General features: G+C 38.0%; 6 protein-coding genes across 9 annotated transcripts; 3 read left to right on the top strand and 3 right to left on the bottom strand.

The window, feature by feature from the left end:
* Window positions 1-15,005: 15,005 nt before the first annotated feature.
* shisa9b (shisa family member 9b) lies at window positions 15,006-30,041 on the top strand. The gene is made up of 4 exons (XM_062439479.1): window positions 15,006-15,508; window positions 19,565-19,671; window positions 27,010-27,150; window positions 29,659-30,041. The coding sequence occupies exons 1-4, from the start codon at window positions 15,006-15,008 to the stop codon at window positions 30,039-30,041; spliced, it is 1,134 nt and encodes a 377-aa protein (XP_062295463.1).
* An 18,141-nt stretch (window positions 30,042-48,182) lies between these two features.
* On the top strand, window positions 48,183-51,167 carry igfals (insulin-like growth factor binding protein, acid labile subunit). The gene is made up of 2 exons (XM_062438027.1): window positions 48,183-48,276; window positions 48,428-51,167. Exon 2 carries the CDS (start codon window positions 48,433-48,435, stop codon window positions 50,164-50,166), a length of 1,734 nt encoding a protein of 577 aa, XP_062294011.1. The 5' UTR covers window positions 48,183-48,276; window positions 48,428-48,432; the 3' UTR covers window positions 50,167-51,167.
* An 845-nt stretch (window positions 51,168-52,012) lies between these two features.
* On the top strand, window positions 52,013-60,551 carry LOC133998955 (dynein axonemal assembly factor 8). The gene is made up of 30 exons (XM_062438018.1): window positions 52,013-52,051; window positions 52,129-52,239; window positions 52,339-52,476; window positions 52,592-52,702; window positions 52,805-52,907; window positions 53,048-53,150; window positions 53,228-53,470; window positions 53,560-53,649; window positions 53,726-53,873; window positions 53,947-54,135; window positions 54,238-54,378; window positions 54,478-54,639; window positions 54,733-54,840; window positions 54,987-55,128; window positions 55,302-55,590; window positions 55,794-55,861; window positions 56,037-56,191; window positions 56,526-56,652; window positions 57,189-57,320; window positions 57,417-57,581; window positions 58,053-58,337; window positions 58,473-58,636; window positions 58,725-58,866; window positions 59,016-59,110; window positions 59,202-59,316; window positions 59,552-59,766; window positions 59,867-59,952; window positions 60,052-60,121; window positions 60,334-60,397; window positions 60,444-60,551. Exons 2-30 carry the CDS (start codon window positions 52,144-52,146, stop codon window positions 60,449-60,451), a joined length of 3,954 nt encoding a protein of 1,317 aa, XP_062294002.1. The 5' UTR covers window positions 52,013-52,051; window positions 52,129-52,143; the 3' UTR covers window positions 60,452-60,551.
* Window positions 60,552-63,069: 2,518 nt separating this feature from the next.
* Window positions 63,070-78,922, bottom strand: unkl (unk like zinc finger). 4 transcript variants are annotated; one of them, XM_062438023.1, is made up of 16 exons: window positions 78,812-78,922; window positions 77,933-78,142; window positions 75,069-75,245; window positions 74,372-74,505; window positions 74,141-74,276; window positions 73,230-73,347; window positions 72,243-72,327; window positions 71,839-72,005; window positions 71,165-71,353; window positions 70,249-70,299; window positions 69,825-70,002; window positions 69,644-69,733; window positions 69,319-69,543; window positions 68,621-68,808; window positions 68,262-68,519; window positions 63,070-68,078 (listed from the first exon to the last, which is right to left on the bottom strand). In XM_062438023.1, the coding sequence occupies exons 1-16, from the start codon at window positions 78,874-78,876 to the stop codon at window positions 67,923-67,925; spliced, it is 2,427 nt and encodes an 808-aa protein (XP_062294007.1). In that variant the 5' UTR covers window positions 78,877-78,922; the 3' UTR covers window positions 63,070-67,922. The 4 variants fall into 4 exon arrangements, with proteins under 4 accessions (XP_062294007.1, XP_062294008.1, XP_062294009.1 ...); XM_062438024.1 differs by having other exon boundaries at window positions 71,848-72,005; XM_062438025.1 differs by lacking the exon at window positions 71,165-71,353.
* Window positions 78,923-84,371: 5,449 nt separating this feature from the next.
* gper1 (G protein-coupled estrogen receptor 1) lies at window positions 84,372-85,450 on the bottom strand. Its single transcript, XM_062438032.1, has one exon. The coding sequence runs from the start codon at window positions 85,434-85,436 to the stop codon at window positions 84,372-84,374; it is 1,065 nt and encodes a 354-aa protein (XP_062294016.1). The 5' UTR covers window positions 85,437-85,450.
* An 8,246-nt stretch (window positions 85,451-93,696) lies between these two features.
* Window positions 93,697-104,978, bottom strand: gpr146 (G protein-coupled receptor 146). Its single transcript, XM_062438033.1, has 2 exons — window positions 104,749-104,978; window positions 93,697-98,965 (listed from the first exon to the last, which is right to left on the bottom strand). The coding sequence occupies exon 2, from the start codon at window positions 98,924-98,926 to the stop codon at window positions 97,925-97,927; it is 1,002 nt and encodes a 333-aa protein (XP_062294017.1). The 5' UTR covers window positions 98,927-98,965; window positions 104,749-104,978; the 3' UTR covers window positions 93,697-97,924.
* Window positions 104,979-121,896: the final 16,918 nt, after the last annotated feature.

Below are 121,896 nucleotides of genomic sequence, written 5' to 3'. Positions count from 1 at the left end.
GCTTTTAAGGATCCAATTTCCCTAAACCTCAAGTAATTAGAGACAAAAACACTTGAAAGATTGTTTGAATAGACAGATGAACATACACAGATTAAATGAATTAAAAAAAAAACATTTTTATCCCCTACTAGCCTAAATTGAATCATGGTCAGACATGGAGTGAAGTCTTTATATCTATGTGAAGTCAGCTTGTCCTTTGAATCTAGGAGGTTTAAATTATATCTGAAGTGTGATCATTTTAAAAATCACATCTCTTCAGTCCATATGCCCTCCATCAGCTCTCTCCCAAATATAGAGCTCAGCATGACGATATAAGAGTGTGATAATATTAGTTAGTGATTCTCTCCCTTGGAGGCGAATCGTTGGAGTGAATCCATCATGATTCTGCAAGATGTTATCTGCTCTGAAATGTCCAACCATATTAATATAACCAACGCTGAGGTACCCACCAACAGGATAACTCAAATTCATTTTACATTTGCACTTTTTTCACTCATTTCGATAAATTAACTGTACTAAGTGTGAGAGGGCAGGATAAAAAAATAAAGTAATGTGATGTACAAATTTAAGTCGGTGTAACTTCAATATTCAGAGGGGATTTTATAGACTGGGGGATGAATGTCAGTTCCTCTCAGAACACTTTGCTGTTTCATATCAAACACAACGTCATAGCAATAAGTCTTTATAATACTGTTGCGTCTACTTTCTCATGAGTGACTTTGATTCTCATGTAATAGAATCAAACTGAGAGGTCATTTGTTGCCCATAGCCACCTGGAGGCCCAACAGAGTATGAAAGTAGATGTCAGGGAATATTAAGCTTTGTTGAAGAATGATATTTGCAAGATATAAAAAGCTAGTCGGACATAATACGGCTGTAACAATTTCATTTCATCATGTTGCTGTAGTGCCACCTGCAGGCAAAATGTCATAAAATCCAAGAAAAAACAGTTATGGCATTTTCTGTCTACAAAAAATTATACTAAAAATACAACCAATTGGAAAATGATGTATCAAAATAAGTTGGATGACTTGTAAGACTTCTCAAAACTGGGATACGGTAAGGTAGTTTATACATGGCCAGATGGTGGCACAATGGAGCCCAGATTCACATCAAAAAACAAACTTGTTCCTTGGCCAGTGGCCTGATTTCATTAAAATCAAATTCCATTGAAATCTTTTTTTTGTTTTTGTTTTTTAAAATCTTGTTTGGAGGAGATAATCAGGAGTTCTGAGAAGAAAACACACACTAAGCTGAAATCAACATGCAGCAAACATCAGACAACAAACCATATGATCAATTAGTCTCTGCGAACTGTGGCCTTGTTTAAATCCTGCTGCTACTTTGTAAAAATCTGTGAAAAATAAATCAGTAAAACAAGTCACTGTATTCTAAGAAAAAGCAGCAAAACATGCTGTATATGTAAAACTGTTTATTTTCTGCTTTTATTTTGAGCACTTACACACATAAACATGATAAACATAAAATATGATTGAAGCGCAGCTTATATGTCAATATTACTTTCTATTGCTAAAACCAATCAGTCAGGGCATAATGTATATTCTGTTTTAAAAGTCACCCACCAACAGGCAGCCTTTCGTCCTTCTGTTTACTCAAAACAATCAGACTAAAATTTTAATTGAATGAGTAGCTTGATTAGTCATTTCATTTTCAAACAGCATCTTGTTCTCCGTTCAGCTGCACTGAAGTCCTCAGAGTGTGCAGCAGTGATTAAAGCCTATACAAATAAACCAGCCGTGGCTTGACTCTCACTGAAATGAAATGTCAGAACAATTTGAGAGGTGGGACGTTGTCATTTCACGAAAACTTCACTGGAGCCACCGAGGCTTCTGAACGCTATCATCTGGTGAAGCATGACATTTGTTTTAAATAGATAAGAGTTGAACGGTTGTTATGAACTCCCCCTGGGCACAGTAGCTGAAAAGCTTATTAGCCCCTTCTCTCTTTTTTCCCATCAATGGCATTTAGTTTATAGTTGGTCATTACTCTTTTCATAATAACCCAACTTTCACACTAAAGAGCACACTCACATTCATTTTTGAATTGGACTGATAGTAAAAGGGTTTATTTTGTAAATAATCCACTAATATTAAATCTGCTTCTGAAGAGCTGTGTGTATACTTGCATATTAAAAACAACACAAGCAATTACATAATTAAAAAAATATCAATAATGATAATAAGATATACAGAATAACTTTCTGAAAAGGGGATTTGTTGCCTTTAAGATTTAAGTTTGACTGGTTCCAGATAAATGCACCTCATAAAAGAAAAAAAAGTATTTTTGTCTGTAGAGGTTTCCAGGAGATGTCAGACCCATTGCTCATGAGCCTTAACTTATAACCAGTCGATGAACCCATCTAAAGAGTTCAGCATGATGCAGAATAAAAGAAAACTATCAATACAGTTATGTTTAGTTCTGTACATGAATGAGTCAAGTTGACCAATTTCAAGTCTTAGAAAATAAGTCTTTATATGGTCAAAATACACATAATCTTAATCTTTAGTCACGTAGCCTAACACACACTAAAAAAAAAAAAAATGGATTGTGAATTTGTTAATCATGCATTCATGTGTAAGTATTTAGAGAGTGAGAGAAATCAGACTCATGCTTGATATGTGAGTCTGATTCTTGAGTTTAATGGTACACAAATATGTGAGGGCTGTCAGGAGAAAGATACATAAAAACGCCCCTTTTGGTGAAAATTTATAGCTATGATACAGAGAGTTGTCAGCTTCAATTCAGCTCCGCCGAACGACTTACGCAATAAAGCTGTGAAAACAGCAGGCAGGAAAGGGAAAGGCTTGGAGAGATATACGACTTGGGGAAAGTATATTTGCGGAGAGAAAGAAAACAGCAGCAGAATAAATGTCCGTCCACGCTGCCGTGAAATACCGCTTTGACAGGAGCTCAGGCGAAGAAAAGGGCAACATAAATGGAGGAAGTCTTCTGGCCTTGACACAAATTGGCTGGCTTGATGTTGTCAAAATAGTGTCCCAAACCACGCGTTGAAATGTGGTGGCAGCATTACGAGCTCATTAAAACAAGCAAACGTAACCCAGCATGGTGAAGTAACCATGATTTATGAAATGTGCAAAATTAGTGTCAGGTTTTTATTTGATGGTTGTGGAACTTTCACTGAATGTGGAAACAAAGGAGACAAAGACATATATACGGAGCAAAATCCCTACCGACAATGAAGAGGTATGAAAGTGGATTGAAAATGCAGTTGAAACATATATCAGTTCATGGTGTGTCTGCAGATCTGGATGTTTTCAGATACTATTTGTAGATGATGATGGGCACACCTGAGACTTACCCTCAAAGGTCAAATTTAGCCCCAATTTGATTTGAGCAAGCCAGCCAAGTGTCTGCTCTCTCTCACTCTGTCTGTGTGTCTGTGTGTGTGTGTGTGTGTGTGTGTGTGTGTGTGTGTGTTTGTGTGTGTGTGTGTGTGTGTGTGTGTGTGTCTGCGCCTGCCAAATTCTCCCAGAGTGCATGTTAGGGAGATCAGTTTTGCTCCAGTAAAATGTGTGGGCTGAAAATAGGCCTGATCGAAGAATAGTGTTTCATATTACATTGCACAGGAGACCCGTGCAGCTAAAGCTCTTACTGATGTCCTCTTCAGGTCTCTAGACTGAGGTCTCCACTTCTCCTGAACAACTCACAGCAGACTCTTACAGGACAACAGTCAAGGTCACGCCATCACCACACTCGACTACTCAAAGCCAAGGACAGTGAAATGCATAAATATTAAACTTTATGTTCCAGAGAACCTCAGTTAATGGATTTTTTAAACTTTTTTGTTTGTGTTGTTGATTTTAAATAGTAATGTATCATTTTTAGGTTAGTATAGTAATATAAATTGTTTTGTTGTACTACAAATGTTTATGTTAAAGTTATGAGTTTATTATTTCTTAGCTCTACATGATGAGTCATAAACATCTCAGTCCCTTAAGCAGCACTGTGCCTGTTTTGTTTTTTTCGTGGCAATATTTTTCTTTTCATATTAAAATGTATCTGTTGAGTATGAATTTGCCTCTTACACTTGTGCTTTGAAAGCTGCTAAAAATAAACAAAGAAGCCACAAGCACTATAAGCATAGTAATGGGCATTTAGTGGGCTGGCCACCTGGGAGCGGACTGGATGGACATTATTGCTACAGTTGAGTCACAATTATCTGGGATCTGTGCCAATGCTGGCAACCCAGTGCTGGATATCTCTGCTGTGGCAGGTCCACAGTTTTCTCCCTCCAAGCAGCTAATGTACCCAGCAGCAGAAGCATTAACCCCCTCCCCCTCAAGACTCACATATCTGGGTCCCTAACACATAATGATTTGCCTGCAGCGAGAGTGTTTTTGGAAGGCAAGGTGAATAGTCAATGACATCTGAAGATAACCACCTTCAGCTCAGTGATTCTGGAAATGGAGCAAAAAAAAATTCAACAAAAAAGCCACAAGTGTAAATCTTTTTGTTCTACTGAACTTTCAAATAAGTGCCAGTGGGGCTCCTTAGTGGTGTGTGACTTGAATCCAGCCAGTTTTTCTTAGCCTTTGTCTTGTACTATCTAATAAAATGATAGAAAACAAATAATAGTCTTCACTACAAGTTGCAATGCAATCCTGAAATCTATATATAGTATATTTCAAAATATATGTAAAGTCAAGTGCAATTCTCTGAACTGTATGTGTCAAGGCATTTATCACAAACTAGGCTATAATCGAATAACATTCACTTGTGGCAATATGTAGCTATAAAGCTTGTTGTCAGGGATGTAAGGCACACATTATGATTTTAAAGTTATATAATGAAGGAAAACAACCAGGGGTGAAGGCTAGACTGAAGCAGTCAGACAAGCATTTACTCCCAGTGGTCAGGAGGCTCATTATCCCCCTGTGAAGCTCACACATTTCAAGGAGAAGTGAACTCAATTCCTGCCATAATGAACCTGGCATTACACGAGAAACCTTGGCATGAAGCTGGCTGACTTGGAGCGAGGCAACCACCCTGTTGCTCTGCAGCTGACCGAGAGAGGAGCCTCTGGCGTCCTGGAGGGGCTGTTAGGTATCTACTGGCAGGCATCATTGGTTTCATTGCTCTCTGTGGTGCAGGCTGACCTCACTTTCACCAAGCATACAAGATTTTTCTGTAAGGGTCTATCTGTTAGATCTTATCTTTGTGAAGTATTCAAAGGAAAACTTTGGTATTTTTCACCTGGATCCTATTCTCTCCTCTTTTTCTGACTAATGGGGACAACAATTTTTGAAATAGTTTCAGTATTGAGCGAGAGCGCTTTGGGGCAATAGCACCCTGTCAATATACGTGCTTGTTTTTTCCACTGACAGGCTCAGACAGTTATTGTAAGTGTCTGACAGCATTATGAAAAGGACCACAGAAAAATAAAATGTTTTTCTTTAACTTTCGCTTCATCGGGTCTGTGTGTTATTGTGTCTAACCAAGTCTCATTCTGAAATCTTGCGAGAGTCGAGTTGTTGTCGAAATAAATATTCAGCCATGACTCTGAAAACCTTTTACGTAACACTAAGCTATGCTTTCTGTACTCCTCTCTCCAAATCTGTCAAGACTAAATATTTAACTGATTTCCGCAACAGCTCGACTCTTGCGAGAATTCAGAACGAGTCAGAACTTAATTACAAAATTGATAGTTACTTAGACACAAAAAGATGGGAAAATAGGGTCCAAGTTAAAAAACACTGAAGTTTCCCTTTAAGAAGAAAATGAGGATACTTCAGGGAGAATTCACTGTTATAGTAAACGCCTCCTTCTTTGTTCCTTTTCCTAATAATCCAACTGACTCTCCAGATATTTGTAATTCATCAGCAACCTTTTCTACAGTTGCAGCCCTCTTAAGGGCTCTTCAGACTAGCCAGATTCCCCACAATCACGACCGACACCTTACTGGTTATTGTGTAATATGTTCTCATCTCTCTTTTGTCTTTTGAGGAGGAAAACATTCTAAATTTTTTAGCATTTAATTGTTTTGGTTATAGTTTTGATCATTAATGTATTTTGTTTTTTTGTCTAAAGCACTTTTCTCCATCAGACATTGGTTTTCAGAAATGTTTTCAATTAACATGCTGTTTAAATGCTTTTTGCAGTGGCTCTAGCTTCTGTTTTCCTAGATCTGATTAGTATCCAATAACTGCCACTATGACATACTGCTCACAGTTACTGAGCTGTGTATTGTATATTTAGACAGAAATCATGAAATTCAAATGTTATTGTTTTTTAACCTTGTTACAAGTTAAAAAGAGAAACTAGATATTATGATTGATATGTGATCGAAGAGCATTTTGTGCACTACATGGCATAAATATGCTAAACTTATTTTTAATTTGATTCAGCCTTTTCTTGACCGTGTTTATCCTGCTGGGATCTGTGATATCTTTTCTAAGACTTGTCTGCCACAGCAGAAAAAAAATAACAAAAACATTGACTTGACAAGACAAAACAACAAATAAATGCGTAAGGAATGAAAAGAGAGGAGAAATTTCTAAAATAGCCTCTCCTAAAAACATCAAATGCCCCAAAGTTTCTCATAACACTAAGAGCTTTAAACTCAGTAAGAGTTTGAAGTCTTTCTGGTGGCTATTTCTAGCTATAGCCAGACATTATGAAGTCTTTCTTACTTGTTTTTATCAGTACAATGACCAGCAGGTATGCCAGTGACTTCTGCTAAGTTCAACTGTAAAATGGTTTCTGTGTTTAAGCCCCCCCACCTCCAATTTGACAGAGTATGGGACTGGGAGGAGGACGAGTGACCATTATACAGTGTAGTTTGGATCACGTGAGAATAACATATCAAAAGAGCTGAAGAGAAAAGTGTGAATACTGATTACAGCATCTGAAACTTCATGACAGATAAAGCACAAATATTCTCATGACAACAAGTGTTAGAAATGCATGCCGTAATATAACATATTGCAGAAGTAGAGTTCTGTCCTACTTCTACAATGTGAATAAGTTTTCCTATTTCTCATCATCTTACTATAAAAAGGTCACTTCATCTGGAACCCTCTCAGCTGGACGCTTAACTAATCAGATCTCCTTTGGCTTCTTTCTGCTTTGAGAAGACTTTTCTAAAAGACACTCGCACGCTCATACGCCCTATTCCAAAAGTTTGTCTCAGCCATAGAAAGCTATCAGTGTTAAATCTGGAAAATGATTTGGGCCATTGTGAGCTGCCAGTCGTGCTAGTTATTGGTAAGGATTTCACAAAAAACAATTTATGCATTTTTCTTTGCCACACAATTTGAACCCAATTTCCACAGGAGACACTGGAAACACAGTAAGAAATAAGCGATTTGGGAAATAGGCCATTTTGACAGCAGTGACTTTACTGAAGACGAACCAAACTCAATTATACTGCTTTACTTAATGTGCATCCAAGAGCTTATGCAAAATTGAAATGTACAAACAATACATCTCAGGGAAACGATAATCCACAAAAATCCAGTTTCAAATAGAGTAGTGACCTTGAAGCTCATACTTATTTCTTACTTCAGCATCTTTTTTCATCTGCAGGAAATCTCAAAGTACCACTGCAGCTGTAGTATCAGGTCATGAAATACTTTGCACAGTATTGTGTGCTATCAGGTCTGTCTCACTTATGGTCATCCTTGCCATTTTTTCTGTTACCATGACAACATTTCTCTGCACTCCTCTGCCTCTTGATTGTGTAGAAAATGAACAAGAAGACAAAGGGAAAAATGTCAGAGTCTGAGAAGCAGTGATTGAACACAGATGAACCATCACTGCTGACTAGCCTACTTTGTCTACCAATTACTTAAAGGCTCAGCTTGATGTGCATATCTCACCAATTTTAGTCCCGGTGTTCTCAGCTATCTATAGTCATAGAAAAGTGTGTCGCTTCATCTCATAGGCCGATCCTTCACTGTCATCCTACATTAATAAAAGCAGCCACATGGTGAGAAACTCAGGTCTGGTTTTAAAGGTTCACTTGGAGGTGCAATCAAACCTTGAAATCTCAAACAGTGGTGTGCTTTCAGCAGCACTTTGTGGATCAACCTTAAAATCCTTTAATCTTCCCACAATTCCCTGCTGCTTTCTATAACTAGGACACAAGTAAATTGAAAACAAGCACACCAGCTATTCACCTGGGCTCCCACTGGGTCCAAAAACCCCAAACAAAAGCTCACAGCAGTCTGACCAATGATATGATTTGATCTACAGTCCTCAGCACCGACAAGCCTGAGGAGGAAGGCGAATCAAGTGTCTCAGAATCTTTCCTAAGTATAGCGCTGTGAGTTAAACTGGGCAACTGGCAGCAACCAATCCTCAGACGTTTTGCTCTTACTATGAAGTGAGCTTCTGATATGTTTGATCCAACTTTGGTTCACTGCTGTTACATGAATCATTGTTTCTTGTAACAGTGTATGAATCAAGCGGCAGCTATCATGGCTTGTGGCTGAAGCCAATGTGGAAGTACCTTGAAGTGTAATATTAGCAACGGCCAGATATTGGCTCCAATACACTCCCATTCAGAAAGGATAAAACTTCTCATTATAAATACAAGTCAATCTTTTTTTTCAATGAGTAATTAAGTTCTCAATCACCAAATGATGGCCCTTTAATAAGTGTGCTGGTAGTCATTTTGGAAATGATTGCTCCCTGGCTCCAGGACTCTCACTGATTGGGACTTTTATTGTAATATTTTTGGTAAGTTTAATATTACTTTATTACAATGCCTGCCCTGTTAGCACACTAAAGCTGAAGTTAACCCAAGTGTGCACTGCACAGTGATCCCAGTAAGTTAGGGTTCATCACTTTGATCCAAGGTAGTGGGGCGTGTTTCCAAAGAGTGAAAGGCAACACCCTGCACTCCTTATCTGGAAGGTCCTGGCTCCAAATGGAAAGATAGTGCCGACCACAAGCTGCAACTCTGGGCTTCAAACCAGCTCCAATAAAAACTGGAAAATGGATGACATCAGACCTCCTTATGTCTATCTTTCTATTAACCTAGACATGAATACACTTAGTCTTTGTTACAGGTAGTCTTCTTTGCTGCTTTTGCTTGTGCATTGTGTCATTTATTTGTCTGCAACTGTTGATGAGCGTAACATCATGAAACCAGCAGCAGGAATGTGCATCTCACTGACCATAGAGGCTGACTCATAAAAGTATCGATCCTTAGTGCTACCAATGGTCAAAAACTCCACAATATACCTTTAAGACTTGATTAACCAGTCCTAAAAAGAAAGATGGCACCATTTTCCTTTCTTCTTTATACATGTTTGTATGTACTCCCAACTACACATGTCGTCTCACATTAGAACAATGAGTGGTTCATACAGTATCAAGAGAATCTGGAGATGAAAAGAAACCACAGAGTTGAGAAAGTCAAATCGGAAGGTCATGTACATTTGTTTGTGTGTCTCACTTTGAAGTGGAACGCTTCAAGCCACGCCAGCATAAATAACTCATACAGCTGTGAGGCCTTAACACCGGGGTCACATGACATGAGTGGCTGCATAACACCTACTGCTTTATACTGGTCCGGCAACCTTTTTCACAGGATTTCTGTTGAGCTGCAAACATTTTACTGTCGTGACTTAAATTCTGCAAACAATGACATGTGTCGTTGCATTCGCCAGAAAATGAATGAAAACGGTGCCACATGAAGGCAAAGTAGCTTACATAACTGGGTGGTACTTGCACTGGCACTTTTTCATTAAGTGTCCTAAAAACCTTTCCAAACACCGGGATAATAGAGAATGATGCAGCAATGAACAGTGATATTTCAGACTGGGAAAAGGTCACCATGCAAACTGCAAGACTTCCCCAGAGAAATATCAGCTACTAATTTATACCATCATAGCTCTATTTTTTATGGTTATTTTCATATTTTTAATTAAATTAAAACATTACTGTAGCTTGTTGTCTATGAGTTTACTGAAACGTCAAGGTACAATACATATAACAAAAGGATGGATCCTGTACGTCCAGTATGAAATCAAATGATAATGAGTTATTTCTTGAGTAGAGGGATTGTGTATTAATCTCAAGGGAGAAAATAAGGCTCTACATGTCTAGTCAGAATGTTATATAACTTTATTCTGTAAATTACACCATTGAAAGTTGATTCCTGACAGCCTTTTTAACACATTGATGTTAAAAGCCATTGCTCACAAAGAACAGATAAATATAGAGCCCTAATGAGCAGAATTAGACTAGATTGATCTGGAATACAAGCAGACACACAAGACAGATTCAATTTTAGTGCAGATCAAACCCTTTGTCAAAGTCAAGTCATGGTATGAATATTCAGCTTTTTCCACGATTAAGGTAACTCAAATAACATCAAAAACCACGTTGGTTTACTGTCACACTATTGACACTGGATGTAAATGCTAATGTGATTCACCACACACATCTTTTACACTTCTGACCGCACCATTTCAGACTGTAATCTAGTCTAACATTTTAATGACCTGATCCTTTAATCTATACAAATGTAAAGGTATAATCAAGGACCAACAACTTTCTACAAAGGATACATATTTTTTCAAGTCTGTCATAAAACAAGTACGTTTCATGACGATGGTATTTTATGGGGAACAAGCTCCGCAGCTCTCCCTTCCATGCAAAGATGTATTTAAAGGTGTACTTGAAGCTAATATGAGGCTTCAGCTTCCCAAATAATTCACGTGAAGTCAATATCTTTCAAAGTTATTGTCTTTTTACTGCATGTTTTTACCACCACCCCATATAAAGGACAGAAGACTGTATTTGGCACTGGTAACCTTTAAAGGGATGTTACAGAAAGCCGGTTAGTAGGCTGTAGTGTGTGCACAAAAAGTGATATTCATTAGCAAACATATTAATCAATCAGAGGCAGAAATTCAACAAATGATCTAAGCCAACGCAAACAAATAAATAAAATCTGCAGCCTCACAGCAAGCTGCTGCCTACTCTCTTCCCTACTCCCTCTCAATTGACCAGTGACTGGCCCTTTTACCTTCTCAACCTCACCTAACTGGAGTGTACCATCTACTCAGGTTACCACAGGGTGAGCTTGAGTGATACCAAGCCTTTAAAACATAAAGAACAACATTGATGTAGAATTTCTTCTACTGCTGACAATCACAATTTCCTGTGGTTTTACACAGAAACGGCTATGAGTGTGTCAAAAGGCACACTCATAGCCTTTTACTACTACATTTACTACAGAACAGTTTTATCCCTCCTACCTCAACTTGATAGTGCCTGGTTACTCACTACTGAGTGCCACTAATGAAGCACACCTGTTGCCACTATAACTGATTAAGCTAATGATCTGAATACCATCAGAAAACACTTACAATAATCACAGCAGGACTGAAGCTCTCCAATGAAATGTAACAATAAAAAACTTAACTGACACCCCTATTCTATTTTTCGTGTAACATGACTGATAAATTAACAGATAAGTAGTGAAATACAGAAACACTAATGTTAGAAACCAGAGCCCAACGGAAAGGGAGAGGAGCATCATTTTCAGAGTGCCAAATACCCTCTTTTTATTACAATCCTTCCATTGCAACTGAACGGGAAACCACTATCTTAAGTAAAAAGACTCAATGTGGAAGGTGTCCACTTTATTTAACTCATTCAGATGACTGAAGCCTCAAATTATCTTAAGATAAACATTTATATACCCTTCTGTTTGATGAAAGAGATTTCCACATACTTAGATCTATGCTGTGTTCACTGAATTTCTGAGCTTTTGGCCTATCTGACCTTCTTTAGAGTATATGTGATGGTCTGATAGACTGAAAGCTCAAAAATAAAGTGAATTATCACATAGATCTAAGTGTGTGGATATCTCTTTCATCAAGTTTGGATTCAGCAGGCAAAACCTGTCTCAATGTTCATTTGGGCATCTGACCGTTGTTTTAAGACAGGTTTGAAAAATTGTGAACCTATCCTTTAAAGAATACAGTACAGAAAATGCTTGATTTTCAGCCAAATTGGGAACAATTTATATACATTTCTAATATATATATTGATATTTGGGAGTATTCAGTTTATTACTTTTGGCCAACAACAGTCTGACTTTTTACAATGACAAAATAAATCATAACAGACTAATGTGACAACATACATACACGTGGGTTACAGGTTTCTTTCAGGGAAGAACCTCTTCCAGCACACTGGAGCTACAGACTAATGTTTTTTCTCACAGTGTTCTTACTCAAATGTAACAGAAAGGGATTACATTAAAATTCCCCACTGTGTGAGCATTTAATTAGGCTCCTTCGCTGTCAGATCAGAATTACAGCACTCTGGTCTGCCCACCTGCTCCCACCCAAAGGACGGCACAGAAAGAGCTGTGGCACTAAACTTTTGGCAAGACTTAGAAGAGTCGCGCAGCTGTCAGTTGAGCTGTGTAGTACGAAATGTTAAAATTTGGCTATTTTATTAAGTCTCAGAGCAGTCTTGCAAAAGTGTGTAATCTGTTTCTTCTTCAAAAACAGATACAGCTCTATTATCAACTTCATTCTGATTGATTTTAATGGTGCTTCAATAAAACCAAGACAGCATCTTACTAGACGTAATTAATATATTACATTTTGAGCTAGAGTTAATAATAAAGCTATTTTTTGTTGTTTTAGTGTAAGGTGTATGACAATTAATACTCTACATAATGAAGCTCTAAAGAGCTAATTTCTTTCTTTATTGTATGAGTGGTGGTGACTCATTATCATCGTACCACATGGTGTAAATAACACTGACCAGCCAGTGAGAATGCCAACTGAGCTGGTGGTACAGCAACAAAATTAAACATGTTTATTTAACACTTTGCAATTTACCATTTAAATTAAATGTCACTGTCTGTTGTGTATCTGGTCCTAATAAAGATGTGTGTGTGTGTGTGTGTGTGTGTGTGCGTGTGTTTTCACTTTAAAGGATCTCTAAAGTTTCATCCCAGGGTGGTGTGCATACTATTTATAGGGAAACTTTAAAGATTCACAAAGACAAGCAAAACCTCCCCTGACAGCCAATTGTAAATAAAAGTAGCCTCCCATGGCTGAGATGATTCAACATCAAACAAAAAAAAGAGTGAGATTTCTCAAGTGGCAGATGGTAAGCCTCCTTTCACTAATCATAATTTTAGATAAAAAGGTTTCTCTATAAATATATCACCAACAAGCTTTTTGCAGATCCATGCTTGTCAAAGCCCTTCATCATCTGTTAGTGTTTGTAAATGATCAGTAATTAATAGATGAGGGTCTAAGGTTGACACACTGTCTATTGTATGAAATGAGAACTGGAATAAAGTGTTCTGCAAATGATTACAGTAAACTACAGTCTAACTACTGTAAGACGAATCAAACCAACTCAGATCATAATGTTTACATATAAAATTAAACTTGTATTCCTTTGTACCAGCAGTAATACTCAGGCTGTATTTTGATTTCTGAAACACTCTCCATGGACTGATAACATTCAAAGCATGTAAGTTGCACCTGCTGATATACTGTGTCATTCATTCAAACCACACTGGCAGAATGGATGTTTAGAGTAGATTTTAATTAAGCAGGACCAACATGTTTGTTTTTTAACAGTGGCTATAAGTATTGTAATACGCCATAATATATGTATATATATATATATATGTATACTGGATATCTGTATTTTGTACTGAATATTTAATTTAACCAGAATTACAAAAATTAATTTCCCCCAGATCTGCATGTTTGTTGGAGTGGATGAACCCTTCAACGAATGCTTTCTTAGATATTACTGAGTACAGTGTTAAATTGTGTGGGAGAGGTGAAAATAACAGAGGCCAAGAGGGTTACAGCTCTAACTTGAACTAGGCCTACTATACTTAATATAAGCATATTCTGATTGGATCATTTTGTAAAAACATGAAATCTGTTTTTTAGGATACCTTTTGTCATGTATCAAAGTGTTAGTAGAGGGGACATTTTGGCCCTAAGTTGGTGCCAGATAAAAGGTCAGGAAATGACCTATAGTGACAAGTAGTTTTTTATATATTTTTTTGTCCAGACCAAAGTTGGAGAGATGGACAGACACCAACATGACCTCCCTTAGCCAGAAAAAGCATTAAACACAAATATATGTTGGAAGAAAGAACAGAGCAAGTCACTGCACCATTATCTATTTGTGCAAATGCTGAAATTCACAGCCACGTTATTCTTCTTTTAAAAGCTCAGTAACATTTGACCATAAATACAGATCTAATCACACAGTTTGAGTTAGATGAAAAAAAGAACATTTTGTGTTTCTCAATTACTGAAATGAGAACATAAAGGCATGTTTTACTCCTGTGTTGACATGATGTGTAGATAATCAGTTAATCATTAATAACTCTTGAGTTGTTTTCTAGTGTTACTGTCTGTATTTAAGTCCTCTCAGTTATTTTGGGACTGGTGGAAAGATTCAGTCCTGTGTTATGAATTTTCAAAATGACTTCTGTTTATATTTGGATCACTGGTTGTACCTTTAAAAACTAATCATAATAATAAAGGGATATAAGTGTTGTAATCTGAATATAAAGCTATTGCACACAGCTCTCCCTGTCTCTCTCATTGGCTCTCTGCCTCTCTCTCCCCTCTGCCTCACTCACTCATCTCTTCTCAACTTGGTGTTGTCTTTCTGCCACTCCCTCTCTCGCTCTGCGCTCTGAGTGAGGCATCCTCAGAGGTGTCTGACACCCTGCAGCACAGCCAGAGGCACCGCTTCAGTGATGCCCCCCCTCATCAACTATTTGCCACAGTAGGTTGCCACTTGGAAAGTGTCTTGCTGCCTTTGCGCTACAATAGATTTTTCCCCCAAGAAAAGAAAAGTACAGGAGCGCACTGTGCTTTTACGCATGGAAGTTGGTATCAGCCCAATCACATTTACGCATGGCTGATCCTCGTCTCCTCGGAAGGTGCATCCGGACTTATGAGAGCTTGTCAGGGCATCAAGAGCGGGATAAAAAGTGAGCAACGATGCGAGTCACTGAGCTGTTGCTTGGTTACTTTCTAGTGAAAGTTATGGTGTGTGATGCAGAGGGCGAGCCAGGCGAGAACCTCGACGAATTGACAGTGACCGCGTTTAACGAGTCAAAGGAAGCGGAGAGCAGCGTCACGGAGAACCCGCACACGGAGGACAGGTGCCGCGGGTACTACGACGTGATGGGTCAGTGGGATCCGCCGTTTGTGTGCAGGACGGGCAGCTACCTGTACTGCTGCGGCACCTGTGGCTTCAGGTTCTGTTGCGCTTTTAAAAGCTCCCGGCTGGACCAGACCAACTGTAAGAACTACGACACTCCGCCGTGGATGATGACAGGCAGACCGCCTAAAGTGGACGTGGCTCAGGACGCCGCGAAGGATAAAACCAACCTTATTGTGTATGTGATATGCGGGGTCGTGGCCATAATGGCACTGATAGGGATTTTCACCAAGCTTGGTTTGGAAAAGACGCACCGTCCGCACAGAGAAAATATGTCGAGGTAGGTTATAATTTCACCAATGTCCGTGATGTCTGTCAGTTTTGTCTCCATTACCAATTAGTTCAGAGTTGAGACTTGTTCCTCCACTTGCAGAGCGGATAGGATCAAACCAGTTAAAGGCTGGTTGGTGAGGCTATGCATTATTGTGCTTCTTAAGTCTTACAAATGAACAAGTTGGCTTTTGTAAATAAAATTGTTAAAAGTAATTCAGCTGCACTTGAAGTTGCCTACATTTTTAAAAGAATATCATGCGTTTTATATATTTGGGGAGAATGGGTTCAGTTATCTAATCCTCTAATTGGACACAACCCGTATATCAACCTGCTCATTCTCAGTTGCCCTGCTGCCTTCACATCATGTTTTTTGTGTCACTGTTAAAGACAAAAGTGTGTCATTGCATTGTCCTTGGCTTGAGTCTTAGCAGCATCAGGCTATAATCAGTGTGTTGCGATTAGACACAGCGTTTCATCATTGGTGACAATCTGGATTCAGATGGTAATATATGTTAAAAGTGTTCCTGCTCCAGACTTTTTTACCTTTAACGTGAAGATTGTTGAATGACAAGGAATTAATTCAAGTTTTGGCTCGGCAAGAAATATGTGTAGTTATTTTCAACATGTTCAACAAGCACAGGCTTTTTCTCGAAATACATATTCTGTTATGCATCATTAACCATCTCCAAGATATACAAAGAAAATTTACTAAAAAGACACTGTGCTGAATTTTGTTTTGAAAAAAGGTGGAAATAAATGGTTTAAAAGTGACAAGTGATCTCAAGCTTGAGAGCATCAAATCTTCGCAGATAGTTATTACAAACAAACAAAATATACACACACTCTCCATCTTTGTCTCTAATTAAAAAGGTGTTAAACTTACACAACATAGCTACTGACAGACAGAGGCTGGGAGTCGAAGGGCCCTGGACTTACGAACACCTGACTTTTTTCTTGTTTTTTCTTGACATGATGATGTTGAGATTTTAAGGATTATTCAGGTGCATAAAGACTTTGAGTATGATGTGATAAGATTGACTCTCATACACTGGTGTGCTTTATTTGAAATTATTTCATATTGCATTTGCATATTATGTGACAGCCACACACAAGCATCAATTACTGCTTGAATAGAGTGAAATTTCCTGCTGATAGTTTCCCATTCCCATATATTTTAAAAAAACCCATCACACTCCAGGTAACTTTACTGTAGATCAATGGTTTTCAACCTTTTTTGGGCCAGTGTCCCAATTAAATTGCAGGCTAATTGTTTTCCTTGAATATGTATTGACTTATATTCTGTGTTATATAATTAAAAAAGCTTGTCATTGAATGCCAAATAGCAGATTTGATTTAACTGGACTGATATCATTATCATTAGTGCCCCAGGGAGCAAAAAAAAGCCATGTGAATAGAAATACTTATGAATGTTAAACAAATGTAACGGTTAGAAACTGACGTTCAAACTGTAGTAATTAAATCTCATTGTTGATCACAAACAGCAGCTGCGATTTGGTGCCGGTGCCAAACAAGTATTTTTTTTAAAATTGTTCCAACTCCAACAAGGAAAACGTCACCCATAGGCTATGGATTCTCGTTTTGAAGCCTTGAGTTTGCATTTTGACTGTTGCCATCTTGTATTTTTGGAGCCAGAAGTGACCATATTTGGATGAGAGGGTGGAGATGATGCATTAATATGGATCCCTGCTTTTCTTGGCAAGACCTCCCCTACTCTGCTTCTGATTGGCTTCCCCTGATATTCTTACCCTAACCCTAACCAATCGCACTCATCATGCCTAAACCTAACCAACCCAAGCAATAAAGGCAACAAGTACTAGCCAATCAGAGGCAATGTAGTAATAACACGGAGCTGCCGTAACACTAGCTGCTAGCTTGGTTAGCACAGTACATTTACAGCCTATGGTTAACTGTGATAATGCTAATGCTAATTTTAGCTGGCTCAAAACTGGCTAAAAACCATTACAACAAAATGTGCTTAGTGGAAACAAATGAAAATCCAACTCCATAGAGGGTCTTTTGGTAATACCAAACACTGAACAAGATTTATTCAGGAAATCAAAATGTAACAAATAACTTTCAAGAACTGAAAAAAACACTGAAATAAAAATAGCGACAGTCAAAGTTGTCACGGTGGTAGCAACTTGCTTGTGACAGCACCCACCTATCACTCAAAGTAGCCATGCCTTTAATTATGCCTTACTTTAAGCCTTAATAAAATGTAAATTAGTGATTTATATTAAAATTCACCCCACGTCCAGTTGTCATGGAAGGGGAAAACCAAAACCATTTTTTACCAGGCTATAAACATGTTTATTTCTGCTGTAAAGTTTGGCATTTTAATATGGAAGTCACCCAAGTCTATGGGGATTGACTTGCTTTTGGAACTAGCCTAAAGTGGACATTTGAGGAACTGCAGTTTTTGACTCTTCAATACTGGCTTCATTTTTCAGGCCCACAGGCTGAATTGTTCTTGGTGCAGATATTTAGACTATCTGACTTTAAACTTTTTTTTTTTTTTGATAGTTAATTAGTCTTCTAATAAATATTTATTCATACTTATAATGTAATGTAATAATATGTAGACCTATATTTCCTGACAAGACAGAACTAAAATAAATTAATTATAATAATAGCAGGCCTATTAAGATTATTGAGCGTTATTTCTGAAAAAATAGTAGATCTTCCTGGTCAACTGTGGGAAATAAGGAGGCACCATCAGCGGTGCATGCAAGGATGTTGGTGATTACGACTGCTGGTTAGAATGGTCTAGCCCTTGGTGCCTGTTTTTTATTGGGAAAACAAAAATCCATAGTCATATCCTGACTGTTGGAGGCCTTATAGCGAACATAAGCCATCAGCAGAGTCTTGAAGGATGGCACACAACTGCTCCTCTGTATCAGTACCCATTTAATTTGTCTTGCATGCCACTGGGTCATTGCTGAGTCCCCCCCCCCCCCCCCCCCCCCCATCACTAAAATATTTTAGTGATTTTTTCTTGTCTTCAGCATGTCATTAGAAAAAAGTGTATGACACAAGAATATGTAAATGCCTCAGTCACTATTAGGAAAACTCATACATGATATACCTAATATGAAATTGAAATGTTGAAGAGCCAAGGATGCCAGGAAAATTCTGAATAATTAGTGACTAAACACAGTGGTTGATCAAGTAATTTCAGTGAGTTGTGTTTGTTTACTGGCTCCTGCTTTTTCTCAGCTGAGGACCTTGATTTTTTCTGACCTCCACTCATTACAGTTCTCATCTTTCTGCAGTGCAGTAGAAATGTACTCAGGGTTTTTGTTCTGCACACCCTGATAACAGGTGAGTGCAGTTACATGTGTGACACAGCACACTTTTGATCATCCCCAAAACCGCACCCAGCAGTCGTATAATGCCTTTTGGCTTTGTAGGGAGCTTTGACAAGTCTGAGAAAATAACCCTGATGATGTTGAAGTGATGTCTCTACATTGGGGTTGAGACTTACCTTTTTTGCAGAAAGCCTGCATTACAAAGTTGAAGAATAGAGTATGAAAGGTTCAGGCATTTAGAAGACACAAGGGGTCTAAAGAAAAAAACTACCGGGTTGCATTTTGAGAAATATTGGATTCAGTATTTTTGGAGTTTGACTCATACTGAGGACTAAACATCTTGGCCTCTACTGCTTCAATTTTAACTGTTCTTTTAAAATCTGTCTCTTGCGAGTTCCTTTTTTGAAGTGCAATACTTAATCACTGGAGTATCCCTTTGAGCCACGGACTGACATACTAAGTGTGTGACTTCAACACCAGGGACCGCACTTTATGTCCCGCCTCCTACCAACAGTTAAAGATGTTTTCTGCTTACCTTGAAGACAAGCACATTGAAGATAAAATGATGGTTGATATTATTATATTGTTATTAGAACAGTCATTTAGGTAGTTTTGGATGGTACAAAACCAGGAGTGTAGAGCTAGACAGCACAGAAAATGTGCTTGTTTATATTCAATGTTTAATATAATTGAATAAATGGTTCATTCTCTGAGATTATACTCTGTTTTCTCAGGGCTCTTGCACACGTGATCCGCCATCCTGCCTCAGAACATTTGGATGACATTGGACTTGGCCAGCACTATGAGAACATACAAACCAGAGTCACAGTCAACAGTCTCCGTAAGTACAATGAATTTAAGTACACTGATAGGAAATTGTGAACATGGTTATTATATATTGCATTGCCTGCAGGTTAATGACATCAGGAGCACACACCACCCAGCAACACACTTACACACATTCACATTACAGAGTGGTTTGCTTAGATGCTGGTCACATATAGCCAATGCGTGCCACTGCAGAGCAATCTGAATCACAGCACCATACACTATTTTTATAAATACTCTTAAATCCCCAATTATTTGTTTTTGTTAAAATACAAAAAAAGGTGAGCCCTACAGATTTGCTCACCTTTCCTGGATTAGCTATGGATCCAGACATGGTGGGAGGAAATAAATAAAGATCTATCCACAATCCTGCAGGCTGGTGGAGCAATTAGTTATGCCCTTAGCAGTCACTTAACACACATACTAATTACCACTGACAATCTTGAGCTTTCTTTCTTAGATAATGCTTTGCGTATGCAACAGCCTCACACCTTATACTGTATCTCACTCTCATTCAATGCCTACACACACCCACACAGATACGAACAGTCAAAACAAATAAAAAATTATTAATGTCAGCTACAGTCAATAAATGTCTTTCTGCCTCCTCTCTGTCTCTCTGTCTCTCTCTCTATTAAGACCTATTTGTCAATGCACCAATGTCAAGCACTACAAGGTGAAATAATTACACCTCACATCCGTAGGAATCAATAAAATAGTTAATCGAGCCAGGTCTCTGTCTTAGTGATCCAGGAGAGTATAAAAATAATTAAAGAATATACACAAAAAAAACAAAAAAATTACAATAGGAGATGTAGTTATGTTCCTTAGTCTAGATTTTTCTCAAGAGGTTTTCTTTTATTGGCAGATGAAAATAAATATCAAGGATTATCATGTTCCAAAAGTTTTTATGTTCTCATTATGACCGAAGAGTACAGCAGGAGATTTTACTGATTAATTTGGAAGGTTTGCTAATTAGTGAAAACACCTGGTGTAATCTTTGGTTGGAATGATACCCGCCTGTTCTTGGCAGTCATGGCAGATGATTGCTTATCTCAAATTATCTCATCATATGTATTCAGGCTTCAGTTGAACAAATATTTTTAGCATTTTCAATAGGCCAAATGCTTATGTTTATTACAAATATGAAACAATAAATTACAGAAAATTACTTACAGATTATTCTCCAACCCAAGCTACTAAGAAAAGTAATTTCTCCACTATATTTGGATGCCAAATGTGGAAAATCTGACAGGCTTTGAAAAATAACCAGCACAAATGATGTAAAACCTGTTACATAGTCAGAAAACTCAAAACCTGACCAGGTATTGACAGTTTACTTTAAACTTGTTGTTAAATGTGGTCTTTTAACATGACTACCATGAGGCCACCTTGCAACTTACTATCCCACATTTACTATAAATATTACAATATACTTCAATTGAGAAATACAATGTAAGTAAAATAAAACAAGAAACACAAATGAAATTAATTCTATTTTAATAGCTAGGTATATTTTTATATGTAGTTTTAGTATAGCTTGGTTCTTTTATTCCCTAAAAGCAGCTGAGATGAGGTGTCAGCACTGACATAGTAATAATTAATCATTCTAAAATCAGAGCACTTGATCTCTTTCCTACCTTACCTCCTCACAGAATAATTATCTGTTCATTAAAAACCAGCCAACACATTGACAGGTAGACCTAATCTTCAGAAAGAGAAACTGTATGATTTCTTTAACGTACTTGTACAGTACTATACTTGTTATCACCTATTGTTTGATATGTGATTCAATGCACTTCCACATTAGGAAATGTGTTTTATTACTGTTATTCTGCCTGTATAGTATAAAGATCAATACTTTGTTTTGTCAGCTAAAAATATGCAAGATAGAATGAAATAGTCAGTTCACTGCACAGGGGGAAGTGCTTGTTCTCAGCTTTTTAAACCAGTATCTGTACTAAAATGTTGTGTTGTCCTTCTTTCTCTCTCTACCCAACCGGTCAAGGCAGATGGCCGCCCACCTAGAGTTCAGTTCTGCTTGAGGTTTCTTCCTGTTAAAGGGGAGTTTTTCCTTGCCGCTCTCACCAAGTGCTTGCTCATGTGGGAATGTTGGGTCTCAGTAAATGAAAGAGTATGGTCTAGAACTGCCCTGACATAACTTCTGCTGTGATTTGGCACTATATAAATAAAATTTACTTAACATGCTTTACTATACACAAGATCTAGGTGGACATCATTATCCTGTAAAACAAGTACAGTCACTACATTCATTCACTCCTGTGAAAAACCTCAAAAACTAAACTTCTTCACCCGCCTGCCTCCTTTTGTGAGTCAGAAAATGATAATAATACCATAACTGATTATCATTGTATATTAAGTTTTAGTTTGAGCCTGTAATAATCTGAAAGGAATACTAAAGATGACAGACTAGATCCTTTTGCCGATAGCAATGTAAAGACAATCATTCTCTTGCAATTATATACACAACATACCAGTTATAATACTTGCAAAGAAATTTACTAGTAAGAACAAATTGGCATTAAACCTGCATTCAGGTCATTCACATAGTTTAGAGTCTCAGGTTTATAACTGAGATATAAAACAGACAGAAGACTCCCTCTGTTTGATGGATGTTTTGCAGATGATTGGCAGTACTTGTTGCTGTGGAACACCTTAGACGAGCACTTTTGCAGTACAAATATTTAATTCAAGATATGTATTCAAAATGAATGTGTGCTATTTAGTTCATTTATTACTATGAGTGAGAGCAGCTTTGTTTGGCGACCTTGGTCATGTAGATCCAGGCCACACTGCTGGCTGCTGTATCTTGCAGGGATGCTGGGGAGGGATTCAGTGTAATTGAATTGGCAACAGCAAAGGGATGATTGTTGTTTTCTTGACAGCAATCCTTGCAAGGTTACAAGAGGTGAGGTAATATTTTTTGCCTCATGCATCTGTGCTGTTCTTGTCCTCTCCAGCTGTGCTTTGTAGTGGCAGGTGTGACTATGCCACAGCTATAATAGTCACTGTATAGTGGTGCAAAGCAGTGATTGAAATGCTCCAGCGGGAGCCGCTGCTCCTCATCTGTTGCCTTTCAAAGATAATAAAAAATCTGTTAGACTGAGCTATGAGCTCTCATTCTTCTCAAGACAGTAATACAAGTTTTGTTAGCTGGGTTTCTTTGGCTACCAGTACTATCATGTTTCTGTCCCGCTGGCCATGTGCGTACTTGGGGTAATTGTGAAGTGTGGCCTCTTTTTACTCCAGGCAGCCAGCCAGAGAGAACAAAGTCTCTACTCACTGCCAACACTTCACTGATGCATGACAGTCCATTTCCTCACTGCCAGATAGAAATGTATTTTAGCAGCATTACCTCTGACAGCAGCTGAGAAATAGCTACCAAATGTAGTCTACCTATGGTTGTTTTTTCCACCTGTCGTATACTGTACTCTGCACTGTATACCGGACCCTCAAATTCTTAATGAGATTACTGTACCATGAGGTCTGAATGTTTGGCGACACATGGGCTGTTTTGGATTCATTTTCAGTAGTTTATGAAATGAGTAGCAGCTGTTCTGTTAGCTTCAAATTTCAATGACAACAGTTACACTGAGGCCAGTAGCCAACGAAATGCCAATACATTTATTTTAAATCATGTTTCTAAGTTTCACCAGGTGTAAAAACTTAAGGGTTGCCAGTAATTCTTGCTTTGACTTTAATTAAGAAATATTGACAAAATAATGAATTTAGAAAATTGCTGCCATCTCGAGAGCCAATGAATTTCAAGAATGTGAGGTGAAGAAAGGAAATTGGCTAAACAATATTCAATTGCAACTTCTTTCTCTAAATTTTAATTATGAAGCTTAAAGATTTGTTTTTAATATTTACTGGTTTGTTTGTTTTTTAAAATTTCTATTTAGGGGCTCAAGAAATGAAATCAGAGTTACTGTATTATAGTCTAGCTGATCTAATCTTAATTGATTGAGAGGAAAAGCCAAGCATTGGCTCTAGGACTGTTAGAAATGTTGGTATAATGTATTAATGTGAAATAAGGTTTCTAAATAAGAAATTTGACATGCAAACGTTTAGACTCACTACTCAAAAACGACTGAATGCTGTCAATTTTGTAGCTGTGATTTACAATAGCAGAGATTTGCAACAGTGGTGTAATGAATGTAGAGGTGGACAGTATAGCCTACTGGCGTCAATAGACCAACATCTCTTTTTCTAGCCACTTACATACTTAAACTGAAATTTTTAAATTTAGATGTGTAAATTGGATGAGTTGTATGGTTTATTTCTTTATCATTATTATTATTATTGTTATTGTAGTTGGGGCATTTTTTTGCCATTATCATATAGTAACAGAAAAGAAATGACAGGAAATGAGGGGAGAGAGATGAGGAAACTACATACAATGAAGATTTCTACACCAGACGTGAACCAGTGATTATTTATTAGTTAGCCCCTTAGCCCCTAGGCCACCAGGCCATACTGTTAATTCATTCATCATTCACAAGTATTCAACATGTTACTATGACGTCAAATCATTTCAATTTGTTGTGGTAAAGCTTCTTGTGCATCATTGGCTGTTTCTGTTCTGCTACAATATTATGTTAAAAGGTAGCTGACTGTGAATAAAGATAACTGACATTACATTATATTGTTGAAAAGAGCATGAGTCGCCTTCAACCTAATGACCAACTCAATATACAAAACTCTCTGATGGCTTTATGATAATGGTGATCACCTTCAAAAATAAAAAAAATGTTGTGTGTTTTCATGCCACACAAAATCAATATATGATTTACAAGTGCAGTTTATAATTTTTATGGACAGTTAAGCAGAAATAGTAAAAATATCCAAATTATAATCAAATATTTGATCAAATAATTTACATATCAATGCAAGTATAATTTAGCTCAACTATAAATGATGTAGTGAATGTAATTATATAAAATAATGTATATGTTATACGTATATATGTGTATATAATATCTTACACTATAATGTTATGTAATGTAATGTTTCAGGGGTGTGACAGGGGGATATTGACTTGAACAACTGAATATGTTCATCACTAACTTGAAAGTAGGCTGCCTGTAAATAAGAGCGTCCATCTCCTTGTACCATTTATTTCGGGGCATACAGCTCCCAAAATACTCTCTTAAATCTTTTATGAGTCTCAGGGAGGTGTCTGTGTCTGGAGTGTTAACTCGCTTATTTCCCCCAACAACCATGTCTTTAACCTTACATGTCTCCAGAAGTGGCCTACTTTGTGGCATGAGCTGACATAAAAGCTGTGACTTTGACAATATTAAAGCGCCAATGACAAAAAGTCAGATACACATGGAAATGGAAGATAAACAAGTAGATACATCAGCACCTCAGTTTAAATTGAGTTTGGCACTCTCAGAATTGCAAAGTTGCACCAGACATAAACAAAAGCACCGTCCTCATTTATTAACTGTGGTAAAAATCTATTTATGTACATGTTTCTGGAGAAAAAAACCCCATCCTAACCTTGAAATTTTCTATAATATATGTTGTACAAAGTACATCCTGTATTATCCTGGTAAAATACATTACAAGCACATTGAATGTATTTTGACTGTCAGCTTAAACAGGATCACATTGAATCAGAGTCTGTGTGCATGGCCCACTTACAATGAATTATATGAAACTGAAGCAGGTCAACAAGCTTAGAAAGTAACCTGACAAGGTTTCTGTTTTTAGATTTTTGGACAATTTGTTGTGTTGTTAGCAGCCAAAAGCTACAACTCCATTGCACATGACTGCATCCAACATGCAACACATTTAAGAGATTTAATCAGGGTTTATGAGGACAAATCTGTCATTGAGTTTAATAAGTTATCCTCGCATGTAGAAGTGGTATTCTTTCTTTAACAACTACAGTTTTTAATATGGCTAAAAAAATGGATATATAGTAGGCCTACATGAGCTCCAGTTCTGACTTTATCGCAAATAAATCCTTATCTTAAAATAAATATAGTGGTCTCATCAATCCTTTGCTACCTTGAATGACCTCCAAAAATGGATCTTACTCATCACACCACCAGCCTTGTTAAGATGTGGTAAAGTAAGAGAATTATCCAAGCTGTCCTCTGCATCATTTCATGAGACAGCATTGATAATTTGAGACTTTCCAAATTAATTAGCACACTAATAAAATTTCTTGCTGACCAGTGGGGAATAAGAGTTTAATTAACCTATTTTCTGTATTAATGATCTGTTTTTGTCAGATCATTTCTAGACCAAGGACTAGTGGACTGCCCACATTTTAAAGTTTGAAAACTTGGCAAGAATGAGCTGGTGGATGTTGTATCTTCAGATCCAAGTTATTGGTGCTGGATGAACAGAGTCAACTCCTGTGAATTTGCATCATGACAAATAACAGAGAACAATTGTTGATTCATGACCTTGTGATATTTGAAATAACCATCATTGTGATTCTGTGATGGGTTAAAATGAAAAGGTCATGAAGGAGTGGTCAAATCTATCCATGTATCAAGTATTGATCCCTAATGTCCCTACTCAGAAATATATAATGGAGGGCCTTGCACATGCAGCCGTCCTCAAACTGCCTCCCGTGAACTGGTACGTTCCACTAATCTCCTCCAATCTAAACGAGGAAAAGACACTGAACATCTGTTTGCTCATGCCAGGCGGCAGGGGGCCAGTCTCTTTGCTGTGAACCCCCTAATTTACCAGATGTCTTCTGTAGGATTAGTACAGTTTTACAAAGAGCAGTCATGACTCTCCAGCTGTGTCCCCAGAGAGGCTTACTTAAGAGAAAGTGACACTGCCAAGTTAGAGAAACAAATATTCTGTATTCACATCCATCCATTAAGCTGATTTATATTCTGGGAATTAGACATTATGGAGCAGTCACTTAGAGGAAACCAAATCAAGTAAAATCAAATAAATAATAAAATTAAATACATTTAACATATCAGGGTGCTATGGTAGCCTGCTGCTTAAGATGCATAACACATAATCGCACCATCCACAGATTACCACTGTGAAAGAGACCATTTGTCTGTGTTTGAAGTTTCTTTCATATATCTGCATTTATTTTCCTTATTTGTGTCAGCTGGTGCATTTAAAATATACACACTTTCAAATATTACTTCAGTGATAAAAGGCAATTTGTAACTACAAAGATTTAATGGTGTAATTATGTCTGTTAATCCCTGAAATGAAAAAAAAAACAAAGCAATAAACATGGGAAACACATAATTGCTTATTCACAGTCTTGCACTTAACAACAGCAACAATGCCTCAACAACCGTTTCTGCATTACCGACTCATGTTTCCCTTCCTTTAGACAGCACCCAGATGAACAACGCAGCTCAATCATCAACTTTGATAACTCAGCCGTACCCGGCTCTGGGACAGATCACCAGCCCCTACGAGCTACAGAAGCCTGTCAAGGATCTCAACAAGTACGCCACCCTCAAGGCTGTGGGTAAGACGTTGTTTACAGTGAGCTATAATGATGAAAAATCACTTGCCATTCATCATTTGATCTGATTAGGTTGCTCATTACACCCTCCTATAAATAAAGTTAGCATAATTAATAAGGGTCTCTCTACATTATATAAAGGGGAGTAGAAAGGTTTAATTGAGTGAACTGGAAACAACAAAACAACCATGAGGACAGCTGTAAACTATGAGCTTATGAGGCAGAAAAATCAGCCAAAGTGCTTCATAAAACGTTTTACGGGATCCCAGTAAAATTAAACTCGGTTAATCTAGTGTTAAACATTGCGTGTGTCAACAAACAAAAAACATATTAGCACATTCAGCCAGCTGAAATTATTAATGAGCTTCACTGTCATGCCTCTCTTTTTAGTTTAGCTTTAAAATGATGGAAGACAAGGTGGCTTTGACAGTTCTTCAGTCCGTCATTTCTTATTCGACTTCAAAAAAATCCTGTTTACACAAGACACGTTGAGAGAAATGTGCTTCAAAAGTGTCTTTTTCTTTAAATAGAAACCATGGTTGGTTTGAATCGCCGTCAAGTTTCTGGCCGACAGAAATCGTTGTCACTTAATCCATAGTCCATCAACGTCCACGGAGAAGGGAACTGGACGTTTATTTATAGAACAAGTTTGTTGTTTTTCTCAAGTGATAATTTTGGAAGTTGGCAGCCCGGTTTCCTGGGCAAGCAGCACTTGAAACCAGAAGTAATAGCCATGATAGGAGACATTATACTTAAAGCTTTAAATGGACCAAAACAGAAATACTCAGCAGGGTGGTGCTAAACAAAACGTGTTATTAGACAACATATAAACTGTGAGTAGTGTGAAACCAGTTAAAAGTTTGGAAACACTTTCTCATTCGAGTAAATGGGAAGATGTGCCCAAACTTTTGACTGGTACCGTACATGTAAATAAAAACACTTGGCTGCAAATCATAAAATTAAATCATTCAACACAACAGATATTTAAAGCTACTATTAATGAGCAACCTACCCCCTTTATGTATATTATGGTAATAGTTTTATTAAGTTTAGATTCCCTGAACAGTTTTTTCTGGTGTAAGAATAAGGATGACAGCCAGGGAAGAGAAAATATAAATACAAGAAATACGCAGGATCAAAGTAAGGACGGAAGATGTTTGTAGATCTGTATTTGATGCTATTTTGCCCAGTGACACACAGTGAGTCTTTTTATAGATGCTGCCTGAATAAATAAACTGTATTTGACAGTCCTGACCATGGAAAGGATGACAGCTATCAGCATGCGTGTAATAGGTACAATCACAAACAAAAAAAACCCCAGCTCACTCTCTTTGTGATTTACACAAGCAGCCGAAGCTTCTCCCCCACTAATCCACTGAAGTGCCGTCAAACAAACTGATCATTAGGGAAAAATTAAAAATAGAGCAAATCTAAGCTAATGAGACTGGGGACAGGAGACAATCAGGAGCAATCAAACACAAATGAGTTGGGGCGTGGTGATGGGATGCAACTAGCTGAACCATACAGGGTGAGCCATGTGAGGTTCTGTGGTCCTTAATGTATGTGTTCATCTACCAGCACTGATGTGGATTTTACTGAAGTGGCTGCTGAAAAAAGATTAGCTACTCGTCACTGCATCTCCTGTCCCTATTCCTATACCATAAAGTGTGACCCAGAGCAGAGAGGAGACATTAAAGGTTATCTGGGAGACATTTAATTAAAAAAGTCTGAAATGTTAACCAAAATAAAAAAATAAAAAAAGTCACAATGGCTAATGCTGGAGTTTGGTAGGCTCAGGCTCAATTAGCACTGAACTGAACACTGTTTTCATACACTGTCTGCTGCTGATTGGAGACATAAAATCACACTACAGTGCTTGTTATGAGCAAATTACAGCAGATGGCAAGACAAATGCCAAAGACAAGATATACTGTGCAGTGGTCTACTGGGGCAGCCTTAGTTCGCTGTGCTGCACTAAAATACATTTATATACTAGAAAATCTACAAATATTCGGTGGAATGTGACTATAATTATTAACGGACCACTCACACAACATATTTGCTCAGTTGTAATTGGTGCAAAAAAACAAAAAACGAAATTCAAATATGGTGAAATTTGAGCCTTTGTTATTATTTATTGGCATAACTATATATACAGAAGCTAAAAATATGCAGATTTTTGTTTGTTTTTGTTTTAATGTAATCTAGGGAATCATGTAACTATACACATGTATCAGGCTGATACCTGTGCTGACACCAGCAAAATAATCAAATCAAAAACAGGATTTTTAAATTATTTCTATAGGTTGTAAGGTCAATTAAAGTTTAGCATACAGTGAGTTCCTGTTGCATCAGTCAAAGACCACTTGTTTTCTTTGGATGCTTTAGCAAAAAGCATAAAAATGTGCAGGCTTATTTTCAGCTGCCTATCTAGCTATGGATTCAATGTAATGGCTAATGAAGGGAAACAGGACAAAGAACTACCATGTTGTTCATGTGTATTTTTTTTAGCAGAGAAAGCTAATGACAGCTTCTACAGCAGCCGACGCCAAGTGATTGAGATGACAACCAAGGGAAGCCTTCCAATGGAACCTGTGGATATGGAGCCAGAGCCGAGTAATCCTTACAGTCCGCCCAGACAGATGTCTGCGAAGCAGAATGGACACAAGTACAAAAGCTCCAAGAGCCACAGCTCTGGGGCTCTGTCCTACGGCTCAAACACTGCTGCCAGCCCAGGGGTGCTAAAATCCTGGGAGAGCAAGAACACACTGGGGCTGCGACAGAGCTATGGCCAAAAGAAACTCTGCATCATAGAGAAGGAGCTACACACCACTCGCTACATCCCTCCGCAGCCATACTTCGTCACAAACAGCAAGACAGAAGTGACAGTATGAAGGACTGTCTAAACATCTGGATTAAAAGAGCGAGTGGAATTACAGGAGTCGCAATTTAAGAAAGACAGTAGCTGCTGACTGTGGGTGGCACTTTAAGAAATCAGCATGGACTGCAGTATGTGCAGTTGTGAATGTGATGGGCAGCACTCAAGGCGCCGCCTAAAGGTGAAGTGCAACAGGGCGCATTACCAATCACTGTTCCTCAGGCACAGTGATTAATATGTTGTTATCTATATTCATATAATATGGAGCTAAATAAACCATATACACACATAGTACAGGTGTATTTAAGGTCAAAAGACCTCAAAATTACATTATCTCATGTAATTTCAATTCAATCTATATTGTCTAAATGAAAATAACCATCCTTATTTAAAGAATAAAAGATTGAATAGCTTGTGGTTAATTGAGCATTCAGAAATGACTCATAGACAGTTTATGGATACCGTTTAAAAATGTTTTGGCACTGCTTTCATGCTAAAGACCAGCAAAGAGAGTCCAACATGTTCATTTTTGCTCACCTAAAGAAAAACTACTGGCTTTTTTCTGTAACTTGATTAATTCAGTTTTTTTTAATTCAGTTTTTTTTTTCAGTGATTAGATTACTTTGTTAAACTTGAAGAATGGCCACAAAATAATTACACCCTAAGCTTTACATTGTTCTCAATAGGAGCCCTCCAAAACATTACATACATTTCTATTGTATTTTTTTTTTTTAATCTAATAAATCAAACTTGTGAAATCAAACATAAATGTTATTTACGTTTCAATTCTAAAACGCTGTACATGTTTTCTGGAGATAAATCCTTCATCACTCATTCAGTGTATCATTCAACATTTCTAAAATATGAAGAATTCAGTCTATAAAAGTGTGTTGAGTTAAATGACTTACGATCCATTAAAAAGACACATTTTGTAAATGTAAAGTCACTTTTACAATGGTAGATGTCTCATTTTGAAAGACATTTTCCAAATGCATTCAAACCAAGTCACTGCCAACAGACATTGTAGTAATACATATTTGTATGATTACTGGGGGAAGCATCAGTAGCTGCAGAGTGTTGAACCAGTGTTGTGTTGGTGTAATAGTGCCTCTCATCAGTACCAGCATGTACGTGATTACGATAGAATATACTGTAGATGAAGCCCCAGTGTTACAATGGTGGTTGGTCTTGTTCTTAGTAATTCAGTATCCCCCCCCAAAAAATATTTTTTGGTATGAAGATGGTGTATCAGAGTTTCCATTATGGTTAAAACTCTTTAAAAGGCTTTTATTAAAAAATGTCTGTGATTTAAGTGACTTCATTCTTAAATTTCACATCATCACATTTATTGAATGTATCTGGTTTAAGTAGTTGATTCGTTTATTGTTGGAGGTTGAAGGTTAATAAACTTCTGTCAGGATGAATGTAAAAATGCTGTGAAGCAAAATAAAGTTAGTTTTTCTTTGTAAATGTATGTTAAATACATACTGACAATATCTACTTGATGGGGACATTTTGGTCAACACTTCTTATGACAACTAATGTACCATACTGAGAACTCACTAAAATAGGACAACAAAAAAACTGAATTCATGCCACACATGGCAAAAAGTTTTAATAAATAATGTTTTATGGTGTTTTCTTTCTTTTTTTTTTGCACTTTTCCAGCCAAGCAATATAAAATGCTAATGCCTGCTTGCAAGTCTTACTCATGCAGCTGACTATTTCAAGCAGCTGAGGACAAGGCTGCACTCATAGCTGATGCACAAGTGGGAAGTGGTTAACCTGACGCGCCAGATGGTTTGCCATCTGAGAAGTTGTCCATATAAACTGTTTGGAAAAGGGCAGGCACTGTCAAAGAAAATACTTGGCTACTTGAACCATCAGTCTATCACCATCTATATCTGTCTTACCTTGCGAGGCGGCTGAATTTGTGACACTGTTTCGTCTGAACCACCAGTGGTTCGCTGCCTCACGAGGTAATAAAGTGGGAACTGTTAGTGTAAAGGTGTCTTTTTCAAATCCAAATCTCAAACAACAAAAAGAAATATAACTAATAAGGGCAGAAATTATGCAGATTGTTGTACTTGGACATCAGTTATATTATCACACACTTCCAAGCTAACTGTATGCACAATTTTCCCAAATATGTATATCAAATGCACAGAACTGTCCTTTCACATAACTGCCTAAGTGTTTATTTCACAGTTACATAAAATCTATTGCTCACACTGTTCAAACTCAAGTACTACCTTCAGTTGAAGTTTGGTGATGATTTTTATTTATGCAAATATTATTGTATAGTCATTACTATTGAATCTTCTTGTTTTGTGAATGCAAACTCTTTTACTTTTTGCTCAGACAAAGATACTGAAATCACTGTTATTAAGCTGCATTGCATTATATTCACATAGGAAGAACTATTGTAATACTGTCAGTTAAAAACATAATGTGTATAATATCTGTTTGCACTGCAACATCCAGTAATGAAAACACCTATGTTGTATCTCATAAGGTTTAAAGGAAAGCCCCCATTATCACAAGTCTTATACTGTTCACTATGATGGCTATCAGTTCTGTCTATCACTGTTGGCTTATTATCATAATATCTAATTGCTCTATCGAATGTTGTTCTGTGACTTACATTGCATTGACGTACAATGCAAAGTTACTTTGTTTCCCTTGTTTATATTTACAACCTGTTTGACAGTTCACATCCTCCAGCTATCCTGAAAAAATACTAACCTAAGTATTCAAACATACATTGATTGTGCAGTAAAACATAATCCCCATGTTGTCACTGTCTTGCTGAAACCTTGAATCTCAAAGATGCTTCTTTTCCTCATTTTGAATTGTATTAAATTACAATTTAACCACTGATTGATTTACTGGTTTTGGCAGTTTAGAAAACTGAGAGGTTAATGAAACATTTTCTAAATGTGGAACACCTTGACTGCTGCCTTTCCTGGTGATACAAGGTTTCTGTAAAATAATGCACACTGACGAGGTCAACTATTTTTTGTGTAGTGCGTATACCATCCAAGTGTAGCCTACCTTTTACAAAGGACTACAACTGTAGCTTAGCAAAATACAGTGTTATTGGACTTCATTTAACATTCCAGCCAACAGGTAAACAATGTCAGTAAGACTATTACAGCTTTAAGCATTTTTTAATTGGTTCGTTCAACTGATTTACCTCTTTCATTTTAACAAAAAAAGAAAACAGGTGGCTGATTGTTCATTCACAATAACAAAAGCCAATCAGCAAATAAAATAAATAAGATGCATTGACTTCAATATCCCAAAAACAAATTTCAACAGTAGCATTTGTGGTGCTTAATAAAACTCTTTTTTTGGGTTATTTTTTCCTTTTACTTTCTGATTCTCACTGGTTCTATCAGCTGCCCCCTCACAACACCACACCATAAAAGCATATAAGAGCTCTTGAGTGCAGCCAGAGGACTTCTTCTGGATCATACTGTATACTACAGTTCATGAAACTTTGTTTTTAGGGTGCTCCAGCTGTAAAACGCGTGTCATTATTCTGTCTACATTAAAAATATTTTTAATAACTCTGTCTCTTCTCCAGACTTTCTTAAAGCCATTTGTCCTTGATAGATATGATTATGCTTATAATTCCTTTGAAAGAAAGATGCAGCAGTTTCACAGTCAAATCACAGGTCAAGACACATTTTATTATGGTGCATACAAAACTTAATGGTTGTGGTGCCAACTAATTATGATTACTTCTATAGCTGAGAAATGTATTGATATTGTGATATGAGGCTATTATCATCTTAGATTTTAGGTATGTAATCTATGTGATACAGCATAAGTATTATCTTTTCTTGGTTTTCAAGGCTACATTACAGTAAAGTGATAACATTTCCTGAACTTATCGGATTGTTCAAGCTAGTCTATTGAAAAAAATCTCTACATCAAAAATCGCATTGTGTAAATATTTTGTGAAAGCACAGCCAGCCCAACAATGCTGTTGCAATATCAATATTAAGGTATTTGGTTGAATATATTTTGATATTTGATTTCGTCCATATTGCCCAGCTCTAATTACTTCCATATCTATGGATCAGTAAAGAAAAACTTCACACTGTAACGTTTCATAAAACAGCTTATATGTTGTATGGGCTGTTCAAGTACATGAACACAACAACAGCCAGCTACAATCTCACATTCATTCAGTTCAGAGGACTAGGAGCTATGCACATTGATTTCCTCACTGTGGCTTCACGTACCACTGATAGGCACTTCTTGAAGTACCTACCACTCTCATGTGAAATGTTCAATACGTGCTTATCTGTCAAGGCCTGGATAAATAAAGGAGGTAAATCGATTCAGTCAAGTGCTAATGCCTTAACTGAGTTAGTTCAACTCAATGAAGAGTCTTCTCTCTTGTGGATAAGTGGACTGCATGATAAATCAAAGGGACATAATAGTACAGCAGCGCAAAAGAGAACAAAGCTGAAAATTAAATGGGGCTTCTTGCGACCAAAAACAAAAATCTTGATCTATTTGCATTTTTTTTACTACATCCTTGCATTGGAATTCAAATACAAAACATCTTTTGGAGAAATAACACATAATTCCACACAAATTAAATCTTTTCCAGTCATACGGCCACACAAACTCCACACAGGAATGTAGAACCTGTAGAACGAAAGAACCCAGAACCAGAGCCGAGGAGGACAGGCACCATTAATCGTTCCTGAAGGCATTTTTAGATGACTGTTTCTAACTCAACTTTTTGCACTTGTTGGAGAATTCAATCAATTTTGTACCTGTTACTGCAGATTATTCCTGTTTACAGACATGCTTTCTATCAGAACTTCAGTTTTAACAAGCTTCTGGGAGCATAGTCTTTTTCGTGAAGACGCCAGGAGACAATCTTTTTAATTAGCAAATGATGTTTCCTACCACCACAGTGGTTCCCTCTGGAAATTAAAGCAGCACAGTAACCTTATTCAGTCAAACAGAGGGGCACAGCCATATCCTGGTGTGTGCAATGTCTCGATTCTAAAGCTACGATATAAAATGCTGAATGATTTTTCAAACATGAAGTCATGCAGCATGGTACTTTTCACATAAGGTATAAACAGCCAATCCATGGGGAAATGCTTTTGTTCAAATAAATGTGATTTTGAATTTACATACTTTACCACAACTACTATGTCAGAGACTCCTCTGGGAGTGAACAACTTGTGTATTCCCATGACAAGAATTTATGGTTCTCCTTGCGTTGAAATGTCTGCAATGTGTTGGGACAGATTTCTGCTTTTCCAAAAGCCATAAAACAGAGAGGAAGTGCACAAGCATAAGTCTAGATAAGAAAGAAATGAGTCAATAGTTGGAGGATGTTGGAAATCCTCTTTTCTCCATAGTACAAATGTGCACTTTAAAATCAAAGACAGAGACACAGTCAGGCAGAAAAGAATAGTCAGCTTTGTTTGCCTTCCCTGCGGCTTTTGCTCCCTGACCTCCACATGGTTTATGATCATTGTGATACTGCAGCACTAACATCTGATACTGAACAAGACTTAGCGACTGTGGAAATAGGACTGCGCAAACACAAAGTTTGCAATGTCACAGTGGCAGACTTACCTTTGATTAACAGCTTATAATTCATGGATCCATGTGTTCCAACAGAGTTACGTGACATGACATTAGAACTAATAGAAAAAGTCCTGGTGAGTCAGTTTTACTAGAGAGCAATTTCATTAAATACATTTTTATGGGACTTCTGATTAATTTGATCACTGATACCATGACAAGGAGGATGGGATAAGGAGTGTGACATTTACTTTTAATTTCACATTAATGTCATTAGTGACATCTATCCAGGGAGCAAAGATGAAACTGAGCCGTTTAAAATTACTCTTACATATTTACACATATATTTAAATTTCTGGCAACCCAGAACAATTTCCCTTGCTCAGCAATGATTATACACACACACTGACTGAACTGAACTGAAGTGTATAAATGCAATTACATCATGTAATATTGATAGTTTATGTAGTTTATGACAACATATCTCTGTTACCACAGCTGCCAAAATGGATGCACTTTTTGGGTGTGTGTGTAATATTCAGCTTTTTTTTTTTTTTAAATCTGCCTTTTTAAAATTATGTACTGTACTTAATCTGTTTACTTGATTAGAAGCATTTTCAATTTAATCACTATTAGGTTTCATTATATATTATATACTATATTGTATATTTTCTATTTTTCTATATTAGTGTTATCGCCAAAAATTACGTCAGTGATTAGACTAATTCACAAACATTTCAACACTTGGAACTCGACAACAATTTCAACTGGAAAACTGCTACAGAGGAATTTCAGGATTAACAATGTCTTCGTAGCTGTGAATGGAGTCAAGATATTCTTCAGTAACAGTTACCCAGAGGGCTGAGCAAATTTAAGATACAGTAGGTTACATTTTAATTCAGTATTTATCTATGGACTAAGTTTCCATTTCCACAGCTTCACAATTCAGTTATCAGGCAGTGAAACATCTTGTCTTTTCTTTCTCTGTTGCTTTCTAAGGGTCAGACAGAAATTAAGAATGAGAAGAGGGTCTAATGTGCACTCTATCACATATAACTGCTAATATAATGAACAAATACTCTCATCTGTAAACACTGTGTTATGTTGGTCTATCCTTTCCATGAAAAACATGAAAAATTACAACAAAAATGTACAGCATATTTGTGTTCACTTTCAAAGAAGTGAAGACATCAGTGGTCAAAACGTCCACTGTACTGCAGTCAAGCTACATGGTTAAAGAGGGAGCAATTCAGATAAATAGACATCAGCAGGGCTCGAATATGCTCCGAATTAATCCATTCTCCGATCCAGTGCAGAGTAACACAGCCCAGATCATTGTGCTGCTACAGAAGCAAGTGAAGCAGCTTGGAGCAAAATCTGAGCCTTTCTGAAAGGAGGCACAAAGAGATTAGGAATGTGGAGCTCCTCGGAGAGATGCCTTCACAGCAGACAAAGACTCTGAGAAGTCTTTCCTTCTGCTCGAGGCGGGAAAAAAGGTCACCATGTTATTTTGGGATAGGAACTGTTTTCCTGAGGTAAAAGTCTGTGATGCTCATATTACCGTCATCACTACTTTCTAACAATGTGGGCTTGTTTTTTTTTTGACCAAATACTTGTATATGAACTGCCTTATTCAATTCCCCCATCCATCTTTGGTCACTGTAACCTTAAAATCGAAGTTTTTGCTTAACCTACACACTATTGCTTGCTCACACACTGGTGCCATTCTTGTTTTCATAAACAGATAAAAAAGGTTAGAGGTCCACGGGGAATTCCCTGCACCAAGTTCAAGCGTAGACTGAACACTGAAAAACAGCGCTGTAGTAGGTGTCAAGATGCAAACATTGTCAAGTTGGCACAGAGGCGCTATCCAAATGCATCAATTTGGGTGACAACTGCAGTTTTTAATCTAAACATATGATTGCATCTTCTCTGTTCTGTCCTCCATCAGATAAATTAACACAATTGAGGCTTTGACCTGTTCCACCATCTGCTCTAGTAAAATACTCTGAAAGATGAAGCTCTGTTTATGAGAGTTGAATGATTTCTTTGTTCTTCCTGTTAAAACTGTCCAACATTGTTGTAATTCAATCCTGTTGCACACATAGTCCAATGCAGTGTAACGAGGTCAATAGCTGTCTCAGTGACGGCTTTGCTTGTTCATAGTATTTAAACTAATGCCGCAAATTTATGCTGTAAAAAACTCTGATGTTTCCATGTAGCGTGATGGTAGATAAACATTTATCACACCCAGCAATATGTATACTTTTTGGTCTTCAAATTTAAGACTCTATAGATAAACTACGCGTCCATTATGCAAGAGATTGTACCACTGATGAAAAATAAGTCATGGTCAATTTTGTTTCCAACTTCAGGAGAGACACGTTAATATTTATGAAGCTCGTCACAAAACAATGTTAATATCAAGTAACATGATTTTGATTTAAAAGATGTTCCAGGTGAGAATTATCTTCCATGAACTGGTGTCATTTTAATCAGTCCTAAAATCCAAGCTCGTTCTCAGTCAATGGCTGTTTGAGGTGATAAGACCAATATCTCTTTTATAGTAAGGCCACCTAAATGTCCTTAATCCTCATTAAACAGTTCATTAAGACAGAAATTATGCCAGGTGGGTCATCAGACTACAATGACAATTTTATTTCCCAAATCACTTCTCCTATGTGGCTTTGGGAGTGAAGATCAGACACCATCAGACGTGATTAACCTTCCAATTAAACTGTCTGTACATCTCACTGTTAACATTGTCTCACACGTCTCCTTCAGAAAGTCCCTCAGAGGCTACCTGCCAGAAATTGCACACAGGGAGTTATATCTATACAGTAAGTAGGACTTGCAAATATGGAGGTGATAGGCCTGGGCGATAGTTATATGTACTATAATGTACTACAATGTTTGATACTTTCACTTAAATTCATTAAATTTAAACTGCCGCGAAAGCACATAACAAACAGGCAAAGTTCGGTTTTGCAAACAAACGACAAGCCTGTTCTCCGTGGCTCATAAACAGCCTATCATATGTACCATCGACATGTGACAACAACAGAAACAGTACAAGTAAAAAAAGTGCAGATGGTAAGGGAATTGTTGACAAAGTAAAAGGTAAATAAAACAGAATAAATAAAATGAATAAATAATAAAATATGAAAGTAAGGTGGTTACAGTCAACCTTTTTTCTTCTGGTCTTCATTAAAAATAGATCATTAAAACAATATCAATAATTATTGATAAACTGAAATTAAACATTTTATCATGATCAATATTTTAGCTATATCAGCCCTACAAGATTAGATGAAATATAAATGTGAAATCCTTCAATAATCGGCTGCATGGGGAGAATCTCTAAAATGAACTCAACAGCTGAAGCTTGAAGCTAAAAAATAACTTGGATGAGTCAGATACTGGCGACAGACAGTATGAAGAGCTCTTAGTTTGACCACATTTAATCAAGAAATGTCACGGCAGAGAGGGAGATGATGAAATGTAAATTTGGGTTTGGTTTAATAAAACTCATTTTCAAATACATGGTTGGGAACCTTTTAGGTCAAAAGAAAATTAAAGGATCCTAAATTTCAGTGACTTCAAAAACAATAAGGGCTGCAGTATCCTGCTTTACTTCATCATTTGTTTCTACTTTTGTCTTCCTGCTTCTCTCTATTCAATACTCAAACTTTGGTTTGATTATTAGTAGAAGCACGCAAACTGAAAAAGACAGACTGTTAAGCGGACCAATAAATTGTCATGTAATGTAATTATTTCAATCCAGCTTCATTCTCTTGTCAGTCCCTTATTCCCATTCACTGAATGATGACAGTCGTTAAAGTCACAGACATGACTTAGAATTTGTTGGTCTATTTGTACTTACTGACTAGCTGCACCTCTTTATCTCCTTTCTTTCTTTAACATCCATTCCATAAGCGGCTTCTCACTTTTCTCCAAAGCCCTCTGAGGAAGAGTCACAAAGTCACATCACATACTGACCTATAGCCTTTTTCTCAGGATGAAGAATCCAAAGACATTTATGAAACATGCCTTTAACACAAAACCCCCCAATGAATCCAGCCTCATATATTTAAAGACACCTCATACATAAAGAAATAAAGGAAATATATTCTACAATACAAAACATTTATTTCCACGTCAACCCTCATGAAACATATAGAAAACGTTTGCATTATTAAGATAGAATTGTGTAATATATTCTAGTTTAAAAAAGGTACATACTGTGACTATAATATTTCTGCCATTCCTACATCAAAGATATACATTTTTTTTTATAACTAAGTGCGAAAAGCAAGACAAAGGCATATTACTAGATTTCAATGAAATATGTACAAGAGAAAATAAAGCCCCCACCGCTGTTGTTCTGTGAGCAGGATTTTAAATGGTGCATGTCTGTTAAACTTTAATTCACTGACAGAGGCCAGTAACAGTAAGCCGTCCTAGTTAAGATTTCATTAAGAGTCAGGAGGGCAACAAAACTACGAAAATTACAGCCCAAATAAAATCTGATGGAAAGAAGCAGAAGCTTATATCTCCTCAGAGAAATAACAATGCAGTTGCCAGTATTCAAACCGCAGAAACAGGACCCATGGTGTCAGCCAAAATGAGCTGTTCTGCAATGAAACGACTGTTGGACTAGTCAATTATTAATTTATCCATCATCTACAGTGAGCTATGGGAGTGAGCTGATCTGAACATAAGTGAAACTGAGAAAAAAACAGGAGGTCAAAACCTAGTATGTGGCTGGACTATGTAAAGGCACTCAGTCACGTGGCATTCGGCCGAGCTCAGCTTCTCAGTCAGTCACAGACATTTGCTGTTATAGGGCTCGTCCTGCTGCTGCGGTCCAGCCAAAAAGAGGGGTTTGTTGTTAGTAAATATATGAGGTCCTTCACACAATGTGAACATCCTCCTTCAGCTTTTAGAAGCTTTTAAAGCTTTAGCTCACTATGAATCCTATAACTGGGTTTCTGGGGAGCTGTAGTGGATATTTTGTCACGCAGATGCATAGAAAACCAATTGGTTCTGTTATTGTAAAATACTGGGAGTTGAAAACTTTATGGTGCCAAAGAAGAACACGTTTACAATGTTTTTTTCTGGCTATCAAAAGTCATGTGAAAAACATCAAACATTATTTTTTCTCAAACAAAGAATACTGGCTTTTACTAAATGCTTTTGCTCAGTTGCTGCAGCTAAATGATAAAAGATTAAAGTAATGCTGAAAGGAGGACAATTTTACTGTACACAGTGGCCTCTGGTGTGGTCTGTACAGTATCTTCGTGAGCCGGAAGAAACTTTCATCACCAACCAAGGACTCTCACTTACAGACTTGCAAAAGAAGTCAAAGTGATGTATGTGTGCTACAATTCCTGTCTAAGAAAAGGAACAATTAAAATATTCCACTCATGCCACAGGCACAGTGTATTTTTTTATTATTGACCTACACTTCTATCTACATTTATTCACTCCACTACCATAAATGTGGAGCAGGAGCCCTGGGCAACTGACTGATAACACACAACTATTTTCATCACCTTGCGATGACACATTTTGCACCTGGTTAAGTACGATGAACTTGAAAAAAATGGGTTATTTTAGAATAAATGGTTTTGAGGAATTGTACTAGGAATGTAACACAAATGTAAGATGTATCATGGTTTATGAAAAGTTTTGATGAATAATTTACATATAGCTTTTACATGCAAACTTACTGTACTGAAATAACTAAACATTTATGCCATGGAGGTGGAGGAGGTGTTGCTTAGTTTTCCAAATCTATAACAGTTATCTGAAGACAGAAAAAGAAGAAGAACAACTTTCCTATGAAAATGTCAAAAGCAAAAACTAAAAACTGCAGGCTGTTGCCCTCCACAGTTAATGTACTCCATCACAAGAACAGTTTAAATGGATATGGGGACAGCACTGACCTGGATAGTCAGGAAAATGACAAGACTACAGTCATGGAGTAAAATACTGTCCTGGATTCCTCAGTTTTCTGGATTTATTATGTGCTAGTTAGTGCTTTATCATTCTTCACCAAGGAAATGCATTAAGGGTATACTGTGTAGGACACAGTGCAAAACGGATGGCCATTTTCTTTGAAAAATATCTGCACTCAGTCCGAGAATTTAAAACCTTTTGGAGGGGAAATTGAAAGCCATGGGGTCACCTTTGATGTACCTGGAAAGTATAGAGGAGAAACTGTCAAAAAACTGAAATGACGGACGCACACCGCAAGGAAGAGAAAGTCGTGGCTGAAGTGCCAAGTACAGACTAACTTAGAGTAGTATTTGTGGTTTATTTGATTTATTGGATTATAAAGCAAAGAAGTAATTAGTAGTGAGACAGAGACAGATCTGCAAAAATCCCTGAGAGATTTCCACATGAAATGAAAAAAATGTTATTTTTAGTCATTTCAATATCTTAGTGATAGTTAGTACCACTACTGCAAAGAGAGGCAAGCTGTTACATCTTTTCAAAACCATACATAAATCCCATGAGAGGGATTTCCCAGCCAAAAACAATGATCAAATCTCACTAAGGCATGAGGTGGCATCCACAGAATTGTAATAGTCTTGTTGGGAATAAAAACACACACACAACATGAAGGGGTTTATCAAGTAAGAATTAGACTGAAATCATGGCTGCTTTTAAGGACATTCAGTTATCCAGAAAACATATGACACAGAAATTTAAATAAATGTAAGAGAATTTCAAAGATCAACTGAGGGAAGATACTGCAACGAGCGTTTCTCACTCCAGCTGGATGAGTTGTGACGATCTGGCATAATTTTTTTAATCCTTTTCTATCAGTTATAACGCTTGTATCAGACCGGCATTTGAGGACACAAGCACAATAGAGACACAGCTAACACTATTTCCAGTGTAAGGCCATACAAGGGACAAAGTTAAATATCAAGGTGTTTTTTGTAGTATCACAAAGAAAATTATGTCCAGTTCTGACAGGTCTTGAATGGTGGTTATTTAGCTCTCCTTTGAAGAACAAATAGCTGAGTTTAGGTGTGATTAAGGGAGCTGTCACCTGAAATCAAAGAGTTTCTCACATGCCCACAGTTCTGTGTTGATTACTGACTCACTGATATGCTGAATGAACTGAATGTATAGCTCACAAGATCAGCTCTGTGACTACTTCCCGAGTGCAATTCAAGCTGTGACTGCTGTAAACTAGGCTGCAACACCAGGATCTGCTCTACTTTCAAAATATCCATTCAAAACTTCAGCATCATGGTTAGGACACAGAGGAACTTGGCAACTCATATTAAACAAGGCAAATTTATAATAAGTCATCAGAGTTTGACTTAGCTGAGCCTGTTGCCATGTACACATATTTCCTGTTGGCCCAGGTACGTGGATGTGATGGCACTGACTCCAAAATTGGATCATTTACTTACCTGGACACAGCAGCAGTAGAGAATGAAATGTTGACCCTTAAAATGACATACAGATGAAGTATGATGTGTCTGAGAGGAAGTGTGAGTTCTGTATACTGTCAGAGAAGCATCCCGACATAAGAACATAGCCTTGTTATTATCAGCGCTTTTGTGGGTCAACCTGTTTATGTAGGTCTGCATTGTTCTCATATGATGATCAAAAAGACTGAAATGAAAAGTACAAGTGCTGTACAGAATTAATAAACAACTAATTGTGTTCCTGAATCAAAATGTTTGCTCGTCATGCTAAGGTTTTGGGACATATATGAATGAATGACAGGGCTAAACGAGGCTATGGATTGAGCTTAAATTCCTCCTGGGATTCATCAGCTGCTTTTTTATCTTCTTCTGAATGAGATCCAGGTCTCCTCCTGGCAGCTAATTCAGACAGACTTTCTCTGTGCGGTTGAGTGTGTGAAGTGTCTCTCACCCGTTCTCTTCCCGGCCTTAGAAGCCAACAGCATGTGGGTGTGTTCAAGGTTGTTCAGCAAAGTCCCAGGTTTCATCCATGACATGGCATTAGCACACAGGACACCAAGATATCTGTGAGAGTACAGCGAGCAGCTGGACGCAGTGTGAGTGAATCATCTGGGCAAACCTTCACAAGACAGGATGACAGAGAAAAATGAAAGTGTTTCAGTGAAGGTAGAATTAAGTTAAATAAGGAAAAAAGCCATAAGAACCAGGAGACATGGAGTAGTTACTTGCCAAAATGGGCACTGGAATTAAATGTGAAAAATAACCCAGCAAAACTTAATGATTTACTGGATTAATTTAATTTTCTAATCAGGAAATTTAGAATTGAATCATTAGTAGTAATTTGTTTACTGTACTGTACCAGAGTTAGCTTAGAGCTCATTTTCATCTGCAGTCCCTTTAGTGGGTCAAGCACATAACAGTCAATGGTTACAGAGCTGAGAAGCTTCTAGCAGACCTTTTAATTGAATTGTTTTAGTGTATGGGGTGAAAAACAGACTATAGTCTATAACATGGTTGAATCTTTATTAATCATCTAAATAGACCTAGCCACAGAAAAAGTCTCCACTGCAAGGTCTGCTACAGAAGTATCAGTATTATTATACAAATTATAATTTAAAAAAACCAACAACTATACAGTCTCACAAATGATCAATAACTACTAGGTTATCTAGGATAAAAGGATAACATATTCTGAGATTAGATATTTAGACAGCCTCTTTCCCTCTCGTAACCTTATGAATCAGACAGAACTGAATTCTTAAAGGAAGTGAAAATTAAGTATTTCTATTCATTAAGACATAATCCCTGATGTAAACAAATACATAGTATACATTAATAGTATAAAGCATGATTATCACCTACAGTGACAGTTTTAAAGTTTATGTTGACAGGTTACCTTAATGTATCAACACTATTGTACATTATTCACCATATAATTCTTTAATGTTATATACCAAACAGGATCTGGCAGCAGTCTGTGTCACACAGCTAGTTGGGGAAAATCGAACAAGATAATTGGGTCATCAGCTGCAATGATTTGCTCTGGTCACAATGATCACACAGTGGCTGGGTTCCGACACCTTCCAGATGTCGAGACAAAGCCGACGGTTTCTCTCTCCTCTTAGAGAGCAGCGAGTTGACAGTGAGCTCAGGGTGTTATTTATAGAAACTGCAGGGGTGTAGAGGGTATTTGGCTGTCAGTGGGTTGAGGTGGCACCAGGGTTCAGTTCAGAGCAGCGCCGATCCATGATCACCTGCACGGGTGAAAGGCCGCTCACAAGCAAACACTCTGCTCTGAACAACCTTGTTTTACAGCCATCTCTCTAAAAGAAGATCTATTGTATTTGTTCAGTTTAAGAAACACTGAAGGGATAACAGTCCAACTATCTGCCAGTGGATGGCAGTGTTGACTGAGCCTGTTGTCCTGAGTTGGTGTCTGTGACATTCAAATATTCAAATTTAACCAATTTACCTCACTTCACTTGATTGGTTAAGCTGGATTGTCCTCACTTTAAGCCTGTGTAAGGACAAAGAAAACGATTTAGTTCTATTAAGTATTTCGACTGACTTTATAACAGAGGATAAGAAAAGCTTTATCCTTAAACCTTTCTCTTTTGTATGGGCCCAGTTAAAGCAACAGAAAACTGAGGAAAAGAAAAATAATTCCTTTGGTTGTCTCTTGTGAATGTATGCACCACTATGTCATGTGCAATAGAACAACAGAAGGGTCCAACATTATGCATATCCAAAGGCCCACATAATCTGTTGCTTTATGGCTGTGTGGATTAAGAAGCCATTTCATCCTGAGGTTAAGTTTACAGCATTCAGCTACTGGCTTTTTTGTATTTAGCTGAGGTTCACTTGGGATTGTACTGTGGTGCTTGTCTGTCTTTGCTTTACAAACCTACAACAGGTACATCTTAGTACATCTTTTCAACACTGTTTATCTCAGTGTTTCATGTCTGACAAGGTAACTGGAAACTTTGCATGGTTTCAAAGGTGAATCAGCTCTAACCGTAAACTGTGCTCACTACTTGGAGAGTAGCCTAAGCAAAGACACAAACACAGAACAAATAAACGGTATTGATCCCAGTCACCATTCCCCTTTTGATAGGTCGAATGAAGAATTTTAAACCAGACCTGTTAGCATAATATTCCCCTTACACCTACACAGATTTCAACATTATCACTGGCCATGTTGAAATTAGTTTAGTTAACTGACACAATCTGTGAAGTAAAACATTATATATGCCTACTTAATAAACTACACTTAAAATTTCTGAATGTGATCTTGATAGAAAAGTAAAAAATGTTAGTTAATAATGATTTGTACTACAGTAAATGACTTAAACAGACCCAACAAAGCAGCGTCTGATCCCATTATGTACAGTTAAATGATGCTGAAAGTTTGTGTTAGGCTTCTTGAGCATTTCATGTCAAGACTTCTTCACATTTATTCACAGAGCAGCAGAGGGAAAAAGGTGGTATGATGGGCTTCAATACTGATCAGCAAGCATTCGTCCAATTTAGATTGACATTGTGCCTATAAGGGCTGTTCTCCACTGCTGAGGAAGCACAAAATGTATCCGGAATAATTTGAGGAGAGCAAGGCACAGTCCAGTCAAACACTTACAGCCACGGCAGCAGGCTCTGCCTCTCACTTTAAAGACTCCTCTCCTTCTCTCAGGAAGCCAACAGCAACTGAAAAACCTGGGAACCTTTGTGTCTGGTTGAGTGCCGAGGAATGAGCCAATTATGTAGAGGTGTTTGTCAGGGGAGCAACAATCATGAAACAACTCACTACAGCAGCCAGTTTTTGGTAGTAAAACCTGCAGTGCTTTATTTTCCTCTTTGTAAAATAATTTGATATGCATTCTATGAAACCAAAACAACCCTTTTAATTAACCCATGTATTATCCAAAGATGTCACAAAATATGACAACTACAGCTCTCTAGTGTTACCTGATAAGATTGAACACATGTTCTATGTCCGACACAAGCTCTGTTTACCATTAAATAAAATTTAACCATTTAAAATGCTTTCAAACACCTTTACAGGCAAACAACATACCATGCTGTTGGACCTAGATGTGACAACAAACCAGCAGTGCTCTCTACTGGCAAAAGAAATAAAAGTTTGAATTCATTGACTCCCTGGTCTTCTCAGTAAACTGACTATCACATCTTCTTTCAGCATCAGTTAAATGGACATTGATTAATTGGTGGGACATATGCACAATAAAAAAAAGATTTCACTCAGTGCAATTTTTTTGCATTGTGATAAATGTATTTGTCACAATTTTAAAAAATAAAATAAAATAACATCATGCTAAAAAGAAACAGAAGACACTTAAGAAAAACACTGCATACTGTTCAAATTTGTACCATATCTGTTCTTCTATAAAACCCTTCAGTTAAACACAAATTACACATTTAAAAACATAGATTTTTTTATTTAAACTTACATGGTGATGAATTTGAGGCACACATATCTCATTTAATATATGTGGGACTATTGCTAAACAAATCCAAGAACTATTTTGACTTACATACAAAATTAAAATTGTTAGAAAGGTAATGTTTTTTTCAGTAAATCCACTGAGTGTAACCTCAGGCTACTGAAAAAGGTAAGTTTGTCTTGTGCATCACATACCCTTCCTACCAGAGGAGAATTAGATTTTTCAATTAAATTAATTTTCTTCATGTTGTGAGGTGTTGTGAATCCTGTTTTGATAAGTCAGTTAATGAAATTCATGTGCAAGCACACACAGTTATCTGAATTGTGGTTGTCCTTTAGAGCATGACCAGTTCATGGCTGTCTAAAAGAACCCAGATACCACAGGAAAGAGTAAACAGAAAGTTAGTCATTACAATCACAGATGTGATTAGGAAATGGACCTCTGGAACTGACCTCATCCTGCACTGTCAAATAAGTGAATAAAAGTAGCATATCAGTTTTTATCAGGTTTTTTGCAGACAGTATAAGCCTAATAATAACTTGGATTTATACAAATATAAAAGGGATAGCTGGTATTAATAGTTAGTTAACTATACTCTATGATTATGTTATATTAGGTATGCACTACAGAGTATGAGGTAACACACAGCCCGCCCCCCTCCTAATATAACCCCCTTTTCTAAACAGGTAATGTATACAAAGTCATATTCTTTCAGTTAAGGATCTAGTGCACTGGGTTCATCTTATCTCTTTTGCACTGTATATCAGTTACAATCTACAGTAAATGCACTCAGTGACAGAACCCTGACTTTACTGAACACTACAGGCTACTTTCACTGGATCCCATATTAGATTGATAATACAGGATGTGTGTGATAAGTTAAGAATAAATGGGAGTACCATGTGTCATCATTAGATATTTCTATAAAGTAACATTATTACCATACTGACCCAATAGATAGTATGGCCTCATTTTAAAGACTTTATATTAATGGAACTATTAAGGACATTGGATTATGGATTTTAAATGATCACAGTTGATATAAATGATAGCCAGAGTAAGGTCCTCAAAAAGATTTTTTTTTAAATACTAGCAACATTCTGCACAAGCCTAATGGGAATGAATGGGTTAATTGTACACATTCAGTGGACTTCACTTTGAAAAAGGTTTGGGGGCTTGGCCGACTTTCCATTCAGTGTACAAGCAATTGCACAAGGTTTGGTCATTCAGTAATTCACAGCCTGTCCACCTTAAATCAAGATCTCTCGGGTTCAAGGTAAGCAATATATTTTAAGATCAAAACACTAACAATTACATTTTTCTGGGAAAACCCCCCAACATTTTTAATAAAGCATCACATTTTTACACCATTCTGTGAGAATGTCTGAGAGTGAATTTACTGAGTGATATCAATACTCTATTCACAGCTGTTATGCGAACCATTGTGCTGTTGGTGTTGTGGGTACTGGGAACATCACTGGTGTTGTCAGACCCCGACACAGCCGGAGACAAGGCAACCGAAGAGCCTATTCCATGTTCTAAGGGATGCTCCTGTATGCACGATGAATACAGCTTGGAGCTCAACATGTACTGCAGTGCTCGAAACTTCACACAAGTCCCATCTGATATGCCGCCATCCGCTCACTCTCTCTGGCTGGATGGCAACTTATTCCCCTCGCTCCCAGCATCGGCTTTTAAGGATCTTACAAATCTGGACTTTTTGAATCTGCAGAGTGGCCAGCTGGCGACTCTTGACCCTCAGGCTTTTAAAGGTCTTCGTTCACTAGCACACATTCACCTTGAGCGCAATCGCCTGCGGGCATTACCGGGTATTATCTTCCAGAACACACCTAACCTTGCCTCACTTAGTCTGCATAACAACCATCTGATTCGTGTTGAGGAGAGACTGTTTGCTGGACTTTCAAACATGTGGCTTCTGAACCTAGGGTGGAACTCACTAGCAGTTTTACCTGAGACAGCATTCCAGGACCTGACAGGTCTACGAGAGCTTGTTCTAGCAGGGAATAGACTTGCTTACTTACAACCACAGCTCTTCCAAAATCTTGCTGAGCTTAAAGAGTTGGATCTTACTGGAAATTATCTCAAAGTCATCAAGGCTAACGTGTTTGTTAAACTCACTAAACTACAAAAGCTTTACCTGGCCCAAAACCAGATCGTGACAGTTGTTCCCAGAGCCTTTGTAGGCATGAGGTCGCTCAGATGGCTGGATCTCACAAACAACAGACTGACTGCACTTCACGACGACACTTTCTTGGGCCTGCACAGTCTTCATGTGCTGCGTCTTTCCAACAACTCTATCACTGGAATTAGGCCCAGGACTTTCCGCGATCTGCAGTACCTGGAAGAACTACGACTCAGCTACAACAGGATCAGAGCCCTGGGCGAGAGGATCTTTGAAGGCCTTAGTCATCTTGAGGTCCTAGAGCTAGAGCATAATAACTTGCAGGAGGCACAAGTTGGTAGTTTCACAGGCCTGTCTCATGTGGCTGTTATCAACCTGTCCGGAAGCTGCTTCCTCAGTCTACCGGACCAGATGTTCAAGGGCCTGTCGAAGCTTCACAGCCTTCATCTAGACAGAGGCTGTCTAACAAGAATCACAACTCAAGCATTCACTGGACTGTCTGGTGTACGGAGGCTTTTCTTGCAACACAACAACATCTCTACAGTGGAACGCCAGAGCTTTGTGGACCTGGTAGGCCTACTGGGACTAGACTTGAGTTATAACAAGTTGGAGGTTCTCCCAACCAACACATTTTCTGGTCTAAAGAATTTGGAGTACTTGCTATTGTCCAACAATGAATGTCGACAGTTTTTGCAAAATGGCACAAAGCAGTTACTTCCAAGGCTGCGCTATCTAGACCTGAGAGCTAATGCCTTGACAAGCATGGTACCTGATTTCTCAGAGAATATGGAAAAACTTTTGTTGTCTGGGAACCGGTGGAAATGTGACTGCGGTGCCCTCCCACTCAGAAACTACAGCTTGAGGAATCCACTGGTGATACCTCGGCAAGTGGAGACCCACGCAGAGAGTGAAGAGCCTGACACTACTATCACCATATACAACAACATTACATGCACCAGCCCACCACATCTAGCTGGTATGGACCTACGGGATATTGACAATGAAGTCTTCCAAACCTGCTAAGCAGACACAAACATACATGATTACATAATTGAGTGGTACACAGGACAGAGTATTGCAGTATTGTCAGATAATATTTTTAATAATGTAACTAAATGTTTCAAATTTCAAGTTCAAAACTGTAATACTGATGTAAGATTCAGTTTCATATTTCACGTTGACTATTAACAGAAAAATTGCTGTCATCATCTTTACAGAAAATATGTTTCAAAACATACACTTAAAGGATGCTAAGATGTTTTTCATTTTAAAAAACAACAACAACCGACCACTTTTAATTTCCTTCTGTTTTATGGAGTTTTGCGTTAATAGTGACTGTGTAATTGTGGGAAAATGCGACTATAGTGGGTAAACTGCCACCTCTTTAAAGAAAATAGAATTTTATTCAATCCTCAAAAAATACTTTGAGAAAATTCAATTTATACTGACATTAGAGAGTAAGAGGGACTGTATATATCTTAGTTTAGGGATTTGATCTCTTAATATGGAGACAGTTTTGCATATATATGCAAGTATATAAAAAAAACAATGAATGGATTTAAATGTGATATATTTTAATATATTTTAAAATGTATTCTATTCCTCTATATGCTATCATGTATAAACCATTTGGACCTCCCTTCATGCTCTTTAACACACAAAGTATCAAATTTACATTGTTACAGAATGCCACTTTCATTGCTGTGATCATGAGCATTTTAGGACAGTGAAAATTGTGATAACAAGAAAGAAAACTGGAATAGACCAGTAATCTGAAATGGATGGATGAAATGGTTAATGTTAATAAGAGGAACAAAACTAAAATGGCAAATTTAAGACATCAAGGCATAATAAATGATAATTTATGTGACGGGTGGATGTCCAAAAGGTTTGGCAAAAAATTACAGACAGGAGGAATTACGAATTTGTGTACAGCTGGTGTCTTCATGAAATGCTTGTTACTTTTAAGTAGTTTGAACTGTTAGGAAATTGTCTAAAAAGTGCAATAAATTGATTGAAACATGTGTGCCTTCTCTTTATTTAAAATATTGTATGTATTATATTTTATGTGTTTCATCATGTATTATGTAAATGTATTATAAGAGCTTTTACAATACCACCATGATTTTAACCTTTGCCATCCGATTTCTTGGAGCCAGAAGTGACCATATTTGGACGAGAGGGTGGAGCTGGCCTCAACACCTGCTAGCTTGGTTAGCACGATCTTTCACTAGTAAAAAAAAAGACTTAAAACTATTTAAACAAAATGTACAGAGCGTTACCAGAAAAAAAAACTTAAGATACAACTCCTTAGAAGGTCTTTTAGTACAACCAAATGTGGAATAAGACTTTTTGGGCGACCAAAATGTTACAATTAACTTTAATTATGGGGGATAGTAGCACGGCATTTGTACACTGGTCAGTCAAACAGTTGGCTAGTCACGAAGCAGCTACAAAAGATGAACAGGTATGAATTTGACACTAGCTAAGCATGTTCAAGAGGATTTACTGAAGTATTTGTAAACACTTGGGTATATTTGTCCAGACTGAGTTTATCAACCTACCTCGGGGCATGTCCCTTTCTCTGTATGTGTGTCATGAACAGCCAGAGCACCGTGTTTGTAACCTAATTGTTTGTCCAGGTGTAAAAACGCTTCCCTGTGATTTCACGTGCGATATTTCGGACAGCACCTGAAGGCAACACTGCATTGTTGACAGGCTCACGTGCCGCACATAGAAGCGTTCTGTTGCCAGTGGTAACCAAATACGTTCCTCACAGTAATGTAAAACACGTTTGTCTTACTTTAAGGCTTATTTATGTCCGCTGAAAATGGAGCTGAATCCCTGGAGTTCAATTCTGGAGAAAGTGAAACCGCATATACCGACCATCGACTTTAATTCTTTATTGGTAGGTTTCTTTATTCCTAATTCATTTTAATGAATTAAGTTAAGTAGATAACACCAAACAATGTTACGTCTTTACAGTCCGAGGATGAAGGGATGGTCACAATATTTCAAAGACCAGCTGGTCTTTCCCTAAAGGTCCCTGAAGACGTCCAGGAGGATAATTTCCCCATGGAAGATGATGAACTGGAGGTTATTCAATTATATTTTTTATTTTGTATTGTTTTCTAATAATGCCATGAGCTACTGACCTGACATAAAGTGGTTGTCTGTGTGTTTGTGTGTGTCCAGGAGTTGTTGAAACCTTTTTCACAGACATGCTGGTCAGAGGAGAATTGCAGCCAGAGTCTGAAGTTGGATGATGATGAAATTGTAGAAAGCACCACTGTAACTCATTGGGGTACACAACAGTCTGGCACTGATATTGAGGTGGGTTATATATTCATCTGCAGTCACTGTTATGATGAGAGTAAAGCACTGTAAAGCCTTGATACATTAAATAGTAATCATTCCCTTTCATTCATTTTCTATGTCCCTGTTAAAGGCAAATGAAAAGAAAATAGTGGAGTTGAACAGAGCCAAGCTGGATGTCTCTTTAAAATCAAATGGGAACAACAGTAAATCTGATAAAGGTTTTGTCGTTCTCTCATTTGCGGTGAGCTTGTTAAAGTAATAAAAATAATCTTTGCCAGTTGTGGTTGATCAGTGTAAGCATTCTCTATTCAAAAATACCCTTTTTTAACACCTTTACATACAGAAGCTTGACCAGTGGGATTTGGATGATGTCCTCCAAAATCTCAAACAGGATACGGTGCCTCTACAACAAGGTGTGTCAGGGGAACTTCCAAAACTACATGCAGGTAAGTAATTACACACCATCCATGTAGAAATAGTGATCAATAAAGGGTTTGTGGATGGTTATCTACCTATTGTTTTATGTTGAATTTGTGAATTATGAATTTACTTGTGTCTATAGTTTCAAACCAATTTCTCTTCATAGATGGTGACAAGGACAGGTCACAGGGGGATATAATGGAGAAGCTAGTTGCTTTCTCCAAAAACCAGTCTGCATCAGATCTTGTGACAAGTTATAACCATATTAGGTATGTTAAAATGACACAGAAAGTTTTGCAACCAAGTCCCTAAAATAATAATAATGATGATCACCTGTTTCCTACAGACAGAATAATGTGTGCAACAAATCATTTGAAAGCATGGCAGCAAAGTTGCAGTTGAGCCACCAGGAATGTCCCACAGTTTATATTGACTTGCGCTGCCCTGATCCTTCAATAAAACCACCAAGAACATCCCCGAAGCTTTCACCAGATTACAAGTCACCAGCCAAACACAACACTCACCCGGAAACACCACCTGCAGAGAAACCCAATCTTAAAGTGCATGTTGGATCACAGGCAGGGGACAGGTAAATATATTCTGCACTAGAAACATTTGTTATGATTCACATTTAAGTACATTGTGTTCCAGTTCATATTGTCATTTCTTTGCTTCCAGAGAAGTGACTGGCAAGAGTATGTTGCTTCAGAAAATAAGAGAGATGAATGGAAATGGAAATAAATATCCCAAAGCACCAAAGCAGCAGAGGTATGTATTTCTTTCTTTATACATTCAGCACATCATTGACAGTAAGCTAAATTAACCATGATGATACTCTTGTTAGAGACCAGCAACAGAGAAAGCAAGTGAAGCAGACATCACAACGTGAACAACACCAGCAAATTCATGAGGAGCTGAGACTACATCGTCCGACTAAATCGGTCAGAGAAAAGCAGCCAGCTGCTGAAAAGACTGATGTTCTGTATGATTTTGTAAGTTACCACAACACTCAAAATGTACAGTACTTTAAAAAAGTGCCTACACTTATTATGGCTTGTTTAACAGGAAGCGTCTTATCTCCAGCCAATCAGTACTCTTCCAGCAGATATTGAAAGTAAAGGGTGCATGCAGCTTATTGTCAGCCTCTCCAGTCCTGGTATGGCTGAAAGCAGATCTCACGGAAAAAGAAAATATCTGGATCCTGTAACCAAAGCAAATGTGTACAACACTCTTGTGGCTTGGTGTCTGTCTCTGGTTAGTGAGCAATGGCTTATCTTTCCTAACATATGCCAAAGTTTGTTATTAAGGCTGAGTTTGTGCCTCACCGTGTCAGTAACACTTGTTTATGTGTGCTAGGTTGGTCCAGACCCTCGTCATGATGAAGACGGAGTTGATGCAAAGGTTCCATTCTGGGTTGCAGGACTCCAGCAGCTGTGGACTGAGGACGGGCTAGCTTTGCATGTTTTAGCTGTGGCTCGTCAAAGTTATACACCGAGGGTGAATAATAAAGAAACAAAAACACACTTCAAGTTTAGGCTTCATAATGTCTAATGATTTGTGTGCTGATGCTGTTTTTTCTTTTTGTTTGATTTGCAGAAACGGGACACAGACATCCATGAACCTTTCTATAAACATGTCTGCAGATTCCTCTCTGAGACCTCTCTCACTTCAATTGCGCACTGGCTACATCCAACCTCACCCATCTACCTGCCTTCTCTTTATTTAAATTGTTTTATCTCTGCCACCTCAAACAAAAAGGTGGTTTGCTGCAGAGATTTCACATATTTCCAACCGCTCAGATGATTTTGCATTCTGTTGACTGTATTTTGTTGCCTTGGCTTTGTATTTCAGGTTATAGATAGGACATTTGGTCTCAGTCCAGGGTTTTACTGGCAGACTGTGGAAACTCAGGAGTGTGTTTGTAAGGGGAGAGAGACCACACAAGAGCTGCACACAGAGGTGAGCATGTTGTCCTTCAGCAGTGCAGTAGTTTTACCTTGTCAATAGTTGTTCCTTTTCAACAGCTTCCTGTTGATCTCAGGAAGGAGTCACAGATATAGCGGCAACTGATTTTATGCTAACTTTCCCTTCGTGTTTTACTATAGGTATCATTCACTCTGTGGTGTGCCCTTTCACTACTTCCCATCTTAACACACTATACCCTCCAGCTTGTCCTTGACTCAGGACTCGATGTGTGTGGTCTGCGGCTCCTTTATCCACCACAGGGGGTCCTGAGTAACTGTACTGGTAAGAATACCTGAAGCCATTTGTTATAAAAGTACTCAGTAATTTTCCTTATGGCTTATTCATCTGGTGTACATGACACTCTGGATCTCACTCTATTCCAGGATCCTTGTCACATCAAATCAAAGCAAATATCTATACAGAATAGAAATAAAAACACTCAATCTGATTCTTAGGTGCTGAAGCAGTTATCCAAAGTGCCGAGACCACCAAGCCGGTCCTTGCTCTTGCTGTTCGGGGCCCTCATGCCCACTCAGTGATGAAGGATTTAACCAATTCTTTAGATTCAGTGCTGCTCATGAAGACAGATCCACCTTCTAAAAACCTAAACCACTGCAGAGGTCAAGGATCTCCACTCTTGTACTCCCCTCAACTGGCCAGTCAAGTCCACAGGGAGCTGTGCTTGTGGTTTTCAGGACGGCTTCGAGGAGGAAGGCCAGACGATCACAGGCAGCTTCTGAATAAGTTTGTTTTCAAATTTCCAAAATTCCAAAATTCATTCAACAGTGTAGTTTTTTTTTCTTCAAACTTTTAAATGTATTATTAGACTATGTTGACCAATTATTTGATCAACAATTAAAATAACTGACACTGATTTTGTATTATAATATAATATTTACACTTAGTCACTTTAAGCAAATGAATGAATGGCTCTCTTTTGTTAGTAGGGTTGACAGAGTCGGACGCAGCATGTCCAATGTAAGATCATCCGCCCTTCTGTGTGCTACAACTAAAGGTACTGTAACTCAGAGAGGAGCTAAAACTGTCTCAAGTGGGACACTGTATTCTGTCCATATTTAATTTTTAGCTCACATCTTAACTGCCCCAAGTGCAATTTTGTTTGTTTGAGGATTTATGTTTTTTACCTTGAGTGGAGTTGCTAACCTACCCATCTCTCTCCCTCTGCACAGGCGACATGCTTCTTGTGGTATCACCTATTGTCCCTCTGTGTTGCCACGCCCTAGTGTTGGCTGTATGCGAGCGCAGAGGCTTCAGCCTGAGAGGGCTGCAGAGGCTGCAGCTGCAAAGTAGTGGAGCTGCAGTCCTGGGACTCAGCAACCAGCAGGTAAAGAAGTGTTTGACAGAATAACATAAAAGAATTATTGAACCTCACGAATCAAAGTCAACAAATTACGATATGTTTTATTTGAATTGCTTTCCAGGGAAGTTTGCCATTTTCTACAGAAAACAGAGGTGTAAAGTAGAATGGATTTTGGTAGAACTTAGGAGTGACTCTTGTTAGGACATTTAGGCTATATCATAATAGAAAATGTAGCTTCAGCTGCTATCTAAGTAAATGTATTTAGATGGTGATTTTTGATGCATTTAAATGTTTCTTGCTGTGGCCAATGTTCTGTATTTTTTACCCCACTCTTAAATCCAGTATGTGTTTTCTCCAGGCCCTTGTGTATTGCAGTCCACCTACTGTAACTCTACATCAGGATGAGCCAAAGTTGCCCAATCACTGTCTGGTGTTGATTCTCAGGAAAGAAAATGCATCGTGTCACAGTGTTAATCTGCCAGCAGGTCTCAAATTTCATCTCAGTTTATAGCATCATTCATTCTAGTTAATTATATGAAAAGAAACCAGACTAAAAGTTTACAGCCATGCCAGCAGCTCTGTGAGACATAACAAGACACAGCAGTGCTGAAAGCTAAATGCTAAGTCATTATGCTAACATGCTGATAATTAAAATGCTAACATGCTGATGTTAAGCAAGTTATGCTAAGGTGTAACATTTGCTGATTAGCACATAATACAAAGTACCGGTGAGGCAGATAGGAATATCATCAGTTTTGCTGGTATTTGGTCATAAACCAAAGCTTTGGACAAATTAAAAATATCAGAGGATAAAGCATGAATGTTTGTGCCATGGCGATGCATCTAACATTTCTTGTGACATTTCACAAAAAACAAAACACACAAATGTGAACTTCATCTTAAGTCAGGAATTCACCAAAGTCATTAGTTATTATTATCTAGAAACTGCAGATAATGTGCAAAGTCTGCATTCATTGCAGGGCTGTTTTAATATGTTTGTATACTTGCCATATTGTTTCAGCCATAATGAGAGAATTCAAGGCACAACAGTTTCTGGGTTGCATCCGCTCCAGACGTGATGATGGTCAGGCTGTGGAGCCAAGCTTGTGCTTCCATACTGTGCCTTACAACAGTCACCTGTTTCATATCTTTGGTAAGCACTGTGAATTGAGTGTAAATAAAGATTCTAGTGGAACATCTTCTACTGATTCCCCTCATGTTTTTGTATGCACACTTGCTTTCTTAATAGTTAAGTGTATGTGGGCAGTGCCAAATCCTTCTGATGTGCTCCTGCTCCGGCAGAAGTGTCCATTCAAGTCTGACATGGGCCAGGTAGTTATTTTGACCCTGTGCGGAAAGGACATGAGTCAAGGCCTGAACCTCCTACACATACTGCTGACAGAAAGGCCACAAGGTGGGTGAAGGTCCTATGTTTTTCTCTAGTACAGCCTGTCCTGGGAGCAGCAGCAAATAAACAAACACGCTGTCAAATACACAAATCAGCCCACACAGTTCAGTGAGTGGGCAAATGAATGAGTATATGAGTGAATTATTTTATGCGTCCAAGTGGTGTTTAGCACTAAAAAGAAAGAAATATTGTTCCACTCACAACAAACTCATTGTAATGAAGAACCTGCAAATAATATAACCCAACTGCTGTCAGAAAAATCTATTAACGTGTAAGAAGAGGAGTGGAGTGGTGAATTAATGTATTAAAAAACTCACTGACACAACTTTTGTTTCATTAATAAGACATTTCTTAATAAGGAAAGACCAAAAGCATACTAAAACAAAGACAAAATGTTAACCTGTATCTGGCATTTCATGAGTATTACACCAGAATTCTGTTACCATACCTCTCTGCTTATGTTTTCTTTTTTTTCAGCGTTCGAACTGCTTGGCCTGAAGTGGCTGCCTGTGTTGACTCGACTTCAGGCCCAGGAACTGAGTCCGTATGAGGTTGGAGAGCAGCTCTACCATGGCAGTCTGCACAGTCTGATGTCATCTTCTGCACTAGTGTGCGCTCTCAGACGAGTGGATGCTTTTGCTTCACTGCAGAAGCTCCTACAGCACGATTGTCATGGTGACCTGAGTGTCCTGATGTCACCCACACCTGAAGTGGCTTTCAGACAAGCCTCCCTCTTCTTCTTTGACCATGAAATGATTCCTGGTAAGTTTGCTGAACTAGGGATGTTCTTGTTTGATGGATTTTAGCACCTTATAAAAGCAGCAAATGATAAATGTGATGTACTCTGAATATTTTCAATGATACTGTAGAGCAGAAACAAGTGAACTTTCTGTTCAGATCCACAGATGCTGCTCACTGTGTTCCTCTTCAAACCGAGCGTCTGGAATCACACTCTGGCTACAATACTCCGCAAACTCCAGCAGAGCGGTCTAATGTTGGTGGGCCTGCAAGTAGCGACTCTGGACAAAAGTGATGCTAACTCACTGCTGTCTGCAGAAAATGTAACTTAAAGCGTATTATTAAAAAATTAGACCTATTTGTGCAAACTATGCCTTGAGAATTCATATAGTGTTGCCTTGTTCTGTGCAGGACACCTCAGACTTGGAGGCCCGTGTGCAGTTCCTGTGCTCTGGCTGGTCATTGGCTGTCTGCCTCAAAGGGGAAAATGCTGTGCAGAGGCTTCTGGACATGCTGGGCCAGGAGGACTCATCCCTGTGGACGGCCTGCTATGGTATGGCTCATACATACTATGATATCTACAGTAAGATCAGTGCCCTGCACCACGTTCCTGAAGTCTGAATCCATAGAGATCAACCAGTAAATCAACAATATAATTGCAGTGTACATGTCAGTTTAAAGGTCAATAACAAAATGTCACAGGATCGGGAACCTATCAGAGAGCAATTCAGGATGTCAAGAGGCTTTTCCCAGAGGGGCTCTGCTGTGCCTTTACCAGCACAATGAGACAGGAGCAGGTATACATGTCACACACAGCAACAAGACTTCAAACTTATGAGAAGTTGTCACCTGCACTGCTTTATGTTTGTTCTTGATTTCTTGTTTCAGATACTTAGCCTGTGTTCAGACCCTTTAGCCTCTGTAGTACGTAAGCAAAGCTGCACATTGGCCCCTGCAGCCAAGGAAGGTCTGTCACCTCTGATGGCGTCAGGACCAAATGGAGGTTTGGACAAACAGACAATATACCATATGTGTATTGGTAACTTTAATTTACACTCTGCAGACCCATTATATGGCCTGTGTTTAGGTTGCATGATTTAATCATCTCTAAAACAAAAATGGTTCACTTTAGATTACTCAATCATTTATTGGGACTTTGATGTTGAAACATGACTCCAGATGACCTTTTTAGACTGTGTTGAAAACAAATGTCCTGTGTGGCTTGTTATTGGTACCAGGGACCCTGATAAACACTGCTCTCTTGCAAACAACATGTCTGTTGCTACCCATAAATGCATCAACACTCAGCCAAGAACCATCCCAGCTGGACATGCTGGAGCAGCTGTTGAGGTCAGGCTGCCATCTGGTGGCAGGGAGATTGAGCATACTGGATATTGAGCAGAAGCAACACATCGCCAGGACACTGAAGCGATTATCAAGTGAAGACGAGAGGGTGAGGAGTGTGGCTTTTAAATAAGCTTTAGAGCTTACATTGTTCTTCAAACACTGCAATCAGCAGTTGAGTATCACTTATCTCTTTGTGTCCTTAAAAGGTGGCTCATCTTCACTTGACCCCCTGCCTCATTATTGCTCTTCAGGGGGAGAAGGTTGTGACCTGCATTAACTTGATTATCCAAAGGTATGGAAAAAAATAACTCAAACCTTGAGTGAATGCATTTAGAATATTTGCTTTTGAATAATCTTTCCCTTTTTCCTGTGAATTTTGCTGTTACAATAGTATTTACAAGGAAAGGTCAGACCTACAGAAAGTGGGGGAAATGATGATCTACCCAGAAAGTGAGAAAGAGGTAAATCATGAATATAAGTGAGGTTTTGCTCTAAGGCTACAAGACTAAAACAAGTCAGGAGTCTTTAGCTGCTTTTTGGGAATCAACCAAGTGTAATGATTAAGATCTGTTGTATTGCTATGAATGTGTTAAGTTGGTGCTTCAAGTATTGCTTGTTTTGCTGTTTGCTAACCACCACCTTCAGAAAATCTTTGTTGTGTTTTCTCCACCAGGCTGAACAGCTGATCTGCTACCTGTTTGATGCCTTGTCTCCTGAGAGCTGTTACACCATTGTACCATAAAGTTAAAATGTGTGAAGATGTGCATACACATTTTACAAACATTAAGTAATAATCTGTTGCATTTTACCAAGATGTCTGCTCTGAAATATGTAATTCATATTTCCAGTTTAAAAAAATAAATACATGTTTTAGATAATATATTTTTTCAAGTCGGTGTAATGCAGTTTTCTTTCTAAAAATCACTTTCCTCTCCTTCAGATGTCCACTCGACTTTTTAGGCACCAGCAATCTTCTAAAAGCTGTTCTGTAGGTTGTGTTTGAGACAAAAAGTATTCACACATTTCAGATGAAAAATTATTTTAATTCTCAAGATGATAAAAAATAATTTTGTGAACTCTGTAAACCATTGCATAACTGTAGTGTAACAATTTAACAAGTGTTAACAAACTAGTAATACACTACAGAAAATATGCGGTACACAATCCTCAACATAGAAAAGAAAAACCTAGTATTCTAAGACTTGCACCTATTTTTGTGTTCACAACACAAAAAATATCAATATACCAACAGAATAATTCCTACGATTATCAGTAGAGAATTTCCTACATATTCATACAGCTTGTCACAAAATAAGGGACGTTTTTAAATCTATAAATAAGGTCTAAACCCACTGACATTAAGTAAATCCATGAAATGCAATTTCCTCAGATTTAACACATTCTCTATTGAATCGCTGTATTACCCTGAGAAAAATACATTTCCTTCCTTATTTTCCTCATTATACTGACAAATAGAAACTTGAAAACTTGCATTTGTTTTAGTTCTAATAAATTTTTATTGAATAGCAGTTCACAACTAGATGCTACATCATAATGGATTAACTGCGCTCCATAATATTCCAGTGACCTATTCATTGAATATCTAATTTAGAACAATACATTCAATATTTCAGGGCTTCAATGTTAAAATAACATTTCTACTGAAATGTTCTACAGTATATGGAACAGCTGGTTCCACATTGATTATTTACTTTTGACAACACTTGTTGTACTAGTATTTTACTTAATTTGAAACAGCTCCATACATCATACTCATATACATGTACAAGATTGCATAAATCTTCAGGCTCCATTTTCATAATATTAAAACAAAGACAACACAACAACTAACAATAATGCAAAGTAGATTAAACGATTCCAATGCAGAGCATAATGATACATCTATTACAGTTCATTTACAAGATTCTTCCTATTTGGTGCTTTTCCTTACAAACAATTGATTTTTTGGTGCCAAATGACTAATTGAGATCAAAATTGTGTATTCAATGGTAGTAATGGTGGTAAGTATTGCTGCGGTTTCTTTGATGGTATGGCAAATACAGAAGGAGATAGACAAATATCCGTAAATTATTATGTTTGCCTTATCCTGTGGAACAGGTAAAGCAAATCGTATTTGATTGGTTGTTTTCCTTTCAGCTCAAGTGGCCTGAATACAGAGGATCATTCAGCAATCACATTGTAGTCTACAAAAAGTATTTTAAGGCACTGGACTTTTAATTCTAATTAAATATGTTATATTTTGTCATTTGACTGAGAACAGACACTGCCTCAGGGAAATATTCTCTTGATACCAATCAAAATTATGTAATCATAAAAGGCACAAATGTTACTGTAATTGGTCCGTTACAGATAAATTTAACAAATCTGAAGAAATGTAAAGAAATGTAAGCTGTGCGTAATTGGTCCGTTACAGATAAATTTAACAAATCTAAAGAAATGTAAGCTGTGCTTAACAAGTGAATTTTTATTTAATTTCTTATTAAAAAACTTGGGATTGGGGTAAGTAGACCAGTAAAGAGCCAACAATAACACAGCTTTAATTATGTCTGTATCTGCCATTGATGCTTGTCACAATCATCATCTGTCCCCTGTTACTTTACAAAAAAACAAAAACTAATTTGGACCACGACTTTAAGAAAAAGTCAGAAAGAAAGCACCTTACAGTCACTGTAGGCTTATCATAACAACACATAATGCATAACCATCTGTTTCCAAAGTGATTGAGATTATGTAGTTAAGCAAAGTAAAAAAAAAACTTCAAAACAGTACTGTAGTGAAGTTTACAGTCAAATGCAAAACTTTAGGCACCCCTTAACAAATAACATATTTTGGTGACTTTTATTGAAAATATGTAAACACAGCTCGCAAGGATATGACATATAAAACACATATTCTCAGCAAACATTAACACTTTATGTCATAAATTGAACAAAAATAAAAAGTCATTGTGGCATCTGCAGAAGTTTGGGCTCCCTAGATACTCAGTACTTAGTAAAACTCTCTCTGGCAGATGTCACAACTTGCAAACACTGTCTGTAGTCAGCTAAAAGTTTTTTTCTAATTCTTGCATTTGGGATTTTTTCAATTTGTTCCTTACAAAAGCCTCATAGTTCTGAAATATTCTTGAGTCATCTTTAATGCACCTCTTTTTTACCCACCAATTTTAATTATGTTTAAGTTGGGACTGTGAGGGTCATTCCAAAACCTTCAGCTTGTGTTTTCTGAGGTAGTGCATGGTGGATTCGAGGTATATTTAGTTATCATGATCCTGTTGTAGAAGCCATCCTCTTTTCAGCTTCAGCAATTTTTCCTGTACCACAAGCTGCAACACATCCCCAAAGCATGACAGATCCACCCCCATGCTTAACAGTTGGCAAGGTGAAATGCTACTCCTTTAGTAGTTGTGGCCAAAGCGTCTAAAGCACTTCCAACATTGAATTTTACGATGAGGATGCAGGTTAGGTATTCTTCTACTGAATCTTCCATGAAAGTAATGTTTGTGCAAGCATTGCTGCAGAAGTGGAAAGGTGCACCATCACTCCTGAGTCTACTAAATCTTCCTGCAGGCTTTTTTGCAGTCAAATTGTTTTGTTTTTTTCTATTTACCTTTTTGACCAGCATATGAACAGCTCAGTTTTCTTGCTCTTCAAGACATCATCTTGACTGCCACAGTTCCCCTAAACTGCTGTCTCTTAAATTAAACTTCACAGTGGACACCGTAACCTAACAGCGCTTTACTATCTTCTTGTATCCTTCCCCTACAATATGGGCGTCTCTAACTTTTAATTTTCAGTCTTCCACTGCTGCTTACATGAACCCATGGTTGCTGATTGTTCGCAGAAGTTTCGAAGAGTCTGAGTATTTGTAAAGCTTAAAAACTGTCACCTGCTGATATTTCTTTATGACAACTGTTGACATAACTCAGGCATAATGAACTGATCAAGGTCTGAGACTTCAGAAATCCTAGGGTGTCCAAACTTTTGCACGTGCCACAAGGTTTTATTTTCGACGCATATATGAAGTAAGAAGTATCTATGCATTAATGCTTGCTATAAATATTGTGTTTTATGTCCCAAATCCTAGAGAGGCTGTTTACATCTTTTCAATAAAAAAATCACCACAATATTATTTGTCAAAAGGTGCCCAAACTCCTGCATACAACTGTATATGGCCACTTCAGACGCACAAATGTCATTCACCTTTGACATTCCTTCACTGCAGACATTTAAACTGACACTGAATCCTCGCTTAAGGTCAGCATGTGCTAGCCAGTATTGCACAAATCTGCCATAAACGCCAATGTATAATTAACACGAAATCAAATGTACAAATACACATTTTTTCAGGATCCGACCCATGCATTTTTGTTCATTTGTGCATCAACTCACTATAGCCAACTTTACATGGAAAAAATAGCATTAATTACTATTAATGAATATTATCTATTTAAGGTACTAGGTGATTCATTGAAGAAGAAAAAATCAATTTAGGTTTTTTACTGAAAAAAAAGAGTGATGAAATGTAATACAAAAGAAAATAACAACAGTACAGGTCTTTGGTAAAACTGCAAAAAATGGGCTCAAGTCCATTAATGTTGTAAGCAAAAGCCGTTGGCATAGTCCTGTCATTTACTCTTCAAGATAAATGTCCTACTGAATGAAATATTACAGCAAAAATCCATCCGAAAACAGAATTCCCATCACTCACAATGCTGGACTTTGTCTCAGTTTCATCTAGATGACCATGGTGCTCTCAAATGCACTTTTCTAACTCGGCAAGGCCCAGCCCTGTTCACAACTACAGGCTGATCCGCCCAATATCTTAGCAATTATTTAAATTCAGTTCAAGGGTACATTTTCCATTTAAAATACATATTTAGACAGCTACTAGAACACCACTGTGGTTCATTTTTCGAATTTCACACTAGACATCAGTACTTTTGTTGGCTTCACAGGCAAAACAAACTAGACCAAAGGACCCTGTGAAATTAGCTGCACCGTACACTGCTATGCAGCGTATGGAGGACAAAAATACATTTACCTTCAATCATCTTTAAAAAATGGACAATCTACAGCAGTAAATGTCTGTGACATCATTCTAGGGGATTTACAAAAGTACTGAAAATTAGACTCAAATGGATTAACAAATGAATAATTAAATCAAATAAGGTTTAGTCAAGTTAGATGCAGAAGACAGATTATTTCCTAGTTTCTGAAATCTGAGCTGTGGATGCATAACAACATTCAAACATCTAAATGTATTACAAGAAACTACATTAATACCTTTTCCAATAGCAGCAAAGCTTGCAGAAGTTATTAAGCCTTTACTACACTAAAAATAAGTCAATACAAATATTCTGGCAGTGTGACACAGTGCGAACTTTTTTTTTTTCTATTTTTGTAGCTGGTTAATATATCGCATAACATGCAATACCAGATGTGTTTTAGCCTGCCTTTTATGCTGTAATATAATCATGAAAATACCATAACCTTTCTTGATATTTTTCCTCTGAGTTGCTTAATTGTCATTTATGTGAATGTAAACAATGCATTTTCCCATATTTATAAGTAGCAAAAAGTGTACCTGGCGATACATGATTTTCTATTGAATTTAAAGCGAGAATAAAAAGATTCTTTAACACAGTAGAAGGTCATTTCAATTAGAGGAACCTAAGCACGAATCCTATGCAAAGTACAACTTACAAGTTAACTACATAATTCTTCATTCACTGCAGAATTATTACAATAAAACAAATTAATATTACTGAGCTCTTTAAAAAGCATTTTCAAACGTAAAATACAAATTTGTTTGCTTTCGTATGTTTTCACACTCCCAAACATTGAATTGAAAAACCTAATTTTAAAGACTGAAGCTGCACCAAAAGAGCACCACGACCAAGGAAGGACGGGGAGAGGGGAGGGTCATTTCTAAAGTTGAAGTCAGGACACAGGCACTGACAATTTTTGTTATCAATTATCTTCTGCAGAAATACTTAATGGGACTGGGCCAAATACACTGGCATATATTTATATATACATATATAGTCATACAGAATGTCATCTTCTCCGCAAAATTAAACAAGACACATTTTTGCAGAAACCTGTGCACAAGCGTCAACTACTTGTGTTTGCTCTGACAATTTTACACATAACCTTTTCCACTAAGTCAAGGCACTTTAGAGTTAGAGGCCGATATGTTCTAGACAAGGTCAAGAGGCTAGATTCCTACAAAAAAAATCACCATTTCAGGCTTTTAGCAAATACAATACATGCTTCTCTAATGACTAGGCTATATAAATCTCTACCAAAAAAAACCTAACTGATTGAATAACAGCCTTAAACATGTAGCATGTGCCTTACTGATATTACAGCTGCTGGTTATGCTTAAAATGCATTTTAAATGTGCACTTATTTGATTGAAATTTTATAAATCTAGCTATGAAAGTAGGAACTATTAAGTACTTTTACTATTAAATCTTAATATGTAGAACCATGCCATGATTTAACAATAGGAAACATGAAATATTCAATTTATGTTTCACAGTACACACAAAAGCTTCAGACATTAGCTTATATAGAAAAAAAAAGTATAAATCTAAAAAAAAAAGACACAAAAGAATACCTACAAAGCAGCTTAAAGCAAAAATCTATATACCCTTTAATAGTCCCAGGTCAACAAAGTGCTTTAATAAGAATCAATCTTCTTCAGAAAGTTGGTCAAAATAATGATGCTTGACTGGTTGGTTTAATAAAAATTAATCATGAGATTATGAAGATTTGGGGTTTAACAAAATGTGGCTTTACTTAAAGAGGAACACAGCAAAAGTTTGGCAATGGTGCTTTTTCATTTAATTTGTTAATCTGATCTACTGCTGATGCTATCTGCTGATACAATAAAGTGGATCCCTTTCACCAGTTCAGTTTTGGAAGCTCCATATTTTGTGAATGGAGTAAGCATACATTTTTTTCTGGTATTCCACACTATTAAGGTGATTAATAAAGCCAACACAAAAAATATGATTTCTGGATTATGTGCTTATATATCAGGTTTCTTGATTTAATGCCACTAAAGTGAATTATTTGATTTAGTGATATTCCTCTTTAACTAAAGAAAACTTAGCTTTGCCCATTTTATGTTTAACATCACCAGACTAGTGTGAGCATGAAATCACCATTTCATGGTTTTATTTTTCAAAAGTGTATACAGTGACTTCCTCGTCTTTGATGTCCCAACCTGGAATGTCTATGACTTGAGCTACTGTGGTGAACTATCAACAATGGCTTTGTATTTCTCTAATGTTGTGTGGGACTGTTTAGATTCACAAGGGACAAACTTGTATTTCAATATTCTCCTATGAACATCAGAGGGCTACAAGGTAGCACCCTTTAATATTATCATCATATATATAAATATCAAACTTTTTCCGCTGAAAACATTATTTTAAGACTTCCAGTAAATGACAATCATATGACTTTAAGATTTTTAAAAGTAGCACGTATCCATTCCCAGTTATGAAGTTACAGTTACGTAAATATTCTTTGTTCAAATATAACAATCTTTCATGTAACAGATGTACTAAAACCTTTAAATGACTTTACATACATCTCCATAGTATTTTCTGAAATGTTTGGCCTGAAATGTCCTCAGATTTGCTCTGGGGCGACTTTAAGTGCATTGAGTAAAGAAGATGATACCTCAGGAGATCACAGTAGCATTTATTCACACTAATTTTAATCCATTAAGAGCAAATAAATTGGGCAGAAATACAAACGCACAGACAATGCCTTTGTGTATCCAGCTTTTTCACTGGGATTATTGGTCCTGTTTGCAACTTTAACCTAAGAGACATGCGTCAGGTGAGCAATGCATATTTGCATTTTTTTTGCTGGAAAGCAAGACTAAATCACGATTAAATATTTGAGAAACTCGTAGTAGTATGAGGGTCAAAAGGGTATTGCAAGATAATTTAATATTCTAATTTTGAGTGCATGGCTTTTTATACAGAAAGCTAACTGGTTGACCCGCGGTAACGTGCACATAAAATGAGCAAAAACTACAACGATTGAATCCCCTGTACACAATCTAATTCATAATACTATGCGTTTCATCAGTCAAACATCATTTTAATCTAAATTAATTCAATCACTGTATGAAACAGACATTGCTATTTAGAAAATGTTATATCTATTAGTAGTTTTTCAAAGGGCTAATTCTTTAAATAGTACCTTGAGTATTTGTACATCACCACTTCAATATTTTTGTTCTACAGTAGGGACATTCTGTTTTACTAGGTGCACAGTTCTCACATAGTACATAATGTTGGCAAGGCTGCAGAACAATGCAACGATCATGCTTTTGGCAAACTATACATTTCTTTGACTGAAGCTGATATATTACCTGTTGGAGAAGAAAAGAATGAATATCAGCTGCAACTTGGGAAAATACACTTCATGCAGACTTTTTAAATAAGCATGCGTGATGACAAATGTGGATCTGAATGATAGCCTGATAAACACTTTTCTTTTTTAAACTATGAAGATGCTACAAATGAAATGCTGTGTGTGATCTAGTCTTTCTTACCCCGTCTATAAGGTCTAGGTCATTACGCAGCTGACTCTGGATGGAGTGAAGCTTTGACAAGGGGAGCTGGTCCAGCTCTCCATAGCTACGTAGAAGAGGTGTTCCAGGGGTGCGACAAAGCACATCAAAGTCCCCTTGGAGCTCTTTGAGCTTGCGCTCCGTTTCTTCCCATTTCTGTTCTGCCAGCTGCCGCTCTGCTTCGGCCGTTTTTGCTTGTTCCTTAGCTTCGTGAGCGTCTTTCTGGCAAGCTTCACACGCCTGGAAAAGAGTTCTTCTGTTTTAAAAAAAATACTTGCAATTTGTGACAATAGAAGTTATTGTGATACACAGACACAAAAAAGTTCATTTACAACACCCACTTGTTTGACCTGATGCCAGGCCTCCTCCCATTGTTTAATCTTCCTCTTGGCCTCATCGAGTTCTCTGAAAAGGCGAGCCAGATCAGCGCTGCTGTTTGTGGAGGTTAGGCTGCTGAAAACTGGAGATGGACTCGGTGAAAAGCTGCCACTTACAAAGTCCCAAATGTTGCTAGCTCCTCCATTCAAGCCTGAACAAGTGAGGTGTTAAAAATCACAAGACCAAACACACAAGTTAATTAGTGGAGATTCATTTAGAGACATTGGATTATTAAACAATTTTTTAAAACTCGTTTGTCACAATATAAATAATGTTCACCACATCATCACATTTTTCAAATATGTCCATTCCATCTACAATATTGTCTGTATGATTTTCCATTTTGTAATTTTGTATTTTCGGCCTATTGTGCACACCTGACATCTATTGCAAGCTTTCCATGTTCTCCCTGTTAAATGTTTTTTTGGAGGACTTTTTCCTTATACATAATAACAGGGGGTCTGCGGATAGGGGGTGTCATATGAAGGTCAGATTATAGGACAGTTTCTTAAAGAAGCAAAAAATGTAAATTAAGTTGAATGAAGTCCTCAATTCTTAAAGGTGAGTTTTTTTATTGGCATACTAAAGATTAAAATCTAAAAACAGCTTCAAATGCTTTCCGGCTCACTTGGGAGTAAAATGTAAGATGTTATCAGCTTACCCAACGAGTTCTGGGAAGAGGAGGTGGGTGTTCCCAGAAGGCCGTGCTCTTGCTTGGCTAACATGTTGGAAGGTTGATTTTGCTGTGACAGCAGAGACTGGGACAGGGACTGGGAGAGGGAGCTTAGCGGAGAGGTGGAGAGCGATGATGAGGAATTCAAAGAAGAAGATCGTGCCAGGGAGCCAGGAATGTTAACTGGAGCGGATCCACCCAGCACCCTTTGACCTACGGGGACACAATAAATGGTGTTGAAACAATCTGTGATCAAACAGTCAAACTACTAACAGTACAGTGCAGTAAAAACAAGGTTTTACTGTAAACTTACTTGCCAATCCCACATTGTTGTCTTGATCCTCTAACTCCTTCTCCAGAGATGCAACATTAATGTCACTGAAGTTGAGGTCCAGAGCAGATCCTGAAGGAGAAAAAAAACAACATATATCTGACTGAAAAACAGGAAAACAAGAAGCTGTTGCAGTCTTGAATCATGTTTTACACACACGTACCTATGACAGACTCCACTGTGTTGCTCCCTGGATAGAAAGGAGTGGCTTTTGCATTCATTGTTGATAAGGTGGTGGGTGAAGAACTATCTGAGCCAATACTGGAGGCCAAGCTTGATGTTATACTGGAGGTAAAGCTTGATGCCAAAGGGTTCACCGCAGAGAATACAGTATTTTGTGTCTGAAAGGGAAGCAGAGAAAGAGTTTTTATTTCTAATTAAGAAGTTAAGTTTTGATAAGCAGCAGATAAACTTTCCAGTACTAACACCAGACAGTTTTCACACTCTACATGCACTGACACTAAATCAACCTAATAATAATAATAATATCCCTTTACAACACCAACATTTACAAATAAATAATCATGTCATATATGTATCATCACCCTTATCACTAGTGCCACAAAGTACCCAACCTAAACACAAACCTGTTTTTCTTGGTCCATTAATTTTTGATCCATGTGTCCCTTATTCTTGATCTAAAAATGAATAGCACAGAAGCAGCACATTTAATAACAAATATCAAGCTATTTCTAAGCTGTGTTCACAGACAAAAACTAAAGAGCCTACTTAAGCACAACCTTTAATCCTTAATCTTTTTCACTTTACTTGATAGAGTTAACTGTGACTTTGGTGACATCTAATCCTGCACTGAAACAGCCTTAAATAAATTCAGTGAGTTTTGTTATGGTCATTATTAATGTGGTAAGTGAAGTGTGTGCTGAAGCAACAGAGCTGTGTAAACTGTTCACGTGTCTTGACTCAACATAGAGAGCTTCTTATGAATGATTTAAACACATTGCCTATGATCACAGTACATCCTGAACAAAACTGACAAGATACTTTTTACAGCGAGGGGGCGGTGTTCTTGTGTAATACAACATCACACAGCAGGTACAATTAACCTGAGGGAAATTCTTAGTCTTGAGAGACAAATATTCCTTGTTCATGTGTGCAGTGTGAAAGTATTTTTTAGGGAGTCTGACTCTAAGTAATATCTGTAGAAATATCTCACCACCACAACCATCACACCAATTCAAATTATGAAGCCATGATGTGTGTTGCAGTGTTATCAATGCAAACAAGCTAAAAGGGCATTATTTATGGTTATCCTATAGAATGAGTTTTTCAAAGCACTGAGGACCCAATACATGAAATCACTTAAAAGAAATGTAGTCTATAAGAAAATGACTCAAATGTGACAAATAAAAAATGAAAAAAAGACATGGCAAATAATGAATGACAAATAAAACAGTGACTCGAATGATATGACAAAGTGACAAAGCCCTAAGATATTTTTATGTGTTGTATTCTTCCTAAAACTGAAGAGAGCAGTCCGTGTACCTGATCCTCACGTTCAAAGCCCGGAGCTTTAGGATAGTTAGACGTCAGAGATGAGACACTGGATGTGGTGGACTCTGAACATAAACTACTATTAGTTAAGGATTTGGGCCTGCTGATGGATCCCACTGGGGATAACAAACTGTCGCTTCCTGAGCTTGGCGTTACAGTTGAGCTATTAGAACATGAAACCTGAGAAAGAGAAGTGCACATGATCTTAATAAAATGATGATCCAATGAAAATAATAAAATAAAAACATCATTCTGAGTATGAGTATGAAGATGATGAGTGCTAGCCATGAGCATCTGTGATTGAGATTAGACTGCGTATGCAACAATTAACAAAAAAAATAGCTGCTTTTACAAAATTATCCTCTCAAATATCAGAGTATTGTATGTTCTTTTAAAACAATGTAGGAATGAAATTTTAAACCATAAAAAGAAAAATAGAAATCATGACATATCAATGTATTTAAAAACAGAAAAAATAGAGCATGGCAAAAAAAAGCCCACATATAAATGGCTTGTTTGCATCAGCTGAATTGATTTTTAGTTGGTTACAATATCAGCAACATTTACATACAATTTTAAGAGATGTATTTGCCTACTCTTGAGTACCAAGTTGATTCTGATAAATGTCCTATTCAAGAATTAACATGACAACAGAGTAAACGTACACTTCTTACTTGGCCGTTGCTACTGGTTGCACTGATGGTGGAGTTGCCTCCACTGTTCCACTCATTGACTGGACACTCTGAATACTGCTGGGAGCTCAGCTGGGACTGTGAACTTGACTGTATCGCTGTTAGCAATGAGCTCATGGTCTCTTCTGTAGAGGGAATTCCTGAAATGATTAAAACAAATATTTAACTGTAGATAGTGTGTATTCAGCGAGGTTACACAGAAAAAAAGTCCAATAATATCATTGTTCTTCATGATTGATCTCCATTTATTAAAGGGTTATCAATGTATAATGTAATAAACAACACAATGGGGCTGGCTGAGTAGTAAATAGAAACATTGATTGTATCACTCAATACAAGAAATGGAATAGTAACACAATATTTAGTGTTGCACTTACTTTCTACATGTGCAAATGCACAAAACGGTCCTCTGGGACAGTAACCAGTCTGCCGCATATCATTGCATTTGGTGGATTTGTAGATCTAAGTGATAGAAAAAAGAATCACACATGACAAGAGAAAGTTAACACATCTGAAAAAAATGAATAGGAAACATTAACAATGGAAAACCTCATAAATACAGTGTTTTAGACTGATAGGTACATAGATCTAGATATACTTTATTGATCCTGTAAGGAAAATTATAACAAATGAGTAATACATAATTTATACAGCAACATAGTCAACTATAGTCAAGAACAAATGACAAAAACATGACAACACATGACAAAATAACTAATAAATGAAAGTAGCCTAAATTAAAAGGCAGAATTGCAGGTCTGTATAACAAGACACTGAGTATTAAATACTTACAGTATGTGCAATATTTACATCAAAAACAGTAACAGTAATAGTAGAGAAAAAGTAATAATAAGGCACAAGAAAAGGTGGCAATGAATAATAAATACTGTATACAATAAGTCTGATGAAAAACAGTATTTACAGATGTTCATGTTTTTGTAAAGGAGACTACACTTTGATTCAATATTAAAAACATGAAATTAGAACATTTCCCACAGAGAGAAAACTCTTTATTAGGTACCATAAATTATCAAATTGTATTTCCATTATCAAGTTTTTTGTATTCATTTGTCTGTGCTGATAATTAGGCCTCACATGAAAATTACACACAGTAGTTTGGGTATGAAGGTTTGAATGGAGTCAACTAATGAATATGGATAGTGATTAGTTCACTAATCTCCTCTGGTGACATGCATTTCAATTTAAGTGGCCAATTTAAGGCTTTTATGAATCTCTGCTGGGACCTTAATAAAAATCTCATAAAATGTACTCTGTGCACTACAAAATATTTTACAGTGAAGAAGAAGAAGAAGCTTGTGACCTATACACCTTGGTAAATTTAGGGAAGAGAAAAATTCACTTACCTCTGGGTGAAACTGCTGTTCAGTGCGAGAGTGACAATACTGACAACTGTCTCCACTTTCGCATTTGGAAGGCTCGCCCCACTCGTCCCCATGTTTCACATTAGGGCAGGGAGTTGACCTGCAGTGTTATACAATATGATATAATGTTATACATATAATCAGAACCTTTACATATACTGCAACTACATGGTTAATACCATTGTTTTTAAAGTTAGCCATAGTGGTGGGGCTCATGGTGGTTGTTTTTTGTTTAATGTATTTGTTTGTTTAATTTGGTGTTTCTCAACACATAATAATAAAAGTTTATACTATTTATGCCTTAATGTAGAGAGTTTCCAATAGCCTATTAAAAGAAATAAATTAAAGTTAATAGATCAATAGACAAGAAAACTGCATACTGGGTGGACTGGGTGTATGTGTCTGTAGCATGTGGATCTAGCCGTAATAGGGGAATAGCTATTTTGATTAATTAAAATCTGCAGTATGAATGCATTAAAGAGACTTAGGGAGGGCCTCTCTTTTAGACTTATCAACCAGGTAGAGAAATATTATGCTAAGTGGGCAATTACATCTCCTTCAGTAAAGGACCCTGAGGCCTCTGCATATATAAGACTTTGGCTCAAATCCCCAAGAGCCATCTAGACCTGTGACATGTGACACTCAATAACCTACTTACCTGCCACCAGTTAAGTTTTTTCTCTCTGTGCTGTGTTTAATAATTTAGTAATTTATTATGTATTAATATTCTTTTTGTCAGTCTTAGTCTCAGTGTTGTCTACTGTTCAGCCATTTTCTTTGTGTGACCTTCCTTCATGTGTCCTGCCTGTCATGTGTCTGATGTGTTGTCTTTACCTGTTTGAAAAGAAAAAACAATGAAAAATCGACTGATCTCAAACTTAGTCATAACTCACCTATACTTGAACTTTCGTGGATTTCGTCTTCGGTCTCTACTGTTGTGGTAGTGGGGACAAGCGTAACCCTGTCTGCAAAGTCTTGGAGGCTTAGTACACTGGTCTGTTTTATAGTTGGCTAAAACAAAGTTGGTATCTGTAATAAAAAATAAAAAAAGGTACAAAGTATTCATCTAGCAGAAAAATTAAATAATAAACTTTTTTTTTTTTTTTAAAGTGGGGGAGGGTTACCTTGCCACCGTGGGTCCTCTGTCAGAGTTTTCTCAATCATGGCCTGACTTGCTAATACACCAGGTTGCAGATCAGGAATACCCTCCCCAGACCCCAACTGTCCATTTTGGAGGGCCTCTTGTGCTTGGATCTCCCTGTGCACATAACATTTATGTTATTATCCCTTTTTATCACATTAGCCATTTACTCCAAATCTCAAAAGACTAAATATACCAATAGAAAAACTTACACTGGCTCATTGGACACATACTGCATCTTAATATTGGCTAAAGGCAGGTGTAACACTATCACCATATTCATACAAAGTAAATCTTGAAATATTCTTAAAATACAGAAAAAAACAAACTCTTCAATGAAAATCAGCCAATGTAGTGTTTACAGAGGTTTATCAGCCTAATTCCTGAATCTTAACTACAGACAACATTTTCAGGAAACACTTAGTTCAACAGTCTGGCTTCTATCAGATAACCTCGCTCAAACCTTTTCAGTAGCACAGAGCTCAATAAAAGAAGTTTATCTTTTTAGAAACGCAATGAGTGAAACCCCTGACAAACTGTAAGTCTGTCAATCCATTAAACCTCGACGGGGTTTTGTTTACATTATGTCTAAATTGGCTGATTTGTGCGCTCTATTGTGAGGCTTGTGGGTGAAATGTTTGGCAGGGGAAAGAGAGGCCAGTATTTGCTTTGTGTGTCACCTGATATCATAGACTGGAGGTCGGAGATCATGTGGCCCATGAGCAAAAGCACAGTGGAGGCCATTCTTCACACAATGCCCTCGGGCATCTGTCTCATGGATACAAGTGCCAGTCTTGTAATAGCGTAGATGGTACTTGCGCTCTGTGTCACCCGTTGTCCGGTGTAAATAGGGACAGCTGAAGAAGCAAGAACACAGCACTGAAATATGTAACTGATTTAGGATGACATCAAATTAATAAACAAAAAATGACCATAATATGTAGCAGAAGTTTGTGTTTAAATTGAATGAACCTTCTTTCAGCTCAAGATATTATCGTAGTCTACAAATATTAAAAATGTTTGTGCAGGCAGCATGTTTAATATGATCTGGCTATTACAAGCATGAAACGGGCAAACACTGGACTGACATTCAAAAAAATAATATAAAAATTTCAGTATGAGCCCACAAGATGTAAAAATTGCATTATAAAGATGTTAATTATTGTAGTTTAACACATTTTAATCATGAATAAGATTCTACTTTGAATGTGGGCCTGACACATCAGCAATTACTCGAGAAATGTATAGGCAATAAGCCTCTAAACCAAATTTTCCTTCCTTGAGTAGCAACAGTTGCTATAGCAACACATAAGGTCATACAAAAATAGCTGCCATTGGCAGAGGAGGAACTGTAAAGTCTGCAGTCGTTCATTATCCATTAGTTTAATAATTTTCATCTCATTTTTTATTTCTATGTAGGGCTGAATTAAAATGCTGCACCATTTTCTTTTTCCTCCGTCATACAGAGAGAGGAGGCTAAAAAGAAACAAAGTTGTCTGTGTTTCTGTGCTACCACAACATTCAGCAGTCAATACACATGTAGTAAATGCCCCACTTTTCTAAAACCACAAGCCGTTAAGAAAAAAGAAGCGTCTGTTTTTCCTCTGTTGTGAAAGAGGACAGATGATGTGTGCAAAACAATGTAGACTAGTGGTCACACACAAGAAATACACAAACAAATTGGTGCCTTATGGTAAAGAAGATAAAAAAGACATTTGTGAAAATATGAAGATAGGGGAAAAAATATTTGTGCATTAAATCACATTTTGTAATAAGCTGAAAATTATAGCAGCACCATAATATAATGCTGGAGGGCAAACATGGCTGACTGGTCAAATAGCCTCAAAGACAAAGAGATGCATTAACTCCAACCAGAGGGTGAGCTCAATTAGAAATGTTAAATCTGGCACAGACTCTAATAATTAATGCATGCAACAAAACAGGGAATGACGCAAGATGTGATCCGTGTACTCACGCTGCTAACATTTGCTGCAACATCATCAATTTCAAATAGGGGAACTACATGAGAAATACTGCTTAAGACGCAGCTATCAATCAAATCCTATTATTCCAATGTAAACCAACGTCTTGCAAAATGACAATCTAATTTTTCATCTTTCACGCTTAACCTTATGTCAAGAATACACCCAGTTTTCCATCTGATCTAAAGTGCAATCTTTTCAATGGTTGGAAATTTACACATGGCTTTAATAATCAAACTGGAAATTCATAATCTCAGTTCAGGCGTAGATAAGCTGATGTGGACATTGACATATTAAACAGAGAGATTGCATAATCTTAACACTTAACACATTATTGTACATCAACTTTGTGTGTGTATGAATGAGTAACTGTAGCCACAGAGAGCTGACAATATTACCACAGACTGAAAAAAAGTCAAAATTTCACTAAAATGCACCAACAACAGAAACACATGCTCCCAGCTCACATTACTACTGAGCTCTCTCCTGTTCTCGGATCTTTACACTGGCCTCCTGTCTGTCAGAGAATTGATTTTAAAATACTACTATTGGGTTTTTTGAAGTGCTGAATATTTAAGGGCCAAAATACATTTTTGATATGCTGCTACGTTCTGAATCATCCAGACCTCTCAGGTGGTCTGAGACAGGTCTGCTTTCTGTCTCCAGAGTCAAAACTAAACTTTTTAAGCTCCATATCTGGAACAAACTCACGGAAAACTGCAGGTTTGCTTTGACTCTCAGTTCTGTTAAATCAAGGCTTTGCTGCTGCCTTTTATTAAATCAAATTTGAGGCTTTTGAATAATATCTTAAATTTTGTTCGTTTTTCATCTGTCTCATTCCAATTTAACACTATTTTGTATTTTTATATATTACCTTACGTTGCTTTTACTCTCTGTCTTGATGTATTTTATGTTTTAGATAAAGCACTTTGAATTTCCTTATTGTTGAAATGTGCTATACAAAATAAACTTGCCTTACCTCACATAACAGCTTATTATCAATAATAAGATAAGATACGAAGTATCTTTATTGATCCCCCTTGGGAGAAATTCAAATTGACACAGCAGTAAAGGGGGGGAAAAGTAGCAGTGTTAAGGCTGAAAGTGATAAATAAAATGAAATAGAATACTACAGCAAAAAATCTTTGTGTAAATAAATGTGCAATATATAAATGTGCAATATTCATAAAATCCTGAGATGATATACGTGTGCAAAGATCTGGGATTTACACGGTAAGGACAGCATCATCAATGGTAAAATGCTGCAGTTTTGCTCAGTTAACTTTGTTTCAGTTACTGTAAAAGTGACTATATTAAGCAACGAAAGTCTACTTATATACATGCATAATTATTCGCATCACTGCTCATAACTATTAAGGGCACCTGTGGGAACAGACACACTTATCCACCACTAATGAAATGACCTGCAAAAGTGCACCCAATATTTTTAGTAGCAATGGTTTCTATTCATATAGTTAGAAAGAAAAAAAAAAACATTGCAGGAAATTATCAGTAATGTCTGCAGCAGCATCATGCCACAATGACTTGAGACTGACACTTACTCATCTCCATCCGGACAAATGCCTGTTGTCTCGTCGTATTTCGTGCAATAGACGTCCGGGCTGTAGTTAAAGGTCCCATCTCTTCTTCTTATGGGTCGCCTTCTCCGCTGGTTTAGAAAATGCCAGTGAAAGCACGTAAAGGGTCTGTGCTGCGTACACTTGTGCTGGAGGAACAGCGGGCACTGCTCAGTCCTGAACTCCTTCAAGTATCTGAAACAACGAGGAAGAATCAAAAAGCGTATTTTTTATCATAACAATCCAAAAAAAAACAGATGAGTAAAGGGGAAAGTTGACAGGCGGGAGAGGTGGTGTGCTGCTAAAAAGGTGTAGCCTACTATATTTTGGGTCACTAACGTTAGCTCGGTATTCACAGGGAAACGTGCGTATGTTTTTCGACGTAGCGCCAGTTGTACGTCTTCGAGCGTACGTCTATAAATGTGCGTGGCAAGAGGGGAACTCAAAATAAGGCCGAGCTATTTACAAGCAGACTGGTTAGCGAGCGAGTTCCTGGCTAATCATTTAGCTGACCAAGTTCACGGTTTAATATTCAACAGATTAGCCGAAACAATTCCCCAACTCTGTCAAACTGCTGTAAAACGGATCCGGTAACAATGACTGTGTGAATTAACAAGGTTTAACATGTCCGTGTTTCCTGGCTGTCGTTAGCGTACAGTCGCTGTTTGCTATGTTGCGTTAGGTAGTCACAAAGCCAGGAAAAGCACCATGTTTTCAACGCGCGCGCACACACACACACACACACACACACACAAGAGTTGAGGTATGCGAGAAATGCACGCGCGCATAAGGTGCACGTGCAGAATAAACATTTTCGGCAGCGGACGATTTTTTGTTGTTTAATTAGCAGCAGCTTTTACTCACGTATAGTGGGTAGGTTTCTCGGTTTGAGGAGACGCATTGGCCGCCGTTTTCGAAACCGACGGCATTTTCAGTCAAAACAATGAACTGCGCATGCGCTGGGATCTGTTGCACGTCCGCCTGCACGCTGCTGCAAAGACTGACGCAGGGGGCGCTGCAACCACGTGACACACCTCTGATTGTTTATGTCCTCTGGTTTGTTTCACTTCCACTGATGCATCTTCTGCTTCAATTCACTGATTTTATTTTCAGTGGCACCAGGGTTAGGAAGGTTACTTTGGAAATGTAATAGGTTACAGATTACTGGTTATCAGTGTTGGGGAGTGACTAGTTACGTAATTTAATCACAAAATAAATGTAACTGGAATCTGTTACAGTTGTTGAGAGAAAAGTTGTAATTAAATTACAGTTACTTATGAAAATGTTGATGATTACAAAGCGATCTTAAGTCAAACCTTTAAGATTTTGCTCAGACAGAGGGTTTTTTCCTCATTTTTAAAATATTTCACATGTTACTGAATACACATATTGCTGTTTTTATATTGCTGTTGTGGAAAAAGTCAAAAGTCTGACATGGGCTTAATTGGTACCGTGACACCATTTAAGCCCATGTGATCTCCAAATAATGTCATGATTTAAAAAAATATTGATTTCAAAGAATTAAACACAACAATCTATGTATTCAGTATCATTTTAACTATTCAAAAATGGGGTAAAAGCCCTCCTCCTGAGCAAAATCTTAAATGTCTGACTTCAGATGTAACCCCCTTTGTAATCATCCACATTTTCATATATAATATAATTTTTTCTCAGTAACTGTGATGGATTACAGTTACATTTACAGTTACTCCCCAAAACTGGTTAGTGAATATTTGTATGAATGAAAGGAAATAATATTTCACCTACATTCATAACAGTGAGGAAAGTGTGCCCCTTATTTCAAAGCTTCAAAGGCTACACCTATTTAAATGAATTTATTCTGCCAGGCAAAGGTCTGCTCTGCAGCACGGTAGCCAGGATTTTAGCAATACTTGGGTCAAACTTACATCATGGACACCTCACTATCATTGCATTTTATTTTGCAAGACACCAACATAACATACTAAACATACTGAAATACTAAAATTATATTGTATCATTATTATTATTTTTATTATCGCCTCAAACAGTCCTGTTCAAGAATATTGATTTTATAGAATCAGCCTTGTAAACCCAGCATCTGTCTCTGTGTCTTCATGCCCTGCTGTTATTATTAGCTGTGTTAGGTCAAAGCTTTCCTTTGAAATTTTTCAAAACTTTCACAAGTTAGCCTTTCACTTAGATACTGAATAATTTGTTGGGAATCTCTGTCATTGCTTAGCATTCAGATTAACCACCTCACAAATGAAATCCACAGCTCTAATGAAGGTGAACGTGTGTATAGTGGGGGAATTGTAAAAAGCCACGTTATCTCTATATGAGGCTCTTCAGGTGTCATGTTGCCGTCCAGTCTATACTGTTTACTTCACCTGCCAGCCCACAGTTTAGGCTAAATCACATACAAAGATAACTGTTACTGATTTTACAGAAATTCTATATTTCCTACTATCTTATAATGCATTCCAGTGTTAATAATATCATTTTTTTTGTATGTTAGAATAAGTGTGAACTAACTGTAGTTTGGGAAATTATAAAGCACAGACTCTGTTTGGCTTCTCTGAATATTTATTATGATAAAATGTTGTATCTCTATGTATTTGTCTTTACACTATTTGTATGGTTCACCAGAGGAAACACATGGTCCACACTATAATAAGTTTACCATTATCTGCCTCCAAATGTGCCAATTTAACCTTTAGGTCTTGGTGGAAGGTTGTGTTTTGCCTTAATATATAACATATTTTCAATAGGAAATTTGATAGGGTCTGCGTCATCATTTACTGCCATATGTGAACCTCCAGTCCATTTTCTCTCCTTCTGTATCTGGAAAGCTGTTCTATTAAACTTTTTTTCCTTTAAGGGATTTTAATTTACAAATGCAATTATACGTCTAATCCATTATTCAGCTACTGAGGTCCACAGAGTGCACTGCATTGTAATTATGCATAAGGCCTGGACTGCCCAGTTGTAATTACTTTGACATGCCCCACCCTTGCTCAATTTACAGTTGCTCACTACCTTTCTTTTGTATGAAAATATTGTGAGGGTGCTCATCCTTAGAGTTTGCTTGCTTGGCTTTCTACATATTTCAAGCAGCTCAGGTGGAGTGCAGATTGATGTAAATTTCATGTTTTAAATTTTGTTCTCTAGCTACAAACTAGACAGCATCAACTCTCATTTATGATGATGACCTGGACATTTTAACCTGATAATGAGAAGCTGAATGTGAGGAATGTATATTTAAGTGCCAATTAATTCAGTGCAATCTAATGCAATCCAATACAGTCACACTGCAATACATTTTAATTTCTTTAAGTTATCATGTTTGTTTTTGGTTGACACTGTGTCAGAGAGGTGTTGATTTAACTTTGACTGTAAATGGAGAGATATTTCTAGTTTTTTGTCCATCCTCGTTAATGCATGAGGGACAAAATATTAGAAATGTCTAATCATATTACGCAATACAATACAAAACCAGCACTACCTTGAGACTGAGAAAATATTGTTATTATTGTTGAATCAAGACCTCTGGACAGAAACTGATCATTTTAACATATTTTGCACCTAATAAACCCATCAATTTGCCAACAACTTTTTCATGCACTTTTGGCAGTAAACATGCTTTTGTTTATTTATCTGTAGATTACATCCGTTACATCATTTGGCTGTGTGAACCCCGTTTGGAATGAGCATCCCATTATTGTAGAAGAATAGCCTAAAGCAGTTGTTTATAGTCTATTATCAGATGGATTTTTGCTGTGTAATCCAGCATCATTCAGAGGAAGTATGATGACTGTAAGCAAGGGGAAAAGTCACACCCTTTTTCCTTTCTGTGACGTCAGCCACCACAAACCTTTAACCTTACTCAGTAGTCTCAGCTGTACACACAGTCCGCTGTCAACCCCTTCTCACAGCGTCTTCTATGTGTGTGCTTGTATGTGTGATGTAAAGATGATCCTTTGCCTCTCCCTCAGGGTTGTACTTAGAGGGTCTTGGCTCTGGTGTCTCAGTGTTGCTTGTTTATATCAATGAACTTGACAGCATTCATTGCATTATTACTTGCCTGTCTTCCTGTCTTGGTGCCCTCTGTGGCTTTTGACAGAGCCAGTTCATGTGTTGTTTACAGCCGCATACAATACACAAATCTACAGTATGAGATTCGCACTCAACCTGTATTTGTTTTGTTTTTTCACAGACAAAATTGTGAATAACAAAACATGCTGAATATTTATCTGCACAGTCAAAATACAAAACAAAGAATCATGTAGAGGAAATTTCATACAATTGAATCTGTAGTTTCATGTTAGCACAACAAGTTTTGCATTTTTGCAGACCTCTAATAAACAATGGTTCAAACAATCCTCAGCGCTCCTTTCCCAGGCTACTGGGACTGTTACAGCTGGAATAACAGTTTGTGGTTTGGACTCCTGTTTTTCCCAGTCAGGCCATTATCTCTGGCTGCCTGATGTACAAACACAGCACAGGCGCACTACAGGCTGGCAATACACGCATTTGATATACTCTTGTGCAATCTTCATTCTCTATATGAAAGCATTTCCTCTATGCTTATTGCCAGTGCAATATGATATAGCCATCTGCCTCTTCCACATAATGTTTTGAAGCTGTTACACATGCATTGTTTGTTTTGGCAAAAATGCAAATAACAGAGAGAATAGTCCGCAATCTATGTTATGTTTCATATTATGTAGATGACAGAAAACAACGCAGACTTCAAAATGTTTGCTCTGGCGGATCAACAAACAAAGAGGCCATGACACATTATGACAGGTTATCATGGTACCTCTGCTATCAAGCCTCTAGTGGGATACAATTCAAAATTTCTAAGCTGCACCTGTGTAGCCTGGTAATCTGTTTTACATTACCCTGTCGTCAATGTTTGTCTGTTCTGACAAACATTGTATCAGGTAGTAAGTGATAATATAGTTAAAGAGGATCCACAAGTCAAGTGACAAGTAATGACTCTGGTATAAAAATCTGTAGATGAAGTATGTTTTGATAGAAAATTTGTTTGTTACAAAAGCCCATTAATTTTCCAAGTGTTGGTCATTATCGTTCATCAGTGTAATGTATGTTAAAGACGGGCACGAATAAAAGATTGAAGATGCGTTTTGTGGTCGACACAGAATGATGTGTTTACCCAGTCTCATCTTCTCCTGGCAAAACAACACCTGCCTCTTTGCTTTAACGTCACAATAACAGGAAATGACAGATAGGGTAATAATCGAAGCCATCTTTGAACTGAGCACTCACTGAATCCTACATTTGCTATGATATAAATACTGAGCTCTACCACCAGATTTAGAAAATCAATCCCATAAAAGATGTATCTTATATGTTTTGACCTACCCCGGCAGTGGGTTGACTGTTAAATACATTCAATATAAGGCAAAAATAAAGGGTGTAACTAAATAACCCTTTATTCATTCCATTTGAAGACATGAACAAGATTGTTTTTTTAAAGGCTGTTTGCTCTTTGAAATCTAAGAAACACATTTGTTGATTTGAATCAGAAACATTCTTATTCCTGGAAAAAGTGTATCAATTTATTCATTTCTAAAAAATAAAACAAATTTGTGAACATTTGTTTGCATTGTCCAATGAATATTAAGCTGTACATAAGGCTGACTTTCAACAGAAGAAAATAAAACAGATTAGCTGAGAAGCACAAAGCAAGGGGTACAGTAATATTTAGACAGGGACAGTAAAAGGCAAGTCAATGCTCCCTGTAGTGTCCTCTATTTTATTGCCCAACTGTGATGTCCTTAACTGTTGTTTCATTTTCTGATGTTGCTTAACTGCTTGATATGTACATGTAATGTAGATTTTACCTGACGTGATCCTTCCTGTTCCTATCTGAAACAGATAGCTTAATTTAATTTTACACATTTTTTTAGTCTGAACACATTCTTTAAGATTTGTTTTATAGACACAATGATTTTTTCCCCCATCATTATCTATCTCACACAGAAGCTCTTCTGAGACTCATCTATTTATCAGTTACCTTTGCCCATTTGCTGTATCTCAACTTTATATGCTGACATCTCATTTGCATTTGTTGCTTGCATTGCCACCCATGTAACTCTGTGAAGAAATAACACCAAATACACATGAGGTAAACAATCCAACGTCGGGTGAAAATAACGTTTAAGTACTGTATGTGAATTTGTAATCTACTAATACTCATATTAAGTTACTTCCAACCTTTGAGTGTACATTCTTGGTGCTTTAGTATTTTTGTTCAGAAAGTGAACATGTTAATTGAGACACTGGCACAGCTATGATGCGAAGCTAAACAGCTGAAGAAAGCTGAGGTAATATTTCACACTAGGTGACATATCACTTTGATATTAAGAATAGTAAAATTTTTGGGCTCGTTCTCAACAGTTGTCCCTTTTCTTTGCTGTCACACCTCTGACACTTCGCTCCTGACAGGGAGGCGTAAATCGAGGTGGTTGCGGCAGAAGCGGTTGACTACTGACCAGCTGGCTTTCTGCTTAATGAAGAGACGCAGCTTGTCCCTGAAGGTTTCTCCTAAAAAGCTGTAGATAATGGGGTTGAGGCAGCTGTTGGAGAAAGCTGCCAGGTTAACAATGTGGCCTGTGAGTGGGTAGTCATGCCACAGGGTGGTAGCAGTCCTCTGCGATGGGTCAGCTGTGCCCTGCAGCAGCTGGATGCTGATGAAAACGTTCTCTGGCAGCCAGCAGATGAAGAACACCAGAACCACCACCACGATCATGCGCAGAGCTTTCTGCCGCCGTGGCCACAATCCACGGTGCTTTTGGGACCTCATGAGGATGCGCCCAATCAGGGAGTAGCATAGACCAATGATGGAAAAGGGCACCAAAAAGCCAATGGTTACCTCCAGCCACTGAATCTCAAAGACGTTGGCAAAGCAGAAGTGCACCTCACCCCTGTGCTGGGTCTGCACAATGGTGAAGGGAAGGAGAGTGGCCAGGATAGAAGCCATCCAGATGAGGCCACAGCTGAGCTTGGCATGCTGCATAGTCCTCAGTGGGCTGCTGCTCATTGAGCTTGCCAATGCAATGTACCGGTCAAAGCTCATCCATGTGAGAAAAAAGATGCTGCTGTACATGTTTACCTGCAGGAAAAGAGACATGAAGGTGCAAAGGACAGCGTAGTCGTAATACTTCTCATTCAGATTGAAGACCTCAATGAGGGAATCGGCCACCAGGATGAGGTCAGCCACAGCCAGGTTAACAAAGTACAGGTCGGGGATGGTCATCTTCTCTCTGTGGTTCAAGTTCACTACCAGGATTAAGATGTTACCAATAAATCCAATTGGAAAGAGGAGGATGGTGTACAGGCAGGACAGGAAGAGACCAATAATGTAAGATTGGTATTTGTCTGAGTTTTCAGTCAAATCCGTAGTGTTGTACTCATATGAAGTGTTCAGTTGTTCTGTGCTGTTAACATATATCCAGTACAAAGATGTTGTCTGCACTTCCATACTTACTGTAGTTGAACTGTTTTGAATCATAGGCACCATGCAAGTCACCTGTAGCTGCTACATCATTAAACCGTGTTAGTTCCCACTTATGTCTCTTTAAAGGGGGAATCATCTATACTGTGTTGGCATGCTGACAGAAGTCAGGTGAGTAGATATGTTTATGGTAGTTTTGACTCCATGTTGACATCAAGGTTCATCTACCAATAGATTCCAGATATAAAACAGAAGCACTTCCATGTCTTAAAATCGCCTTTGGCCTTTGTAATCTGATGACTCACATCGTCCACTTCAAACTGTGGACCTGAGATTAGAGGGTGGCTTTTCTTTCTCCTCTTTTGAGTCATCTGATTTGAGTGCTGCTTTGTCTCTCCAAGTCCATGTGCATCTTTATTCAGTGAGCCTCAGCCAGAGACGCTATTACTGTGACACCCGAGCTGTGGAGTGGAGAGAAGAAAAAAAAATCAGAACATGGAAGACAATTAGGTGCAAAGACCTGGAACAACAGCAATCTTAAGTGCACAATTAAAATACTGAAGCAGCACAGTGCTGTTTTTACATATTAACAAAAACTCCCTTTTCAATATCAGATATGGAAATGTCATAAGCCCATTTGGTGAGTGGACGTTTTTAAGGGGTCTGAAATGGATGGTAGACAACAAAGTAAGCATGTTAAAATTCAAGCTTCTAGCTTAAACAGATGCATTGAAATCCCCCTTTAAAATCCTCAGCCAGTCTGAGCCTACTCCAACCAGTCTGTCCAGACATGCTGACTATTAATTGGTGAAATGAAAAAATATGTGTCATTAAAATTTAACAAACGTCTGTGTCAACCTCTCTGTCTCAGTGTGTGTTTTGATGGCTCCAGATGACACACTCACTCTCAGGTTTTGTGATATATCTATATATGTGTATAACACCATAGTGACTGCCTTTTTCCATTTTCAGGCCCAAAATCACAGACTTTCCCCAAGTGATAAAGAGGCCGTGTTATGTTTGGCAAACCTTTGTTTGGCATGACCTTTAGCAAATATTCACAGCCCCTAGGGTTGTATTTACATCAGAGGAAACACTCTGCAATATTAATGCATTATTATAAGCAGTACTTCACAGTAGTAATTCAGCACATCTCTCCTTAAACCATACTCTCCAATAAATTATCAATATCAGAGCATGAGCAGCATACAGACTTTCCTTCCTCCTTCATAGTAGGTTTTATGGAGAGTACAAAATCTTGTAAATTCCATACCTAATTCCATAAAAGGAATTAGCTAAATTAGTTTTATGACCGATCCAAACTCATCCAAGTTTATTTCTGATTCCTGAGGGAATACCCCAAGGATGTTTTGAAACAGACTGAAAGACTTTTAGAGACAGTTCTTCTGTTCGGAGCATGTTTTGATCGGCAGACCTGAGATTATGTAAAGGCAACACAATCAGCCACCCCAGACATTTAATGGAGCAAGATAAAGAGCTACTTGATGACATAATATACACAGCATTATGCAATTGGATTCACTTCACATGAGGGAATGCCCAACATATAATGAAATTGAACAGCCAACATAGTGACTGAAAATTACTGTATAATTAGTGTATCGCATATAATTTAACTGCAAAATGTCCTGTTCTTTAAATATACTATTTAGAATTAATATATAGCACATAAAGCGCTCTACAATAATCAGCAATAGTAACAAAGATGTGGTGATCAAAAACCACACTTACTTTTTAAAATTTGGGATTTGTTGCTCCTCCATGCTTGTCCTGTGCAGAAGTCAGAGAGCCAGAGATTTGTAAATCCCATGTCCGGGCTTCTCTTCTGCACCACCTGCTGTTTGGCCCAACCCTGTCTGGAGAGGAGAGGAGGGTGGGAGAGACAGAAAGGCAAGAGAAGATCTGTCACCCATGGTTTGTCACCATGCTTCATCAGATTCCCTTTCCTCTGTGTCTTTCCTCTTATCCCTGAGTATGTGATTCCAGGTGTCCACTGAGCATCTGAAAAGATCCAGGAACTAAATTGACTGAGTGCTGATTTTAACACAAGGGAAAGTTTAGATAGCAAATAAATACAGTGTGGCGTTTGCCTTGACCAGGTTGTGTTGTTATGGAAACCACTTATATATTTTTTGCAGTATTTGTTCACCTGGGTGGTCCAGCTTTTAGTCTTAAGGGTCGTGTAAACATGCTGCACATGACAAAAAAAATTGCTTACCTCCTGTTTTGTATCAACTATTGATTCCCAAACACAACATAAGACACTGATCTTTGCTCCTTTTATGTTCCTCTTCAATATTACAATTACATTCAGATAAGGCTTAAAATATTCCCCCTGACTGGGAGCCATCACTCTCAATAAGGTGGACACAGAACAGACTCCTCGCTCCTGGGAGCAAAAAGGAGGAGTAACATTAACATAATTTGGACTAATCTATGTAAGTGCTTAAACTGTGACTATGGAGACCTGTTTGATGTGGTGTCTCTTTGACAGCCGGGTTGCATTAACTGCAGATGCTTGCAATAACTGCAGACATACGATAACCATCTGCTATACTGTAGATATGAGCAGAGCGTATCCCACTAAAGTATATATGTAAAATTATATAATTTAAGATTAAGCAATTGATTTAATTGATACTGTCATTATTAATCAATATCCAGCACAATGATGTCAAGCGGGTAGGGGAAATAACTTTCATTGTTTCTAAATTGCTCAGTAGAGATGAGATGTGGCTTTCTGACATGTTTTCCTCATTATGGGCTTAATGTTGCTTGAATGGGTGGAATCCTCTTTTAAAATAAGATGAAATCATTGAGAATACAGGTGTGTAATAACAAGAATTTTAAGACTTAAATGGATGCAGAGGACACAAGATTGGAAGAAAACAAAAGGCATTTTATGATGACATGATTTCTCAGTTTGCTCCAAAAGACAGCATGTGACAATGAGGTCTTCACAAGGTGGTGGAAGATCATTTCATCCATGGACAGTCAGACGGAGAAGAGTCAAGGCCAAAGGCAGGATCATTGCCTGGAGGTGTGGGGTTGCAACTCTTTTGGCAGTCCTGGGCACCAGCTCCAGAGCTTTGAATATGATACGACAACAGAGAGCCAGTTGGGTGAGTTCATATCCGCAGTTGAAGCAGGTCTAGTGAGGACAAGAAGTGACAGTTCAGTAGATACCTCAATAAAGATGTTTAGCTTGGACGTAGAGGTGGACAGAGTTCATGGCAAGATACAGTTTTGGATTTACAGGGGGTGGTGAATTAAAAAAGAACAGGCAACTGTCAATGCCCTGCACATTGGTTTGCTCTACTGAGCTAACTCACCTGCCAACAGACCAATCATGTTGCTTTGGAAAATTTCTTTTGATGAATAATCATCAATAATCATTTGATTATATCAGCAGCTGAGATGGTGAGTGTCACAGTTTCCAATGAACGAAACAGCCTATCTGCTGCTTGTGCTAGCTTGCAAATCATACGTTGATGCCTTGTTTCTGCTCAGTCTTGTTTGTGGGCTTGGCAGTAAGGCTGTTAGCTGCTTCATTGCTCTGTTTTGGGTTTTTTGATAAGAGAAGAGACAGCAGAGAACTGTTTCTGTGAAGTAGAGGATTTTAGTCATGATAGAAAGCCAATTTAGCAGCTGAGATGAAGAAATAAGAGAACAGAAAGTCTGAGAGGTCATACAGAAAGCACAATGTGTGTAATTTTTCTCTCAGCCACCTGAATTCTCCGTTATTCATTCCACATGACTTCACACAGATGAGGGCAGAGTGGGATGTAGAGGTCAGTCTACTGTAAATATGCTTGATACGGCCATACAGGGAAGGGAAGAGGGGGAGGATGAAAAATATTTCCCTTAATATGGCTTTTTGAGCATTACCCAAACACAGCCCCTAAGCAGAGCAGGTATAATTGGCTGTATTTGTTCTACCTTTGAACAAAGACATATCTTTGACATACAGAGAAACAAACCTTATGTGTGATATCACTGTTCGAAGCCCAGTAGAGAGCACTCTTGGTGCATAGCCTATGTTGTAACCGTACTGTACCTAAAGACACCAAAAAGGTTTAATATAGTAGGTGTGACACTGACTAATTCTAGGATTTCTCCAGATTATGAAGCACTGCCAAGGAAGGAACCGATGAACTTAGGGAAGATAATGTTAAATAAACAGTGAGTTTCATCTGGAAAATGTTCCTCCAAAAACCAGTTCGCAGAAGAACGTTCTTGAGTGTGATAATAATCCCTGAAATGATGTGTGAGGTAAAAGGGTGATGTGAAACATTTGAAGAAATGGTGACGCCTGTTGCAGCAAACTTATTTATAGGGACTGGTTGTTCTGCTTAATGTCTGTCATTTACATGGCTGAAAAAAGTAAGCTTTTCATTTCCTGCCTTCAGATTTCGCCTTTTTATGATCACTTGGGAGATTTCGCTTAAACCATTGCTTTTGTGAGACCTTTCCAACTGGATTCATTTGCTGAGGGTTTTGTGCGAGGATGCACTCCCAATGTATGTCCACTGGGTGGCCTACTGGCATAAACGGTGAATAATGTCTGGCAAGATGGAAAGATGGAGAAAATATGAATATCACAAGCACAAACTAAGCAGGAATCAGATGCATGACTGATGTGATAAAGAGGGTGGTTTATGAAAGTGATTTTCTGCACTAAGAATACGCTAACAGGTGAGGGCAACCTGCTGAATTTTGTTATCTGAAACTTAGACAATATTATCCATGTCACACATAATTCAGTTATATGGTAAAAAAAAATCAATTGAATGCTTTGGTTTCTGTTTTGTATAATAATATTAACCAAGAAATCTTTCCATAGCTGTGAAAACATATAATTATAATAACTCTTGTATTGTTTTCTTGTATGAAAGAGAGATTTACCATGAAAGAAAGAACAACAATACTTCGTAGTGACATCTAATGAACAAGACAGCATTACCAATGTTGTTAATGGGAAGTTGCGGAGATTTAACTGCTGGTGGTCGGGGGGAGTGAAAGTGGGAGGTCTAGAAGGAGGGAGGGTACAACAGCCTCATCTGCCTCCACTTACCGATCTGATGTGCTGCTGGCTCCATCCAACATCTCCCACAGCCACAACCACAACCTCTGAATGGAACATCCTGCACAACCCAGCTCCTCTGCAGCGCTTCCAGGGTTGTGTTTGATATTTAGCTGATGCTGGGATTTTATTGTTAGTGTATTTAAAAAAGAAAAAAAGAAAAAGAAAATTCTTCACTCTCCTTTCTGAAGAGGAAAAGCACAGAACAAGATTGGCAGGGGGAGGAATGGTGGATTGTTTTTCAAGCATCTGCCCTGTTCCACTTGTCTCTCAAGACCTAAAGTGGTGTGGTGGGTCAAAGATGAAGGTTCCTTCCTGAAGTCTTTGCTCTCTTCTGTGGGATTAATTATGGTAGTAACTTTCAAAGTATGTCAAGGACAGCATCAGCCACATCTGAACATACATCTAGCTGAATTATGCTCTTAACCAATTGCAGGAAAAATGTTCTAGATACAGGACAACGATTGGTCCAGGCTGTTTTATTACTCGCGTTTAAATCAGAAGTTAGGATCAAAGCCAGTCTGGGATTGCAACACGTGATCTATTCTATTTGATCTTGTTCTTTGCATTCAATCATTCTCCTTGTTCTTGGCCCTGTGTGTGCTCCCCAAATCCCCGACCTATTCTTTTCGATTTCTTGTTCATTGTTCGTTTAGTTACAGAAGTATTGCTCCAGCCCTTGGGGTCTGACACTTTCACTCTCCTACTGGTGGTAGGTTATTGGTTATCCTACTGCTGCCCCCTTCCGACACTCTTTTCTACAATTCTAACTGTAACCTGTCTCATCTTGTTCTCGTCTTTATATTGTACAGTCCACAATAAGAAAAACATCGGCGGTCCTACAGTTTTTGTGTGAAATCTGGTTGACAGCCAAATAAAACATTTAAAGCCACAAGCCAAATGTTCCGACTACATAGGTGGTCTGATGCTCGAAGCTGTTATGTGCGACTGAAGTTGACCCTCATACTTTTGGTCTGGCAGAACCTTTAAAGGAGAAAAACAACATTAAGACTAATGTAGCACATTAAAAACGCAGTGCTAGGTCAGCGTTACTTCATTCCCAGACAGATGCTTGTTCAGTTAAGAGCTTTTCCTGCTACGCTTTGATTCAATGCAACCTGCGGAAAACAATTAAATCTGTTACACATGGTTCACTTAGTCTATCTATCTATCTATCTATCTATCTATCTATCTATCTATCTATCTATCTATCTATCTATCTATCTATCTATCTATCTATCTATCTATCTATCTATCTATCTATCTATCTATCTATCTATCTATGCAGAGAAATAGTCAAACATTGTAATTTTACACTTATGTTTTTGTACAACAAACAAGCAAAGTAGATATAATGTGCTATTTTCAGCTTTAGAGGTGCTGGAACTACTAACTGGTATATTGGTTGCTTTTACTAGCTCGAAGACTTACCTGGTTGGATATTACCTATACTCATCTAGCTAATATGCTCTTTCTCTCACTGCCTCTTCTCAATCTATCTCTTTAGTATTATGTCTTATGCCATGTGCCTGTAATCTTGCGGCATTTGTGTCAGTTTTTTGATCTACTGTACCTTGGATTTTACCTCCTTTGTACGTTGTTTAGTTTGGATGAAGGCGTCTGCGAAGTGAATGTAAATGCAGTGATAAAAAACAGTTGGCATCTTAAGTTTAACTTGTAGTAAAATTTGGCTTTTGTGATCAGTGCATTGAGGATTACATAGAAAGCGTGACTACAGGCTAATGCCTAGTATCAGACTGAACTGTCAACTCGTTACAATCCATTTCCATCAATTCGACTAAGTGAAGAGGGCAGATTCAAAGATCTGGATGCAGGCAATAATGATGTCTGACATTGATGTTTCTTCAGCTGTGTTTCATATAAGAAACATAAAATCCCCATGCGTAATTAGCTTATTGTCTTTTACTGTAACACATAAATACAGATGGTAACTACACTTGTTGACTGATGGTTTGTGATCTTTGTTTAAGCTAACAGAGGCAAGTGAAAACCCCATGAAACTCCAGTCCTCAGAGGGGGAAACGGCAACCATGACAACCGTGTTCAATTCACTCCATTATCATATCATTTCCAGATGTAGTCCATATAATTTGAGACCTCCTCCTGCTGGAGCTCTTTTGTTTGGCTTTGTGTTTTGGCTCTTCAGTGTTGTGAATGCATACAGTGTTGTGCAATCTCATGTTGTTATTGTTACTGGGTCTGACTATAAGAAATGAGAAGTGTAGTAGGCGTTACTCCTCCCTGCAATATGGCACCTTACTACTCTGTTGAGATTTAATTTGAACCCATTTTACTATAAAGACTGTGATGGTGTAATCCATCACCTCATCATCTCACCTCTGCTAGCTTCCTGCATTTCAGGTTGTTTTTTTGTATCACTTCCTCTTTGCAGGCAGTCGCACATTGCTCAGTGTACATTGTTATCAGACGTAGCCTACACAACATTCTTTCTCACTGAGAATGGCAGCAGTGTTGGACTAGACCCACAGAAGACAATACAATTTTCTCTATGCCAGGAATGCTGTTATTTCCCCCAGTTTGTGTGGTGTGACAGGAGTGAAGCTGTGGCATCCTTCTTCACACTCGCAAGTTGTTAAGGCTATGGGCCTTAACAACTTGCCCATAGCCCTAACCTGATCATATTTGAGGGTTGAAGAGCTGGATTTGTAGATAAAATCAAACCAAACTTCTTTAATCAGTTAAGCAGCCAATCTTTCACAAGTATTTTACTGTTTCAAGCAACATTTTTGGGGACAAAGCACCGATTGTTTTGACTGACCTCCTGAAACTGATCATGTCTGGTCAATTTATTGTGAGGCCCTGCAAGCACAATGATGATTAGCATTAATTATACCAGTCTTTCAATTATAAATAGTTTCAACATTTATAAAGACCCTTTCTAGTCTTCTGACCACTCAAAGCACTTTAAACTACATGTCAACATTCATTCACTGATGACAAAGTATCAACCTGATAATCAGAATCTAATCTGATGCTCTTTCAGACAAGCACTCACACACAATTTGGGGTTCAGTTTCTTTCCCAAGGACACTTGTGGACCGGAGGATTAGTGGAAAACCCACTCGACCTCCTGAGCCAAAGCCGCCCCATATGATAAGTGTTGTTATAAATCGTCAGGATAAGAAAGAGATGCATCATCCATGTTAGTTTACTGTTTATTCAGTTTTTGACTCAGTTGACAGTGGAGTAAATCAATTACAGAAACTAAATATATCTCTCAGAAAATAATACTGTATTTTTGAAAGAGCATGAAATCTTCTGGGAATTCTCTCACTCACAATATATACACATCATTTTGTATCATACATATACACTTGTATACACAGTCACATAAGCATCACATCTGAAAGTGGATTCATCTGGATTTTTTTTTTGAGGTTTTGCCGTTCAAATAGCTAAAAATGCATCTGCATACACTGGACACAGGAGAACTCTGAGGGTGTTTTTACACTTTGTCTGTTTCAGCAATTAAACTGAACTCAGTGATTATTACTCAAATTTCTTCATACTGATGTGATGTGCACGCCCCTCTGAAACAACAAACCAAACTCAGACTTGAGCAGTCGTCTGAGTTATGTGTGATTTTTTGAGACACTTTGATCAAGCTTCATCTGCCAGTTGTGTACATTGTGCAGTCAAGTCCATATTTGGGGATTGCTCTGCCAAAGATTTAGTTTTAGGTTCCATCTGTTACATGAGCAAAAATATTTTTAACATGCCTTAAATGGATTTTTAATTAAATTTGGAAATTTGGCCTCCCACTACTTCACATATCTGCTCAAAACTCCTAAACTGTGAGGTGAAGAAGTTAAATTTCCCCATAGATTTATTGGTTGATATTTATTAGCCAAAAAGATTGTCTTTTTCCATTTTAAATGTTTTACAAAACACATTTTTCATCCTCTCTTCAAACACTTTCATCCCATATTCAATAAACATTGGCACATACTTAGATGGCTCAGGAATTTTGTGTTTTTTCTTACTTGCTGCATTCTTGTGGTTGAGGCCAATTCCACATAAATCTCGTTTCTTGAACATATTGTGCAAACAAATTTGATGACACATATACATATCAAATCTGAGCAATCTTGCAAAACCTGATGGTATTTTGCCTACATGTGGCGCTGCAACAATATGTTTTTTATAAGTTAAAAGGCCATAACTCACATGATTGTCATCCACTTTGTGTAGTTCGGCAGTTTCAGATTCAGAGGGAAACTGATATCCTGTAAACATGATCTATTATCAAAATAAGAAAAATTCTGAGTTTTGTGCCACCTTGGCAGATATTTCTGCTCTCTGAGTGCCTTTGAGTTGAATATGCTTTCATGAAATAAATGGGCATTAATGGAAAATATCTGGTAAGGACTGCTATCCAACGGGAAATCTTTAAAATTGCTCAACTATGGAAACTCCCCATAATTACTCAGATTAAGCTTGAAAGTGAAAGTGAAGTTGAAGAGAATAATGTAAAATAATTTTCTTACTGTTCTTTAAAAGCGATCCTAAATGTTTGAATGGGTATTGACAACTGTCTTTCAACTACATCTGATTCCTGGAAGGAAAATCTGAGCTTGACTGCAGAGCTTACTTCTCCTTTGGTTTATCACTCAGTCACTACATCATGGACACTTTATTTCTATCTGGATATGGATGGCAAAATGTTCAAGGAATCAGAAAACTGGGAACAATTCAATTCTCCTCACTAGTTGGACTTTTGGTAAAAAATTAATATGGGCACAATATATAGCGCACCAATTTGGGGCTGAAAACAGACACATCACGTTCAAAAATCTGCTTAAATTTCCTCCATCAGTGCGTCAGAAGCTTTGATTCAAAACACTTATCATCAGACCATGCACTACTGTTTGCTGTCCAATCCTAAATGAACAGTAACCATAAAGAACTTTGAACTGAGTTCAAATAATGATTAACTGTGCCACGATACATAGACCGTGTTTTTTTTTTTTTTTTTTAAATGGGCCAGCATGTATTGTAGGTCATAATGTAAACACAGCCTCAGTTGAAAATAAACAGTACTTCCCACTGATTGATTGTAGATACACATAACGAGGATGGGGGCTGTGCAGGGAAAATTAAAGTGTTGGACACCGTTTCATACCTCAATCATAGACACAAAATATCTCTAATGCATGAGTGGTTTGAAAATACATTATGCACGTGTGATACTATGTTAAAATCCTAATACAAATTGCATATATGTATGAAAAGCATCAAATCTGTGTTAGTATATCTGGCAATCCTTTATACGTCACAGTGAAAGTCAAGCACACTTTTTTAAAGCAGGTCAGCTTTGAAATTATAATTATTTATTTATTTCAAGATGCAAACATGTATAGCTATGTTTTATGGTCTATGAGTGGGATAAAACCATGAGTGCCCCCCCCCCCCACCCTCTATTTCTTTTCAAGTGAATGCCCCACCTCGCTGGTGTATCTGTTCACAGGATGATTCAAAAACTGGCCTTCTCGTTCAGAAAAATAATAAAAACTAAAACGAATGCAGTGATGCAACAGACCTCATGCAAGAACGACATGTCTTTACTTTCAATTTGTATCTGGGATTAAAATGGTCTGCTCAATTTTCACTTATAGTGTATTTTTCAGTGGCAGGCAAGAAATCAAAGCAGCTTTGCCAATAATGTGCAGATTACCTTACTGCATCTGAGCAGCATTACAGTTTAAACTTCTGTTTGCAGGTGGTTGGTTGGCTAGCCTTTGTAAAGCACGCTTAACATTTTGGTCAAATGGGTAGCGAATGTTCAAATTTATTAGCTAGTCAATAGATTACCATTGTTTATTTTTTGCTGGTGGGTGGTGCTATTTTTGAGCTCTGTTGTGAAGGTTTCTGATGGAGCCTCTGAAGTAATTCAACCAGGCTTCATATTCCCACTAGACAAAACCTCCAAAACACTCTGGCACTCATACAATTTTGGGAATGTGCCTGCAACCTCCTCAGGGCCCTGTCAGTGACCCTGTGTGGACTTCACTGACTCTATGTGAGGCATGTATATTTCCTGCAGTAGCAAAATATAGCTTAACAAATCACATACTGGGCTGAGGTGAATGTTCTCAGCCCAAATTCATGAGCTGACTCTTAATGACTTGAACTGTCTGTGGTTAACAGGTGATTTCAGCAGAGATCACAAGAGGTAAACCGGTTATGATTGAACCCTGAATATAAGCTTGATATAAGCGTATTAATGTAGCTGTGTGTGACTGGAAACTGGTGTGGATGTACAGTATATAGATTTTATCACTAGGTATTATTATGATTATTGATTCGCTGTGGTGCTTGACTTGACATATGCAAAAGCAATCTCTATATGCCTTCGAGTGGATAAAAACCTCAAAACTCAAGCTAGAAAAGTGAAACGTGAACACCTCTACATACCAGCACCTACTTCTAGCTACAGGGTAGTACTGGTATCAGAATAAAAATAGCTTCCGATGGACTACAATAAGAGACAGTGAATATTGTACTCCACCTGTAAAATGTGATGAATATTTACTTTGATAATGAGGAATCACTCTCAATATATCTAAGTAAAAGAGGACAGCTCAGTTTTGAAAAGGCTGAGCTGTCCTCTCATTCAAGTGATCGAGGCCTCTAATTTAAGGGCAGTGAACAGTGATTTTCTCTGGGATCACAAAATGTTGGTTTACTATTTTGACACAGAGAGCAAGTTAATTAGCTGTTGTGGGTTTTTTTTTGTTGATATACCAGCTACCATCCATCAGTGCAGGGTTTTAGGGTTTTCACTGCACGTGTGTTGTGGAAAGCATTACGCTTGAGGGAAACATTCGTAAAATCATCTTATATTCTGTCACTTTTCAAGATTTCATTACCAGTACAACACTTGTAAATTGTTCTTGTAGGGACATAAATTACATATATTAGCATATTGTGACTTTACAGTGAAATTTAGGTAGTCATGCACTGATCAAATTTGCCCACTGCAATGGTACAGTGTTTGGGAGTCGCTTTACGAACAGGAGATTGTGTTAGCGTCTGTGGGAAACTCGGCTGATTGTGGCAATTTACTGCCCTCAAACTGGAGGCCCAAGTGTCTTAGTGGAGAGCTTCACTTGGTGACAAAAAAAATAAAAAATAACAGCACTTAGTGGTTTTTGCTTGGGTTGTCCCCTCACTGCAGGACTGAATATATCAGATCAAGTTCTGGAGGGTGACAGGAAATTCCACAGTTAACACAGTCTCTTAACACAGTCCAGAGCAGCGAGGAAGCCCTGTCAGATACTGGCTCTGTAGGGGGAGTAAAGTACCGGCTAGGCCAAGAGGTTGAAAAGGGGGAGTGGGAGGTGCCTCTGTGATCTCCCAGGGGGGGATCTCACGTCACCACTTGCTGCACTGTTGAGCGTTCATGGGGGCAGGACTGGTCTCTGCAGTGCAGCCTCCTGAGCAGCCGCTGAAGCTTGTTGGAGAAGTTTTTGTTCATCTGCCTGTACATGAGAGGCATCGCAAAGCTGCTAGAGAAAGCCAGCAGTTTAGACACACATCTCAAGAAGTAATAGGTAGGGAAGTAATGTATGTAGCTACTGTACCCTGGTGTACCAGCTATAGTGTGTACCAACAGGGTCATGTAGTATGGAGTCCACAGTACAAATTGCACACAGACTGAAGCTAGCAGTAGTCTGTGAATAGAAGGGTCCAAGCGAGCTGAGTCCTGATCCAGAGGTGTGGATTCCTTCCTTATGCGCAAAATGAGCACAAAGGCGTAAAGAACAGCCACAGCTGGAACCACGTAGCCGATAAACATCATGATGGCGTCTGCTGCCTCTTTGTTCTGCATTTTGGAGCACTCAACCATCTTGGTGGAGATGTGGTTGCACACATAGAACAGCAAAGAAGAGAAGCTGGTGAGCACAGCGCCGCCCCAGATGAATCCACACACATGTTTGGTGTTATACACACTGGACATGTATGTACGAGGCAACGCCCGCTCTATATAGTAGTCCAGACTGAGAAGCGTGGTGGAGTACATGATCACCAGAGATGAGATGTTGAAGAGGATGAGCAGAGTGATGTAGACCTCGTTGTTATACTCCCACGCATGCCAGCGGGTGAAGGTGGAGCTCAGCAGCTCCACCGGCGCCACCAGGTTGAGCACAAGGCCCGCTATGGCCATGTTGACGAAATAGACATCCGGCATGGTCATAGACACCTTGTTCGAGAGGTTGACCACGACCAGCAGCGCATTGTAGCACAGCCCCAATGGAAAGCACACCAGGAGGTAGATGAGGGAGAAGACTGACAGGATGAGGCCAAAGTCCTGGCAGAGCCGGAAGTCCACGTTGGTGTCCGTCTCATTGTAAACCATGCAGATCCACATCTCTGGGCTCACACAGGTCAAGCACTCTCAACAGGTCGACTGCAGGCAGAGAGTTGAGAGAAAGAAGTTAATTACAGCACTGATCAGAAATGTCACAGTTGTCAGTAGTTACCAGTAATATTGTAATTAGAAATATCTGATAGCAGTATTGTTATCATTGCATCTCTAATATGATACTATAATTCAGCATTTACAACCATGTGGAAAAAGAGAAACAAATCAGCAATATGATAATGTTATGTAACCAAAATGAAATGTTAATTTTGTGAGCTTCTGTAGTGGACATTTGAGTCATATATTTTATGTTCACGTCTGTGTGTCTTTTGTATTTTGCCTGGCGGCGAAGACAAATTTCTCCTAACAGACAATAGAGATGAAGTTGGAATTGTCAAATTATATCAAGCCTCTTATTACAATTTTAACATAATATAATAGAGATGATGAGTCACGACCCTAAAGCTAACAAATTCTATTGATATTAAGTTGGATATTATGGTATTACGTAAGGCGTTCTATTTTGATGAGCAGAAAATTACAAATCTTTCTCTTATTAGTTTATGTGCTCGCTAGAGGAGCAAGCAAGGCCTTGACACACCAACACATCAGCCACGGCACTGCTATTATGCCCTGGGGTAACACTGTTAATTTCACTCCACCGCATTTGACTGGCTGAATACGAACGCCTCACAATATGTTTCATTTGCTAGCTCAGCCTCAAAACCCACAATTTCTCTTCCTTGAGAGCCACACAGACCAGAGCTGTTGTTCCTGAATACAAAACTGCATTTGTTTGACGCCTCAGCAGGCTTTTTTCTGTCTTGCTCTACTTCTCTCTCTCTCTCTCTCTTTTTGTGTCACAGTCACATGCAGGGGCATTGCTGCCTGTGCAGAGCTGCCCTTGTGCTTTTCACATGGTCAAGCAGCCAGATAAAGAATAGCATTTTGGAGCCTGACACTTAACAGACTACTTTGGCGCTACTGCTCTGACTGAAGCACATGCACAACCTGTTCAGGTTACTGCCGTGTTGACTTGTGGTTTGGCGCATGGTGATGAGTAGATTTATAAGGAGTGAAATGTGAAGCAGGCTGTGGTGAAGGGTCTGTGAGGACTGAGTCGTGGGGTTGGAGTTCAGGGCAAGGTTAAAGAAAATGACCAGGCGTATGTCGGGAGCATTTGGGATCAAGCCTGACGGGGCTGCAACATTTTAAAACACTTATGTAATGCTTCCTTGCATTATTAACTCAGGTCATTTTAAATAAATTATTCAAATAGCTTTGGACAAGGAAAAGGAAGATCATAAGGATATCACAGGCTTGCAGTCACACAAGTTCACTGTCATTTATTTTATACGTCAGACTGTTTCCCATAACTGCTTTGAAAATATTCACTCGCTGAAGAGAGAGTACATGTGTGCAGCAATATCTGAAAAAAACTTCTTGCGTGAAAATACTCTGGAATAAATTGCAGGAAGGCAGTTTTGTTTTCAGAGGATGAGTAACAATGCCAGTAAAGGGGAACCATTCTTCCGTTCACTTGCGTAACTCCACTACAGAGGGGCTGTTTTGGCCTTAAGCCTCAGACACAGACGTACGTACACACACGAGAGATCAGTCCCTCCTCTATACTACTCCAATTGGCTGTAATGAGACTGTAGTGGAGGCTGGAGCTCAGAGCTGGAGTGGAACAGGATCAGGAGGAAGAAAGTGTAGAGTTACTCTTTACGAAAAGAAAACTGCTTTCACCAAGACAAGAGCACTGGTCAGCCTTCTCGTAAACACAGCTGTCTAACACCAGCAGCTAGGTGACTCATTTACAAGGGCAGGCCTCGATAGAAGTACGTAATTAGTTGCGGTCCCCTCCCATAAATGATGTTCTCTTATCTGGATTTCTTGTAAATTGGAAGCGCTGACGTTTGTTCACCCCTCACATGCTCAACAACCTTTCATCACTTTAAATGACTTCAGGAGAAGTTGGTGATTATTACAGAGAGCATCCGGCATTGTGGCTGCCAGTCCCCATTCATTAGCACCTGCTGTATACAGACATTTTTGCCTCCCTTTCATTACCACCTTGGCTAACTTGGCAGCTTCCGCTAGCTGCATAGTAACCTACCCTTAACCCTAAAACTACATAAAAGAAGGCGTCACAGGTTGTTATATTCAATCACTGTTCAACAGTTTGAAAACAAGTTTACAGAAATGATGACCTAAGTTATAAGAAGAGGAAAATGTATTCGCCATGACTGAATTAACTCAAAGAATATGAGTTGTAGGAAAGAAATGTTGTCTCCTACATTGACTTGGATGTGACACAAAACCATAATGGTGACAAAACAAAGATAAAAGTAAGAATGGAAACTAACTCCAATGTGTTTTAAAGCACACTGGACTAAAGATAAACACTGGAAACTTTGGGATTTCCTACATTTACCTACTTGGAGTGATGCCCCCCTCTTATTTCACTAATATAGTAGTAAATGACAGCTAAAATGTTATGGTTCCCTCTGCTTACCCTGCAAGTAACTGCAAAGAAGGAAAAATACATTCAGTTGCAACAGCCAATATGAAATACTTTTCAAAATCAGGCTTTTCATATTAAACTTGCGAGCAACAACTGACAGCTTTGCACCGCCTGCATCAATTCAGTCTGGGCAAACTACAACTTTGGTGTTGAGAAAGTAATTGCCTTTTAGCTTTGCACATTTTACCAGCAGCCCATGATAATGTAATGTCTAGTTTTCCATTCAGCTGGGGGAAAAAACACTCCACATTTGGAGACACTGCAACCTCATACAGACATATGAATTTGTGGTTAATGTCACTCGTTTTTAAGGGTAATGTCTGTTGTTTGTCTGGTATAATAATGATTATACGGTCTCTAATGCAAAGATTTGAGCTTCTCCACACTGAGTAAGTAATTTAAGTGCTTGGGTTTGTGTGGTAATAACCTCTAATGGGCATTTGCAACATTTTAGTGACTAAATTATGAGTACATTAGTAAAAAAATCTTTGTCTAAGAAATAATTAATTATTGAATCATTATTATATGAATTGTTATCCGCAGGCCAAGCATGGCTGTCACTGACAACACATTCATGCTTATGGTTACTTCTATCTTGTTGGGTTGTCTATTAAAGTCTTCCTTACGGTGTTTTCAAGAGCTGCCCACTCAAACATATGTGGTCTTATTGCTCTGTCACACTTGTACTGACACCTGCATTAATTACCCAGATATTTATAATTATAACAAAATCAACTAATTCCAGTTACTAAAAGCCTGCATATGAGAGAATAAAACCAGGAAAGAAAGCATACTGATAGTCTGTCCCCACTCCATAGATTAACATCAACCAAAACAAAACAACATAGATAAGTAAGCATTTATATCCTCTTGTGGTAAGAGGATGAGGAAAAGTGTTGGAGTGCAGTCATAGACGTCGTTAAGCCCAGTCTGAACTTTTTGCACTACTCCCTGTCAAAAATGGTTAAGTTAAATGTTCCCAGAGGGGGAGGCCCTGCTTCAGTGTGTGCTCCAGCCCCACCAAACACGATCCCCTAACAGTGACGCCCACGTGCTTGACGTCTCAGCGTTTTGAAGACAGATCTTGCGGGCTGATGGGAGTAGTGTGACATAGTGGGCCCACACCCCTCATATATCCTTACTGGAATTTACAGGCCCTTCTCAGAAAGTAAAGAGTGATGTCACATGATTCACTGCTCGTGTCTGCAGCGACGTGCGGTGGAGCAGCACCAGGAAAATACTACAGAAAGAAAATAAGATTACGGGGCTCACATTTACAAATGTTGTGACTGCGCAACAGTGTAACACAATGACATTTGATGCACGTACATTACCAGCATTCATTGGTGTTTAATTCTAAAGAACAGCCCTCATAAACTACCACACTGCTTCCGAGTGTTTGTTATGATGCAAATGAATCATTTAAGAAAGTCCCTAAATCTCTCCTGGTTCTAGTGATTTTCTCAGCTGCCGATTATATTCAGAAAGGAGCCCGTTTATTCGGAGTATTAATGAGGAATCTTACTTCAGGTGTATGAAAATGCTGCATAACATTTGGCTAATCAAAATGACTAAGCTCTCAGAGGTGATTAAAATAATTGCCTTTGACTCCATTTCCATGGAAAGGTTTTATAACATTGTTTATACATTTTTATCATTATTATTATTTCCCCCACATCATTATCATTTCACTCAGAATTGAGTCATAGCGCTAAAGTCAAGGTGACACAGCTTGTTTTTGAATGAATTCCTTGTAAGCTTCAGATGTACATGCAGATCAGTTATCTACCTTACTACCGTCCTTTGTTAATCTGTTAATCTATAAATCTTTGGTATTCATAGGAAAACTGAGAGGCACCAAATGTTGATGATATAACTGACTCACTGCTGAATGCACAGACGGTGTTGGAACAATGTCACATCCGCTTTCTGGAAAAAAAAAAAAAAGTGTCCTCGTCTCAAGTTCTAGTGTCGTAAAGAAGTGGTCAAGCACAGGTCACACAGTCTCAATCACTTTCTTAGCTTCCTTCTGGGCAACTGTCACAGGCATCAACTGAGTCAGAGTTCAATGGTCAGCACAAAGCAGGCTTACCGCCATTAAGCCATGGCACACACGCCCATGTCCCCTTTGGTCACATGGATGGAAGTTGACGACAACAAGTGCAAAGCCTAAATCTCAAGAAGCATTTAATTTGGGGAGCAGTGAGACTAATCTGACACAGAACTATAGTTTGTCAAAGTGCAGCTTTCACTCAGCCTCCAAAATGCGGTCAGGTGATCATCTAAATACTATTAATAGCATATTAGTATTGCCATTTCCCATACTATAATAGATGCATCATCTTTAATAGCCACAGTCTGAATAATTACATTTGGTGCATCATGAGTATTATGACCATAAATGGGGAATATCATATATCAAAACAAAAATGTCCTAAAGTGTTGAAATCATTATATAAAAAATAACTGAACTACTAATATATTCATATATTTACTCATTATACGAATCTAACATTGATATCTTGCTTTAAGTAGTTTAAAATATTGTATTAACTGAATGTTTCAACATCACTAGGCTGTACATATGTTAAAAATAAATAAATAAGTAGTTACTTATTGAAGGCTTGGGATGGAGTGAAACAGCCTATATCGGTAGATGTACTAAGCCAATAAGCAAGGCTTCATTTTTATCCTGCAGTCTGTGAGTTACAAATGTTACATTTGGTTAAATAAACAGACTCACTGTGACATCCCATTAGGTCTCAATGGGAGATGTCATGTCAACAAGATATAGCAATCATTCATGCAAATGGAAGTCTGATATAACTTTATTGCTACACGTTTATAATGCTTTTGAAGCCTTAAGACACCCTCTGATCTACCTTTAAACTGATACTAACTTTTTCCCCCTCCTCAGCACATGAGAAAGCTGATCCCGTGAGAAACATCTTCAGGTGTTGTTTTCCAAAAATAAACGCGCTGTTAAGACTATGGAGCCACAGCTGAATAACAGTAAGAAAACAGACTGATGGTGCTGGGGTCTATTTTATTCGCCCGACAATGTGTTTCTCCATCACACTTGACTGCACAGATCAAAGCATGGATAACTGTCACGGCTTCACCTATTATTCTACCATTTCTACGGTATTGCAAAAAAAAACAAAAAAACTGAGGCTATTCACAATCGCATCGAGCCATCCTCACTTCACTTTTTCCCCCCCCCCCTCAAGTAAAAAAAAACAAGGCAAACTCATCACATTAATGAAGCGGGATAATAACAGAAAAAGAGACGAAAACTCACCAGAAACGTATAGATTTGGCTCGGTGACAAACCTACGGAGGCATTGAGTTTGGATGAAGCATTTCCACTGGCATTTCTCGGTCGTTTCATTTCACAAACAAATATCCCTAAAAATACGCGCTCCGGCTCATAAATCCTAAAAAAAAAAAAAAATAGTCAAAGAAATCGTTTTTCCTGCATTTCGGTAAAGTCGGGATTCATCTATCAACTTTTCGGACGAGGCTTGTTCTGAAAAGGGGCAGTCCGTAGCAGACTTTACTACTGCTGGAGTGCTGCTGAGCCCTGCAGTGTGTACACACGTGACCCTCCCCCACTGCCTCCTCGCTCCCCTCTGCTGCTGCTGATCTCCGGTCGTGAGGCTCTGATTGGACGGAGGACCGGGAGGTGGGGTGCGAGGGAGAGCGAGGGGAAAATATGGGAGGCCGATTAGGGTGAAAAACATTGAATTACGTGAGCATCAGGGTTATTATAGTTAACGAAAACTAAGACTGAAACTAATGCCCATTTCAGCCAATGTGATGAAAAAACATATTAGTCATTATACTGAGAAACAAAATAATGACTCAGTAAACTCAAGATAATGACTTAGTATCTCAAAATAATGACTCAGTAACTCAAGATAATGACTTAGTACCCAATCTCAAAATAATGACTTAGTATCTCAAGATAATGAAAAACTATCTCAAAAATAATGACTTAGTTACATTAAGATAATAAGAAACTATCTCAAGATAATGAGAAACTATTTCAAAATAATGACTTAGTAACTCAAAATAATGACTTAGTATCTCAAAATAATGAGAAACTTTCTCAAAATTACTTAGTAACTCAAGATAATGACTTAGTATCTCACAATATGACCTAATAACTCAAGATAATGAGAAACAATCTCAAAAATAATGACTTAGTAACTCAAAATAATGAGAAAATATCTAAAAAATAATGAGAAAATATCTAAAAAATAATGACTTATTATCTCAAAACAATGACGTATTAATTCAAAACAATGAGAAACTATCTCAGTATCGTTCCTGTTTGGCCCAAAGAATTTGGGAAAATTTGGCTGCAAGGCTGAGTGGTGGCTCCATATCCAGCACTTATAAATCGATTAGTGCATGAAGCCAAAAAAGCAACTTCCTGTCGACATACTGCACACGCTGCACATGTTCACTAGAGACTTCTAACCGAGTCAGAGGGTTAAGCCGAGATGACTTTCGGCTTAGCCCTCTGACTAACTTGAATGGGGATAAATCCATTCAATCATGCAGCTCTTCCAGACTTTCGAAGTGTGATCGGACCGAATGAATTCCTAAATGGGTAATTTCGTTGAGGTTGTGATGTTCAAAAAATGTAGCTACTGGTAAAACAATGTCTCCTTCGCAATGTGAGTCTATGGGAAAAGCCTTTTTGGGCGAAAAACATCGGAACAAGCCATCTCCCATCAAAAAACATACTTACAACTATTAAAATAAAATGTACTTACCAGAAAAAAACAGCTGTCTCCTTAGAGGGTCTTTTAGTACAACTGAACAAGACTTCTTTTAGGAAACAAATGTTGCAATTAACTTTCATGAACTGTAAACACACTGAATTGGGACAGCTACAGCTATACCTATAATCTGCGGTTTTTGGGTTACACCATAGTTACGTTAGCTAATCAAGGTTGTCGCTGTGGTAGAACCTTCAACTCAAAGTGGCCGCGCCCCTAATTCCACAATAACTTAAAGCCTTAATAAAACTTAATTGGGTGAGTTATATAAAAATTCACCCCCTGTACCGTTAAAAGGGAAATTAGCTATAGAGACCAAAACTGTTTTTGTATCAGACTGTAGCAGTTTGTTTCTGCTGTAATGTTGGACATTTTAAGACAGGGGTCTATGGGGATTGACCTGCTTATGGTGCCAGCCTCAAGTGACCATTTGAGGAACTGTGGTTTTTGGCACTTCCGCGTTGGCTTCATTTTTCGGCCCTGGAGGTGTAACAGGAAGACAAGTTGAGTTTAAAAGTAGACCTGTTGCAATGGACTGACTTCCTGACACAGGAAAAACAACCTGACTCAGAGCCCCATGCAAGTGAGCGTGTCTGAGTGTGTACGTGTGAAGTATTTTCAGAGCTGTGGACAACCAAGACAAAATCTTCATATACTGTATGTGATACACATGTATCTGTGTATCCTTTGTGATGCCTTTGACCGATGGAGTGCAGAGAGTTATTCAGCATTCAGTGTAGCTCATCAGGCCTATTGAAGCACAGATTTAGTCTGTGTTTTGTATAGTTGATAAAAATGTACCCTCTTGAAAACTACATGACGCATCTCAAAGTAAACAAAGTTCTTCAATACATTCCAAATCCCACTTGCAGTATACTTGTGAAACACAATAGTGTTGTTTTGCCATAGATTTCCTCTTAACCCTTATAGCCACAACCTGGCGTCTCCTGTGATGTTTACCTTTAACCCATCCTTATCCTACCTCTACCCCTATCAAACGGATATGAGCCCTGCGTGAAAAAACTCAACCCTCTCATTTGAATGGAGACAGTACGGCGCCACAGAGGGCTCCATCAAAAGATGCAGGGTTGTCTGGCAAAAAAGTTGAACCCAGGCTCAACTTTTGCTGCAATGCAGTGTGACATCATCAGACAAGGTGCTGCATTGGCTAATCATGCAAGTGCACATTCCTGGTGAATTACTTAATGATGTGAACACTGTGTTTCTGTCGTTTACTTTGCAATTGTTGCAGCAAAAGATAAATCAATTATGCAAAAAGTGGTAAATGTTTAACAGAGTTGTAAAATCCTGTCTGTGAGCATCACAAAGTGCTATGCTGTGTTTTAACATCTGATAAGTCTTTAAATGCATAGCCCTCTTGACCTGTTTTAACACAGGGCTGTTTTTGGTATCTCTGCATAGGCCTAAAGCCGCGTTCAGACCAATATTAGACATCAGTGAAAAAACTGGCATAAAAATGAAGGGTTGCCTGGCAAAAAGCTTAAACCAGCTTCAACTTCTGCTGCAAAGCAATGTGATATCATTTGGCAAGTCACTGTGTCAGTCAATCACATGCATGGAAGTGTACATTTGGAGGTGAATTACAATGTAACATGAACAGAGCATTTCTACTTTAGCTTTTAATCATTGTAACAAAAGATAAAATAGTACCACTGGGATAAGAGCTTGTTTTTGTGTATAGAAAATGTTTGAAAATGCAGCTCCAGTGCCTGTTTTTAGTAAATAACAGTAAACAAGTTGAACATTCCCAATGCACTGCATGATTGAGCTAGCTAAATGCAACTCTTGAGTGTTCAAAATGACAGAAACATCTTCACTTTGAAGAAATGCCATCAATTAACTAATTTAAGAGGTGCTGAGTGTATCAGTATACAGGTAGCAGGTAGGTAACAGGTAGGTGCATCAGATTTATTCTGACTATGGCAAAGTTAGTTGATGTTACCCACTTTAGTCCCCCCTGAAAAGGCCCTGATGGCTCAGTTTTGATGATTTTACCACTCATGAGAGCAACACCAGTTGTTTGAAGCTCTATATCAAATTTGAGATTTTGGTGCCAATTCACAAGTGTGGAATTAGGCTGCAAGTATTCATCAGTTAGTACAGAACCTTCTCTTCTTTTCTCTACACCCAAGTGTTGTAATGCCGCACACAAGTTCTGCACAGATTCCACTTTCGTAGAGTCCCAATAATTTTTTTTTTTTTTTGGGATAGTTTTAGTAAAAAGTTTTATCTTTTAATGTGGAAGGGCACATTTCCAGTCGCTCTGCTTAACATATCTGTGAGTAAATTAGAAAGAAGCCAAGTATTCAAAGTTCATTATTACTTTGGAAAGTAGCCTACTGTAATCAATACAATACGTTCCAATAATGAAATGCCTTTGCGCTGTTCTGTTGAATAGAGTCTTTATTAATGCATCTGAAGTTTGCTAAGAAGATTAAGGATTAACACCTAAATTCGTCACAGTTTATGGCACATATCATAATCCTGATATGGAGAACAGCTTCAATTTCACCACAGACTATTCAGAAAATAATGAGGCAAATTAGTTCGATTTTTGATTCTTTTTTTTTTGAAAAAAAAAGACCAAATCTACTCAAATTAAAATCTTCTGGTTTCTGGCATTGCTGGTTATACATTCTCCATGTGGCATAACAGGAAGATTGAGACCATATTGTGGTTTAGTAATCCATATAAATCACATTTTCAGGCCCCATAGCAATATAGAATACTTACAGTAAAGTACAATATTACCATGTTATATCATGTTATGTTATATCACCCAATTTATAACAGCTGCTGATGAGTCATACAGAGATAGTGAATAAATGTCATGCTCACTTTTATTGCAGTTGTCACTGGAAACCTGTAAAAGTTTATGTGATCATTACTTTGCTCTTATCCATGGACAGCAGATAAGCATGGCACCATGCAGCATAGTAACATCAGGTCTTAATCTCTAACTCACTGTGTACAGATCCATCCCTTAATTTCCTGCTCAGCACCTGAAAGGAAGGAGGAATATAAAGAGAAAGTGGAACCCTGATGGTCTACAGTATTAAGAAAACAACAGCCTGGAAGCAGATATTTAATTAAACTCCTAAGAAATGTCTTTTTGCCCCTCCCAGCTATGTGTGCAAGTAATAGATTAGTTCAATGCCAGCAATAAAAATGAAAAATAGTACTGAAAGATTTTTGGAATGCACAGTTTGAAAACAAAATGCCTGGCCATGACTCAGTGAACACAAACAGGCTTTATAGAGAGTGTGTAGGAGTGCTGAACATCAATTGGAGTGGAATAATTCAAAAGCATTATATTTCACTGACCTTATATGTAAGTGTTAGCACAAAGGCAGTACTATTCAGGCTATTAGAATACATTTTCCAATTTCATAACTGACCCTGCAGGTAAATGCCAACTGTTGCCTGGTTTGAATCTGATCACCAATCTAAATGTGAATTTGGAAAATATATTCACTTTTATCACACTTTCTCCATGTATCCCAAAAACAAAGATTTGCACTTAATATCAGCTACCACTACATACTACATGGCAGTAAGGGGACATTAGTGCAGTGGAAACATACAATCTTTTTCCTTCTGCATGTGCTATAGTAATCACCTCTGCAAGAAAGAGTACACCGCATCTCAGGAGTGAGTCTTAAAAACGTCAAATGTTACACAGCTTTCTACAGCTGCATTGATGATGAAGCCAAATAAGAGGCAATGCTAAAATAGTAGTATTTCCTGCACAGATGATTACTGCTAATGGTGACGATCTGGATGATATAACAACAGTGAACAAAACAATACATTTCAATCCAGTATGACAGATATAACATAAGATCTATGAGTCTGGTTAGCACATAATAATAGTGTAGTGTGGTCAGTACACTATGATAAGTTTAAATGTAGCACGCACACACTCAAATAGCCCTTCAATTCACTGACAATCAGTCCCCATAAAAGTAAGACATTTCTTGTTCCTGGGCAGATAGCCTTGATCTCTGTCTTTCAACTAATTGAGGCGCAGCAGTGGAGCAGCACTGTCAGGTCTCTGCTTCTTGTGAAAGCACTGGTCTGTACACAGAGATTAGAGTTGTTCCAGTAATTATACTGTTGACTCTGTTTACTCATCAGATAAGACATTTTCAGTCCCTCACTATTCAGAATTTGACATTTTAGTGGTAGAATACAATATGGTTATTCATGCATGCATCACTTCTGCAGGATTTCTAAAATGGACAAAATAATGAACCATTGTTTATCATGAGCAATTTCTTCATACCCATGTAAAACTTGTGACACAGCTCGGTATGCTTTAAGTGGTTTTCCTTCTTTTCTTTTTTTTTTTTTAAATTTTTTTTTTTAAAGATGAACAGCGATTTAGACAACAAACCTTTCATTACTTACAGATTCAGCCCGCGTAACTTGTGTGTTAAAGTTGAATCAATAATCCCCTAAATACAATCGTTTTTTATTCATCTGACAAATGACACTGATGTATTATGCTTATGCACAGTTCTTTAGCTTGTATGATGTGTACTAAAGACAGCCAGATGTTTCTCTAAGAGAGTTATGATGTATATACCCTTTTTAAATCATTTTGTCTTATTCAGATTGATATGAGTCACACATTTTATATGTATCAACGTACATATTATTTAAGTAGCCCCATAACAATGAACATAAGAAAGATGTAAAGAAAAAAAAAAGATTTCAGTTAATTAAACCCTCATATTTTATGTTTCTTCATCTTTTGGTGCTTTATTTGCCCGCATATTTTGTATTCAGTAAAATTGTATTCTTGATTTATTAGACTGTTTCATGTCATCTGTACAACACAAGTTCTGTTTAATTCCTTACTGCATGTGTAAATAGGGAACACATGCTGATTAATGCTGTTTGCGTGGCAGTGTCTATAATGTGGTCATTTACTGCAGCAGGGAAGAAAGTGAGTGTTAGTATAAGGAGCAGAGTGGACCGTCGGAGGACTAAATCACAGTTTATCCCCAATCAAGCTCTGAAATCTGTTCCTATTCTTGGACGCCTCAGCATCACTGTAAGGCTCTGGTCTGCATTTACTTTCCCCTAAAGACTTTAGTCTGCATGACTACATATGGCTTGTTTACAAATGAAAGTCTATGCTCAGCCTCAGTTAGTCCCGGTTGCATGTCAGCTGTTTGCACAGTCACTTTGGCAACAGATAGCCACAGGCACGAAATGTGAGTCTAATGATAATGATTAAACCACAGTGCCTTTGGGTACACTGAATTATGATTTTGAATCATGTCTTTTCTCATAGAGAAGCAGAGCTGTTACTGAACATAGAAAGATGATGTTGCAGAATGCACTGAACAAATCATAGCAACAGACACACCTCAGTTTTTGTATCTGAATTTTTATTTTTACATGCACAGAAACACAGTCACCACATCAGTACAGTGCATGCTGTGCACACGCCTTTAAGCTCAGAGGCCTGGGAATGCACATTAAGCTCATTAAGTCTGTGGTGGAGATTATGGTGTGTTTCAGACCAGGCACCAGCGTCCAGTGGCTGGGATGTCTCTTCATTTTCAGATGAGGGTGGAAGTGCTCCTCCTAATAACTATTAAGTCAACATTTCTAGATCAGACAGATGGCTGACTGAGGCTTCTGCATGCTTCATTAATATATAAAATTAAACAGCATGAATGCTACTGTCTTTTAATAGAAATGACTAATCTAATTTAAAGCACATATGTGATGATGGAAAAGCCATCTACTATACAATGCTGCACTAGTAAAAACAACCAATTACAGTGCCATATATAATTTTTCCATGTACAGCAGGAGGGCAGACCTTATATACAACACTCTCTCATGATAATCCAAAACAAGTTTATAGTAAAAATAACCAACATGAACCCTACAGCTTATTTTTATTTTGCTATCACGACTGATTCAGCACCATACTGAGGTCTGTCATCCTGTCAGACGGCTTCTTGGAAAAAAGCTTCCCACATAGAAAGATGTGTTTTTGTCACAAGGCTATGTGTGTGTGTGTGTGTGTGTGTCTGTCTGACTGTCTGTGTGTGTGTGTGTGTGTGTGTGTGTGTGTGTGTGTGTGTGTGTGTGTGTGTGTGTGTGTGTGTGTGTGTGTGTGTGTGTGTGTGTGTTTCACTCTTTAATATAAATGCCATCATAAATGTAAAATGTGTGAATTCTGGGTTAGGTAGGTGTATACACACAAACACGTATAAAGGATGGTGCTGCTGCAGAGAAAGAATGAAATAGGAAGTGATGTCTGGATTAACACTACATAAGCCTGCTTTCTAAGCTGGTGTCTGTGCGTTTCCCTTCTGGGACAAACGATGCTTTGGAAAGATTTTTGATGATGAATTTTGATATTTCCCTTCCATCTGCCCCACTCCTACCATCCCCCCAAAGATTCATTAACCTTTGGGCTTTGCGGACAGAATAATATCATAAAGAGAAGTGATTTTTCCCTTTGTTGTGGCCCAAAGCCCTTCTGTTTGTTTGTGCTCAAATGAGCAGTATGTTTTGACAGCAGATGGCAAATATCACATCTGGAGCAACTTCTAAAAGTCTAACAACTGGTGCTGAAAGAATACAATGAAGGATCATTTTGGCAAACTTGCGAGACACAAAAGCTATCATTTATAGAATTAATGTATAGATCCAACACACAAACAGTGTGTTTCCGTGATTTTAGAGGACATTACACTGTCTTACATTGATATCCTGGAGACTTACCTTTACCCTAAGCGTACCTTTGCCAGAAACCAAATATTCACACTAAAATGTAATGATTTACCGTATGGGAACTTGCTTTTTGACCCAAAAAGAGAGGCAAGTCCCCACAATGTGACTGTGTAAACAGTTTTATGTCCCCACAACATAAGTAATACAAGTATAAACAAACAGATGAGAATTATGTCACTTGAACTATGTATAAACTACAAGCATGTATGTGGTCTTTGAATATTGTTTCTGGGTAAACTATCATGATAGTAACCTTTTTTAAACTTTGTCATTGAGCAAGACAATGTACAGTCAGTTGTGTGCACATGTAAATCAATAGCAACAAAACAGCCAGCTGCAGGTGGTGACATCAATATTGAGGCTGCCATCTAACCTGAATACTTCTGCTTTACTTTGTGGTGTTCCTCAGGGTTCTGCTTTTGGTCCCATTCTTTTTGTTGTTGTTCATACTTCCCCTTGGGAAGTTGGTTAAAACATTTTTAAAGGTATCTGTAGTATAATAACAGGTGACATCCATCTATAACTTTCATATAGATTTACATGACTCTTAAAATTAAGGGTGAGACATGACTTTCCTTCTGTTTAATGCAGATAAACCTGAGGTTCTTGCTTGTGTTGTTTCTGAAGTTGGAACATTGCGTTGAGTTATTTCTTTTTTGGGAAAGTTTAGTTTTAAAAATGAAGGTGTTAGTTTAAAATGTTAATAATCAACATATTAATTGAGTTAGTTAGTTAGTTAGTAACAACCTCTATTGTAAATCTCTGTACCACTTTTATGTCACTTATATCTTCTGACCAAGGTTGATCATGACTTCAAGCTAAATTCTTTAATAATCTCTCTCCATTACTGGACCCCACTGGGTAATTAAACATATATTTTTCATGTTGTAATGTCCATTTTTTTATATGCTGTGTAAAGTTAAAGCTAAGTGTAAATCATAAAAAGACCTGACACTGTACATAACAGCATGTAGACATAATTATTTACTGCAGTACATAGCTGCATAGAGGGCTGCATAGTTTAGTAACATTCCTGTGAAGTAAGTGAAGAGGACAGTTAATGTTTTGGTTGTGGGTGTGTTCAAAAAGGGGATGCAGGGTAACTGAGGTGGGCCACTCTCAATTGCAAGCAGAAAAACACACAGACAGCTGCTCCCTCCCGCTGCTCTGCTAGCTTGTCCCCGGTGAAGGAATGAGCACTGACCTCAGGTCAACTTTGTAATGTATCCTTTTCAATAACATCCACCTCAGTCCTACACTTAAACAGTAGTTTTATGGCACATTCCTTAGATTTTCTTTGTCTCTCAAGGGAAATTTATTCGTTGCCTTTTGTCACAGAATAGAAGTCCAAATCAGGTCAGCTTTCACAAAGCTTTTAGTGTAAATATAATCCAGAAGATTGGGTTGACCTCCAGTGTGAGTGATTAAATAGCCTCCTAATAGTGTGCTCTGGCAAATTGATAATTGCTCTGATTTCTGCTGTGAAGTCTGATGGATCATTTAGATGTCCTTATCATTTTTGCCATCATCATTATTTTAAGTGTTGTGCCCAAGTTTGGGGCTTTCTTACAAGTTGGAATGGGTTGGTTTGTGGTAACAAAGCAGCTCTCTGATAGTGCTTGTTGGCTCTTAGAGAGGCACTTTTCTTTTCCAGGAAGCCAGCTTGGCTTTTTATTACTGGGAGCTATTTTTTATTATTTCGAATCTCCTTTTTATCAATTAAATGGCACTGGGCATCAGAAATGTATATAGAAGAAAATTCATTGTTTAACTTACAGGAAATTCTTTCAGGAGAAAACAACAAGAAATGAACGAGGATACATAAATGCACGCATAGCTTAGCAGATGTGACAGAATACAAATCACAGTTGTCAAAACATTCTCCCCAGAGAAATGTTATGTGCATTTTTAGAAACCTGCTTGGTTTATGAAAACAGATAAGACATTGTTTAATCTATACAGCCAGCCAACCATCTATTCTAATTCTTTACTGTAGTCAAAATAAAGAACATACCTTGAATGTGTGATTTTCCAAGTGAAATCATTTTTATAATGGGGGTGAATACACATTCATTCAGAGCTGCCTTGTACATGTGGGTTAAGTTAAATTAAACTCTGCAGTCCTGTTCAGAGCTGCCTAGTTTAGCGAGGCCATGTAAATCCTCTTGCACCTAATCTAGTTAAGAATTTACTGGGTTTAAACACTTGTTGTGTAAGAGTCTCGCCGTGTTTTGCTGCTCTTTGTTGTTTTTTCTTCTTCTTGGACACACAACTGTATTTAGATCAATAAATAAACGTCGACTTTAGATATGGTGTGATGATATTAACTTCAGCATCAGTCTTACACTTAAATATGAAAAACCAAAACATTTATTCTCCTAAATATGTGCTTGAGCATCATCCTCATGGCATCGTTCCTTTTTCACAGTTTTTCTGAGAGGGACAGAGAATAGTGATGGTGCGGCAGGGGATCCGGTGAGGCCCCCAGGATTCTCGCTTCAAGAAGAAGAACAAGTACTTTAAGGGCCCCCTGCCCCATTCTGCTGCAGGCGTAAGCCAAGATTATTCCGCTATTTGGTTCCACCAGATGCGGCAGCGCCACTGGATGGGCAGTGTCTGGGCCCTGATGAGCAGATCTAAGAGGGATTAGTGGGCTGTTGTGGTGGATCGGCAAGAACAGTGGGAGGCTGTCCACACACAGCTGTGTGTTTGTGTGTTTCATAATGCTTTGGCCTCTGGCCTGTCTCTGGCTTTGGCTCAGACCCTGAACCACCTTTCCCTCCCACTGACCTCACAGTTCAGGGAGCTCTTGGACTGCAGACAGCAGGAACCCAGAAATTTCTGGAACAGCATGAAAACTTTCAAAGAAACATGATTCTCCCCCAAGGATTGTGGCAGTGAAGTGCTCATGCAGGCACTGTATCAAAATCTTTTTTTTTCAGTGGCTGCAATTGTTTTGGATTTATACAGCTTCACAGACACTGAAAGCATAATTATCATTTTTGTACTGAAAAATACCCAGAACGTAGAAATATGCAGACATGTTTTAGTTCAATAAATAGACAGCTGGATGCAAGATGTCTCCTATTTCACTTAAAAATCCATTTTCAGTTTGCGTGCAGTGTAGGTCTCAACACCACACTAAGTAAGTTGCATACTAGACCATTATTGGCTCCAATACTAATGATGATGTCACAAATCATGCTTGTAGGCACAAGTTTAAAAGTCAGATTTTAGATGAGAAACTTTCCTCTTCAGCAGATGATGTAAAACTGTAAAAACAGTCTTCTTGTGTCAAACTGTACACATATCATTCTGCACAGTGAAGCGCAAACATCCAACTGAAGTAAAAATAAGCAAGTAATTTTTAGCCACAATTAAATAATCTTTTCAGACTGGAAGAAATCCTTGTTTGGGCCTGAGAACCTGCTCCTAGATGTGCTAGTACCCTTGCTGGCAGAGACAATTGCCTCTCTGCAGGTGAAGCTGCCAAGTTGTATTTATGTCCTTACACTGAGAGTGGTCATATTTCAAGTCCCCATAGCAGCCACTGTTAGCCGGTGACAGTTTCTATTTACAGAAAACAACCCCAGTGGACAAAGAGTTGGTGGAAAATGTCAGATGATAAATGTCTCACGGAAAGAAATTTCTGAACATACCAGCATTTAAAAAAACAAAAACTGCACTGGAGAAATATATAAAAACACTAGCGCAACCCAAATAAGTCATGTCATCATAGAAAGGTAGTAAAGTTTTTCATATTTGAGATAAAACAATGTTCTCACCTTTGTGGTATGTGAAATGAGAATATTTTTGTTGATTTTGTAGTTTTTTTTGGAAGACTCAGTTTGGCCCACTAAACTTTTACACATGACCAAACAAGGTTACTTACTAAAAATGCATGTATTGATTAAGGTTAGAACCTCTTTGGCTAAAATTAAGTTGATTACATGTTTTTATTATGTTTGATTTCACTAAACTACTTGCTATCATGAGACTCACACTGGACCAAAGCTGTCTGGTCTTATGTCTTTGTTGACTGAGAGTATTGTTGTTTGCTTTATTTGTTTTCTCCATCCAAGCACTTTTCCTGAAAGTCTTTCCCAAAGGATCAGAAAGCAGAGCGGTCAGGAGAAATTGCTGCCCTTCCAAGCTTTTTCTAGAAGGCCTTATGCCGCACACAACATTGCTAACAACTGTTTGGATTCAGTGTCCTTCTCCTCTCACTCTCTGTGTGTGTCTGTGTGTTTGATGTCGTGGTTTGGCTATCCTCTAAAGCGTTCATTTCAGAGTGGTTACTTTGGGCCTCATTTTGACTCACTGGCTGTCTGCCTACACCCTGTGGTCTACCATCCACTACAGCAACTGCCTGCGTGTGTGTGTGTGTGTTTGAGTATGTATGTCTGTGTATGTACAATATTTCTTTGTGTTACATGCACAAGTACTGTACATTCCACACAAACTGTCTCTGCTATATACTCTGTGTTGTTCTATCTGCAAAATAGACTTGTTTAGTCTGGAAACGGAGGTGAACCATAAAGAAGAGCCCCTGGCTGTCAGCCAGTGCAACAACCTCCAGTCAGCTGATGTTTTTCAACTCCCCTCCTCATCCAGACGCATACGGTAAATTGCAGTCAGCTCATAAGCCTAAGGACGAGGAGTGTACATAGTACATGCTCATTACTTTTTAATGAAATCCATCATCTTTAATCACAGTCAGGGTTGGTTTCCATGCAGACTACTCTTTAAAGTGCAGAGCTGATCTCGTTAAAAGTGTTGTTCGTTCACTTTGTCAGATAAAGTAACTTCTGCTGCACTTCCTCCATGTCTTCCAGGAACAGATAAGCATTTGCAGAAGAAGCCTCTTAAGATTATTTGTATCAGCAACAGGACGACCTTTGGAAGGACCGGCTTTACGTTGTGTGTGCTGTGGAGAAAACTACTGTATATAATTTAATATCTTCCATCTATACGTTATGTCATATCTCAAATATTATTCACCAATACCTTTCCACAGGCTGAACTGAGCACCAAAGGTTTTATAACCATTATATCAAATCATGTGTTATATAACCATGAAACCATGATAATGCTTGAAGATACTTTTGGTTAGTATTGATGTGCTTGTTAAAAAATTCCATGGTTAATTGACACTTTCCCCTCATATTTTTCTGAAAAGATTCTTCTCCGACAGACACTCAGTGTTTCAAGACAATACTGTCTTTTTATTGTTAACGTATGATGCCTGAAGGGAGTTCAGGACTGCTGCCTCTTAAGCCATTTTTAGAATAACTGAACTGGAGGCAGACAGGAACTGTGCGGGGACCGACTTGAAGAGACAAAGGATGTGAACAAGTGTCAGGAACTCTTTTGATTTAGAACAAAGAGCCCATGGACGTCAGTGTTTATGACTATTGATGTGCACATGGAGTTTGTCTGTGCTGCATGGCTGTTTGAGCAACTCGCTGTGAATCAGGGCAGGCGCTCTGACTGTGGAGAATTGAATTGATGTGGATGTTTGTACAAGGGAACGGAAGACAGCAGGGGAGGAAATGCTAATGATCTTTATGGCCAATAAACAGGGCATATATCTTCAGGTTGATAGATGCACATGACCTCAGGGGTGATTTAGTTACACTTAGGAATCTGAGTGAGTGTCTGGGGAAGAGCGATGTCCAAAGGTCTTTTGGAGTTCTAGTGAGGCAGAGATGAGAAAACACAGAAGTTGAAAAGCCCTCATTCAGAATAAATGATCTCGTCTTGATATATCCCTCTCTTCCAGGAAACAGAACATTTCTGCTTTACCTCAGTCTACAAAGTCTTGGCACAAAATCGTCTCCAAACCGACTCTTAATGATCTTCTAACAGTGATGTTCCCCTTTCAGTATCATTTCAGTGTCATTTGTTGTAACTTCATCGATCTTTCTGGTATCTCCCAGTCATTGACCTGTGTGTATATGTGTTTGTGTGTGTGTTTAAACATTTAAAGCTCACTGAGTTTAACTTTGTGATCATAGATGAGATGTTTTGAAGGCGAGGGATGGTTGGCAGCAGACATTGGATACCTCATGCTTCTGCCCTTAATGGATCAGAACCCACTTTTCTCATTTTTTTTCTCCTTCACCTCTCATAAACCTCTTCTGCCATTACATAGCCTGATGAGATGGCTTTTGGGCCCCTTCATCAGATAAAACTGCGACTGATGAGCCTCCTTTGCTCCCTAGTTGACTCTGAGAAGGGCTTTCCTTTATGGTAATGGTTAACAAATATTCACGTGCAAACACTGTAAAAAGCTACTTTCTACTTTATAGCTGGCTGCAGTCATTTCCTGGACTCGTTACCTGGCAACCTCACGGTGGCGACAAGGTTAATCGCCATTATACAGACGAACAAACGAGGTAACATATTTATTGGTGAGCTTTAGAGATTCTGGATTCATCTTGGCCGTTTTGCAAAGAAAAACTAAAGTCATCCTGGTTCGTCCTTCTTTATAACTGCTGCGACAATTCAAAAAAGGAAAAGAAAAAAGGAGCCTCTTTCTCTTTTAATGGCCTTGTAGATTTTTGAAAGGCAATATTTTATTTATTGTCGCACTACGTATCTACATATGAGGTACATGAGGATTATATTATGATCAAAATGCTCTATACCTTCTTGTCGTGGTTACGGCTCATGTTGTAGCTTTACCACCAGATCAGACGGAAACCACAATTTCTAAGAGATTTATCTTTCTACACCCTTGTGGTGTACCAAATGGCAACCAGCGGGGAATCTAACATCAACCAGCCATTTGTAGAATAAAGAGCCGCAGAATAGTACCACATGTTTCACAGTCGCATACAGTAAGGTATATGTTGGCTCGAAAGTGTTTGTTCAGCAACAACTCATGTTATGATTTCTAGATGGGCAAAATATTGGATACCATATAATATAAAATACATCAAAGACATACATATTGCTGTGTAGGCAGATGTATGCCAAATTGGTCTTGAAATTACATTTTTATGTTACCTCTTTACCTTCATTGAACCCAGCCAGCACTGCTAGGCTTATAACCAGATGGAAACACACCCATACCATGGCCATGGACTGAAAGGTGTCAGTTCACTTCTGCAACTGTAACGACTGACACAGATTTTGATGACAAACTGTGGTAAACGGATGACCTTTTAGACATCGCCTCTCTCTTTTCTTGTGGTAAGTTGCCATGATAAAGGAGCCGCAGTGCAGTACGCAGAGTTCTTTTACTTTGCCTTATTTGTTATTTTCATTATGTGAAGATCCCTCAGTGTATTACTGCTTACTGATAAAAGTGTAATGTTTCGTTTGCATAGAGTACAAGCAATATAAAAATCCTAGATGGTGCAATTCACCTGACAGACAGTTTTCTTTTAATACTGAATTAATGTATCTTTCAAATAATTGCAAACTTTCTCAAATCATACATCATACAGTAGGCTGATTTTTTGTATAACCAGGCTTCAAACGGTAATAATCTACATTACTGCATGAATGTGTCTCTGAAGTTCAAAGAGTGCCATTTCTTTCTTTAGGGTTTTTGCTCCGTAGTGCTGCAGCGCTCAGAGAATATGAAACTACATGCGCAGAAAGTCCATTGATCTCGCTTTGATGCAAATTACATGGTTGACTGGCCACATGAAATCTCTCAGTGCAGTGGAAAGCTAAAAGGCTGTGTTAGTATACAAAGAAAACCCCAAATTAAAACATCAGCTGTGTGCATGATGTCTCAGTGATCGTATCACCTGTTCCATCTTGAGGGAGATGAAAGATACCCCTGCACACAAAATTTTGAGGTAAACCCTAAAAAAGTTGTATGTGGTTGTATATTTAATAGTTTTTTTCTGTTATTTTCTAACAGCTCTTCAAAGAGAGAAATTTAGCAGTTCAAGTTGAGGATGGAAGACAAATAGATGTGAAAATATGAATAATAAGAGTGTAATAATGAGAGACGGTTCCAACAAGATTAATCATCAGCTTCTTTACAAAGTACACAATGCATCTCTGACTCACATGGGGACAAAAAAAGAGGGAAAAACAATATCAGCCTCTCTGGCATTGCTAGATGTGCTATTAAATCATCATCTTGGCCGAAGGGATAATCCTTCGTTAAAACGCCTCCACCCAAAACGAGCTAGACAAAGTTATGGGGGTTATTATTATTAGTCAAATCTGTCACTTTTCTCCATTTCACACAACAACTTTGTTATTGTGAAACAAAACATGTGTCAACATGATAACATCAATTGATGACAAATGGCTCCATTAATATTAAAACTGTGTTGATTTTTGGGGCATTGGCCAGAATTTGTTCTCAAACATACTGCAGTCATAACAGTATGGACATTTTTTCTTGATGTTATCCTGACATACAGTTCCAGATGATGAGGGACTGTGCAGCATTTGTAATTGCTCTTACTTTTGCCAGAGCTTTTTCTTACTTCCCTCCACATGTTATAGGCCAGCTTTTGATAAAAACCTGAGGAAACTTTGATTGTTTGTTTTAATGGGTCACATGAAATATCTCAGACACAAGCGGAGTCTTAATTCACAGGCTGAACCCTCCTCTTTCAGAGGACATGAAGGTCAGGCTGAATCTGCTTGCCCTTCACTAATGAGGCGGTCTCATCAAAATTGATAGTCCATTTGAATGGTCCTTTTTAATTTGTTCAGTAGAAGTAATTAACAATTATTGCAATACAGTTGTCCTCAAAAGGCGTGTTGCAAGTGTTAAAAAAGCTAAACTGAGGAATATGTTTTAATATTTGAGTTAACAGTAAAACTGTATTGCTTCACTTGAACACATGATGAACACTTATGAAATAGTGTACTAGTGAGATGGTTACTACATCCACATA

This window comes from Scomber scombrus, chromosome 18 (assembly GCF_963691925.1).
Source record: "Scomber scombrus chromosome 18, fScoSco1.1, whole genome shotgun sequence".
Classification (NCBI taxonomy): Eukaryota; Metazoa; Chordata; class Actinopteri; order Scombriformes; family Scombridae; genus Scomber; species Scomber scombrus.
Note: the sequence above shows the minus strand (reverse complement) of the source record. Positions and strands in the feature narration are given on the sequence as shown.

Bases quoted from the DNA above. Each gene is read 5' to 3' on its own strand.
- shisa9b (XM_062439479.1), top strand. From the start codon at position 15,006: ATGCGAGTCACTGAGCTGTTGCTTGGTTACTTTCTAGTGAAAGTTATG. The intron at 15,509-19,564 runs GTAGGTTATAAT...CTGTTTTCTCAG, and splicing joins CACAGAGAAAATATGTCGAG to GGCTCTTGCACACGTGATCC. The intron at 27,151-29,658 runs GTAAGACGTTGT...TATTTTTTTTAG, and splicing joins CGCCACCCTCAAGGCTGTGG to CAGAGAAAGCTAATGACAGC.
- igfals (XM_062438027.1), top strand. From the start codon at position 48,433: ATGCGAACCATTGTGCTGTTGGTGTTGTGGGTACTGGGAACATCACTG.
- LOC133998955 (XM_062438018.1), top strand. From the start codon at position 52,144: ATGGTCACAATATTTCAAAGACCAGCTGGTCTTTCCCTAAAGGTCCCT. The intron at 53,650-53,725 runs GTATGTATTTCT...TACTCTTGTTAG, and splicing joins AAAGCACCAAAGCAGCAGAG to AGACCAGCAACAGAGAAAGC. The intron at 56,192-56,525 runs GTAAAGAAGTGT...TGTTTTCTCCAG, and splicing joins TGGGACTCAGCAACCAGCAG to GCCCTTGTGTATTGCAGTCC.
- unkl (XM_062438023.1), bottom strand. From the start codon at position 78,876: ATGCCGTCGGTTTCGAAAACGGCGGCCAATGCGTCTCCTCAAACCGAG. The intron at 73,348-74,140 runs GTGAGTTATGAC...ATAACACTGCAG, and splicing joins CCACGAAAGTTCAAGTATAG to GTCAACTCCCTGCCCTAATG. The intron at 69,544-69,643 runs GTAAGTTTACAG...GTGTCCCCGTAG, and splicing joins CAACAATGTGGGATTGGCAA to GTCAAAGGGTGCTGGGTGGA.
- gper1 (XM_062438032.1), bottom strand. From the start codon at position 85,436: ATGGAAGTGCAGACAACATCTTTGTACTGGATATATGTTAACAGCACA.
- gpr146 (XM_062438033.1), bottom strand. From the start codon at position 98,926: ATGTGGATCTGCATGGTTTACAATGAGACGGACACCAACGTGGACTTC.